At 40.8% G+C, this 144,179-nt stretch overlaps 2 protein-coding genes across 3 annotated transcripts; both read right to left on the reverse strand.

Annotated features, from left to right (window-relative positions):
- Positions 1–2,639: 2,639 nt before the first annotated feature.
- On the reverse strand, positions 2,640–92,725 carry BICC1 (BicC family RNA binding protein 1). 2 transcript variants are annotated; one of them, XM_084210118.1, is made up of 21 exons: positions 92,359–92,725; positions 59,405–59,451; positions 47,320–47,389; positions 25,308–25,387; positions 23,984–24,142; positions 22,992–23,045; positions 21,994–22,188; positions 20,851–21,102; positions 19,488–19,619; positions 18,403–18,589; positions 16,841–16,999; positions 16,280–16,476; positions 16,057–16,198; positions 14,848–15,004; positions 12,935–13,100; positions 11,683–11,722; positions 10,868–11,022; positions 9,011–9,164; positions 7,235–7,395; positions 6,704–6,803; positions 2,640–5,571 (listed from the first exon to the last, which is right to left on the reverse strand). In XM_084210118.1, exons 1-21 carry the CDS (start codon positions 92,558–92,560, stop codon positions 5,441–5,443), a joined length of 2,940 nt encoding a protein of 979 aa, XP_084066244.1. In that variant the 5' UTR covers positions 92,561–92,725; the 3' UTR covers positions 2,640–5,440. The 2 variants fall into 2 exon arrangements, with proteins under 2 accessions (XP_084066244.1, XP_084066245.1); XM_084210119.1 differs by lacking the exons at positions 47,320–47,389; positions 59,405–59,451; positions 92,359–92,725 and adding an exon at positions 31,088–31,172.
- Positions 92,726–114,703: 21,978 nt separating this feature from the next.
- Positions 114,704–119,028, reverse strand: LOC311156395 (protein NDNF-like; the record flags this gene model as incomplete). The annotated part of the gene is made up of 3 exons (XM_084210270.1): positions 114,704–116,055; positions 117,030–117,154; positions 118,841–119,028. 3 exons carry the CDS (start codon positions 119,026–119,028, stop codon positions 114,704–114,706), a joined length of 1,665 nt encoding a protein of 554 aa, XP_084066396.1.
- Positions 119,029–144,179: the final 25,151 nt, after the last annotated feature.

Consider the following 144,179-nt stretch of genomic DNA (forward strand, 5'->3'; position numbering starts at 1 on the left):
AGATTTCTTATGTTCTCAATCTCAAAAATACTCACATCCTCTTCACTTTGATACTGTATATACACAGCATGAGATTGCAGTTCCCATACATGGCTTTAGTTTTGGGACCATAAGTTATTGCCATGTGCATTTCAGGCCTCTTCAACTCTTCTGTCCTTCGTGGGTGACAAACTATGATTTTCATCACAGCAAAGAATTGTAGCAACATCCATATCAGTTTATGGTCCTAGGGTTATTAAATTAGTAGCAACATTATTTCTTAAAACATTAATCACCAATTGTTAGAAGTGAAAAATTTTTGCTTCGTTATGTAATTACTTCAGGGTTGTTTTTTTTTTTTCCCCCTCATATTATGTTTTGCTTTTTCCATCTGTTAGTTTCCATGAAGTTGCAACACAGTTTTGGCACAAACTGGGGAATTTCCATCACAATGTATTCATCTTTCTTCATATTTTCATCAACATCTGGAATCATTCTGCATTTCTCAGAGAAAATATTCACCAAATCTTACTCCTTAAGAGAGCAGGGAAATTTGACACTAGATGATGTTCTAATGCAAAAACTTTCTACATTGTTTGAGTCTGTTTGTTTAATAGTACCCTTTCTTCAAAGTGAGAGGAAAAAGAATTATCTTTATTAATCTGCTGCTAATAGCTGTGTCAATATTCAAAATTGGCAAATATGACTGTTGTACTACTTTAATTTTTAAAGTCTGCCTTACTAACTCATGAAAGCATGTAAAATATTAAAATTATAAACACTATAAAAAAGTACATCTGCAGCACAGGAAACAAAGATAAAACTCAAATTTTCCTTAATACAAATATATCATCTACAAAAAGCCTTTTATAATTTCTGGATGCTTGTTACTTATGCTCCAGATGCTATCTTAACCCAAATAAAAATAAAGGAATTTTATACCAAAGCACAAGTTTATTGTGTGCTTTTCAGATTACAAGATAGTCCTCACTCACAACTACACCTAATTCAAAATAAGAGCTTTTTTATCTTTAACCATGCTAAAATACTCCCCCCCACCTGCTTAAACATCCTTACAGCTCATCATTTTCAAAGCAGCTGTCAACAACATGACACCAACCATGCATATTCCAACGTTTTCTGCAAGTTCCTCAGTTTTTACATCTTCTGACACCCTCAAAAATTTTGCAGCAAGTCCAGATAAAACCCAACCTTCCTTCTGCTCAAGTATTTGTGATGGAAAGGAAGCTGGTTCTTCAAGGATAAAATGTAGCTCCAACAGTGTCCAGACATGCCTGGAATCAAATACTCCTGGGCTTACTTTACAGTATGAGCACGAGTTTCTGAATATCCCTGTCCATCACACCTGTAGTGACCAGCTAACAACAGTACTCATAAAACTGGTGTAACCGTGTTTTCTAGGACTTTGGAAAAACAAGATTCCTCCAGCAACTGTTAGATTGGAGTGGGATTCAATAGCAGAGAGATGTCTCACTTTTAATCTTTACAGAGCTTGGAGATTCCATCTATTTTCTCCTGTGTATTGGCAACATTTCTTAGAATGCAACTTTTTGTTCAGACTTAAAATCACCAGTTTTGTTCCACTGACTGGTCGCAGAGAGAGACATGCCCAGGTTGTTCAGGGATCAATCCTGTTGATGCTGTGCCATGCCAGCTGCTGGGAACAGTGCTTGCACCATAAGCAAAGCAGCCAACAAGCTCTAATGGTCCATCACCTCCTTCCCACACCAGCTTTACTCTCTAATAATGACTAAAGCTGGTGGAAGCAATATGCCCAAATAAATGGTCCACAAAGGAAACTACCTTGCTTCAGACCCTTGTAGCTCACTATAGGTCAGAGAACAGAAACACCGCGCAAACTGCAAGCCCATCTGCCTGTAAATTTCCATGTAATTTATGTAAATGCCTGGTAAATTGGTACTCAGCACCACACCCTTCAGTCGTCCTCAGCAGAACAGTTTGTTGATCTATTTTCTTTCAGAGACTTGTTCCCACACCTGCACTTCTCAGGAGATACTCAGAAAAACAACTCTGAGTTTTGCAACATCAGTGAGCCAGGAACAGCCAGGGGAGAGCTGTGTCTATAAAACTGAGAGCACGTCAGACAGGGATAACAAGATGCCTAAAAGCATGTGGAGAGGTAGAGCAATACTGAACCTGTACCAGCAGCTGCAGAGCAAACAACAGGACTGACTGTGCCTGCTGTGTGCATGTCACCTCAGTGTCACAGCTGTGCCTCTGGCCAGGCTAACTGGTCATGTCCCAGCAGCCTGAAGAAATAATTCTCTTCCCCCTCCCCACCACTTACAGGAAGTGACAGTAGAATGACCATTGTGAAAATACACAACTCTCTGCTAACCTGACCAAAACAGTCATTAAAATGGGAGGACCAAAGGAAGAACAGAATTCATGAGCCAAACCATTAAAACCTGCTCAGAATTGAACCTGTCATAATTTAACTCCTCTTAGATTAAGGAGAGGCACCCCAAAGAAGCAGTCTCACTTAAAAGCCAGACAAAGACACTGTATGTGATGCAAAAAGAACAGTAAAACACAAAGCATTGATATGTGAAAGAAACATGTTGCCATTATGTCAAATAGTGCTTTTTATATTTTATTAACAAGCAAGCATCCCTGGAACTGGGTCTATATAAAAATACTTCATGAGCCAATCAGAATACAAGGGTGTTATATAAATTTATTTTATGCAACACTGATTAGTTTTGAAAATTTCCATTTTTAATGTTTTAATTTCAACTTTCATTTTCTTAAAAAAATCACTAAAAGGACACAACCCACAAAAATACAATCTGTATCTGCTCTATATTTACAGATAACTGGTCACTGTTAAGGCACAGATTTAAAACTAACATTTTATGTAGCAAGTCAAATATTTGTGCATAATGTAACACTAACAATATGATACACTGTACTGTTATATTCCCTTTGTGGAATCAAAGTAAGTGAGAATTTTCTTTACTTCCAGTGTGGTTTTTTTTTTTTTAATGTGAAGCCCTACTGAAAAACAATGTTGTTCATGGGAAATTCTTCACTTTGGTGTAGATGAAATAAGCACTGCTCAGCAAAAGACCACATCAACTTAATACTGTAAAAAAACCAGTTTCTGAGTATAGTACCGTTTGGATAAAGAGCATGTACCTATAAAAGGCTAAAAATCTGAGTGCAAAGCTTTTGGATGCTTTTAAATTTAGGCAAAATAAGCAAGAAGGGGTTGCAGAAAATTCTGTACAAAGTGTTGCTGAATATTTAGTTCATTAAAAACATTTTATGAAATAAGGAGCCTGAATACAATTTGATTTGCAAGCACTGGGCTTGCAAATGCAAACATTTAAACAACAGCTTATCTGTAAGCACATAAATAGTCCCTGTGAATGGAACTATCTGCATGCTTAGAAGTAAGCACAAGTGTAAATAGCTTTAGAATGAGAAGTGGTGGCTTCCAAGAAGGTTTCCATGAAGTTGCTCTTGCCTGTGCAACACACACACGTACACAAATCTCTCCTAGACATGTGGATATTGACCCTTGGCATTGAGCAGAGGAAATTGCTGTGAACAACTGTGTGAGTACCAGATACAACTTTAGCCAGTCACATCTGCAGTGCCATTTTAAAACCAGACAAAGCTGCTACTTGATCTACAGGGGAAGTCACCCAGGTATACACCATTAAGTAGATATGGCTAAAATGAGCACTGAGCAGCAATTTTTAGCTAACCACAAGATTTTATATTATTGCTTGATCATCTATGCCCTCAATTAATAGTCTCTTGAAATTCCCTTTGTGTGTGCAATTTTTGCCATTCATCATTTTGCATTCTCACCTTAAAAGAAAGAATTACCCATGGAAAGTGTCAAAACTCTCTCAACCCATTTTTGCATAAACCCCAACTACTGTAAATGTTATTCTAATGCCTTCTGTTAAGAGCACTTGACAGTGGTTTATGTCCATCTCAAAAGGCTTGTACACTGAACATAAATAATACATTACAGTAGAGGTAAGGTAATTCACAATATTTCTCATGGGAATGCTTTTCAATTAATGCTTGGAAATTAGACATAGCATTGCATAAAGAGGCACTTTATGGATTCCTTCATTACACTGAAACCCTTCATAAACCCATAACAACATCTGTAAAGACAGAGGAATAACATTGCCAAATCTTTCGGACTTTCACAGTATAAGAATGCGAAATTTAGCTCTAGCCACCTATAACATGGACTCTTTCTGTTGAACATAACTTGTTTCAGAAATAGTTCATCTCCAGAGTTTCAAGCACTTCTGCAGCTGACAATTACAAATCTAGATCGAACAAAACAGATGCTATTACACCTATTTTATGTAGGTCACTTCATTGCTGCATGCATAGTCATGTAAGTAATATGTGTCATTTATTAAATGGCAACAGTGCTGTCTTGTCAAATTAGATTAGTTGTCTGTTTAATCAAACTGACAGCCCAGAGCTCTAGTTTGATGAATGCCTTTTGGTCTCTACCATAAATCTGCAGTAGATCAGTTTAATCTGTTATGTATTGTAGGTGTATAGAATCTAAAAATAAAAGTCTGATATAAATAAGTGTCCTTTAGTGGCAGGGTACTAAAAATAGCCCTTTGCTTTGAGACAACCATTAAAAACAGTTTTAGCATAAAGGCAGCAGTTAAATATGTTGACTGAAAAGGGTTAATATTGCAAGGTCCATTTTGGTCTTTCATTGCATTTGTTACAGTGAGTATTATTGCAGGCAGCATTAGACTGCTTTATAAGAGCATAATAGGACTGGTCCACTATCAAGTGACTTGATTTTGGAACAATCTCTTCAGATAACTACCTGGGAGACAGAGAGAGGAAAAAAAAAAAAATCAGCATAAGAACCAGTTTCTAGTACCATTATAGTGAGATGTGACTTAATGCAGGAACACCTGAAAAAAATTTGATTAGTGCCAATATAAAAATTGATATGGAAATGAAAGAGAAATAAATTTCCACAGGACAAGAAATCAGAACATGTAAAGTGCAGAAAGACCTCAATAATTATTTTAAGCAGTACCAGAAAAATCCATCTTGATAAAGCCAAATCTATGCTCTCTGGCATCCCAGCTCTTCATTCTTCCTTCATTCAACAAAGTACAAAATTCAGTGCATACATTATAGGTAATAAAATACTAAACAAAGAACCCTATATTATTATTATTATTGCAAATTCTGTCCAATCTACATGAGTAAAACGTAACCCACATTTGGTGTTTCGAAAGACAACTGACAATATGTGTTCTCTCTGATTTTTTGGCACAGTATTGTGCAGACAAAACGCTTTGGTCCTTGACACCCAAACTCCCAAAGTGCAGAGGGTGGTGTGCAGTGAAGGCTGTCCACAGGATTGCCATGTCCATCTTTCCAGCTGCTTTCTGAGCCCAGGCTCCTGCTACCAGCGCCCGCTGACACTGGCAATGTCCGAGTGATACTGGCGCGGCAGTCTCCCACTGGCTCCACCTTCCAGGAACGAGGCACGGATGTTGGATGGGTCAAAGAGCTTTCTTCGGTTTTTGTTCAGTTCTGGAGGGGGCAAACACACCCACAGAAATCTCCCATCAGAAATTTATTTTAATGCTTTATGTCAACCAAATGCACAACTTCTGTTTGAACAAACAAAGTACTTCAGACAGATATGGTATGCACTGAAAATATCTGTGAGGTATTCCTTCCATTAACAAACAGCCCAACAGGATAATTAAGAGCATCAGCTTAAGACTGAGAGGCTCTACCTGGGACAATTCTTATTTGGCACTGATACAGTATGAAGTAGATAATTTTTTGCAATATTGATTTAGATCAAATTAATATAGCTGAAACTTTTAAAAGTTTCACTTATAATACTCAAACAATACAATCTTCCTGGAAGCCCAACCATGCAGTGTAGACTGAGATTGACAGAAAAGCTTGTTCCCAACTTGATAATTTCTCAATGCACAATTCTTTATTTTAAACATAAAACTGAAGCAGTATTTTAACAAGGACTTTCAGAAAAAAACAGATGCTCACCTCTCATTTAAACATGAACCCTAATCTCATATTAGTAATAGCTCATCTAAAATATTTTTCTTTTCCCCTCTTTCCTGTTCCTTGTAAACAAACTTTGTGCTAGATACAAATTGCTGAGAGATTACACAGATTTTCAAGACTGCTACTGAACTAAGTACATTTGCAAACCTAAAAAACAAAACAAACCACAAAGCCCCCTAAAAGTAGGAACTTTTTCCCAGTAGGATGACTGCTTTTCTAATCAATAAAATGGATGACAGGGAACCAAAAGGTTGAAATGCCAGTTGTGACTGGTATGTAGTGCTGTTCAGATCCTGAAGTGCCTGTAATCCCAGAAATTCCTGGACCCACAATTTTGGGGCATCAAACTTCACAATGTGAGATGAACTCTCTACCACGCTGCAGCTTTACAGGACTATTTCAAGTGAGCTGTTATTAGGTAAGGGGAAAGTTCTATAAAGCCTGGGTTTAAGCACCTCTGGTGAGGGGAAAGCTAATATTACCTCTGTAGACTCTAGTCTTACTTTCCAATCTTTCCAAGGTTTTTTTTTTTTTTTTTTTCCTTTGTTGGCTATGAACACACAATCTGAGTGAGAAGAACACAAACAATGCTTAAAATCAATAAATGGTATTCTGTGTTTTTTACCTGAGATTGCAAGCAGCATTTTTCTTCTGGCACCAAAAGTGGTAATTCCCAACTCTTTCAAATCTTGATCAGTAAGAGTGAGGAAGGTCTGCAGATCAATCTAGAATAAAAAAAATAGGAAAAGTATGCAAAACAAGTCTTTCCACAGAAGTATTAAGTAATAAATGTGGTTCAGAATAGCTTCATTTTTTTTTTCCTGCTCCATTTTCCAGTTGCTCATGTACACAGCAATCATGGCTTTTCAATGGCTGCTTCACACAGTTGCTCAATTTGCTACATTTGTGACAGGAAAGGAGGAATTTAAAAGTAACCAGTTCAGGAAAAGCAGAGAAAATCAGTTGGTCTTACTTATGAGTCTTGAGGTTTTGACTATTTACCACAATTGGAAGATGTATGACCCAGCTTTGAAAGAGCAGCTCATGAAAATCCTGTCACAAAGTGAGCTCTAAGTGGCTTTTGGTGAAGAGACAGCACAACTACTGCTGGAAAACATCCTACCAACACAAAGGCGCCTCTCAAAGGAACACCAACCTCTTGCTGCTGGAATACATCTGTGTATTTGCCCAAACCAAGCTTGCTGAAGAGCTCAGGCAGATCAGATCCCTTGAACAAACTGTTGAGGCTACAGCCATTGCTTCCTGTCAGCGAGGAAATGCAGTCCATGTAGTTACTGCTACTGAGATAGTGTTCAGCTGGAAGGGAACAAGTGCACTTTTCAGACACAATCACAAAAGGGCATGGTTTTCCACCAACATTGTATTCAGCTAGATCACTACATTTACAAAGTATTTAAATCTGTATTTTTCAGAAAAAAAAAAAGCCTCCCAATGGTCTGAGAGAATGAACAACATAAAGCAAATTTTTTGTTAATTAAGTTCCAGTGTTTGTTTTCTATAGACCTACTTTTGTCCATCCAACTCATCACTGTTTCTTTTACCCTTTATCCACACATTCTATTTTCTGGGAAAGTTATCGCTGCCACAGAACATTGTCCTTCACTGCCAATGTATTTGTGTTCCTAATTTTCTTCTAACACACATGTAAACACATTTTTAATCCTTAATTATTTTAATTAACCTAAAACTTCCGGTTTTGTCCAATTAGGTTGAAAACATCAATAGATTGATTTCAAATACACATGTCATCTCTTTAGTTCTTCAAGTACTTAGAATACGATGTGCAACTATTCACAGCTCAACTAATGTGCTTTTTAAAACTGTGAATATTTTCTCTAATTGGAGCTATCCTTTCTTACCATATCCAAATTGTATTAAGTTTGTACTTTGAGTTTGGGATTTAGGCTTACTCACTTTTAAAAGAGAAAGCAACAACAAAAACTATAAACAGCCACAGTACTTATTTCCCCATAAAGCAGATAGGTAGTATGGACTTAGTATTCTCTACCTCCAGTTTTCACTCTTTCAGAAAGGCATCTATTAACTTATTTAAAAAAAAAAATTTTCAAGAGTTCAACTAAAGTAAAATTTCAATTTTTAAACTTCGAACAAATTTTAAAAAGTAATTGCAAAACATACAGCCTGTATACACAGAAACCAGTATTTAAAATCATGCTAGGCTGTGCCAAACACATGGACAAGCTTCTTTTCACAGAATTGCCTGGGTTGGAAGGGACCTGAAAGATCATCTCATTCCAACCCCCTGCCATGGGCAGGTATAGCTTCCACTATCCCAGGTTAATCCAAGTCCCATTCAGCCTGGCCTTAGACACTTCCAGGGATGCAGGGGCAGCCACAGCTTCTCTGGGCACCCTGTGCCAGGGCCTCAGCACTCAGAGGGAAATTTTTTTCATAATATCTGACCTAAACCTACTTTCTTTGTAGCCACTCCCCATTGTCCTGTCACTACATGTTCTTGTAAATTTTATCCCCATGAGGAGACTCATGCTTTAAAATCCAGTTTCAGCATGGATTATGACTTCACTAGTGAGCAAATAGCCCAATAAAGCCCTGGCTGCTGTTGCATTGGCAACAGAGCAGAATGAGAGTGGTCTAGAAGTAAGCCTTTTTACAGGTCTGCTTTCAGTACACCTTGAAAAACCCATTCCATGACAGCAAAGAATTTTCAGCAAGGATGTCTGGCATTTAACAAATATCCTTAAAAGTTATCCTTTTGGACCATTATTTGTATTATGTTACATAAGCTTGCACTTCTCAATTTGCAAAAAGAAGTAATAACAAGGTGTCAGTAATTTAAATCTGTCATGAAGTCAGGATACATTCATATAAAAATAAATATTGGAATCAAAATGACTATTTTCTTTTAATCAGATAATAAGACCTTATTAACCTGATTTGTTTTGTTTCCGTTTGGGGCTGCCAATAGAGGAGACAAAATCGTGAGCAGTGGGTCCAAGCCCGTTCCGGTCTCTCCAGTTATCAGATTCACTTCCACTTCCCAGGTGCTCCCGACTGCTGGACCGGGAGAGAGACATGGATGAGCCCTGCAAACCACAGAAAGAAAATTTGGGCTGAAAACAGAGCTTTCATTGTGACTCAGATGTTTTCTTTGAAACAGCTCGCTTAGAAAGCGGCTTTTAACGCTCACAAACATTCTTCTGGCAGTTGATCAATAGGCAAATAATTGCAAACCGGACACGAAAACAGCAGGTGTGCTTCAAACATATGCAGTTTACAGTTTTTAAGCAAAAGTTATTTAAAGAACACGATTCAAAATAAATTGCTCGGTATTTCCAAGTTTGTTTCCAAAACATTCCATGGTATCAAATTCCCACACAAATTCTAGACAAAGCAGTCTATTGACTACATCCCTTCACAGGGAAGAGAACGTAACGGAACATTTATCTGAAGATAAGTGTATCAAGTACAGACTACTTGACAACAGTCTTGCACACTACACTACAATAAAAATTCTGCAATGCCGTGTGAATTTGTAGTTGTTTTGTCTGGGGTCTTTTTAAATAGATTTTCATGTACCTGTGAAATACTTATTATCAACTCTCCTCACTGAGAGTCAGAATGTAGCAATACAAGTGAGCAATATTCCATGGGAACATACTCAAAAGAAATTGACCATATAGATATCACATACTTACGTGACCTAAAAGCTATGGAAATTAACAATTTAATTCTATAAACTTGTACCAAATTGCAGTTGAAAAGCATTACTTCGGAGGCAATCTTTTACACTATTTAGTAAAACTGGCATCCCTGAAGAAACACTGCATTTGGTTATCATCACAGACAACTATCTAGAGATTTTAGACATCAAGGCCTGGGGGAAAACCCCACCCCAGCTCAACCAAGACAGGAAAGTATGCCAAAGAAAATTGGAGATTTTGGTTGCAGTTTTTTCTTTCCCTTAGTTACTACTGCATCTTGTGTAGCCAAGCCTACTACCTGTAGCTGAATGGCTCAGGAAGTTGATATGTCAAGTGGAGAACACCAAGGCACATTTTTATCCCAGCTGATTATTTCTTTTGCAGTAACAGACAGGTATATCCTAGAGAACTATCAAGTCCCCTTCTTCAAGAAGCATACAAGCAGGAGAGAAAAAGATGTCTTTATGGAAGCTGGGAAGGATAACAGCAAGGAAGCACAGTTAAAAACAACTTCAGCATGCCTTTGAGAAGAAAGGAACAAATTCCCTGCAATATTCCCATGCTGGGACTCTGGAGAGAATTGCTGGACTCTGTCTGCCTTGTGCCTGGGAAAATTCTGAGCCCAGTGAATAGTGCAAGTAGAGACAGCTGTTCCAATTCTGTCCACAGAAGGAAAGATGAGCTGCTTGTTTTGCTGTTCTCCTCCACCATGTAGTGATACACATTATATAGTTTATCTGTCATATATACTCTGTTCTCATTAGGTTACAAATTCCCTATTGCTGATTTGCAACTGTAAGTTGTTTGGTCCTGTAAGTTGTTCAAAGCTCCTTTAAACAAATATACTTTAAGAAGCAGACATCTATGCTCTGTGACTTATCTGTGAAACAGATGTAACTTCATGTGTTGGGCTGAATGTATTCCATATGCCTTAATATTTATGTAAGAAATATTTTTCACCATAAAAAAATATTTAGAACAGTTATCTGCAAGGCTTTGTTTTCACAGAAGTTAGACATTTCTCAAGAGAAACAACTGTATAATTCATTACAAGTAAACTTTCATTACAGTATACTTTTATATACCTCATATGTAGTTGTCATGGAAGGCTTGTATGATACATGATTTGCTCTTCTTAGTTCCTTGATAGTTTCTGCAGGCATTGATTTAGAGAACCCCAAACCACTCCATGTATTTGTTGGTGTTCTTACTTCTGTTACAACTGGCTTCTTTAACATAGCTGAAAATACAGAGACAAATCAGTAAATCTCAACCTTAGTCAAGGTACTGGGAATTTAATACTGAAATGATGTTTGCTAACAGCCTGAGCCCAGCAAACCCTAAACATTTCCACTTGCTGCACAGCTTGAATCCTACCCTTCCTTAAAGCCATCTACTCTGCCAGAAGATAGCTAAATCCCAGAGGGCTGCAGGGAAGCCAAAAAATCATATCTGTTTCAAAGAGAGAACCTTCTGTTTTTCTTTTGGTTAACAGGTGATTTGGTTTATTTGATAACAGGGTCAAAGATATGGTTAAATCCCTTACCAATTCTACAACTTCATTTATCCCTGAAATAAGAGGCCATTTAGCTGATATGGCAAACATCTTAAAGTTTAACTTGCATCCAAATAAAGTGAAGTGTTTGAGCAATAAGCTCTCTAAAAACCATATTGATCATTTGCATGTGGATGTACTTACACATCCCATCTGCAAGCTGCTTATATTGTATTTTATACTAGGGCGGTATTAAGAAATTTTTTGGAACATAAAGCTACTATACAAATGTTTCACTACCACTTTCAGACTTTATTAAAAATCAGATTACAAAACTGAAACTTCAGGAAATCATTTCATCCATGTGCTAACAAACTTTTCAGAAGTCACTGTTCATCCACATACCTTTGGTTGCTAGTAGTTTCTTCTGTTCATAGTCAAATGCCTGAAAATTAAACATGAAGAAGATAACTTAATTGCAATTCTAACTAAATGTCACTCCAGTACTCATCTCTGTGAAAACAAATGTTTTCAAAGTGGTCAGTGAATATATCTAGGAGAAACCTGAAATACTGCAGAATAATTTCATGGTAGCCCAGTTAGAGGCTTAGTTACTTAAAGTATTCTCTCCAACATAAAGATTTTTAATGACTATCTGATTTCCATATGAGTGAGGCTGAAGCAGTATTTACAAACTGCTTAGGAAGAATTTTTTCTTCTTTTTTTTTTAAATAAGATATCTTCCAAGCATAATTTCTCTTCCTTAACTATCTGTTCTTAGCATTTAAAACATTCCTTAGCAGTACAAAAAAAGATAATATATCTTCGCAAATCTAGGAGCCACAGTTATTTTCAATAATCTTTTAGGTTTGCTTCTCCTCCATGCACTCCTCTTGTAAAAGGAAAAGAATGTAAGTTCTGAGAGAATTTAAAGAACTTTTCCTTGTAGTCTACCTATGGAAGATGTAAAGTTTAAATACCCCTGGATTAAACAAGCTACACTTTGCTGAATTAAAAATTAGGAAATCTAAACAAAACTATGAAAATGCTGTATTAGCCTGAAGTATTGCATTCTCTACTGAGAGTAACTAGAGGAATAACTGAAGAAAAGGGCTGCAAAACACTAGTCTGCCTCTTGTTCCACTACTCCATACAGTCTGGTTATACCCACACTTCAACAGATCTACTCTGAAAACAGCCCTGTTACTGCTTCCTGACAAACAGTCAAAGGGGTCTCCTCCCTCTTTGGGGAGATTTGCAGTAACATGGCAGTAGTTTATATTTGTAGGCTGTAATTAACCAAGCTGTCACTGCACATGAAAAGTTGTAATATGTATTTTGTAGCTATAATTTTCTCCAAGTGACAGTGTAAGAGTTCTAACAGGCAAATGATGCTTGTGGAGACAAATACAGCCACGCAATTTTCTGTACTTGAATTTTTCTTACTCAACAGAAGCATAAGAGCATTTCTGTTTTCAAGACTTTTCATAGACAATCCACTCCTCAGTTGAAACAGCTGATGTCTTGGCTGTAAATTCTTTTACTGAACTGGCAATGACCATTCAGTCTCTAGGGCTAGCCACCTCTGCATTTTACAGTAACTTCACTCTGCAATTAGCAAGATTTGCACCTCCTTGGCTTCACTCAGGGGACCTACCTGCATATTTACAAAGGAGGGCTGCGGAGCCAGACGTGCTCTCTCGGAGTTCTGCTGTGCAGCTGCCGCTCGCTCGGCCGCCCGCTCGCTGCCCGGGGCCTTCTTATCAGCCACGGGGCTCTCGGGGGCGCCCAGCTCGGCCTCGGCCAGCAGCCTGTCCGCGGTGCTGCGGGACAAAGGCACAGTTAGCTCGGGGTCACCTCGGGCTGGGGTCACCTCAGTGCAGTTCTGCTAACTCAGCTTCACCCTGAGAAGCCTGGCAGCCAAGTTTTAGATGTGTCTGTACACAGAGATCTCAGCATTTTTAGCAATATCTCCAAACATGTCAGCTCTCCTGTACCTTTTTTTGTCAGTGAAGGAAAACAAGTGTTTCTCCTTCCTGTATTACCAAATACAAGGTATAGCTTATAGATTCCATTTTGAGCTGTCTGGTATCTGGGATTATGGCATGCAATCCCACACAGTGTCATTTCCTGTTTAGCCTTGCTCAGGCCAGCAGTTCTAACAGGTTCATTGTTGTAATATAAAAAGAGATTGCATAATAGGGACTAAGAAAGTTGACACAGGCTCTGCTTGCTTTCAAAGCTTCAATAACTTCAGTCCTTCATGCCTACATTAACTCTTGGTGCAAATTTTTTTTTTTCCCCTAAGCTACTCGAGAACAGTATAAACTCTCATTTAAAAAGTGTGGCATTCACATTTTCTAGAAAAATCCCTTTGCCCAGGATTTTTCTCTTGGGAAGCTGAGAAGCCTTAGAGAAAAAGGAAAACAATAATTATCTGATTTGCTTCTCCTGTGTTGTGCTCACATGTGGAATGTGTTTGGAGATTGGTAACCAACAGGCAATTGTTTCTTTGGTTTCTGCTGTGAGTTGTTTTCACTCATTGGTGAACTGGGGCCAAGCTGTGTCAGAACTCTAGAAATAGTCACAAGTTCTCATTATCTTTTTAGCTTTCTGTAAATATCCTTTTTGTATTCTTCAGTATAGTTTAGTATAGCATTATTTAATATAATATAGTATCATAAAATAATAAATTAACCTTCTGAGAACATGGAGTCAAATTCATCATTCCTCCCTACCACAGGGGCACCCTGCAAATGCTTTAAAAATGATCATGTTTCAGAAGCTGTAAACTACTATCCCCAAGGAAACTGTGAGCACTATGTCCTCAACAAAAAGAACAAGACACACAAACAACCAAATTTGGTTAGCAGGATTCCTTGGATTTTTAAACTGTGAAAGCAGAATGAAACACATATCATAGCCTTAGCAGTGTAAATAAATGAAGCAAAAGAAAATATGTGTCTCAAAAGAGTGGTGATAAACAGTTCCCAAACAAACAGTGAGAACATGAGTACACTGGACAAAAACGCTGCATTAAGAATAAAACCTGTGTTGTCAAGATGTATTATGACTCAAACAAGCCTTTCCCACTGCTGGGTCATTAAAGAGCCAACCCAACCAAAATCAGCACTGAGACAAGTGTTTGAGAACATGCTGCTATGCCCTGAACGCAGCTTTCCTGAGAAGAAAACAGCCTCAGGTATACACAAAAGGAAAAAGCTGTCAGAAATTATTCTCTAAGCAATCAATAAAGAAGCAAAAGCGCATACTTTAGAAACAGGTAATGAAAGTTCCTCTGACAAGGATCCTCCATTCTTTTTGTGGAAGAGGAAAGACATTTTTGAACCCAAAGTCAAATAGGATGAACAAAAATCCTTCAAAGTCTGCACTTACCAGACAAACAGGGGGCTATATTAATGCCTAAAGTGATAGAAAATCAAGGCCAAATTAAATCAGTTCTTTGAGTATCTTATGACTGACTGAACCACCTCTTCTGTGTACAAAAACACGTGAAATAATTTTATGTTGTGGAAGCTCTCCTAATCTGTGTTTATACACTCAGCTTACTGTAAGTGGGAGTTTTTGGTGCCTTGCAGTAATTCCACCGTTTGTCTCTTGGCACAGGCCTGCTTGGAAGAACTCATCATCTGCTTCAGGTCACTGGTGTTCGCTGAGTGCGACGGACTCCGAGGCATGCCCACCTCCACAAAAGCATCATTGCAACCTACCAGGCCAAGAAAGGAGATTTCAACAACCACCCTGCTGTGTTCTAGGGAGCTCTGTGAGGGAATGAATTATGGGAGAAAAACTCCTCCTCCTTACAGGACTGTATTCAGGTCAAGGTTAAGCAGTCAAGATGTGCAAGTTCAAATGCACAAAAAAGGTGTCAGTATTCACATATACAGTAGTCACACTAAGTATTTTCTTTCTTAAAATATTTAAGTAATATTCATTAATAATAAATGCGAAGACTGAAAATTTGAAGTGACTAAGTATTCTGAAGAAATTTGATTTTATACCCAGTTTTAACAGACTTTGCCAGGTGTTCAGGTAACTTCTGCTGAAATAAGACCTCTCCCCACTTTATGTTCAAATGTCTTCTTCTGAAGACATTTGAATGTTTTTAGAAATATTTATCACCCTAAATTGGCAATGTACCTTTTATTCAAATCAGCATTTCAAATGACCACAACCCTAAATAAGATGATCTTCTTGATCAGTATTGACAAGAGAAACAAGGTCTTTACACATATTTTCTCAAGTTGAAGTGCAGCTGGCTTTCCCCCCTCCTAGAATGATGGGGACAGCTTAGTACTTTAGCTTCTAAAGGGCAGTATAACTGAAATGCTGCTACAAAACACAAAATTGTTTACCAGTGTCATCTCAGAACTACACAATTTTCTGCAAAAAACCTTCTTAGTAACATTATTTCCTTTTGTTAAAAAGAAAAAAAATAAAACATCATTTAAACCAGCAGAGTTTAGTTAAGGTGCCATAAAAAACCCTCATAGGTTATCTGCCTCTGCTCCTAGGGAATAAGTAAAATGCTGCAAGTGCATTTATGTTGATTTAAGGTGTTTCTATCAACAGTACAGCTCAGTTACTACAGGCTCTATTTACTTTCCTTGACAATGAATCTGGGACATCCAGCAATATTTTCCTTAAACATGGTTGCGAAACCAATTCAGAGAGAATATCATTACATTTTTGTATCATGAACTGTACACAGACTGCACAAACACTACCAGACAAAGGAATGCAATGTCAAAATCTCACCTTCTTCACTATTTGCCTTGGCAGTCACTTGTTCTGAGGCACCATGGGCACTTGTTTGCCTTACTCCATCACTGTGGTTTGTGCTCAACACGTTTTCTCCCAGTGATGTGGCAGACAGTGCAGCATACTTGATATTTGAGGCCTGAAAAGATTGTCACAAATCACTGAAGTGATTTTTATGCTTAAGGAAATATTGAAACAATTTCTCCTTTCTATCACTTACCTTTACGTGACCATTTAAAGAAGGTGAAACTTTTTTACTTTCTGATTGCATGCCATTAACGTGGACTTCAACAGGAGTCAAGCCTGGTGGTGGAGATGGAGTGTTTTGACCATAATTAGGCACTCCAGACAGCAGAATACTGGTTAAGGTTGCTTGGGCAGTAGATGGTATCATTAGGTGTGGAATAGCAGAAAAACCTGTAAAAAAGTTTGGTTATGTTCTGATTAAGTGTCTCATTTAACTTCCTCAGGCATTACACTATTGTGCCTAAATTTTTATGTAGCTATGATACTTTACTAAAAAGTTCCCATTAGAATTGCATGCCAAAACCATAATGCTTTATTTGGGTAGGTTAACTTTACTTTCTACATAAAACAGATGAAAACACTGCCTGTGACAGCATATTAGGTTATGACCTTAAATTTGCATATTTATTCATCCGTGCTAAGGTAAGTATAGGAATTAAGGTTCCAAATAATTAATTAATCTCGACTTGTCAACTGCAATTCTAATAACTTGGTGTTGCACAGGTCATTTAATTCCCACTAAACTTCCACTGACCTGTGGTGTTTGTGTTAGCGAGAGATGTTGCCCACAGTGTGGGACTGGGCGTGCCTGAACTTGGACTCTGCAGAGGGCTCACGGAGCTATTAAGGGCATTCAACAGAGAGTTTGGAGTAGTTGAGGTGTTGACTGACAGGGCTGTTGGACCTAAAAGGCCTGCAAAAATTATGCAAGATGAATATTTAGTTTAGACTTACAGGAAAACATTTTTCACAAAAGTACCAATTGAAAAGAAAGAAAGAAACAAACCCCTGGTAATTTGCACCAGCCTGTATTTCACAAACCAATTTTAACATTAAACCTGCTGCTCATTTGGTGCACATTAAGAGCATGTTAAGAATTCTTGTTCTTTAATTGGGCATGATACGTCCAAGAAGAATTGGAGCATCTTTTATGTCCTTCTACTGGACCTTAACTCTTGTCATAAGAGTCTGCTTTGGCTGCTTCTCAGCCCCAGCATCCCTTTGTAACCCCTCTGTTGCTTCTGATGGTTTGTTTCAAAGCAGCATCACAGAGACAAGAAAGCAACTGTACTGCACCACATCACTGCCACCTCACCTTTCTCTCAGAGCTCCTGTGAATCAACCACTACTTGCACACTAACAACTATTCAATTTCTTTTTGCCGCTTCAATACAGGCTGCAAATGAGCCCCCAAAAGCATTGATCAGTCCCAAAACTTCCCCCCAAACCAGCTCTTCGTGCAAAAGCATTCACAAAGCAGTTCAGCATTACACACTGAAAAGGTAAAACCCCAAAGTGCAAAGTGCATCATGACAAGAACAGTCACAGACGCAGCATTAAAAATCACAGTCAAATGGCACAAACACTTTCTACTGTGACCCGAGCAAAGCATGTGAGATGGAACTGCACAGCACTCCTGCATGGCAGGTCACAAGGGACAGTGCTGGTTACATGAGAACTCAGAGTTTCTAGGACCTTTGTCAAGATTTGTCACTACATTCTTCTGGGATTACTTGATTTTTCTATCTATACATTTCTGATACAAAAGTATTTGCAGAGCTTGAAAATAAAATAGTAACTTCAGTCTGGACTATGAGCTGCTTCTATAAAATTAAGCTAAATAGTTTACTCATTTTTGTCCTAAATTTCCTACTAGTAAGGTCTAAACCAGAAGCACCTGGATCCCTCAATTACAGTGAGATACTGACCTGAAACGTGGTGTTTGCTATGTTACCTTTCCAGTACTTTTGTCAGGCTTAAGCACCCACCCAAATTCAGGACAGCATGGAACATCACACAGCCAAAGAAGCTGTGAAAGCCATGCCCCGCCTTACCTGTATTTCCCTCCCTTTCAGCTGAGTGGTTTGCACATTTCCAGAGATTCTTCTACAGGGATGAGTCCCACACCTGATTACAAAAGCCTTGGAGAAGTTTTATAACAACAAGCCCTGGAGAGGCCATAGGCTGTTCTAATTCTCAGACACTTTAGCACAATTACTTACGCAAAACACACCTCTGGTAATTTTTTCTAGTACAAGTGAATTAAGTTTTGTTTTAAACTATATTAAAGAAAATATAAATATAATGAATGCATACCAAGCCCAGTGAGTCCTAGTCCTGCTGAGGACAAAATATCCAAACCAGGACAAGACAGACCAACAGGGCAGGAGACAGTAGAGGGATTTGATACTACGGTGACTCCGCTACTTTCAAGTCCCAAGAGACATTTCCGTGCCTCATACATATTTAAGGCATTTCGTTCAACACTTTTTACAATCACAGACTGCAGGGAAAGAAAACAACAACAAAAAAAGGAAAACCAATGAGTAACACAGTTCCATAACACAGATCTGCAACACAGATAATTCTTCCTCATACCCTTGTATGGCTACCACAACCACAGCAGTGTGAGACAGCATGAGCTAACATCCATTAGCAACTATTTAAATTCAGGGGTGTGAAGTTCAGGAGAGCAAGACTAGGGATTTCACAAGGATTTGCAACGAGAATGATGGAACACCTCTCTAAGAAAATTAATTGCTATAGTACCTTGGTGCTGCTTGATAGACCAAATGTTAAGCACCTCAAGAGCTAGATAACTGAATCAATAATCAATATCTTCTCTTTTACGTTTTAATTTTTGTCCACTTTAAAGTGGACAAAACCCCAATTGTTCATTTACATTTACCCATTAAATTCATAGCTGTCTGAGAATAAGGCAATAAGTTTCTGGAAAATTAAATTACAAAACCCAATTGCTTCTTGTACATTTTCTACAGGATGTTTCTTTGTATTGATTACACATATCCCTACACAGGGAAGCTCACATACTGACACAATGGAATGATCATTTAAAATTTTAGAACTTTTGCCTGCTTTGGCATTTTACACAAGACAGAGTCCCCTATCTACACTGGCCTAATATTTTACAATAAACACCTCCTATTTTATCAATGTTTCTATACAAAAGCAAATTTCTTTATTATTAAGCATTTAATGAAAGTCAAATCACCCCAAAGCAGAGCTGCTGGATTGTTTAAACTGGTATTTCAAGTAGAAAATACATATGGCTTTCACAAGTTTATGATCCATTAAACTGGGGAGAAAGAGCACACATCAACTCATCAGCTTGAAAACTTTGTTATGAAAGCCTAGAAGGAAAGTATTAGCTTTGCACAAACCTTGCTTGGTTGTTTTGGTTTAGGCTTAATGCTTATGAAGACATCTAACTGCTCCATTAGCTGTGTTATAAACTGTGGTTCTACTTCAATTTCTTCCTTCATATCAAACATGAGCACAAGAGGAAGGCAACCCTGAAAAGGAAGGCACAAAAAATTGTTAGCACTTGTAAATGACCATTTTCCCATAAAAATGGTAGCAATAAACTGAACTACAGACACTGTAACGTTTACACACCATGATGTAAGGAAATTTCTGTAAGCTTAGAAGAAAATAGGAAGGATGACATTTTAGGGAAAGCCATTTCCTTGTACGCAAGAATATATGCGTATCTTCCTGTCCCAGGACTCTGAACAAAGAGATTGGTAGCACAAGGGTGAAATGATGCACTGAATATTTGACATTCCAATCAGTACAGTCAGGACACCCATACTAAAATGATGTCAGGACACCCATACTAAAAATCTCCTGTTAAACTGTCAGAAATAAGGAAAAACACTTGCAAAAAAATCTCTAATTCACCATTGCCTAAGTCTTAACTTTTACGTTTCTCTTCCCCATTCTAGATCAGCTATGCAGATATTTCCTAGTGATATGGATAACATCTGTAACACACTTGAAATACGAAAGCTTTAGAATAAAAACCCCAAAATGGAATGGTCCAGTCCTCACACATTTTGTCCCTCACTATTCACATAAATGAAAAATGTGTACATATATTAGTACTAAAATAATGGCTAAAGGCTGCTGTGAAGTTTAAAGACCAATATACCAAAACCCTCTATAAATAATGATATTCACCACCAGAGCTATGTTTATAAAAGACCTTATAGAATTGTGGCTGTGGTACTATAAAGAATGTAAGACATCAAAATAAGTAATTATTTCCTAATTTCCCAATTTCATTGAACACTTGCCTATATGGGAACTCAGGAATTCCCAACACTTCCCTCAAAAGAAACCTAATTACCTGACAAACATAGAAAAGACAGGTTGGCAAAATAAAACACAACCCATCAACCAACACCCACAGAATACTTCAGAAAACTGCCTCTACTCAGAGGCATATTGTCGTAAATTTAAACTACTTATAAATTTAAATTACTTATAAATTACTTTAAATTACTTACTTGCATTTATATTAAGAAGTTATTTTTCAAGTCACATTACCAGAAATTAAAAATATTTTCAATAACTACAAACACTGACAAAATCCTGACAAAAACCGAATCAGCTGTTTGCAGTGTGAATAGCAATCCTTCCTCTCTAAGGTTAATTTACATGTGACCTGTAAACACATGCAGAACAAGCATATTTTCTATGATCTGGCAATTTTTTCACACAAGCTTCACTGAAAGTATTTACCATGAGATATTGCCTGGCAAGACAGACAGACTCAATTGTGCCCTGGAGGTAGACAGTGGATTTCTTCTGTGGGTTACTGGGGTCAGGGAAGTGGATCTGAGCACCAGTCCTCTGCATGATATGTTTGATGTTGCTGCCGTTCCGACCCATCATAAAGAGATGATGCTGCGCTGCGATGTCGAGCTGGGTGCTCACAGGGATTGCAGAGGCCAGACTCCCAGCCAGGTGTTCCAAGAGCATGGCTGTTCCTTCCTGGGGGGAAATGGGAGAAACCAGTGAAACAGGGCCCACAGGCACAAAAAAACTCCCAGACTGCTTTCTTTCTTGTCATGCACTCCACAGGCAAGATAAGAAAACGCTGTTGGGTTTAAAACCATGATTGATTTGTTAAAGGTAAGAAAACTCTGCCCACTACTCCCATTTTATGGTCAAATGCAGCATTTAATTGCCACTCTGTAACAGGCAGTAAGACAACGCCACATGGATTGGTCCCAACAGACATTTTGTGGCCACAAAGGCAGTCAAAGTCAACAGAGATTTATCTGGGTAGGTACACTTGCAAAACTTTCCTCTCGGTGTTGAGCTCAGATGTTCTTACTGGCTTAAGATCCACCCATCTGGGACTGTATCCATCTCTCCTACTGCCAGTTCCTACCAAGAACACTTTTTGACTTTATTAAGATGAACAGGCTCCTGGCAGCTCCTTGCCTTGGCTGTCAAATTCACACCTCCAAGTGCTGGATTCAGTTTTATTGACTGATTGGGCAGCTTTCAAGGTTATATATTTGTGTGCGTGTTGAGAAGAGCTCAGCATGAACAATTTGAGATGGGAGGTGTATTTCATGGTTTGCATTGTTTTTGAATTAAAAGATGGCTAAGACCAGCAAATATTCCAGAATTGCTGAAAACCTGAGCAAGTGTGCAGGAGGTGAACACTGGATTAAAACCTCACCACCAACAATCCTAAACTTAAAAGTATTTTCTATGCATTTTTACACTTCATAAGTTAAGGATAGGAAAAATTCAAACCCTCAGGGTTTGCAAGTAATTATACAATAACATGTGCTGATGAGGCAAGATATACCATCTTAGACATATCAATTATAAATATATGACATCAGAAACCTCAGGAGCAGAGATTACCTTCACAGCACTAGTGTTGTTTTGTGACCCTCTGACAATGACTGTAGCACCATACATTCGAGAGCGTTGTTTGAAGGAAACTGAAATGTTATACGTCTGACACACGTGCTGAATGGTTGGAGAATTAGGATCTGGGATGGGTTGGAGAATTCCAGCAATAGGCAATTCAAACATGAGTACCAATGGAAGCAGCTCCTACAACAGCAATGAAGAGGAGATATTGAAAACCAGATCCATACTCAAACTACAACAACTTTATTCCTCAATCATAATGTCCTGGTCAGTGATGATTTAACTGACAAAACATCCTCTGCCCAGAGTTCATGGATAAAAATATCCTGTCACTTGGAAAAAGGCACCTCTTTTTTCCAGGAATACTAGAGCAGGTTTTTTTTTCAGAGGCTTTTTTGAGTTTTGTTTGGTTGATTTTTTTTCTCCAAAATAGCGAGAGCATGTGGAAAAAGGTTGTGTGACATGTCTGGCTCAAAAATTACTGTAAGCTTCTGGCAATTTATTTGATTTTTCATTATCCATGCCAAAATACACATAAGAGTTGAAATTATAATGAAAAGATAGAAAATAGCTACAAGTGGAGATTGACACTGAATTATTTACACAAATTATACATGAAAATGGTTAAAATGTGAGAAGCAGAAATTGCCTTTCCCAAGTCATAGATTCACACAGGATGCCTGAGCTTCCACAGGCCATCTGTGGTAGGTAAGTTAAGATATAATTTTCTACACAGTATGGAATTAATTTACATCTTGCTTAGAGTGTAGACTTCATGTTCAAGACCCACTTTGGGCCAATTAAAAATTCAGCCAGAATGTGAATCACTGTTATAATATCCTTGGCATATTTCTTATATGGATACTGACATTTGTTCCTACATTTCTGCTGTCACCAGAGGCAGACAACCCTAGGGTTCTCAAAACTATGCATTTTTCCCCTGACAGGTGTTTTTAGGGGTACACTACACTGAGCTAGAGCATTACCCGAATTCTGACTCTTGCAGACTCCACTCCAGCTGGCTGTCCTGCAATAGACACCTGGAAGAGCAAGAATGTGAAAAACATTGGATCATATTTTCAAGTGAGGCATGCAGAAATTATTCAGATAGCTGTGGCCTCCTTAAAAAAAAAGATCTAAGAAAAAAATCAACACATTTCACACTTGCTGACATCCTAAGTGTTCTCTAAACACTAGCTGATAACTATAGCCAATATTAAAAAAAAATTCAGCATCTTAGATTATATATATTTGAACACCTAAAAAAAAAGGATATATCAAAAAATACAGTTTTAGGTTAAATAATGGAATTATTACTGTATACATGTGCTCAATGCTAATATTCATACAACAGTAGATTTTCCTGCATGTTTTGAAATGACTGCATTTGGTTCAGCAGCCATTAGGACGCACAAGTGAGAAATCTAAGTACAAGGTTGAGAAATTTGAAAATAAACATTCCACCAATATTTGCACTAGAAAAGATGAACAATTCAGGCTCAATGATTTATTCTAATGAATTTGGATGTCTTTACAATAGGACATTCATTTCTGCTGGCTATTTGCTAAGTTTAGTCTTCAACAAAGTTACACCATAAGCAAAAAGCACCAAAAAATCAATCAACATGCTGAATAAGTCATTGTGTTGAACAGGAAAAAAAAAATTACAAAAGCAGATTTTTTCATACCACTTCTCTACCATTCACACTAAGTTGCTGACTTCTGTAGGCGCAAAGTAATTTTAGCTTAAAAAAATTAAAATGATTCATGAGCCATCACAAATTGTTTCCATCTGTTTTTAAAGATTTGCTCACTTAGGAAGCTCTGTACTTTCCACACAGTGTAAAAACCAAAAATCTATTTCCCTGAATATGAACACACCATCCCCAAAAAACCCATATTGATGAGAGAAATTTAGAAATGTTTTATACTCTCAGGAATTACAGCACAAATGAGGTCAGTATTAAACAACACTTACTTGGTTGCTTTTCTCTGCTTGATTGTTCCTATTTGAGTCTGGAAAATGGATATGGCATCCCGTTTCCTCCATCACTTTTTTAATATTATTGCCACCTTTACCTATCACATGAGAATGTTCTGTATGTGAAACATCCATCTTCAAGGTTACCCGATTGCTCTGGAAATTAAGCAGCCACAGTTTGACTTGATCACAGCAGAATCCCAGTATTTGAGTTTTTAAGAGTAATGTAGCTTCAAAAATGACATCAAAATTGCATTCCCAAAGTATTATTGCTATTACTTAGCTTCTACTCAAGGATGATGTTTTTTATAGGAATCAGTTGGATGTTAATTTGGTCTTGTTTTCTTTCTAGTGAGGAAGTAAATAGTGGAGATAAATACCCCAAAGATGCATCTTCAAAAACAACTAATGCTTTTAAAATACCCTTGAACTTTCATCAGCTGTGACTCAAGTGTCCTTTTGTAATTGATTCTGATTTCTTTTAATTCCACGTTCTTTCAATTGAAATCACACACCCCTGTTTGATCTGAAAGGAATACATTATGAAGACTTTGCAAATCAAAGCCATGGGACCAAGTAACTGTTTTTCTTCCTTAAACAGTTGTTTTGGGGTTTTTTTGGCACATGAATTTTTAAAACACACAAACACTGCCTACAGCTATTCTTAAAAGCTCTATTGTTAACAGCTCACAATAATGTTGTTAGTTGTTAAAAAAGTGGTGCTTATCACTCAAGTGCTCCTCTTGGCAATTTGCTCAGGGAGCCAGGAAGGTGCCATACAAGTACACAGGAGCCATACACACTGCCCAAAAGAGCTGCTGCTGAATGAAGATAATATCTGATGAACAGAAGAGACCCCATCCAAAATCTAGATGTTTTAGAAATTCTGGTCCTGATGTTTCAGAGTGTAAGAATAGAGTAACTGTTAAACATAAAACAGCATAAATGTTCCTAAAATCAAATTTGAATCAGAAACAAAATTTTAGGTTCTCTGAAGTGGTTGCATAATCTATTGCTTGCAGTGGAGCTGTATTTCACATTTTGAAGTAAAACCCCAATTCAATGAACAAATCACTTATGCTTTTAGCCATATGGCTGGAAATATTATTTCTATATGATTCAGATCTGGAAAAGCTGCTTCAAGCAAGCATTTTTCTCTCAAAATGTTTAAATATGTGGGTATACACCAATATCAACATCTGCAAGGCATTTATTGGAGACTCTGCTTCAGAGCTTCCATAAATACCTTCCCTTGAAATGTGCCTAGTAAAGAGATCAATGTCACCACAAAATTAGGGGCATTCAAAGAAAGTTTTCTTACTTTTGTGTCCAAGACAGACATGATTTTCTCTTTTGCTTCCTTAACGTTCTCTTTTTTTCCAGAAACTTTAATATGGGGATCTAAAAAAGAAATAAGCTTGTAAGAAAAATACAGTACAATATCTATAAAAAAATTTCCTCACCGCTCAAATAAATTTGAGCCCTTTATTTATAATTCACTGATAAACCATACCACCAGCCTTTGGGATTCAGCTGAAGGCCAAAATGTCTAATTCCATCCCTTCTGCCCCACAATTAGGATTACCAGATGAATTTATTAAACATGAGAACCAACTTAAAATAATAGAAATCAAATTCCAAATGTATATAAGAGTATCATAGACATTGTCTGAAATGCAATTACTAAGCCACCATATCTTCTCAAACCAAAAGTAACAACAGACAAGTCAAAGCTTTTTGGCAGCCTACCAAACTCAAACCCACCCTCATCATCACTTTGGTATATCTAATTAATCTCTACAACTGTTTTTTGCAGTTTTAACCTGACACTGAAGGTGTCTCCACCCAAAGTTTTCTGACTGCAGTTATCCAATGAAATTTAAATGACACTTTATTAAAGCAAATTGCTGAAATTCAAGTACATAAATTAGTAGAAACATCAGCTGATGGTGGGTTTTGCCCCATGAGATCTAAAATATTGATTCTACAGTCCACTTTGTTTATATGATAATTTCAGACCACTGCCCTTAACCAACACAAGGTGTTGGGCTGAGCTAGCAGGTACAGTTCTGCATCCATAATATACACCTGGTCAGAGAGTACAGCCCCGACTTTGGAACTAAATCAAGTACCAATTACTGAAAGTGTGAAAATTACACATCAGTCAGTTTAGCAGCACCATCTGGTGTCCAGGAGCACAAAGTGCCACAGTGCAAAATTACCACCAGCACATTAAATTTAAGTTCAGTTACTGCAAACAAACAAATGCCCAACTACCACCCACATTTCTGTGTGTTAGCAACAAGGGTATGATATTGCAGTGATGCCTCTTGCCCCTGTTCTTGAACCCCCTGCCCTTCTGCAGTGCCTTTTCCTCCTGTAATACAATGAACTGCACTTAAAACAAAAATTCTCCACCCTCTTCTGACTCTTGATTTTATGCAATTCATTATGCTAGGCAATTAGATACATCTTAGGGAATATAAAAATAAATATATTCTCAATGGCAGGAGAAAACAGCTGTAACACAACAGATCTGCATTTCGCATCATCTGAATGATAGAAAACACTTCCCTGCTAAAGAAATGTGAAATAGCACAACTTTAGGCTGTAAACCTGTGCTAGTCAATTGAAAATTGAAACTCTTTAAGTCATGCCTGGATACTCTTTTCATTCCAACAGTAAAAATAAGGCTCTAGTCTTTACCACTGAGAAGTTGTGAGCACATTCAGCTGGGGATACAAAAAACACTGAAGGAACACAGGATTAACTGCCAAGTTTCATGAAAGTCAAGAAAAATGCAGCATTTTGAGTTCTGAGAAACAGATATATTTTATTTTTTAAAATGGAAAAACCGTAGTCACAAAAACATGGTATGCACATAGAACTTCCAGAGGCTTCAAAAATCTGCTGCTTCAGCCTTTCACAATGGAGCAAAGTCAAACAAAAACCCAACAAAATAGTCTTAAGGGCAAATTTTCTTTTCTTTTTAAAGTTGACAGGAAGCCATGTGGTTCTAATGCATTTAAGCTGTGAATGATATTTGAAGTGGATGTTGCAGTCAAAAATTCCCAGAAGCAGATTCTAGCACACTGTGTGTGCTCCAAGTGCTCTTCATATGCAACCAGGAAAAACACAAGCCCAGGCCATCACCACCACTGTGGAGCTGATTTTCACATATTCGTAAACATTGTATTTAAATATACTTTTGATTATATGTAGGAAAATTACCTGAAATCAAGCCTGGCATCCTATTATTACCAAAGGAGATTACCATCATTTCATAATATTATTTGCTCACTCATGAATGAAAATACAGTTTAGAACACCTATTTTTTCCATTTCTCATCTCAGCTGGACACCTTTTTTCTGTTGATACTGACAGCTTCAGCCAAACATCCTGTATTTCTACACTTGTTTGTTCTTTTAAAACAAAAAAAAAAAGCTCAATTGCTCAGTTTATAAACAAAACCAAAGAAGAACCCATAAAGCAAAAAAGAATCCACTGATGCCAGTGATAACTCTAAAATATGTTACCAAATCTTTCAAAATTTGTCTTAAGTACCCTCTCCTTTTTCTCAAGGACACAGTGGTTGGAAATGGATATGAAGCAGGTCAGTTTAAGTCAAAGAAATTCCTTCTTAAAGAGTTGTTCACTCCTTCCTTCAATGAAACACTATTTAAATGCAACAACCTCATCAAACTGTGCCTGAAAAGAGTTACTTGTAATTAAAAGATTTTGAAGTGTTTGAATGGGCCTTGCATGAGTTGAAAGCACACTGAAACTACGTATGATCTGCAGGAAAACTCACAGGTACCCAAATAACAATCAACAAACAGATCATTTCAGCAAACAATTAAGAATTTAGAGACAATTACATCATAACCTGATATTCTGGGTACTACAGAAACAAAATTTCTTAATATAGCTATGGAATCAAATAGCTTGTTTGCTTTGCAGCTGATTCCATGGATTAATAGTTACATTTAATTTAGGAAAAAAATCCTACCATGTTTTAGGCACTAAGACAATCTTGGTTGGATAAAGCTCTATATTTAATATTTGAGTTACCTACTGGTGTGATGGCAGCAATGCACTGTCAAAGCCCCCAGAAATCCCCATGGCACTCTCAGAAGTGTGGGGAGGATTGTCAGGCACAAAACTGTGCCAAGTGTGATGATGTCTGGAAGTGACAGTGCAGATAAGCACACAGCAGCCCTCCAGTCATTACTGCCACTGATCCATGTGGCCACGGCACCCAGCCCTGGCCGAAGGGAAAGCACCCACTGAACCAGGCCAAACAACATGTGGCTGGGGCCACAACCATCAACTTCTGTCCAGGTGATGCTAAGTCATCCCTCATCCCTAAGGAGGAACATCTGTTTTTACAGGGAAGGGGTGGTGGTGGGGGGGGGGGAATCACCATGTTCTTTAAGTTCCTTAATATAACTGGGAGTATGCTCCATATAAAACTAGAGAGAGCAAAGAGCAGGTGCCTACCATAAATAAAAACATGAGACACCAAAGCTTTGCAAGCTATTTGCAAACACAGAACAAAGGTCTGTACACTAGAAGCATATAAGGCTTTGACACATTAAATAAAGTGTAGTATCAGACCCTGGAAAAGGTTTTACCTCATAAGAAACAACATGATTAGTGTCATGCAAACTATTAAAAATGCCATTCTATAGTAATCCATCTTTTCCATCAATTTTGAAGGGCAGTATATTTTTCTTTAGGAATGGAAAAGAAAAAAATCATTTTAACAGACCTTCCCCCCTCACTAAGAATGGAGGAATATTTACATAGAATAGAAAGCTGAAGTTACACAACAGACACTGCTGGAAATCTTTCTCAACAGTCTTCATTTTGCCAGACTCCTGCCTTCAAGTGGTCTTTTATTGCTCCTATCCTCAAATTCCTCACTCCACACTTTGGCAGAGTTTCCTCTCCCCAGTCTTTGTCCACAGCTATACCAGCAAGACTCCAGCTTTACTGCTACTATTGTGTGTGACACTTCAGCAAACAAAACAAAATTCCTCCAAGCAAAAGTATATTTGTGCCAGTGCAAATGCATCTACACCAACTTCTCCCAGGCAAGAAATATTTCCAATAATGAAGCCATTTAACTGTGCAGGCCTCTCCTGAAATTCAAGTGTTACATTTAATGTCTGGGGCAGCTCTTCAGACTACAGCTATGCATACAGTTTGTTTACAGGATGAACAGCCTTAAGTTAAGTAACACAAATACCAAAATACCACTACACTAAAAATAGCCAGACAACTGGGCAACACCAGGGCAGATGACAGTCATTCTTAATGAGTGCCTGATTAAGATCTGAATAGCCCAAGAGTATTACAGAACTTGAGCCATTCAAACAAAAAGACAAAAGAGACCCAGCATTTTTAAGGGACAAGTTATGAGAGTGTCTGTCCCAAAAGTACCAACAAAAACACTAAGCTATGTGAGAAGTTAAAAAGAAAAAAAACCCAAACAACAAATTAACACATCGAGGTTGGTATGTTCTCATCTGAAAGGGCAAATACACTGATCACCCTTCAATAAGATGAAAAAACATAGACCTAAAAACAAGTGAATTAAGCAAAAAGGTCAAATAAGGCTTCCTATTCATGTGGAACAAAGGATAACTAAATTGAAACAATTTACTTAATGCCCATAAATTAGGAAATACTGTCTGTACAGTTTTAGGAGTGGACATTCCCTCACCAAAGTAGATGATTGGTAATAGCCAAGAGAGACTTGAAATAGGCTCAAACTATTGCCATGGAAAAGCAACATGAAGGCTAAAAGCATGGAGCAAATGCTCAGGAGTAAGGGCACATGCAAAGGAGCTTGACTGAATAATAAAGTAAATTCAGCACTTGGGCACTTGGTGCTGTTAGCTTACCAGTTTAAAAGAATTCTGATCCTCTCTCCAATACAACTCAGGGCACTCACTTCTCTTCCCAGCATCTAAACCACAGAAGGAAAAAGCTACTCATGTACTAAGGCAGAAAGCAATGAGCCATTTCCTACTGCAGACTCCTGAGTATTCTCAGAGGTATCACTCAACAACAACATGTAGTTTTTTTCATTTGGGGCTTGTCTTTTTTCTTGCTTTTTAGTTGAAGTTAGACTGCAGCATCATTTTGTCTGAAGGAGATTTCACCCAGCCAACTTGGGCATGATCAAAAGCCTACTCAGAGCATCATAAACCTCAACATGGGCTGCAAGCAATTAATAGTGTCTTCAGAGGAGACATATCCTGAGGCTCTGGGCATTCTGGGAGATCTGTTTGTTGTGGACAAACAACTGATTATGAAATGTCCCTGGGAGGAGCTAGAGCCACTGCCTATATGTGAGCACACATTTGAAAGACTTTTTGTCTTAGCATTTTTTCACTCTTAACTTTCCCCATTACTGGCACCGACCTCCAAACCATCTTTAGAAGAATTTCTGTTCCACTCAGGACATGAGAAGGAAGCTGAGAAAGAGCAAACACTTGTTGCACTGTTCTGCACACTGTTCCCTCGAGGGAAGGCAGTTTACACACAGCCCTTCACTCTTGTCACAGTTTGGTTGCTGCCATGCTCTCACCTGAGGAGCATTAACCACCAGAGCACTGCTTATCAACCCTGCCCCTTAACAACTGTGTGATGTGCAGCCAGCAATCCCCTCCTCACTTCTCTCCACCATTTATAGTACTACACACACACACAGAGGCAGACATACACAGAAATTCACAAAGCAGAGACTGAGTAACACACCAACCTTACACACACAGAAACCTGAAGAAATGCAGCACAGCATCTGGTAGAGCAGAGAAAAAACCTTGTTTCTCAAAGATTTCAGTGTAGCTCAAAATAAAACATCAATATCTGCAACAGGCCACTTAAAATGGCTCTTAGAGTGAAGTATCTGTTTGATGTAAGCCTCACAAATTAAAATAAATGAGATGAACTTGTGCATGAATCATAGCTGAATCCCACATTTGGATCTCCTAGCAGCTTTGAAACATCCCAGCAGACCATTGAAAAATCATGTTCAGAATCCCCAGAATTAGCCAGAAATATCAGATAAGCTTTAAAAAATAGATTACCTGTACAACATTACGTTTGGAGAAATAAACTATTGATGACTGGATTTCGGACCACTGACAGAGGAAATGAAGTTGAAAAGACTTCTCTTAAAGCATAAGCAAAGAGGGAAGACAAGGAAGAGGTAACAGATCATATGGCAACATAAACAGAAAAGTGACCAGATTTCAAGGGAGAAGGGGAAGGCCAAGTTGGAGAAGAAAACCTGAAAAGAAGAAATGAGAATGAATTAATTGTAATCACCAAGACACTCCATTTCAGTTACACAACTTTAGTTACCACCATGATCAGCTTAAATTCCTTCTTTTACTTCCAAAAAGAGCCTTCAGGGACATTTTGCAAATACAGTCAACCCCAAAAAGGCACATGCCATGCAGCCCTTCTGCTGCCTCTTGGGCAGCTGCTCTTCAGCCTTTAGCCCAAGCAGCCACCCAAAGCAAGGCAATGTCTCAGCAGGACACAAACCCTGTTATGGCTTATTTTCTTTCAGCACGGACGCAACAAATTCACAGTTCATGACTTAAATGTCTGCTGCCTTTGTATCTCAAAGCACAAACACAGAATCACAACGCCTGGGAAAGAAAATGAGAAATACAGAGAGGAAAAAAGCTATAGTATTGTAAGATCAGCTTAATAGAGGACCTAGAAAACAGCCACGACATTCCTATCAGAAATAACACCACTGTATCTTCACTGCACACAGACTCATACTCAGGGTTGCAATTCTGATGCAGAAGTCATGAGATAATTTTAGTTTCTCACACACACATTCTCAAACAAGTCCTTGAGACTGCGTTTTTCTAAATAAAAAACATCATCTGACTTGTGAGCTGAAGTTCATGCCTGAGGCTCAGCCTTCCTTGCAGCGCTCCCACATCCAATCCTTGGCACTGCTGCACCTTTGAATGGCTGCTCTGACAGACTGCACCCACTGTGTGAGCTGGTCTGGTCACAGCCACTGCAAGGAGGAATTCTGTGGCTGGACCACCAGTATAACAGGTAGTTTGCAGCTGATTTGGGAAGAGACTGTTCTGAAGAACAGTGACTTAAAAACTTCTGCTCTGCTTTTCATGGAGGGATTCAGAGCAAGCAAACACTGCCCACACTGTTTGTCTGCAAGGGTAATTTTTTAATGATATACTGAGAAATGAAAACACCAAACACCTGAAAGATGCCCAGTGTTGCCTTTCAAATCAAGAAGTCATTCCTGAGCTGTTCTCAGATGAATTTTCTCTGCATCACTTCTGTCCATCTATCTCTCCCAGTATTACAGTAATAGCAAAACTCACCTCTGGGAAATTAATCACCTGTTGAGCATCTCTGCAATGTGAATTTCAGCAGTCACTCTGATAAATTGCATTTGGTGTTCCAAAAACTGAGTTTAAATAGAAAGATGGACATCAGAGTGGAACACTCTCAGTCTCCAGTTTACCTGCAAATGCAGTGCAGAGCACATTGCAAGGTATCTGCTTGCTAGAAGCTCCTAAAAATCCAAACCCAACTAATTCCAATTTTCACAGAAAGATTGTGACAAATTTGTACTCTCAAGTAATTTAATTACAGCAATAAGTTTATATAACTACATTCCAGGGCTTGAAATTTCAGTTTTACTACACTTACTGCCAAGCACACTCACTGGATGTTAAGTCCCTTGATAATTCCCTTCATATTACCACTGTGTTTGTATTCTACCCCTCCCTTGTCTGGCCAAATGTAAACAAATCACTGCTCCTCACGAAATAACACAGCAAGCCCTGATCAAAACCAGAAAAGCCCCAAATCTTCCTGCTTTTACAGGAATGACCAAAGTTCAAATCACTCTTGTTCAAGTGTAGTTACAATACAATGCCCACCTGCTGGCTCCTTTGCTACCTAGAGTTTCCTTAAAACATTCACCACTGTGACCATAAATACATTTTATCTTCTTCTGAGCCAGTACAAATCCATGAGTTTAAGCTCTGGTGGCTGCAGGCACAGAGAAATGAGATAAAAGGCTCAAGCAAATGTGACTTTCTTTAAAAGCCTCCTTGCCTGTCACCTACCCTGCAGAAATAATGGCTGGGGCTGCTTTCTGAAGTGGCAGCAGTCTGGGATAAGTGACTCCAGCAAATGAGGGATTTGCTGCCAGCTGCTGGCACAAGGGATGCTGTGGGTTTGTGCATGTCTAACTGCTCGGATCAGAGAGAACCAACACCAACTCCTGTGGCTGAGTTTCAAATGGCCTGGGATGGTCTTTCTGTCCATTTATTTATTGCAAAACAGGGAGGAGTCATCTGTGCTTGAGTCAGCTGCTCCAGAAACAAAAGAAATAAACAAACTTGTGATCTAAACACAACGGTTCTTTAATTTTTAAAGTACACAGTTGTGAGGTTTGGGGGAATTTTTCTTCAGAATGTAAGAAACAGTCTGCACTGACAGTTTCTCATTTACAGAGAAAGTTAATAAAAAGCAGATGGAGGTAATAATACAGCAACTACAATACATGCTGTAATTAATCTGGCACTCCAAACAATCAACACAATGTCAGCAAGAGACTCACTTTAAGTCTCTAAGTCAATTACGGATTGATTAACAGCAACACATTACAGAAATTATTCACCATTTACGAAGTTGCACTGAGGTAACAAATCCTTCAGCTGCAACAGGTACTCTGTAGGCTAATGAGGAAGCTTAGCACTGAATACTTTAAGTGAATACTTGGGAGAAGTACTTAAACTAGGACAACTTTTCCCCTCAAAATATTCACAAGCCAAACATCATAAACACAGAAAACAGTGGAATTTTTCCACCTTTACATCTCACCCTGAGGAGAGCAGCCACTGGTCAAAGAAAAACTGGATAATTCACGTGAAATTCACTCATTTCAAACAGCAAAATATGCAAACACTGTCACTCTTGGCAAGCTATAAAAAAACTACACTAGAAGTAAGTGAGGCATAGGAAGTTTGGGCCTCCAGACAGAGAGTATGTCTGCTCAGAAAAACAGTGGCATGCTGTTCCATTTGAAATGCTGTGTCCATTTGAAATGCTGTGTCCACTTGAAATGCCGTGAAAAATCAAAGAAAATCAGCCTTGTTTCAAGTTCTACATCCACAGTTGGAAGAAAAAAAAATTTAAATCCCTGTGTTACTTTTCCAGTAACTGTTTCTATTAAAAAAAAAAAATAATTACAGTCCCTTTCCAGCAATCACCTACAAATATTTCATGTACCACCAAAATTTTGCATCAGGAAAATGTAGTGACAGCTGTGGACAACTGACATAAGTCAGCTGAAAATTGTCCCCACAGTTTAGCTGTCTAAATACTTGTGGGAAAATATAAGTTTTTTATTAATTGTAGCAAAATCAAATTCTAGCTCACAAGTATAGCAAAAAAATCCCTAAAAATTGGTAATTCCATCAATAATAAACTTATGTTATATCCATAAAGTTGCCTGCAACTGATTTTACTTGGGTAAATTTCAACCAGCACTAAATCAAAGGAGTTCTTTAAATACTTGTGTATTATACCAGGCATGAGAGTTACTTCAAAAATTGCCAGCAAACACTAGACTTAAAAAACAGAGAATTGCTGAGAGAAACCACAAAATAGGACCCAGCACAGGCCATACTCCACCATGTCAGTCTAACTCCTGAATGGCAATGCTGGGCATAGGTTTATGTCAATATTTTAGTTAGCAGCAAAGGCCTCACATACCTCACTCTCCAGATAACCTTTAGCCTGTCCGTGAAAAAATGAAGTTAAAAAAAAATTTAAAAAGCTTGTGTCATGAGGGTGATTAAGGCACTGGCAACTGAAAGAAGTCAGCAAGACAAAAACTTATATTATCAGGAAGTAGAGAGCACCACCTCTCCCCACAGCTCTTGCTCACATCTTTTCCCTGCCAGCAGATGAGAGAAGAACAGCAAAAGGGCACCACTTGCAGACACAGGTTTAGAAATTGCACTTCAGACACTCGAGTCAAAGTCACCGGATGTTCGTTTTCAGCTGCTGCTGATGCTGGCAATGAGTGAGGTTAAAGTTTTAGTTGTAAAAATAAGAGAAGATGGAGAAGAAAATATGCAAAAAGTATCTGTGTCTGTTAATGCATGTTAGGAAGAAAAGGAAGAAAGAGTTAATGGCCAAGAGTGTCTTACTTCTTGATAATTTCTTCTTTTGGGCTGATATGCTGCTTACATTGCTAAGAAGCAATTTTCAATATAATGAGTCAGCTGATTAAAAGTATAATCCATTTTGTAGTAGCTTTCTTATCTTTTTCTGGCATTCCACCAGTAATTCATGCTATAAATGACCTTCTCTGTAGTAATTTATTTTGGTTTATTTTTTTTTCCAACGCCATCACTCTGGAACTAACTCCATCTTACTTACGGAATCCAAAATCTGCTCCCCTCCCAAATGCACCCATGTACACTGTCATAGCATTCCTAGAGGGATTCCTTCTTGCAGCATCCTTCAGTAAGGAAATCCACAAGAAGAAAATAAAAAAATTATGCACCCAAATAACGGCATCCAGTGTTCCTTCCTCTCACAGAAAGCATACATTCAATCTGACAATTCCGATTTTTTTCATGTTACCAAATGGGCATCTATGAGCAAAGTCAACTGCTCACTGCACTCAGGGCAGCAGGAACAGCAGAGGGGAACCATACACAGGAATTTGCACTCATATAGCTACAAATTTACTGCTGGAAATCTCAGTGGGAGCTGTTTGGCATTAGAGGATTTTAAGCCAATTCCACAAAAAAAGTTTGCATTTTCCTGAAGCCCAGTATTTTCACAGCTTACTTTCTTGGCTATTACTCTCCTCCAGCTCTGCAAAACCAAGTTTACATTATTTGACATTGCACTGGACACAAATCCAATCAGCTGGATGAAAGCAGCACTCAAAATTAATCCTTTTTATTGCCATCTTGGTTTACTTGCACACATTCTTACTCTGTTTTGTGATTTTTTTTTTTTAGTAGAAATTGCCAATATCCTCAGCTCTCATGGACTAGAAATTCATATTTTGCATTCCTGATATTTTAAGTCATCCATATGTTTTGATGCAAGACAAGACATCTGGTAAATGTTTAACAAATTTAAATTGCAGTCATCAAAACTGCAACTTTATGGAAGCTGCACAAAACATCAAATGGGAATAGTGACATGTTAGACATTGAATCACTGGTTTAGGACAGAAATTAAAGTACACATCAATACAGCAGCATTTAGCAGTTTTTCCCTAGGATATTCATTAAGTAAGAACCTCAGAATTGTGTCTGATCTAATTTCCAAGACAAGGATACGTATTGGAAATCCATGCCAGACACCTATGAACAGAAAGCTGTCATCCTCCCCTCCACCTTTTGGAATATGCATTTTCACCATCTTCCTCCTTTGCACCTCCTATCTGTTTTCCCATTTGCACCATCTTTGGCACTAACTCTGTATCATTCTATTCTTTCAAAACCTTTTTTTCTTTAAGACTCCCACTCCAACCTCACATTTCCTACCATCCCACCTATCTCTTTCCAACTGGCTTCAGTCTCCTCATCAGTCTCTCATTTTCTCTCCATCTCTCTCTCCATTCCACTTCATTCCCAACTTTGTCCTTTCCCACAGCTTTGTTCCCATTAACAAGAGCTCATTTGCCTTTCCCTTTCACAGGAGTTAATACAAGGAGATGTTGCCAACAGCCCTCTGAGACTGGCCATGGCTGGTGAACACTGCCAGATGGTTTTGGTTTCCCCAGTTAAATGAACCCAATTTCAAAGCCAAACCTACCAGGGTGCTTAACAAGCATTTACCATAAAACCACAAATTTTTTTTAAACATTAAAAATCTGGACAAAAAAAATATCACTAGAACAACTAGCTATGCCCAGGAATTTGTTCTCTTTAGATTTGACTTCCTTTACAGACAAAATAATCTTGCCAAGTAATCATGGAATTAAATGACCAACACAGTTTTATGCAAGGTTAAGTGTGTACAGATGAAAAGTCTAAAATTCTGAAAACTGTATTATAGCTATTTTTCAGATATTGCCTCCTACTGCTACTTCAGCAAAATCATATGATTCAAATTACAGTTTCCACAGGAAGTCATTAAAGAGACTAGAATTTCTATCAATGATGGTTTTGTAAGTTTGCACTTTGCCTTTGGCAGAGACTCTGTCTATATTTAGAATGCACAGTAAAAAGAATGCTTGAAATCAAAGCACACAAAAATATCAGAATTTTACTAGTAATACACCAAATTTGCAGGGAGAGGATGATACTCATGTACATTTCTGTAGTTTCAGAAGGTTTGTACGACTTGATCAGGGTTGGAGCAGGGAATACAGCAGCCAGCCCTACCTGCAAGTGCTCCTGTCCCCGGGAAAGCCTCTTTGGGGAAGGCAGTTACAGAAACACTGTATCAAAACCTGGAAAGACTATAATTTTTTTGGTCAGCTACAGAATATCACACATTAGGTATAATTGCTTCAAAGTATTAAAATGCAGCATTCTCCCCAGTAATATCCAAGGGCATATGATCTTTTTTTCCTTCAAACTGTGACAAGACTCTTAAGTAGATTTCTGTCACGCATCTTTGTTTCTCTAAGCTTTTGAGCTGGAGGGTTCTGACCTCCTCCACTCAAGGCATTTTTTGTTCCAAATCAAAACAAGAATTCAAATCCTGTTTACTAACCTGACATATCATTGCCACTCACTGAATAATGCTTAATTGTGCTTAAGGCATAACTGGTGTGTTGAAATTAGCACCCTCAGTTACTCATATTAGTGTCAGGTATTTTCATTCAGTAATGCATTATTTTGGTAGCAAGAACTTCTCAGCATCCCTTTATGCCTTCTCAACCATTAGGATTGAAACACATGGTAGCAGGAGTATGTCATACCTAAAGAAAATGAAAAATGACACTTGGTCTTTTTTAACACTTCTCCAACCAAACCCAAGAAAAAGCACATGGTGAAAAAACAACAACGTACTATGGACACATAGTACTTAACACCAAGGGTTCATCTTCTCTCATGAGAAATACTCAAGAGGATGAATAATCCCTTCTCTAAAGGAAAAATACTAGAGTAATATAAATAGCATTAGTTTTGCTGCAACAAGGTCAAACAAAAACAAGTTTAATGCCACTCTAAGGAACTGAAAAACCTTGCAATTTCCCAGACCTTTTACCAGATCTGACTGAAATTTTATTTTATGAAGCAACTGCATAGATAAGAAACCATCTTACTCCCCCCTCCCCAAACACTGCCAGCATTCTCAAGAAACATTGCAGAGCACCCTTTATCTCCTGGCATGAGCAATTCCATTGCAGAATCATATGTGCAATTCACCTACTTTGAAGATATGAGCAGAATTTTTTATTTTAAGAAATCTACTTATATACACAGTCCTTAGCTGGACAATTACACAACAGAGTGAATCTTTTTTTCCTGTTTTTAGTGAGGTCAAAGAAAAGCTGCAAAGGAATTTTGCTGCACACAGAGAGCTGACACAGAATACCCAAACCAACGGTTCTGTTGTCATGAGCACCAACAAGGAAAAGGCATTTAAATGCCAAGATTTTTGAGAAAACCTTTACTGAACTGGTGTACAGTTAGACCCAAAACTTTACACCTTGGGAACCAAAACTAAGCAGCTTTAGGAAAAATTCTGCTAACAAAAGAGCACTGGCCCCCACAACCCAGTGGCCCTGAATGCCCCCTGCGTCAGTGGGACTGGCACCAGGGCATGCCAGGCTGCAGGGCTGAGCTGCCTAGCAGGGAGCTATGGAGGCAGGGGACAGCCTGGAAGCACGCAGCAAGGCAGGAGAGAGAGGGAAGACCACAATTGTGCTGTTTGCCAGCTGTGAAAACAATCATGTCTCCCCTGATTTTGTTTCTAGCAGAAGTGGCTACCAGTCTTGCCTTTGCAAGTGCTTAGAAAAGGCACAGATGAGTGCACCTTTGTCAATATTCACAACACGTGGAATAAGGCTGTCCTGGGGTCTGGTGATCAAAACCCATTGTGCCTTTTGCTGTTACATGAAGATGTCTCAAACTGGTGCACTGGGATGCCCTTTCCATTTACAGCTGGGAAAGACTCATGAAGGGCATTCCAAAGCCCATCCTGCAGCACCTGTTGCCCACTGTGTAACCAGGTGAAAAGTTCTTCTCCTGAGGGAACAGATGCCCACAGCAGCCATGAAACCACACCTCCCTCATCTCACTGCATCAGGTAGGGACAGGGGACTAGTTCCTTGACTTTAAAGGTGGGGATCCACATGAGCACAGGAAGGCACCAGAGCAGCAGCAGGTTTAAGTGGCTAGCAGAGCTCCAGCTGGCATAAAGTGCATTACTTTCTCTGTAAGCTGTAGGATGACTTGGGGCAAGTTGAGCCAACACTTCTATTGATGTGCACACTGAAATCAGTGCTGAGACTAAATAAATTAAACCTTGATAATAGACCAATACAAAAGTTACCTCTGTTTGCTTAAGCATCCAGGCACTTCAGAGGTTTAGATGCTCTCTTCTCTCCATCACTCTACACCCCTCCATCCCTAGCTAAAGACCAGGAACAGGAAGATTCATCACTCCATACATGTTTGGTTCCTAGCAAGAGTTAGGGTTACAGACTTTCAGTTGGCACAGTTTTCAGAAGTATCTTAGTGGGTGAGAAGCTCAAGTTTGTCAGAAAAACTCCATATATCACTGCAGGTCTCCAAGGCCCTGATTAATTCCCCTACCCCTGTTTTTTTACCTGGAGCCTAAGGCTCTAAACCAATTAAGAGGCTATTCATAGCACGGAATTTAAGGTAGGAAAATTAGTTGATTATATCCCACATTCACTTGATCAGGTTTGGTTTTGGGGTTTTATTGTAACTAGAAACAGCACACAAAGATATGAAAGTAGGTCAAGAGCAGGAGTTGACCCAACCTATGAAAAACTACTGTTAGAGTCCTTGGTTCATTAACAGGGATGAAGCACTTGGTAGCCCTGGGATGCTGTGCGACCTTCCCAGGTGGGGCTGATTCAGCATTTAAGACCCAGGTGCAAAGTAAAACTCAGTGCCTTGTTGCATTTAAAGAAACACAAAACATCAATTTCTTCTACAGTAATTTAAAGAGTGCTTAAAACAAAAATTAAAATTTAAAAATTAAAAGTGTTTTCATTTAAGATTGATAAATCAGCAACACAGCTAAGTAGTGGCAGGCACACAAGCAATTCCAGCACATGAAGTTCTGTTTCCTATTATTCACAACATTTTAATGCACTTTTAGAGGTTATATATGGCTACAAATGAAAAGATTGCAATTTTAGAAGTGAATGAAATTATAGGAGGGCTTTTAATCCTATTAAAATGAGTAGTTTTACCTCACATTTTACTTGGGCATAGTCTTAAAAAAAGTAGCAGGATTCACTTCTATTTTGAAAGAATTAAGAACAAATGAACTGTAACTAAGAAAAGTAGCTTCTGAAGAAAATGTTTTCATGCAACTTAAACCATCTCTGAAATCCCCAATCTTTAATTTCTGTGTTTTTTTCCACAATACAGCTAGTTCCAAATCACTTTTAAACAAAATTATAATCAGGCATAATATATACGCAACATGAAAAAGGAAAAAAAAAAAACTAATGCCTCTTTGGCCCAGAAGAAGGAAGTCATTTAAGGAAACCACTAAAACCCTCTGTTATGGCTGCAACTATATTAAGGAGTAACATGTATGTAAAGCCTTAAAGAAAAGGAAAACACCAAAGACCTAAAAAATAAGGTGATCCTAACAGTCATTATTTTATGTGGAATCACGGGATCTTTAAGGTTGGAAAAGACCTCCAAGATCACAAAGTCCAACTTTTGACTGAAAACCACCTTGTCAATTAAGCCGTGGCAGTGAGTTCCATGACTGCTTGGGGTTTTTTTGAACACTTTCAAGGATGGTAACTCCACCACCTCCCTGTCCCAATTTCCCAATTCTTCACCACTCCTTCAGGGAAGATATGCACACAACCACACAGAGCACAGCATTATCTGCTTGGGAGTTGTATAAGACAAAGAAGCAAATAGCCTAAACTCTTAGGCATTTTCTAGTTGCTTTTATGTTTGTTTGACTGAACTAGGACTTAGCTAATTTCTTGGGGAAATTTCAGGTTATATAACTGCCCTTTGCAGACATGCCAGCATCTGAAGAACACCAAGACACCTGGTATTTAGAAAAGATGAGGTATGTAATGTAAGTCTAGTGGCCTAGACCAAAATCCTTTCAGTGTTTCAGCAATCCCAATGATAACTGAAAGCAGAAAAATCTATTAATTCCACCAAACTTTGCATTTACTACAAAATACCATCAATGCAATGAGAATCTCCTGAAGCAAGGGTCCAAACCCCCTTGATACCACACAAGTACTTCTCTCTTTACTCAGTTCCCAACATCTGCCTCATTGAGCTCTCTGGTTTGCTTAGGGGTGTTTTGGTTTGGGGAAGGTTTTGGGGTTGTGGTTTTTGGTTGGCTGGGTGTTTCCTGGGGGAAAGAAACTCTAGAGACTTCCAGGCATGCTACAAGAGGTTACAGTGGTGTTCAAAGTTCACAAGAGTCCTAGATAATGATGATGTGGAGGGTTACTAACGCTTCCTTTAACACTGATATTTAATAATAAAATCCTGGGTTTGGACAGAAGCATTGACAAAGTCCTACTCGCATCCATTAATCTGAGGTGGGTTTTTTGCAGTGTGGAATTCCTGCATGGCAGTCTCTCCTTTGTACAAATGTGGGATTCAGCTCAGCTGCAGTACAAAGAGCAATATTGCATAACTTATGATGCACTTGTGTTTTAAGCAGTGATGTAATCCCTCCACGGAACACATGTGAAAATGATGAAGTGCTTGCAATGGGATGCTGAACTGGCAGGCACAACTCTGAACTACTCATAGATTAACCACTCCTGGGATATTTTACTGCTACAGGTTTAGCTTTAAAAGCAGTTCACACTCTTTTTAAAGAAGATGGTATTGACAAACTGAATTGAGAAAATTAGGTATTTTTGAAAAGAAAAACAAATTATCTAAAAAGCCTAAAATCAGATTTATCAGAAAGCCTATGGGAAAAGAAGACATAACTTGGCATTTTATCTGCACACTTTCCTAAGGCTGCACAGCTTGACACTGCAGTTCTTGGTTCTCTCCCTTCCTGTTTCATCTGAAAATATAAACTTCAGCTTCTATCACAGTACTGGGAAACAACTGAAAGTTGATTTAAAGGTCTGAAACTACAAACATTTTAGCTTACTCTAGATATCTAAGGGAGTAACTCACAAGTTTGGCCTTGAGTTCACTAAGCAGTGACATTTGTTTTAACAAAAGAGGAGGCTCTACCTTTTATCACAACGCCTCCTGAAATAGGCAGAATGCTTGCCTTGCACCTAAACAACATTCCAATAAACCAGAGTGAGGTTTTACTGATTTGGCTGAAGTCTCTCTGGTTATTTGCCTCAAGTGTGGTATTACAGTTATTAACTTCACTGTGCATGTTACCTTCACAGCTCAGGATGGAGAGAGGGAAACAGTTTCACTTGGCTTGCAAGATAATTTGCAAAAGGCAAATTTTGATGAAAAATAATGAAACCAAACTGCCAGGCAATGAACTGCCAGCAGTGTCCAACGCCAGTTATTGCTGCCTTCCTTCCAGTGCCTTCAGTACCACTATGTTCTTTGCTATTCTCCTTGGATGTGAATTTAACATGCTCTGTACTTGTGTTGAAGATATGCTAATGAAAAACAGCATGCAGGAAATGCTTTGATTACAGAAGCTAGCTTAAATTTTTTGTTGTTATTAAAAAAGATGAAAGAATTGGTAAAAAGTAAAATCAAATGGAGAAAGTACAAACAGAACATGGACTAGATTTTTATTGACCAACTTAAAATGCATCACTGATAAGAGAGGAAAAACAGGAAAAAAAGCAAAACAAAAAGTCACGAAGCCAGAAACAGCAAATAAGAGAAGAAGTAAAATAAAGTAAAAGCAGCTCAAGAGAGAAAGGAAAGAAACTGGTAATTTCAAGATATGATACAGATAAAAAGAGCTGGAAACTAAAGAAAAGAGAAGAGGAATGAAAATATGGGAATAAGAAGAAGAAAAAAGAGCAAGAGAAGTCCTTTTTAAAAGTGAATGGTGGAAGAGGCCCCAGAGTTCTACCTGCTCTGCAAGTTCAATTTATCTTGCATTTCCCCTTACCTCTTTTCTAACATCCTAAAATATTCCTAGCTCCAACTCTCTGATCATCCTGCTGTTTAGAGCCACTAAGTTTCCAAGAGCTGAAGGGATTCTTATGGTGGCTGTTCCCCAAAAGCTATTTCATGCTGCATTCTGAGCACACACACATCCCACAACCCCTTTATGGCTGTTGAAATGCAGAGACACAGGGGTATGGGGGAGGAAGAATTCAGAAATAAAAAGGAGTAAAGAATATAGGTGAAATCTGAACTCCCATGTATCCATTTCCTAAAGAACACCTTCAGTACCCATCCACAAGCACCACTGCCGGTTAACATGACACTCACCTGCTTCCAAGGCATTAAGAATTCCACTTCCATACAAACAGATGGGGAAACATATGAGCATGTATAGTTAGGGTCCAGACACCTAGCAAATGAACAAGAACTCCCTCTCTCCAAAAGTAAAAATTATCCATGGCTAGATTTTAGGAACAGCCACCCTGGTCCCCCATGTGAGCACCAATGACAGCACAGCAGAAAGGGCTGGACAACAAGAACAAGACAGGTCAGTATTTCAGAAAGGGAGAGGGAAAATCCCATTATCTTATGCCTGATTGGAAAATGTTTGTGGAACTACAGCATCCATCTGACCATTTAGGATTTGGCAATCTACTCATGTTTTCATACCACTGAATAAATCTTTAAAAGACAATTAACAGCATTCCGAAGGAAGAGTAACTACAACAGAGTGAAAAAGCATGTTGAGAGCCAAAGTTACTGTCTCTCAATTTGTCTTTAATTCACCAGACTAGAGAAGATCCCAGACCCCCAGAACATGAGGCTTTGATACACCCTGAGCTCTACAGCACCAGTGCAAAGCAGAGCAAACCATGCCAGTGGCAATTCTTTAATTACTGATGGAATCAGTCATGAAGAGCTTTAAATTGTTCACTTCCCTCCCTAAATCGCTAATGTTATGGGATCTCTTTGGCAACCTGAACAAATGGCTTGCTTTAAGATGCTGTGGAAGATTTATATGTTTGTGTGTTTTCTAAACATTTATTTCAAAATACTTTAACCCTTCTCATCACTAGAGTAAGGCTACAGCATCTGGTGTTCATTAAAACCAGGAAATCCCTGTTTTGCCCTTATGAAACTGTTCAGAGTTGATAATAGTTGTTTTGTTTTTTTTAATTTAGCTTTGTGATGAGGTGTTTTAGAAAACACATTAAATAATGAATTTGAATTAGAAAAATTTTAAAATCTGCTTATGCTAAATTCAAATATTAGTCTTTTGCAATTAAAAAAAAACCCATCAAATCTAAGTTAATGAATTACCATTATCAAATCTAAGTTAATGAATTACCATTATGATACTTAAAATATAGAATTTTGCACTCATCAATTTAAAAGTTGTAATCCATATAACAGAAAAGAAATGATACAGAGGTTCACCCATCTACTCTTGGTGCTTCAGCTTTACTATAGCACATTTTTTTCTAAAAGATCACAAAAGGATTCTGGACCTTGTAGAGAACTTAATCTTCATATCCTTGCTGAATCTTACTATGCACACCTTGGCTGTTAATTTCAATACCTTTGTGTTTCAATTCAAAACAAAACATGGTCTGCCCTTATTGATTTAGTATCAGTAGTGTCTAATTAAAACTAACTAAAACTGTCACCAGCAGTGACAAGAATGATATCATTGAGCCCTGAGTGCTTCATGACAGACTGGAAGACAAAAAGAAAAGCAGTGTTTTCCTAATGGTTCTTTTCCCCCTATATTGGGAGAAAAGCTGTGAATGACCTAAGGCCACAACACACAGGATGTGAAGCTGCTGAAACCACAGGCAGATTATGTTGCAAAACTATACAAAAAATCTGGGATGTCTGGGTGATGCCTGGGTCCAGCCTAGGGCTGGGGTAAAGCACTCTCCATCCATAGCTGCTGCTCCCTCATTAATTACTCAGTCACTCAGCTCCAGCCAAGGAGGCAGGCAGAGAGAGCATGTTCTAAGTTCAAGTCCCTGGAGAGCCAGCCAGTTATTTGTTGCAGACTCTCTTCTCAATCACAAAATGTCATTAAGTGAAGCTAAGAGTATGTTAAACACTTTGAATATTTGCCCCTATATAAACAGCTGCTGTAGCTGCAAATGAAAAGTTACGGAATTGCAAACAATTGGTATTAAGTGTAAACAGATCATATAAACTACACTTTATTTCACAAGAAATAGGAACCTCAGGGTTAAGGGGCTCTTTGTACACAGGCTGTAATTTACTATCTTAGGTGTATATACACACAACCCAGCACACCAGAGCTGGCCAGAGAGTACAAGTTTTAGCTCTAGAGCCACCCTGAAATCCACAGGCATTTGAAACACTTTTTTTGATAGCTTAGCATATTGCTAAAATGTCTTGTTTACAGCCCATTACTATCTCACTATCTAAAGTTTCTTTTGGCACAAGGACTTTCCAGGATAATCATTCCCACTGCAGATACACTCAGTATGCCCAGCTGGAATATGCATTCCCTTTCCTCAATTTTTACTTTTATCAGCCCATAACTCTTAGCTGTTCTATTTCCCATGGTACTCAAATTCATTCCATGTATTGATAGAGCTTCACCACATTATCTTCTACTTGAAGATTAAATTAATTTAATTTAAAGCTGCATCTCCAAGTACCAATGTAGAAATCCAACCAACCACCTCTCTTACCCCTCTTTTTTTGCCTTTCATTCATGTTTTCATCTTCAGAACTAAGCTCACTTAAATCAAGGGGGAAAAGTTACAGGCACCACTTTATTTCTTCTTCTCTGTCCTCAGAAGAAAAACAAACTCTTGTACCTCAGCTTGCTGAGGAGCATTAGGTGTGCATCAATTCCCAGCACCCCAAGGAGAGGGTACACAGAACTCCCCAGGTTTGCACAGAGACCTTGTCACTCCTGCATTACAGTAAATGTTAGTTCCACATCCTAATGCCTACATATGGAACACCTGCATTTTTCCCAGTTTTAATTCCTTCCCCATTTTAGCAAGATTCTTTTTCCATGCAAGATTCTTCTTCTTTTCCCAAGTGGGGAAAAGAAAAAATGAAATCAATTTGGACTTTAATTTTTTTCCCCCCATGTGGGAAAGTACCTCAGAAACAATCTCACTTTACGCCATAAAAATTTTATTAATCCTGCACCTTTCTAAAAAGATAATTTTTCTTCCCAAGGGATGTTATTCATTTACTAAGGTTAGCCCACACCTCCACCTATACATTCTATATATAACATAGAGAGAAATTATCTGAAGTTAATTTTCTTGGATTTTAAATATGTATCAGCCTGACAGAAATGCATGCAGTGTTCCCAATTTCATTTTTTTATGCCGAAGAGAAATGAAGTGTTGCTTTCAATCAGTCACAGCTATGACTCCTTAAGAACAGAGCAAGAAGGTTTATTTCAAAGAGATGTCCAGACTGTATACTTAGTTCACACTAATAGGCTGGACTTCCAAAAGCAACATAATTTAAAACATTACACGGGTCATTCCTAAGAAACAGCTCCACTTAGGTTTCTTAGAGAACCCAAAAAAGCATGCAGGCTGTCCCTGTCAGGGACACAATGGGTATTTACTGTTCTGCTGGGCTTGGCCAACACTCATCTTAGTACTCTACAGAAACAGACACAAAACCCCACAAAACACCCACTCATTTAAAATGTCACCAGAAATGCTGGCTTTGGCTGCTGTAAAATAAAGAAACTCTTCTGATTAGATACAGAATCATACAGCAGAAGGCACACATGCTTAATACAACAGTTTTGATTAAATAAATACTCACAGAATTGCAAGCTCCTTAAAATGGCTTGGTGTATCAAATACCTATATAAAGCCATGATAACTTCAACAAGAAATTTCTGTAAGAAACAGCAGACTGAAATGGAAATACTTCAGGTGACCAGTATTCTATGACTCTAAAAATCCAATTCTTTATTCTGTGGTTTTTTACTATGCTAACAATGAATCCCACCCCATAATAAGATCAAAATAAAATACCTTTTTTCGATTTTGCTCCGATCTTCAACTTTGATGGCCAAGCAATCTGTGTATTTGTTTCTTCCATAATCTATTAAAAAAGAAAGCATTTTCAAAGAATTAAGTTTTTATTTTTCTCCTGCAAAAGCATACGTTCATTTTCTGAAAATACGATGTTTACCATTTTTATAACTGTTAAATATTATTACTTTTAAATAGCACAAGCCAGTAACTGCTTCTCTGGTTTTCTTGAGCACTTTTGCCTGTTAATAAGCATGGCTGAGTTCTGATCATTCAAAAGAATTCCACAGAGCAAAACCAAAATGCTCAACAGCTTCCATGAAGTTCAAATGACCACTAATAGCTACAGCAGGAGCAAATTCGCATCCATCTCTGAGGGAATTTCAAACCTTTACAATTCAGCACAAATATTTCTTCAGTTACCTTAAAATGGTTTTTAAGTAAAGCCTATCAAATTTAAATTGCGTCTTTTTGAGTCTCCATAAGTCAAAATATATTGGTTTGCCTCACTTTTACCCAAAAGCAGCTTTTCATTATAAACTTATCCAGACTCCAGAATTTTTACTTCTGAGTATAGCAGGTCAGAGCAGACATTTGACAGCATTTATTTATTATGACACAGTGTGTAACCTATCTGTACATCTCCAACCAGCCAACAGGGAAAAACTATGCACTCTTTTCACTCTTATGCTGTGAAAACCATGCAGTCATTTAGCTCAGTGTCAGCTCTCATTCTGCTGCTACCTTTGGCTCAGTGAAAATTCCATCAGCTCTATTATAGGCAGATTATACTAAAATTCATCCTGGCACAGAGCTACAGAACTTCACCAACCCATTTAATTGTAAGACAGGAGAAGGAACTGCTTGACACCAAAGACTTGAGCTAGATGAATGGAAATCCAGCTCCTAGAAATGCTGGGCAAGTCTACTGAGACTCAAGGACTTCTCTTTTATACCAAGGTCTCATCAAAAAGTATGGTGAGCTCATACCTCTCTTCATGCTCACGATGGAATGAAAACAATTAAAGTGTCAAAATAATCAGCAAAGCCACTTCCAAATAGAAGAGTAAAGCATTAATAAAACAGCTACAATAACAGTATGTTTTCCATAACAGTATAATTCGGAATTAAGGCAGATTTCTCTAACAGTTCCTAATTCTTATCTTCTACATCCAAATCCCAAGGCCACCACAACAACTTCCAGATTAGCATGCCATGTGGAAAAAAAAGCGTCAGCCAGACTTCATTATACTATATTTTTGGTTTCAGCACTATTGGATAATAAGTTACAGCTGAAATAAAACATTTCCAGGAGGGTGAAATTCTACCAGCAACATACATATACTTTTATATACTTTTCACCATTTTTCAATCCAGATGTAAAAAAAAACAAAACTGTTTCAAAGAATTCACTTGTCTCTGATAAAAGGCTTTGGGTGAGGATTTTTTTTTAATTGTGCTACAGGCAGCGAAATACACAGAAAATTGGAAGGCACTGAATAAAAGGAAAAGGGAGATGCTAAAACAAAGAATGGTGCAGGACTGAGTTATAGAAGATCCAACATGAAAGGAACCACAAGAGAGGAGACAGAAGAAGAATTCACGTCATTCAAGGCAAGTGTTACATCCCATCAGTCCTTTACCCTCTCAATAAAGGTCGGAGACTTCTGTCTTGAAGAAATTAAATCTTCCCTGTTTCTTATGCTAAACTAAAATAAAATGAAAGCCCACAACTTCACAGTTGCACATTCTAGGGACATATGAGAAAGATGCATATAAGATCTTCAAAGGAAAAGCAGTCTGACTGCCAGCTACTGAGATTTGGCCATCTACTATCCTTAAGCGCTTTGTAATGTTAAAAATTGCCACATTAGACCAAAAGAGATAAACTTGTCTTTGTAGGGACCAAACTGAGTTATCTCCTATTCTAGGCAGGCAAAAAAAAAAAAAAAAAATTCAGGATGCAGTTAAATGAAGTACACTTACTGAAGTAACAAAATGCTCAGTCTGCACTGGCTTTCAGCTCCAGGCTGTAATGTTACAATAAATCAGGACTTCGCTAAGAACACTTAAAAAAATTAAACTACACCGCTTACTTCTTAAACTATTGCTGTATTTAAGTTACTACTTATGTATTGTATTTATTATAACAGCAGAGTGTCACAAAGCTCTGGAAAACTTGGAACTGAATTTTTATGAGAGCAGTTAAACTTGAAAGTAAAGATGATATTGAAGGCTTCACAGATCACCGTTGCATCAACTTTTTCTTTCAGCTTTACCATTCAAACCCAGGGAATTTTAAGTGCCAAGATTTTATTTTTTTCCCTGAAAAATCTGGAATAATTCCATGACAACCTCAAGTGCATATTGCAATGGAACTGCTTTATTAGTGAAAACAGTATTAATCCCTGAGAACAGGGGTTCTGCTCTCACATGAAAAAGAGAACTCATAAGCGCTCTATAATACATGCATTCCAATTGTGTAAATACTTGAGTTACATAACATTCAGAGGAAATTCAGCCTAGGGATGACTCAGAGTTCATGATCTCTGCAGAACAGCACCTCTGCATAGCTTCCCTTACTTCCACACAAAATAAGAGAGAGTGAGTACTAACCAGTGCTCTCCTCACCTTGAGGGATCAACTGACCAAAGGGATCAGGCATATCTGTCAGCAAGGTTTAATCCCCAACAAATAACCTCATGCTTCTTCTCAAAATGAAGGAACACCTAAGAAATTGTCTTGCTACAACTTTCCTACCTCCCCTCTGCCCAAGTGTAATTGTATTGTTTACAAGCCAAAATATGTAAGCTATTCTCAGTGGAGAAAAAGCAGAAGAGGACAAGACACTGGAAGACACCAACAAAACAAATAAGACTGTACTCTGACCCTGAAAAAATTGGCTCTAGCTACATATCATTGGGTCTTCAAGATAAAAAAAAAAAGTCTAACTGTAAGGCAGCTGGAAGACAAGCTTTTGGCTTCCTTGTTTTCCTGCTTGAAAAGTTTATAGTTTAAGTACTCTGGGGAGTTTTTACATTAAGACAGTAAGAAATTATTTTTTCTTATGCTGTATTTTTTGTTTAGCTGATTTTGGATGGAAGCTGGAATGTCCTGAATGCAACAAAACCAACCAAACTTCCCCAAAGTCCACAAGTATTTCAGAATTCAAAGGAAGTATTTTACACAGAGTGGATGAACAAGGACAACATATATAACAGACTTCTCTTCATTTAAAGCAGGCACATTAAGTCAAAGTATTATTCTTTATAGCTAGTGTTGGTAAGATACCTATTTCTGACCTTCCCACCTTTGGGATTTGGGCATCTTGGCCTTTTCTGCTTCAGGTATTAATAACAGTGAAAGGAAAAATGGGTCAGACAGGAATCTGCATCTACTAGTGGGTCTCTGCAGTTACCCAGTCTGAATTTCTTCCCCACTTAAGTGAAATTCTTTGTCCAAGCAAGTGAGGAAATGAACAAAATTAAATCAATTTGGACTTCAATACCATGTGGCAAAGTAACTCAGGGACAATCTCACTTTACACCATGAAGATGTTATACCTAGTGTTGGAATACTTGGTTTCACAGATTTTCAGTGTTCATCTTGCATCTTCAGCTTTCAGAAAAGTTGTCTTAGATCCCTAAGTTTGAATGCATTTACAGCTGTATAAACAAGTTTATTTTTATGGCTTATTTGAATCATGGAATACAACTAAGATGAAAATTAAAGGAAAATATATTTCCATAGGACAAGACCTGAAGAGTCACAGCAGACAAGTGAATTTCTGCATGGGGTGATCCTTAGTTCTTCCTCTTGCAGTGCATAAGAGGTGATGCAGTACAATCTGAGAAGATGACTAATCCCTGAACATGACTTTTGGCAGCAAGAACACAGCAATGGGTGTAGCTGGAACCAGAATTATATCTATTTAATGGTTTGTTGTTTTTTTGGTTCGGGGGGAGGAGAAAGCAAGGCAAGAACAAGGATGGGAAGGAAGAACGAGACTCAAAAGAGGGTTGTGTGACGTTACCCATTGGGAATTCAAACTCCAGAACTGGTGAGGTCAGAGAAAGCACTTGTATTGCCAGAGCACATCAGCAGGGCAGCATGAAGGATTACTGGTTTGGTGAGGAAATTTGAGGAATATAATGAATTAAAGAAGAGATTACAAAACTTAGCCCAAAGCCTGGCGCACGTACGCAGCTCTTGTGGAAGCCTGGCTAACATTTTGGGTACAGCAATGGATTTGCATCCCAAGCCCTGTTGTGGCTTCTTTCCCCCTGAGGTCATCTACATGAGCAATCCCAATCAAGAATTCACAGTTTGTCACAGCCACGACTCAAAGTTGGACAGTACAGCCTGACCCCCCATGTAAGCACTAATTCTGCAGGTAAGGAGGAGGGGCTGTTCCTGAGAGGCAGCAATGGCACATGGCCCCAGCACCCCACATCCCAGACTACACTGTCCAGAGCTTCCAGTTTGTGCTCCTGTGTGGCAAAACACCCCATCTACTATGCAGAGAACCAGAATTAAAACCATAAAATACAGAAAATTCTTTAGTAAGTTTGCTGTGACTGCAGTCTGTCAGTACTGACAGCACACATGGTAAGTGCAATCTGTTTAAAATACACAACCAAAGGATGCAAAGGGAGGACAAGGATCAAGCTCCACTTGTGAGTCTGTACAGAAAGGAGCAGTGGGACAACAGAGCCTTCCCACACAAAAGGACATGAGTGCCTGTGTGTCTTCAAGGGCAGGGCTCCTCATTTTCCCATTTTATAGCCCAACTGCCAGAAACCCAGACATTATCAGAAAAGGTGACTGCTTGGCTAGTCCTTCTTCCCTAGTTTTACTTGTCTTGGAAAAAGGTAATATGTAAACTATTTTAGACATTACTGTCTGGAATAAGCAGCATGGATAAGGATCAATACTCCCATATGTTTTTGTTCGTGCTTCCACTGCAGGTCATTTGCTTCGATATTGCATGAAATTGATATTTACCTACTGACTTGTTCATCACTGTTAAACTGATTTTTATTTCAAGTTTTTATTAAATGCTAAAATAGCTATCAAAAACCATTGATGTGTTTCTGATTGATATAGAAAGAGGGAACAGAAGGAAAACTCACCTGCACACTGCTATACAGCACCATGTCAAGCTAAGCAGAACACCAACCCTTCCCCTTCTCAGGGCCAATATTTTGTGCAGTGTTTAAGGCTTACCCAGAGCAGCACACAGGCTGTTTGCTGTAAAGGACTAATCCTAGCCCATACTGACTCTAACAAATTTGCCGTGTTCACAAAGTTTTCACAGCTGTTCCTAAAGAACTTACCAAGAATTAAGGCAAGCATGTGCAGGATGAAGAGGTCCTGAAGCTAAAATTAGAGGTCAAGGTTAACATCATGGGCAATGTATTTATTAATAGTTTTGATCAATGTGTGTCAAAACTTTTATACTAAATACTAAAACTAATAAAACTAACAAAAGCAATAAAGGCACCAGAGAGTAAAAGACATCAGCTGTACAAATGAAACTTTCAGACTACATAAAAGCTCTAAATCATTAAAGATGGAATTGGGAAAGCTGTCTATATGGATATGGCTTTGGAATTTTTATTGTTTCCATTTCCAGTAAGGGATTTTTAGCCTAGAAAGGATGAGAACAAATGCATGTATGCACATTCACACTGCATCTTTTTTTAACCTTCACTTCACCTGAAAAGAACAAAGATGATTCTTAAACCAAGGGTCTTGTTTAAGCAAATATTGCAGTATTGTTGCTGTATCCAAAAGCTACATTAAGTGAACCTCCTGTAACAAAAATTTTTCCAGAACTTTTAACTTAATTTACAAATAAAGCAAAAAAAGTTGAGAGTAAAAATCAATCAATCAAATGCCCTTACCTATGGAGAAACACACAAGTCCTTCACTTGATTTAAAAGTTTATTTTACTCTCAATGGAAATACTAGTCAAGGGTCACAGGTAACACTTCTGTTTTAAATACATGACAAAGCATAGTTGACAACAAAAGATATATTTAAGCATACAAAAAAATTATCTACAGAAGTATCTGTCTCTACAGCACTAATGAATTACACATGTAATATAAAAAAATCCTTAGAAAAGTATCACTGAAAAATGAAGCCCCACAGATCACTGTTCAAAACGCCAATACGCATTCAAATCTCCTCTCAAACCAAAATGAGAAATTCTCCTCCTTACAAGCCAGAAACCCAGAGTATATTCTTGAGTTGTATCATTCTCATACTTGTCTTCTTTATATTATTTTATCCCTCCAAGGTGAAAGAACAAACACTTCTGAGAAGGAAATCCCTCCTTTATTCTGAGGGAGGGTTTAACTCTCAGAATGAAAAGCACTGAGCACCTCAATTGAGATGGTGGTGACAAACCACTCCTCTACTGCTTTACATTGCAAGAGACCTTGCACAAAGTGTTAAGTATAGCAATAAAGTGGCAGAAAGCTGAACTTTATCAACTAAAACTTGATATTACAGGTAAAATCTCAAGACAGTACCCATTGTATCAGAAGCAACACAGAAGAAAGTGGAGATAAAATGAAAAAAAAAAACCTAAAAATCCTTGGAATTACTCCATTGCCTTAGCAGAATGGTCACTATACTACAGATGGGATGAGTGCCATTTTCCACAAAAATGAAGCCTTCCCACCACTCAGCTCTGCCTGAACTAAGCAAAAAGTTAAGTAAACATTCTTGATTTACCTTTTTAGAGAAACTGATCCAACCTAAATAGTCTCCTTTCCACTGGGTGGGGTTTAAAGGGAGACAAATGTCTCAATCCCAAGATTTCCTGCACATGTTAACTTGCACTGACATTCTTTCAGCCCTCTAATCCATGCTGCCCTCTCCAAGCAGTCACTTCCTCTTCCCAGGAAGCTAAATGAGAGGAAGCTCAGGGTAAATTGGATGCCAGCATTCCCATCCCAGCCAGGCACTTGAAGCCAGCTGTGGAAATGTATGGCCTTAATAAATCCTTGTCACATGCTATGAGCCAAGCTCTACATCAAGAGGTTATTTTAATGCTAGTGCAGATCCTGATTTCTACCCAGAAAAAGTAGAATGTGTGGAATCAGTTGCTGCAGCTCCAAGCTGCTGCTGTGGTTGAAACAGAGACAAGACCCATGATAATGTCTGATCACCACCAGCTCATGAGGTCTCACCACCAGATAAATAACACTGCAAGAAACGGAGAGCTCAGTGGTTGCCATCAGAAATGGAAACCCAGCCCTGGGGGAACTACAGTTATAAATAGGCAGCTGGGGAATAGTCATGGCTGAAGACACATGAAAAGTCCTTCAGAAGTTAGTCCTGAATGTGGATAATAATTAGCTTGAGACATCTTAGTCTCAGGTCAATGATTAATATTTTTAATGCCTGAAAATGCCCCAAGCTACTTGCATTTAAAGCTCTAGATATGCTTCACATTCAGAGATTAAAAAGTGAGACTGATCCACTTCCAGCCTGACCTACTGTAAAGAGAAAATTAAATTTATTTTGTATCAGAATATACTACCTATACTTATAAAATGCATACATCAACACTGCATTAATATATTCACGAGTAAGAGTATTGCAGTTAGGTTTGTCCCAGAATAACATAAAAGATATTTTTCAAAGATACAAGAGAAAATACAGGATGTTGCAAACCAAGCTCTTTTACTATCTTAGATAAGCAAACAGGGCTTGAGGAAGATTCCTTGCTGCCTTTGCTGCCAGAGCCTCCTAAACAAATAAAAATGCACAATCATTAATAACTACTGCATAGAGGACTTTAACAGAAATATGATTAAAGATGCAGTTAGATATAGCTATTTTTCACATCTTCAAATAATCACAGGGGGTTTAGTTTTTGGTTTTGGCTGGGCATGTGCTTGTTTTCTCTTTTAGTCTCTTGCTACTACTGTTTCCAAATATCCGGATAGAAAGATACCTGTTTTTGAAGGATGGTTTCATCACATCGGGCTTCCAAAATGGCCTCAGTAACTTCTATAGTGCTAATTATTTAATAAAACTAGTAGGTACAGTTTAAACATGCTACATGTAAGCACAGGAAGGAAAATGAAAAGAAACCACTAGTCTTCCTTTACACTCCTCAACCCCTAATAATTAACAGAAGAGATTTTGGTACACATGTGAAACTTTTGCCCAGTTGCAACTTCACAACTCCAAGCAAACTTATGCCTCCCTCAGGGAATAACAGACTCTGCAGTGAGAGAAACACAAGTATTTAAATACACTTTTTGCCTAAATCCAGAGATACCTTAAAAAGCCCTAAGTAGCTGCAACCGGGCAAATGCATGCAAACACCACTTCTGTTTACTTAAAAAAGGTACAGAAGAAACCCTAAACACAAAACATAAAAGAATGTCAAACACCCAGGAGCAGAAAAACACACAAATTACGGCTGGCTGGTAGTATTTCATGCTTCCTACAAAACCAAGCTCTGCAAATGAACTCTAAAAGGCAGGAAAGCCAGAGCTGAGGAGCCCCTCCAGGCATCCTCCCAAAGCCCTCACTAACACATGCACACTGAAAAATACTGAAATAAAGAGCTTGGATGTGACCTGTGCAGGCAGAGCACCATGAGTGCATCACTCCAGTCACTACCTTCTGCACGTGCAGTCCCAAGAACTCCACCCAAATTCCACTAAAGCCACAGTCTTCACCTATCACCCACCCTACAGCTCACACGCCCTTGAGAAGGCTACAGATACACTCCTGTCCAAAGAAATTTCAGAATGAAAGATTACCATCAGCACTAAGATTCCCAAGTGTTTAAAAAGAAGAAAAGAAACCAACTTAATGATGACAGAGCTAAAAGCAAACCAAAATGATGCATGAAATTCCTCTTGGTCCACAGGGCCAACCCTCACCTGTTTTGGATTATGAAATCTTCAGGACAGAGAATCACCACCTTCTTACATTTTATATAAGAGTGCCACACCTCTATAGGGCTACATAAATCATCTGTTCCCTGGAACAATGTCCTGGCTTTGCTGGGGAAAGGGCCTTGCTTCCTATGAGGCGTGAACCAGATGTTGTGGAACTTGGTGGAAAAAATCCACCATCAACTGAAAATCGGCTCTGGATCAAGTACATGTAATAACTTCATATTATGTATTCCCCTCACAGAATAAATAAGAAAAACAATTTAGAGAGCAAGGCCCACAAGAATCTTTTACATAAATAGTATGTAACACAACAGCAGAGCAATCCATGTTTATTTAGGATTACCTGTTACTGAACTGCAGATCCGAGAGCTCTACAGAGAAAACTGTGCCATTATTTATCTTTTTCTTGCTAAATTATTAGTAGCTCCCAGTGGTTTTGAAAATCCTCATTAGATGATGTTAGATTTTCCCCTCTACAATTTAGAAATATTAGAAGAAAGTATGATAAAGTCTTCAGACCTTTAAAAGTGACGCTACCAGAAGACATTTATCTCCTTTTCACTTGAATTCAGGACTAGAGGAAGAGGCACTTCTTCACTTCACCTTCCCTGCCACAACAGGGCATAAAAATTACCTGAATTTCACCAAGAATTGGGGCTCATTCTGTAACTCCACAAACAACTGCATTGCATGTGCTTGTTTCTGCTAAAATGCTCAGTGAAATTATGCATTTTGACATTTAAATTGTTATTAAAGTCTGGAAGTTGGTAGGAACAGTTCACATCCACTGAGATTCTGTTTGATTATGAAAATCCAAGAAATACTGCGTTCTCACATGTTTGAAGACCAGCAAAAGACTGCTTAGCACCAAACCTTTGTATTAACTTTCTTTAAAAGCCTCTCTACAGCTTAACAATGCAGGCTGAGTCTCTGCAATGCACAGCCTCCTCTCTCCTCCCTCTTGGTCTTGCATGCCATGACATACAGAATCACCTTCCTGAATTTTTGCCTTGTCAATTGCCATTTCAGCATTCCTATGAAAACTTCTTCCACCTCACTAGCCACTTCCAGCCAACCTCAGCACATTGAGGTCAGCTCATCAGAACACACCAAACATGGCATTATTTATGCAAACAGAGCCCTCAAGTTCTAGATGTGGCCTTTCAAGGATGCACTTCTCCCTCCCTGTTCCACTCAAAATCCTGCCAACAATGTCCTGAAGTCTCATTATCTGAACTGCTTTACAAAAATGCCTTTGCTGCAGCTTTGAGTTCATACTGAGTTTCTGGAAGTGCCCTGCTGCCTTACTTTGCAATGTCTTTCTAATGCCACAAATAACTTTCTTCCTCAGTGCACCAACCTGAAACACATGAAATGAGTCTTCATTTTACCTCCACATACTCTGCCTTATTCATTTCACATGAGAGAGGAAAAATTTAACTCTGATTAAAGGAAATTGCACAGACAGAGACGGTGAGTAAGCTATGAGAAACCGTCCAGAGACTTCTTCCAACAAAATAGAACTCAAAGGAGATAGTTTCCATCTGGTTTTATTAGCTGTAGCATTGTGTGTATGTGCTCAGAAACTTCAGAAATCTACACTGTGCAGTAGATGATATTTTAAGAAGAATGCCAGTTAAAATGAAGCAGCTTTAACCTATTGCAGCACCCACACTGTGCCTAGATAATAATTATGCACAAATATTACAAGATCTAAATGCCATGATAGCCACTGTATCATCAGAGTTGGGTAAAGAGTTGCACTCAATGACATAGTTGAAGTTTAGCATATTTTGCTTTCTTCTTAAATTCAACACAGTATTTTCTGCTATTACACTAGTGACTGCATAACTGTAAGGTACATCATATCTACAATAAATAATCAAACAATCAAATACACATGTCAAACAGATAAGCCACTCAAGAAAAAATATTTTAGCCACATTTTTAAGAATTATGAGCAGATTTATCTAAAAGAGAGAAAACACTGTGGTAAACTGAATAATGTACAGAACAAAGCATAGGCTACTATGGCTTAGCTTTGTTTCAGCAAGTAAAAAAACTCCAAGTATTTTGATAAAATCCTAAGGAGGCACTATTGACACATTCTCCTCTGTGCACAATAATATCAGACAGTTAAGCACCACATTTGGAAAAATAACTCTCACTGTCAGTTAAGAGCAACATAAATCTGAAAATCCAAACATTTTGGCAACATATATACTCCTCCTCACCAGCCTTTATCAAGGCATCCCACAGTCACATGCAGGGTAAAGCAAACTTTCACATCTTCCTTTCTGGAACAATCGCTTAAAATTATAGCAAAATACAGCAAATTACTTCTATGGACAACGAGTCAAAAAGGAGTGTCAAGGCATTTCAGCATACAGCAAAGTTTGCACTGCCTTCTCTGTACTAAAGAAAAAACAGCTCATTTTTATTAGCCTGCAACATGCCGATTATAATCAAAATAACTCATAAATAATGTTCTTCATACTATTCTTGAAAAAAAAAAAAGCAACAAAAACAAAAACAAAAAGACCAAAAAAACCCCCAATACTATGCTGCTTTGTAAAAATAATTTGCAAGTCATTACTCTTGACCATGTTTCACTTTGTAGTTTAGTTGCTGCAGGGCTCTTTTTTTCCAGTCCTTCCGTGCCTCGGTCCAACCACAAACTTTGTTGAATCATTTTGTGCATTTCTTTCTTAAAAGCCCATTACATTTCTCAACCAAATATTTATGCTTTCAACAATATCACAGTAAGTTGCAAGGCAGTATTTTAATAACAGGATGCAGCATTTATCCACAGACATCCTTAAGACCTCCTCACGACATCTTCTGGGTTAACAATTAGGCATAACAAATGTTCATCATGCATATTTTAACATTTTCAGTGAAAGAACTGGTAAGACTGTTAAATTGGTTTTGTGCAGGGATGACAGGAGTATACATCAAAGAACCTGTTCCTTATCTCATTCCATGCACGGCTGGTAGCAAGGAGACACTTTAAATGACAAAATTTTTTAAAATTTGATCAATATGGTGGAAACTGCACATAAAGTTTAATTAGTTGATCACATGCATAATTAATTGGGGTTTTTTTTCCCCTCTAGTCAGGTGCTGTTAAAGAATTGAAATATCTTTCTTACCTTCTGAAAAAAGTCTTCCCCACTTTTCCCTTTGCCCTCTGCAGCAGCTGTAAAACAAAAGTGGGATCTGGTTACTAAATACACAGGAGACAATTTACAGGCTTACATATAGAAATTCTCAGTGAGTACATGCTACTGTAAAATAACTCTGGGTGTTTTTTCTCATGCAATAAACATTTGTTAACAGCTGAGCAATACCCAGATTAACCTTTCACAAGTCTCTTGCCAAGGACAGAGTCTGAGCTCTTTGTATTTGGGTACTTGAGCTCAAACACACTGATAGTTACAAAACACACACCGTCTTATTGTAACAATGTTGTCACACTCCATACTTTGCCCTGCAATTCTACCAACAGCAGGATCAAAAGAAAGCCAGGAGAGCACAAGATTTTCTGTATCAAGTATCACATTATTCAGTGATCTTAAGACCACGACCTGGATTGTCTCCCAGTTGTATTTAAATCTACAACTGCAAGTTTAGTTAATGCAAATTATTACACTTAAAATGATAGAAATGTTTGCACATAGCTTATGCTGTAATTTATCTGTGTTGAACTAGCAACCAGTTCAAAACACAGTAGCTCAAACTGATTACAAAGAGGATAATTTCCGTTTCCCTGGAGAACGGGATGCCTTCAAAAAGAACTCCAAGAGTGGAAAAGTTTCCTGAATGGTACAGGATTACTGAAGTAACTTTGTATTTCTTATGTACAAGACAGACCCCTCGAGTTCACCCCATCACCCTGGCTTCAAAGCTTTGTTTCAACTACTTGGTTCTGTCCTCCTCCTCCAATTACACAACCAATTCCAAACTCTTAAGGAACTGGTAACTCAGCTAACGCAATGTGATAGCAAAATGCAAGTGAGCAGATACAGGCTGGAGGCATGAGATGACTTCTACCCCAGAGGAAGAAGTGCCCCTACATTTGAAATAAGCTTCAGTAAGCATCTCAAAATCTCAATAACAACACTTAAATACCACACAGAAGAGCTCACTAGCAAGTTTTATCTAATACGGTTCAGAAGTTCATGATTCAACTCAGTGCAGCCAGAACAGAGGCAGCAAATGAAGCCTGTCAAGCATTCATCTTGTTGCAGAGCAATTCCAGACTCCCCAGTTCCACAAGTCTGAGAAAAAAAAAGACCTCCCCACCTTCAAAACCCATAGGTGTCTTTATGAGAAGAGCAGACTGGTTCATATTTCAGCAGAACAAGGTTTTCTGGAAGCAGAGAAAACAACTGGGGAAGGTTTGTTTTCCAGATTTACAAGCTACTGATACAAGCAGAAAAAGACAACTTCCTAGAAGCAGCCCCTTGATAGGTGCACATTGCTTGGCATGTCTTCTATTAACTCAGGAATGGATAGGAAATGCTTTTGGGAAGGGAGGAGCACCACCACTCTATTTCAAGTGGAACATGGTACCAACATGCTTTTAATAAGAGGGTACATGAGATAAATTGGAGATGAGAATGTGACAGATGCGTGGCTGAAGCTGCAGTTTTGAGAAGAGACAGATTTTGTTCCAGCTGCAAATGCATAATTTCCAAACTGAATACAAACAAGAGATGGTTTAAGATAATAGCAGTGATGCTCTGCAGGGCATTAAGTAGAATGCTGACAAAGAGGATTCCAAGCTTTTTATTGTAGGTTTATTTTTTAATATGAATCATTCTGGTGACCTGATTTACAGCTTGGCCCCACCAACAACTGATGGCACAACAGACAGAATCCAGCAAGCACGGACAAAGTGGGCAAGAAGAGGGAATGAAAACATCCCAAAATGGGTTCACTGGAAAACACACCACAACAGTAGAGACAATAAGAAAGTTGGAGCAAATGGCACTTTATAAAAACCTTTAGTTAGTAACTAGTAGTTTAAGTTGTTCCAACATACTATAAAGATAGGGTCTTTCATTAGAGCTTTTCAGCACATAAGATGCTTTATGATAAGCCATTTGTCAGTCTCGGGATAGCTGTGAAAAGACAGGGCAGACTGTATGGTGGTTTTTTCAAAGGCACTGAACTTGAAGGTCTGTACCTTAGAACAGTTCTTCACATGTTAAGAGATACTTCAATCTGCTGGAATTTTGTCATTTCATGTCCAAGATGCAGCACTATTTAATCCAGAAAGAGATATGCCTCTGATCATACCTCATTTTTCTATATTAAGGTGATCTAGTCATTATCATCTCCATTATGCATTGAATTAATGTGGGAAAGATGCTCAGAATTGGGGCTTAAAGTATTTTGTTACACTTAGAATGATATATTTCACTATAAAAGCAAAAAAAAAAAAAGCCTAAAAACTTGAAGACAAACTACATGAGTAAATGTATTATGCTTCTTTCGAGGTTAGCTGTTTTCCAGCTATTGTCTCCCTTTTTCCTCCTTCCTCATATCATATAACTCTTTGTATCAATTATGTACTTACTCTTTTATTTTACTTCCTAAATTTCCTCTGGTTTTTTATGAGGAGCAATTGCATTTAAAGAAATTTAAATTCTATCAGTAGTTTATGAATTTTGTTATGCTACCCACAATCACCTACATTTTCATGTATGTTTACTCCCAAACTGAGTACCTATGCTTAAGAAAGCTTCCAACATGTGTCTGAAATGTTTACGATTCACGGTGAAATTATCTTCAAGCCTTTCTGCTCTCTAAAGTAGGTAAAGGCAGTCTTGAAAATTCTGAAAAGAGTAGGACTAGCCAAAACCAAGGGCAAATTTATCCACTTCTCTTATAATTGAAAAGCTAAACAGATTTTGTTACAGGAAGACAAACCCAGAATCTTTTGCAGGGAAATGAGCAAGAGAAGCATTCCAGAGTTATGAAACTTATGCAGAAGCCATTAAAATGCAAATCATTTACAGTGTTCTCTACAAGCAGATGCAATTTAGTAAGGCATTGAGGTTTACCTCAAATCAGATAAACTGAGATAAAAGCAAACTTGAATTCATGTTTAGGAAAAAAAATAATCTCCTAGGTCATCACATGCCAAGATCATATTTTCTAAACAAATCTTGAGAGTATTAACCCTGGCTCTCAAAATAAACTTCAGCTTTGAAATATCATATTAAGAAGCTCACGATATTTACATCTGACAATGCACTCTGTCAAATTATTTTTGTAATCTTAATAGTAATAATTAGATTTTCTAACCAAGCTTTATCCAGAAAAGCAGGAATTTTTCAAGTTACCAAACACCACAGACAATAAGCCTTTTCTGGGAGGCTGAGGGGGACCAGCAGTGCTGTACCTGAGCTGCATAGAAGGTACAATAGAGCCCATCTCTACTAAATTTGAAATAAGCTTTCAGATTTTAATGAACAAAGTTTCACATTTTCTGAAATTACTGATTTCGAAATACCACACCAGTAACAAACAACATGAAGAAGTGACATTATTGCCTGGCACGTGCCATAGGAGACCACTCCACCCTTCTGCCAGTGGTCCCTATCCCCAAAGCAGGTTTGAGAAAAATCACAAACCAAATGCTAATTAATCCAGCTGTACCTGGCTTCTCACTGACAAACTGCTTCATTTCTGCCAACTCAGGAAATACTGTTTTCTTAGAAAACAGTATTTACTTTATTGCATTGAATAATCACTTAACCAACCCTCAGAAAAACTAGGATTACTTTTACACGAGGTGGCTACATTGGTTTCAGAAATACAGATGAAACCTATGTAAATGTGCATAACAAGCATTTTATATTTTAAGCTATACTCTGTTTATTGTAATTTCTTCCATACCATGAAATATTTTATATTAGATTTTTGCTTTTCAAGACATATTGGATTGCTGAGGTTCCATCCAATACAAATATAAAACAGTTGAAACAGGTGTTAAGTGTTATGGTACCCAAGAAGTGCACCATTTGTCTACTCAATCACCAAATCATAAAAAGGCCCAATTGTAATTTCTAGGTTCGCATGGAAAAAATGAATTTGAGCTTTCACTTCAAATGTTATTTCAGTTATTAAAAAAGTTATTACAATACAGGTCATATTTTACAGGAAGGGAACCCAAGAAACACTGATTAAGTCAAGTGTTTAAATGAATTACCGTAACTTTGCTGATCTCAAACATTAGTTTTGTGTCTTATTTTCCAAACTCTTGAAGTTATCAAAAACCCAGGGTAACTGAGTGTGACTGAGTTGGTGACTTTGCCTTTACATTGATTAGTGTCCAAACTTCCTCCTCTGTCTGCAGTCAAAGACTACATTTTTAAGAGAACAAAAAAAGCATGTTCTGCTCTTCGGGTCTCAACTACGATGAAAAAAAATCATTCCTTGCATCAAAATACTCTTTAACATGACAGATAACTAGATATTATTTTCACTGTATCAAGACAAATCAACTTAACAGGATTTCAAGAAGCTGTAGAATAATATAGGTAAGGAGGTAAGTGCTCAATTCTCCTTTACCTTTCCTATCCATTGGATGAGAAAGATTTCATAACATTTATGTCAAGGGTATCCTCATGTTATTTAGATTTGAGTTTTTTCTCAAACTGCTACAGAAACATGCTAGCTACATAAGAGCGTAGATTTTTATTTACTCCTAACTTCTTAAATGGAATGGACAGTTATTTATTGAAAGCCTGAGCTATTTCTCCAAAATTACCAAGCTGCTGTCATACACAAAGAAACCCAACCAAAAATTTCTTTCATTGAACCAGAAACCACCTGATAAAGAGATTGTGTTTTCCTGTGCACAAGTCAGACACTAACCCACACATGCTCTGAAAGCTTGCTTATATTAAGCCAAGATAAAGAATTCCACCCCCATGACCACAGAGTTAAGCCAAATTGCTGAAAATATGCCTTTAGGAATAAAAAGATAGAGTGTACATTGTTAAAGAAAAAAAATCTGACCTTAAATTGAATTTGCTGAAATCCAAACAAAACAATTTTCCATTTTTCTTGTAATTGCAAAGCCAGTCTCACTTCCAGTTTTCAGCTTAGGAACTAAGAAGTCTCAGAGACAGCTCAACTAAAATATACAGTCTAGCAAGAGAAGTAACAAGGCTTAAACAAGCAAGAAATCACTTGTTTCTGAAAAATCTAAATATTTGAAACTGTTAACTGGCTTTTCAATAAAGTTATGTACTCCTTTTACTTTATTAATGATAATAAACTTCAAAAAATAACCTGTTACACATAGCAATCTCACTATTTCAGAGTCTTACTTAGCTTCACAGAGTTTTCCAGAACTGATGAATGAAAATCACATATTCAAATGTTCTTAAACTTATATACAGAGCAATCTTCAGGTTTTGAGGATGCTCACTATAGACAGCTCAGAGTCAACTGATGGTACCAGCAAAGGAGACTGAGCAAAGGGAGAAAAGCTCCAAAATCCTTGAGAAATTACTGGAATATTCAATAAAAGAGAAAAAAGCAAACTATACCTGTCCATACAACATGCAGACAAAAAGGTAATAACAAAGTTAGGACCTAGATGGTATCTGGAATATTACAGAAACTATCATCAATCTACATATTTTGTGACAAAAGGACTCTTGGACTGAGGGTGAAAGTGTGTCCTTTTATTAAGAAGTCAGATAAATTTTAGAAGGCCAAACAAACCAACCATGCTACAAACTTAAAATGTTTATAAAGGAGCATTCTTCCTCTGTTAGAGCAGCCAAAGAAGAACTGGAAGAATTTCAGCATGCTCAGTAAATGACAATAAGTAGCCTGTCAAATATCTGGACAGTTTTGGGTGGGTTCCAGTATATCTCCTCCTGTTAGCAGGAACTCAATACACAACTGCTGAGCTATCCACAGAGAGGCCAGCTGTGCTCCAGCATCTGACAGACCAAACCAGTGCTGGGAACTAAGCAGGCTGAGTCTGGGGTGCTTTTTCCCTGCTGCTCAAGTACTGGGTCAATGAGCCCCCTTGGCCATCCAGGCTCCACGGGCTCTTTCTGGAGCTGGAGGAGGCTCACTGGATCAAGGCTGGCATCATAAGAATGTGACTGTAAACACAGACAGGTGACACATCCATCATCTTCATTCTCCCCTCAATACTAGTCATATTCACTTAGAAGAATATTAACTTTTCAACTCCCCTGAATACTATATTAAAATGAAATAGTTGATACTAAAATTAAGATTGCTGGCAAATAACTAAAACCAGCTCTACAACCAGAACTCAGGAAGCTTCACCCATCATTTGTGATGAATAAAGGGAACAGCAAGACGAGAAAAAGAAAAAGCTTAAAATAAACTACACTTGCTTCCATTAGCTCTGCATGCATTGCCAAGAAAGAATGCAAGAAAAAAACCCCAACACATGTACTCTGAGGACCAAAAGGACATTGATTTTCCACAAATATTCCTAGAGATTTCCTCACAGTATTTGTAGGGACCTGACAGATTTAGTGACTGAAAGCTAAGGGGAAAAACAAATAGAAAGGGAAAAAGAGGAAAAAAATAATTGGGTTATACAGAAAGCAACTTGCCTTGTCCCTTCCACCATCAATATTTTACGAGTTGCATAACTACAAAACTCTATCTCTAAAACCAATAATTTAATACATAACAACTGTAAATTTAAGATAGCTAACAGATTTTCCTAAATTTGCAAAACAAATTTATCCCTAGGGACAAAGCTGTCTTGCCAAGACTGTGCATAGAAATAAGTCAGCTTGTTTATTTATTTTTAGAGACAAGTCACAGCTTGAAGGCAGGCAGTGAAGCTGGGGTTGCTCTTTTTCCTTGGTGGAAATCTCTCCTTCCAGAGGCACACATGGGTGCAGCTCATGCCCAGTGCCTGGTGGGATGTGGAGCACAGCGAGTAGGGGCACGGCATTGTGGAGTTAATGAGGATAATGAAGTGACTGCTTTGCCTCCTGCCAGCCTCTCCAGAACAAAGCCAGGGAACCTGAGTAGCTGTCAGCACTGTATTACCTGATTAAAACTGCTCTATTGGCTTCCACTTGTTCACTGTTAGAGCCACAAATGCTCCATCATCTCCCTAACTGGGTGAAATATTCCTGGAAGTCTCCTACATCACCCTTCAGATGCACTCAAGGACTTTTGCTGTTTCCTACAGAAGATAGGCCATCTGAGGCTCCCAAACAGATTTTTAAAGCCCTGCTGAAGTCTTCATTCCCATGACTGACAGAAAGTAAATCAATGACCCTGCTTCTGGAATCAGCAGAAGGCTTCTTGGAAATTGCTTAACTAATAAAATTCAACTGAAGTCAACAAGAAAACAACTTCACAACAACTTCACTTATGATTTCCTGAAAGTGTAAGGAGTCTGGAAATGAACACAAGTTTTCCATTTCAAGCTTGTAACCACTTTAATGGTACTGTGAAAGGCGAATATCCAAGCAAACAGTGTACCTAGCTACCTGGTTGTAGGAAAGAAGATGAGAATTCCAAGGAAGACAGACTTACTGATTTTTCATCAAATAATTCTACTATGATCCTCAGATTTTAAATTACAAGCTATATTTTTCTTCCATTTTAATCAATGGATGAAGATGGCTTTTTGACACCTAAATAACAGCCAAGTTGAATGCCCTATTAATAGGTCCTCTTAAGACAGAAAACTTCCATCTGTGCTACTGATAATCAGTTTTTTACAAGTGAGCACATCAAAAAGTGAATTATGAGACAGCTTTGTTAAGATCCATTGCTATGAGCACAAGTGAAACCTGATTGAAACCTTACATTAAGTACATTCAAGCATTATACTCTGCCAGTTCTGAGAAAAACATCTTTGAAATACTACTGGAGGCAGTAATAAAAAGGGAATAGAACAATTCTATGACTTGAATGTTTATAAAGCATTTTTGCTGCCTACATATACAAAAATAAAGCATCTGTGACCTCAGTCTTCCTTTGCTCTTTGCCAAGCAGCTCCCTGAGAGATGCAAAGTGAAATCAGTCACATCCAAAAAGCATCACCTATACTGAGATGTGCAAAGGAAAGGTGATGTGGTTTAGCTTCTATTATTTTCATCAAGGACTTAGCTAATTGCCTCTCTACCTTCGAACAGGCCTTTCAGCTTTTCAATTTTCCAGGAAATTTGGAACTATGTAGCCAAAATGATAGGCTGGCCAGAAAAAAAATTCACATTGTATTAATTTGTTCCAAATCCTTTGTAGTGAAAAACTGACAGCAGCAGTGTGCAGCCAGCCGTGAGAGCACTCTCCCACTTGAAACACAGCTTAGATGTTATCAGTTCCCTCGACCTGTTACCCAAAGAGAGGCAGTTTTGGAGGAGACAGCCAGAGATGGACAGCTCTAGCAGCTGCAGGAAAATGTCACCGACTCACCATATCATACCATACTGCTGTTATAAAATACTTCTCAGAACAGCAATAAAAATTATTAATTCTTACGCCAGCAACTCACTTGTCCACTACTCCAGGCTTCCAGTCTGACACAAGGGAAGAGACCACAACACTGTGACAGGATGAAGCCATTCCAGCCCTTCTCCCACCTTGCCTGCCTCAGTTGACACCCCCATTATTATTAGTGCATGAGCTGCCATGCACATTGCCTGCACTAACTACAGGAGCTGTGGTTCCCTAGGAAAGTATTTAAAATAAAAATATGGAAGACAAGGACCCAGCGTGTAGCATTTTGCCCTGTCCCTCCAGTGTGGCACTGTAAACACTCCACAAGGGACAGGACAGCTGAGTGAGCTGCCCCTGTGCTGTCACACATCTGGAAATGGGCCAAAGCATTCATGGGAGGGCAGAAGAAATAAGACACGTAAAGCTTGACATTTTTCTAAAAAGTTCTGCAGTGGGACTGCCTTGAGTCTCTGGATGAGACAGCTCAAAAAAATAAAAGCCTTTGAGTGCCTCAGGACGCAGAACTTCCCTTGCTGCCAGTGCCTGACAGATCCAACTCTGCCCCAAGCCAGAGTATCCATTTAACAGGGCTCGCTGTTTACAGGAGGAAAGAAAATCATAATATCAGCAGTGCCCTGGGGGCTGACTGAGGATACCTGCCAAATACAAAAACTCTGCTCTCAGCAGATTGATGGCTGGGGATATTCTTTCTATTTGTTTAGCATTCAACTTTCCCTCGACGCACAACCACTTTTCTTGTCAGGTATGAGTACAGATACTGCATGATTCATTGCATGGGAGGGGAAAATGCAGCAAGGCTGTAAAAAAAATAGAAACAAAAACCCTACAGAATTGGATAAGAATGTACACAATATTTTTCTGATGGTCCTGCTTGTTATGAGTCATTCACAGATGTGGAGTTAAAGGAGACAAGCCAAGATTAAGTCAAAGACAAAGCTTTATACAGGAAACCAGTTTAAGTCTGTTGCAATGCAGGTTAAACACTGAGCTCCAAGGCCTTTTCCAACAGCAAGGAGACACTGCTTGTATCTGGGCCCATTATGCAGAACAGGATTCTGGAATACATTTGACAGGGACAAAAAACTCCCATTATTTGGAATTACAAAGTCTCCTGCTTTTCTAAAATTCAACCAGCCCCACACTTCCCAGCTTCCTGGATGAAACTGGAATATTTAGAGAACAAAACAAGAATTTCATTTTTCTGTCCAAACCCAACTCACTCTTAATTTCTGTCTCTATCAGAAGAAAAAAACCTAACAGCCTCAGTTTTTAAATGACACATGCTGTGAACCCTTTTCTAGGCATCCGTTCCCCTGTTCCTGCACATCCATACAGCTGGTAACACTTGCAAATCCACACACCCAGGCTGCTTGGCATCTCCTTTTCCCTTAACCTGAGAATTTTGAATGCCTGCTGTCTTCTATTTTACATTCATCAGTTTCAAAATATACTGATCACCCTAGATGTAAATTCTTCCCCAGATAAAGATCCAATTCAGGCTTCTTGCTACATTTTAATTCCAGATTTTAAGGCATGTGGCAATAGAGGAATTCTAGCAGAGGGCTGTTCAGTTTAGAACAGCCAATTTCCCCTTCAGGGTAAAATTGGGAGTCACTCCTGTACACTAAATTTGTAATATGTTAGACTACTGACAGTACTACTGAAGCAGCACCCACTTGATATCAACTGTTGACTTGAGTATTTGCAAAAAGTAAATTGGATCTTTTTTGCATCTTTTACTCCTTTTAAATGAAAAACACTAGTTTAAATATGCATACAGAAAAATGTAAACTGACTTAACACTTCATGAGAAGGATAACTGCGCTAAAAACCAGCATTAAGTAGCAAAGGACAAAGTTTAAAAAGCCAAGAAGAAAAGAATAAAATAAACAAATGTAAGTAAGTGCAGGCATAATTTCTGGGGCAAGGCATTGATACATTCAGTTAATTAAAAAAAAAAAGAAGACAAAGGTAAAAATCACACACAGCCCCATTTTCAGGAATACACCCTATATCTCAATTCATAGCTTTAAAGACAGGAAAAAAGGGTGCCAGCTTATTCTTGGATACCATCATAATCCACGTAACATTTAAAGAAGGCAAGCTTATCAGTTTGACCCAAGAACCAAAACAATTTGTTCAAGTGATATCACTGAGGAAATTGCAAAGCAGATTTGTAAAGAGAGAGTGGGATGGATCCCCCCATGGGTGGAAGCAGACAAAGTAAATTCCCTCATCCATCCAGTCTAGAGCTGTCTATCACCACAACAAAATGTGCACCAACTTGTCACCATTTTTCCATGTACTTGCTGGGCATGAAATCCAAATTATGTACCAGCACAAAAATACAGTGATAAAAGTTACTTTGCCAAACTCAAGTTTACTCACAACACCAAGATCCTTCTGCTTTTAAGAAACTAAGGAAATGAAGTAATTGTTTAGGTAAGAAGATCAAAGCACAACAGAAGTCTAGACCCTTCTGGTAAAGGTGAACAAGTCTTATTTTCACAGCTGGTTTTATGTCCATATTTTCATCATCTACATGAATTTTTGTTATGAACAGTTCTCATATTTAAAAGCACAACTGGTATATACAGCTGCCAAAGCATTAAATTATTCCATTTATGTGCATGCATGTAAACAAAAACATACACATTCACAGTGAATCAAGAATGTCAAGCTGTATAATTAGGATTTCTAGACACAGTTTACAGTAAGATAAAAGCCTGCACTCATTTACATTACACTGGTAAAATTTGGCCAGAAGTTTGGCATCCAGTTCCAATCATGCCACATTAGATGTGGACTGCAAAAGGTGTTAAGAATAATTTGTTAGTGTTTAATTCAGAATTGTAGACTGTTTAGCAAAAAAGAGGATAGCTATCTTAAGAAAAGCAAGAGCATTCCGATTTTAGGGTATTAAACAAAAATAAACTAAACCAATTGTTTGTTTTAATCTCCTAACTGAAATTACTCCACCTGGGAAATCCTACCTGCTTTTTCACTGAGGCAGCACTACAGATATAAGCAGCTCAGGACTGAGACTTAGCAGATGTACGAATCCAGAAAACGACTGCTCTAAGCTGGCACCAGAGAAAGCCCCTTCTGGGCAAAAAGATTCATCTCCACAGGAAATTCTGCACTTCTACTGGTCTCGTTTCTTTTTATTACCAATGAGTTTTTCAAACTAAATCATCTAGGAGAAGTTTGCTGAATAGCAGCAAATCCTTGTGAAATTCAGATAGACAATAATTACATTCTTTCACCATCTATTTTTCGTTAATTTTCATTGACAACTACAGAAGACCTATAAAAATTTTCACTACAGTGGAAGAAGCTGAACGACAGGGGGATAAATCATGCTAATACTGTATTTAGTTTGCCACATACTCCTTCAGAAAACCTGAGCATTCTTGCTAAACCCATAGGTAAGGTGGCATAGACAAGTGGAATTCCAAGCTACAGAGGCAAGCAGCAAAGTCACAGATTAATTTCTGTTTCATGGAGAAGTGCTCTACACTCCAAAGAATGCACCATGGCTCAAGTATTATAAAATTGAGCTCAGGCTGTGTATGACAAAGGAAAGAGACCACAAGTCAGTCACCTAAAGGTTAAAATAAACCCAAACCAAAATTTTATCTGGCAGAACACACAGTGATATTTATTCAAATACCTCAATGCTATTGAGATTTGTCCCTCAAAGATCCCAAAGCTCTTTCTGAAATTGAACACAGACATGCTGGAAGCACACATCACTAGAGGCTAAACACACAGAGAAGTTTTAACTGCCCCTTCACCTTAAAGCACTGACCTAGGCTGTTAGCCCTCTTCACATGGTGACTTCTCCCAAATCTGGGCTTCTCTCAAGAAAATGAAGTTAGTCAAGCACGCAAATTTTGCAGTACTTACATAAAAATAAATTAACATCTTATAGTCAAAGACTATGAACAACTTCACAGCTCAGCTGTCAAATCCTGTATGCATTTTTGGGCCATGCTTTCATATAAATTAACATGCTCAAGTTAATTTTTCTTGGTGTCCAAGCTGTGTCTTCTGGCTACAGGGGAGATGTATAGAAATGCAAAGCTGCCTCCACCCAAGGGCTCTAAAGAGATGAGTCTTTAGAAATCCAGCTGCATTAACCACTGGATTCCTTGTGATTGCCACTTCCTAGAGGTAAGGTCCTGCCACAGGGGAGCTGAAACTCTCCCAAGGGACTGCAAAGTCCTGGCAACACCTTTGAGCTGCTACACTTGTGAGTCTTCGTTTGCACTTTTCAGTACTCAGGAAGCAACCCCACAGAGGGGTGAAACCCCCAGCAGAGGCCTGGACTGCTCAAACCTACCCCAACACTGCTGTGGGCATCAGACTAACCCTAAATAAACATCAGTGGGGAGTGTGTGCCCCAAGACTTGAAAGCCAGCCTTTGTGGGCTTCTGAACCCTTTATTCAAACATTATGAAATTGAGCGAGGCGTGTAAGGACCAGGCAGGAAGTGGAGAGCTGAAGTTATGTTGCCTACACAAACAGGCCCAAAATATGTTCCTCAAATCCTAAGATTCTTTTCTTCTCAAGCACAAGCAAATCACTGACTGCAGTGTACAATCTCACAGACCTGCATATGGCCCCCTGCTATCTAATTTGTATTTTTATGGACTCAAAGCTATTTCTACAACTGCTGTTTACAAGAAATATATAAGTCAGGAAAACTCCACAAAGCTGCATTTACACAACCTTGTGATACAGTGCAGGAAATGCTTAAGCTAAATTAATGACCACAAGTAAACAAGAAAGCATTGTTTTGTGGTTAGACAACTGTAATTGAGTTACACAACTCATTAATCTAGAAACCTTGACTATTTCTGATATTAAATTCCCCTTTTTTATGTTCAAGACTCAGGAAAGTCCTGCTTAGAAGAGCTGATACAATACAAAACCCTTTAAGTTCATGCAAAATAAACTGAAAAGAAACTTGTAAACTTAAAGGATATAAAATATCAAGTGCGGGGAAGTGAAAACTAAAACAAAGAATGTGCAATTTCTGCCAAAATCTAGAAAAACAAACAATAACAAGTAATGAACTAATATTTGGCCCACTTCTGCCTCCAGTTCCTGCGTGGGGGCTTTAGCTGAAGAAATATCATATTTTTGCAAACAAAAAGAGGCTTAAGTAGCAAGATGTTAGTGCAGCTGATTTAATGCAATGCTGCTTTCAGGACTCTTACCATTTTTGCTCAACATTACCCAATTTGAATCTTTTCAATAAAAGCTTGTCAATTTTTTTTCTGTATTACGTCAAAATCAGCTCCTTTTCCAGTAAAAAATACAAAACCAAGTCTTTATCACCAAACACAGAATGACCTTACCACCTATTCATAAAAACCACTATGGGCTGAGCATTGTGTAACATCCCTCAACATATTGCACTTGCAAAATATCCCAGTTTTTATAAATATTGCCCATGTGTTTCATGCTTTCATAAAGCTTTTGCCAAAACGCTCACTTTTTAAGTGACATGGAAAGCTTAGTAATGTGGAAGGAATGTCAGTGAACCAAAGAGAAAAATCAAGTCTACTTCCAAACTTTGCTATTTGCCCTGTTTCCTGGCAATTGGTATTCTTTGGAGTAACCATAATTAACCAACATAATTAATGCACACATCCAGATCTGCTGAGGCTGAGCTGACATGGTACACTCAGCAATTTTATAGTACCTTTTATGAGAAAGGTATGTCACTCTCAGGACTTGATAGTGAATAAAACCAAAGCCACAGCCAGTTTTTGGACAAAAGAAATCTTATCAGAGTGTCATCTGATAATTAGATAACAATTAGATTGCTATGGGAGCAGATAAATTAGACTGGAAACCACAGGAAAGCAAGCTTTTTCTGAAGAGGTACAGAATATTGATGAGGTTCTTCTTGAAAAAAACCAAGAAATAAGTAGCATAAAACATCAATTTATGTATCGAGGAAGCCTGACAAAAGGAAAAATATTATCCAAAGGTTTTTAACATAAGCACAGGCAAGAGCCATACACAGGGAACACTAGAAAGGATTGCTCTTGAGAATAATTTTAGCTAGGAATGATAAAGACAGCCAATATAGGAAAAAGGGCTCTTTTATTTATTTATGGAGCCACATTTGCTCCTGAGAAATCCCTGTGTGTGACTCATATGATGTAAAGCACAAGCAGGCACATACATAAGGTACTTCCAATTCAGCTCTACAAACAGGGTATTTTTAATTTACAATAACCACATCTGTGTGCTGGCATGTGGGAAAACAAGGACGCCGTGCAAACGCGTGATTTCTAACTCAAACAACAGCTTTGTTTCCAACAGGCAAGGGGGCTTTGAACTGCAAACCTTGCTAAGGAAATACAGTCCACTTGAGAGCAGGGGGAAGTAGCTCAAAGTCAGCATTCCTAGACATAAATAAGCATGTACTGGGGTCAGCTTTCTGCAAAAGAAATGAGTTACCCATCAATAAAAAAATGAATATCTGTGTGGTTGCTAGCCATCAGTAGTTTCTGCAACCAAAAATGAACCATGTGAGTGCTTTATGTTCAACAGAATTAACAATAAACCAAGCCTCAAGCACTCAGTTTTGCTGCAGAGTAAAAATATAATGGCACTGCTGCCACTTGACAGCCAAGGGGATTTTAGCTTTGTATTTCAGTGAAAAACAATCACCACCCTGGAGCACAGATTGGTCAATGGCCCTTATGTGTCTCACATTTGGCTACTGTTTCCAGTAAACACCAGCTAGTAGTTCATTTTAAAGACAAAAAAAAAGCATGCAACAAAGCCTTGTTCTAGTCCTAAGAAGATCCAGTTAAGAAATATTTTTAAAAATTGCTTTAGGTTTTTATTCTCTATAGGAGAATAGGAGTAGATGATGGACAACGAATAGCAGGAACAAAACAGCCCCAATAAAAATCACACAGTTTATGTGAGAGGTGAACCTGGCGTAACTCAGCCTCACTTTCTCTCTGATGACTGTTTCAAGCCATGTAATTTTACAATGCCAAGTTGCAATGCATGAAAGCAAGTATCACAATCACAGAAAAACCTGTCATTTTCCAAGTCCTCCATTACTTCCTCAAAGCTTTATCAAGACCTTAGGAAAGAAGACTTTCACATATTGGGTGAGATTTAGACTTCTTGGAAATTCTGTAAGTTAAAACTTACAAGTTAAAGAAAAGTAAACATAAAATATATAACAAACACAAAATAACATCTAATGCTTCTTCCTCTTGTAATTTAACAAAAATCCTCTGCACAGAACAACCTCTTTAACTGTGTTGTTCCCAGTGTGTTGGGCCTCTGACATTTATTTTAGCTTTTATTTTATCACACAGAGCAACTCAGGATCCAAAAATCCAGGTCAGCAGTCCCACAGGTTTTCAAGAACTATGCAAAGCCTGGAAAAATGCTGAATAAGCCAAAAACCCATCCAGGAGAAAAATAAAAACAAAGCTGTACCAACAGCTGAAAACTGAAAATTTAAGGCCAAGTATTTTACTCAAAATTGCCAACCCCACAATTATTTTCCTGAGAAAGGAGGGAGAGGATAGATCATTGCAGCCCTTGAACATGAAAATGCCTGCTACTGAGGAATAGAAAAGTTTAAAAAGCCCCAACAGCCTTTGCTCTTTGCCATCCAGAAAGCTCTGCTAAGAAAAAAAAAAATGTCCACAAAAGATTCCAAACATTCTTCTTCCATTACAATTATATAGATTTCAAGATGTTCCACAACGTGCACCAAAGCTTTGTGCAGTGCAAAGCAGCCAACAGAAAAATTACATTCTTCCTGCAGTTAAAATGGATTAGCTTTAAAACCAAGCAGAAAAGGAAAAAACGGAGGACTTGCTGCTCTAGTTCCTCTGCTGAATGTTCGGAAAGTTCATGTTTCAGGAGTCTTTAAGCAGAGTAAACTGCACTGGAAGAGGAAGGAGGTTAAACACTACGTTAAACTGGTAGAGTCAGGGATCTTAAATCACAAATGCATTGAGAAAGAGTAAGAATGAGTGCCCACAGAGAGAACTGCAGCCATGCTCAGCCCTGCTGTCACACACAGCACACACAAACACCACCAGGGAAAATGGGCATTTCCAGCTCAGGAAAATCCTCCCCACAGTGTGAGTGCCCACTCAGAATAAACTGCATTAAGGCTCCTGCAGAAAAATGGCAAACACAGCCCTACCCACACATGAGAAGTATTAAGCAAAGCCTCCTACTATTGACTTTATTTAACTGGGTCTTCCTAGAGTTGCAATTAATCCCTAGGAATTTTCCAAGTACCTAAGTTTGCAGAGACTGTGGGTCGTTTTTATACCAAGCCTGTTTTTGCAGTTGAAAAAAGTCCATATACTCAGAGAAATGCAAGCCCAAAATTCAAACACCACCTCCTGATACTGAAACCCAGATATTCTAAAAAAAACCATAAAAATATAAATACACAGACCTTATTTACTCTAAAGACAATACATCCCATCAAAAGCACTTAATCACGAGCTCAAAAATAATACAGAAGTATCAGCTGCATGTAGTTTATTGCATAGATGCCATAGTACAAGCATGACCCATCAGATGTGGCTCCAATCTTCACAATTCATGCTGTTCTTGAGATAAACATGACAGTATTGTGCTTCCTACTGTGCCAACAGTGACTTTATCCCTTAATTTATGCTTCTTCCTTCATGCTGTTTTTTACCAGCATGAGTAAAAACTATATATTTGAGCTATTTGAGCTGTTCCTTTAAAACAAATTTGGCTATTGTTTGCTTTTTTTGGCACATTACTAAAAACAATGAGGCATTGCATACAATTAGCACTAATTAAGAGGTGTGGAGACCAGTAGATTGTTCTGTAAGGACAAGCATGTAAGTTTATAAATTACACTTGTGGAGGAAAGGACATTGTAACAACCAGAAGTTACAGTCAAAGAAGCTCACTAGACTCTGAAAGTCTCTGCCTATCTCAACCACACATAAATTTAAAAAAATACCAAACCCAAACCATCTAGAATTAACGGAGGTGAAAGTCTGGAGGGTGTACTCCATCTCTGGAGTTCATAAGCCATTATTATTAGGACTGCCAAAAAAAGCAACGTTTCCTGTTTGCATTTTTTTCTTCTGTTTTGATTTTGGTTGAATTTGGATATTCTGTTACAGATCAACTGGATTTCACCATACAATACTTTTCAGCTCTTTAAGTTGCTACCCTGAAATCATGAGACTGCTTGGCTACCACAAACCCACGGCTTTGGCAAAACCCATTTGCAGAAACTGATACAAATCCTCTCTGAAACATAATGAAAAACAAACACCAAATTTAAGATCAGAGAGGTTTCTCCAGAAAAGGAAACTATTCTTCCATTGCTGAAGAAACAGCACCAGGGAGCTGAGACAGCTCAAGCACCAGTCCCCAAAGTGTTCAGTTCACTTCAATCTCTATATTGCAGTTATTAACCAGTTCCTGCCAGAAACATCCCAAACCAGTCTGTATTTGAGCAAAAGGAGCTGACCTGGGTTCCACCTGCAGCAGCAACCACCACTTACAGCAGAACAAACAAGTGCCATTAGAGCACATAAAAAAAATGGAATTAAGAGTTATTCAGCTTACCATAAAAGGTGCTTTCCTCCTAAACACCCTCTTCACCTCTACTTCTGTCCTTAAAAATGCTGAGATACTCTCTCTTCAAATTCAATAAGGTTTAAATCATGGACTACCTCAAAAGAGAAATTGACTTTGTATTTCTGAAGTAAAAGAAATACAGCCCAAGAGCAGAACGTTTGAGAAGACGACATCACTTGGGACTCACAAGAGACCACAAAGATAATTGTATTTTATAATTAGAGAACCATGTTTTCACTTGGGCTGATGTTAAACCCATTTATGGGATATAAAATTACTCAGGCATTACTAAGAGCACATTCTTACTCCTTTGATTATTAAAATGGTGGAAGAAAGGTTAAATTACAACAAAATGCTAAACACTAAGGACTTTCAAGTGTTTCAGAATGAGAAGCTCCATCTATAAGTTTACCATTACCTTCACACTACCAGGTAAAATTGATCTACTTTACAAATATGTTATTCCCCCAATTATTTTTTAATAATTTGCAAGTAATTAAGATGAGTAAAACAGCGCACCACCAATCCCTTACAAAGTGACTACACTCCTAAAGTTTCTACTGTTACCTAGAAGATTGATAAAATTTTTTTATGGCTGTGGCTCTTCTCTTCAGAAAAATGCAAATCCATGCTGACCAGCAGCTCCACACCATGGTCCTCCAGATCACATCTTTAACATGGAAGTCAACATGCACTGCAGCATCTGACTTTGCCTTATTGCAGCAAACAAAATACCAAAATGCACCCAAATACCAAACATCCCAACCATCCTGCCACTGCCTCCATTCCAGTGAAGCAGGCCTGATGAACCAGAGCAGCTGTTTGGGACACACCTCACACAAAAAGAAAGAACCCATCCTGGGCAAAGCATCTACACCAAAGCCTACAGTCAAATGCAATGCTCACCAATGATCTGTACTCTATCTGCAGAGGCAGTTAGGAGAGGATGGAAAAAGGCTGTGTTCATGCAGCCCCTGCAGGCTCCCAGCTCTCCCTGCCTGCCCCTGGCCTGCTCTCCCTCACATGAAGAGGAGCAACCCAGAGTCTGGGTACCAGGTGTAGAAATGCTGAACGTCCTCCAAGTGATCTCAATCCATCACACTGCTGGGAGAGGGCAGAACAGAGCTGGTGAGTGATTCCTCCTCTTCTCCTCCCAGAAAACAGTACAAACAGAAGGCGAGCAGGAGAGAGGCTGAACAGAAGCACTGAGCAGCTCCTCTCCCGACAGCGTGCCTGGCTGCCGTGCAATGTATGGGGAGATCCTTCCTGCGCACATCCAAAGCTACTGGACTTTAAAAATCCTCTTAGACACGTCTCCCTTTGCCTCTTGGGTCCTGAGACTTCCCACTCTAAAATTTCCTATCTGTCTGAAAGACTTGGCTGTGCTGCCCCGCTCTAGCCCTCTGCTCTGGCCAACCTGCAGGGGCAGTTGTGTCACTCTTTCCTTGAACGCAGCCACTGGCTGCTCCCACGCCTCGCTCAGTCCTGCCCTGGCCAGACCCTGCCACTGCTCACTTGGAGGATGAACATTCCTTTAACTCACGCAATGCAGAAAGCAGGAGCAGGGGAGAGAGACACCAAAAGCAGCCTCAGGCAGCACAGAGCTGTAGCACGAAGCTGACAGCCCTTAATTCTTTAACACATTATTAAAACCAGTCTCAAATTCTCTGCTGGCTGTTCAAGCCTGGAGAGAAGGCAGTGCCAACAGAAGCTCTGCAGTGATACAGGAGAGACACCCAATGAAAAGGTTCCTGTAAATATGCAGCTGATATCCTCTAGGGAAAAAAAAAGTGTATTAGCATTTTACATTTTAATTTATTTGTATTATATTCTCAAGTCAAAACACCACTAACTCTCAGCTCTCTACATAAACACAGAAAACATAATTCCAATGACATATAAACCAATTTAAAAAAACTTCAGTTGAAAGAATATGAGACTTGGTATCACTTTTTCAGGATGAGTGGGCACATGAATGAGTGAGAAGTGCTATAGAGTGGTGAAATAGTAAATTAAATTAGATGGCCCTTGTAAAGGTAAAATTAATCTGTTGTCTAAGTTTGCATCTTTCAAGTGATAAATACCTAAAACTATACTTAAAATCCAACAGAATAATCTTCTAGCACTCACTTCCCCCAAACATTTACAAGAACACAGAATATAAAGTTTTGTAAATGTTTAAATATATACACAAAACTTTGCAATACCCTACTCTTTTTTTTTTCCACAGCCTAAACGATTCCTCATGTCTCAAACACTGGAATGACTTTTTTTATTTCTGCCAAGTCTCTGAACAATCTTAAGATGTCACTGAAGACTACTTAAAGTAAAAAAACCTGAGTGCTGCTAAGCAACCCAGAAAACATCATTACATGTTCAATTGTTCAGTGCATTGAAAAATTTCACACATATTGAGAGTCCACGTATTCTGCACTCTAATGATGGTAATGTCTTCCACACAGAGGAAGAAAAGAAAATTCTGCAGAATATGTTTTTATTTCAAAAAGGAATTGCTTATAAAGAACTAAAGATTTGATCAAATTTATTCACTGTTTCTGCACATGGAACAGATTAGAAACAGATTCTCTCTTATCCACTATTTTATACACACTCCGGAGGCAAATTTACTAAGTAAAAACAGCACTTGTGTTTGTTTAACTAAAAAACTAAAGACATACCAGGATTCTTTTCCACTATATAAAACAGTATTTTAAAAATGTACTCCACATCCAGACTCTTTAAATCATTGCTATTTTAATTGTTTCAGCTGCATACAAATAAAGGCCATCTAATGTAATTTAATATTTCACCACTATATAGCACTTCTTACCCATGGATGGGCTCACACATCCTGAAAAAGGGACACCATCCTTTGATGAAAAGGGTTTCCATATCCCAGCAAGGGTGACATGCAAATGTATCCCTCATTTCAATTGCACATGTTGTGTGATCGAAAAAAATATCCACATGTATGTTTTTTCATTTAAATCTAAGTATTACACACAGAGAAACATGGTTTTAAATACAGGTGATCTTAACCCCTTTCTGATCAGCACATGGCTCATCTTTCACTCATCATGGCTCTGCTCTACAGTGCAACACTCTGCACAAGAACTCCTTTACAACAAAGCTCCTGGTTGAATTACACTGCAGTTTATACTCCCTCGTGGAAGACAATCTCACCATAAAGAACATGGGGAATAGCTTCAGAAGACATCAATGTAACTAAACATAAAAATGTTTCACTGCATCACTTATAATGGACTTAATATTTATTTTGGAATTATGAATTTCATTTTTCCATTTCTCAAGATGCTTGGTTTTAAGTTACCAATCTTGTATATTCAACTGCCATAAATTTACCGCAGGCACTGACTGCACAGAACAGAGCCAATCAAAATAGACATAATCAAAGCCCTCCATTCATACAAAGCGATTTTCAGTAAGGTAAAAGGCACACTTAAAGGTTAAACCACTAATTCAGAGTGGTAACACAGATTCCCCAAACCAAAGTTTGCTTAAAATGTAAAAAAAAAATCATCACCTGTACATAGAATTAAAATATGTTTTATAAACAAAAAAGAAAGAGGTGAAAATCTATTTAAAACTTTGGTACATGTGACAACCTCACTATGGAACTTTAGACTATCAAAACAATAAAAAAAATTAAAGGTTTGTATAGCAAGGTAGAACTAGAGACAATATCAGAAGCTGATGCCCAGGAAGTTCTATCTGCACATGAGGCAGAACTTCCTCACAGTGCAGTGACCGAGCACTGGAACAGCCTGCCCAGAGAGGTTGTGGAGCCTCCCTCGCTGGAGATGTTCCAGACCCAGCTGGACACAGTTCTGTGCCATGTGCTCCAGGATGAACAGGGAGGCAGGACCAGTGACCCCCTGTGCTCCTTTCCTGACCCACTCTGTGATGTGTGAGCTAAGAACAGCACAGATATGTGTACATGTTCCAGAAAACAAAAGCAGAACTTCAAAACAACAGGATAAATCATTAGTGTTACCAACTTCCCTCCCCAGTTATCTTTTAACATTGCTTCTTTCAGACCAGATTTACGTGGCTTAATACTGATTTTCAGATATGTTGTACTGGAGACCATTTAGCTCAGCTTGATTATAAAAATGTTGCAAGTTCCCCTCACAAGGAAATCTAGCATAATTCCTTTCAAAGAACCAAGTTTAAACAGATGAAGCCCATGATCTGAGCTGTTCCACAAGCAGCAGAATGGTATTTTGGGTTTGTTCTGCTTGTCATCTCATCACTAGTATGGACAATCATTCAAGCTTTTACAGAGACTTTGTGCCAAGTAAGCAAGAAAACACATAGCTCAATATTTTTAAGTACATAATTTGAACTTGCAGATATATTTCACTTGAATGATCTGGAATGAGGCTTTTTTTTTTCCTTGGCACTCTTATTTATAGTTTTTTGCTTTCAAAACCTCTGTAATATCTTAGCAGCCAAATCAAAAGCCTGTGCCATTATAACTCTTACAAATAGAAGTTGTTTTTGCAAGTTAAAAAGCTGTAGAGAAGGGCTGAAAGTCATAAAAGAATTATCAACCCATAGCTTCTTAACATGTTGGGCAGGCACACAGGAAAACAAACAAATCAACCAGAAAAACTTTTCTATGAGATGAGGGAGAAGAAGTACCTATAAAACCCCAGTATAATAAACATTCCTCGGCATCTACATAATGCAAGCCTGACCATAACCACATAAGCACAATGATTGCTGCTTATTTTTCCTCAAAAACCATTCTTACAGACCTGATTCATATCACATCGTTCTAGGGGAAAATGGAACCAAGATTTTGCAAAGCCTCCCAGACCTAGCCTGCAGAGAAGTTTAGCAAATCGAAAATGGATGGCTCATGCCTCACTTGCAGCTACACATGTTCCCAACAAGTAAAAAGCCAAAAGAGGAATGGGAAATAACTGTTTTCATACATTAATATTTGAGAAAAGGCTTCTCCATACAAGTTTATCAAGTTTTGTACATAAGGAGTGTTTTTCACAAGTTTCATTGCAACCTTTACACACCAGGCAAGCCCTGGAATTGCAACGGAATAGGGAATTCAGCTACCTTGTGGCTCGCACCAGCTACACTGACCAGCTTCCTACCTCTGGGAAAAGGCTCAGCAGTCAAATCAGATGGGGCGAAGAAAAGCAATTTTTTCAAAGTCTCAAAGCAGCAAACCAGAGAATATTCCTTCCAGTCCAGTAAAATTTCTACCAGGCTGCATTGGAGCCCTTCTAGAAATGGTAACAGCTAAAACACTTAGCTGCACACAGAACTATCACTTATCAAGGGCTAACTACATCTTCAGATGGCAGATTGTGTGGGTGTCCTGGAAAGCACCTCCTCAAGCCACCAGTGTGCCCCAGAAGTTCACAGCCCTAAAGGAACGGGACAAAACCTAATCTTTAAAGGTTTCAGATATATCAATCTGGGCAATTATTTAAAAAAAAACAAAACAACTAAGCAATAAAAAAAGAGCTTTACTCCACAGCATTTATAAACTGTTGATCTCAAGATGCCAAATTCAAGACAACTGCTGGCAGCTGGCCATTTGGGAGGTAGTCAGAATGACTGGAAGTCTCATGCCTTTTAAATGCATCATCTATTATTGTCTTTCTCACCACAAGTGATACATTTATAAATATATTTTTTTAAAACCTTTCACCCTCAAAGGAAAAGAAACCTAAAGAACAAGTTATTTCCTGTTTGTTGTTACTCACATGTGCAAGGAAGACACTTCCAGGAAGGACAAATTGAGCAACATGTCCTTCTGTGGTTTACTCAACAGAATCCAAGCAGCAGAGATAACAGGACTGTGCTCCAACCCCAGCTGCACTCCCAGGTCCTGTTTTCACAGCTTGCTCACATACCACCAGCAGGAACACAAAGCTCAGGAGGATGTGGTGTAACCCAGAGCACAGCATCCCTGAACTGCACCCCTGGGGCCAGCCAGGCCATGCAGCCCACGGGCAGCTCCCACTGCTCAGCTCCTGAGCACCCAGTTAGTTTATCCCATCCCCAAAGCAAACACTGAGAGAGCCTCAGCAACTCCCCCAGCAGGTGGAAGGCTCACAGAGATAACCACAGCTACATCCTGGTAGGACTATCATCTCAAAAGCGGCCTGAAGGCAGCAAAGCAGCAGCACTCAATGCTGCCACAGCAGATCTGTGTCTCAGCTCACCCAGCCAGGCTGCAGGGACCCTCCAGCTGTGCTCCTGTGGGCCACAGCACCCCAACACCACAATGTGCAGCCAGACACAGCCCCAGCACCTCTCGTGTGCATGAGAACCAAGAGCTGCCCTGGCAGCAGCTGCCTGATACAGCCATCATCTTGCCTTCCTGCAGGGATCTTCCTGAGAACCAGCACAAGCAAATCCTACCAGGACTGCCAAAGGTGGGGTCTACAGACCAGTTTTCCCAGCAGATGTTTCTCAATGCCCTGAGGAAGGTAAATTGACCCCTAACTCAAACACAATTTTATCAACTATGGAGAATGCTTCAGGCTGCAAACTGCTACTTTTAATCCTGGTATCTGATCAAGGATTTACCTAAAATGTATCTTTATTTATCTCCAACACCTAACATTAATAAACACTGTGCTTTAATATTACAGTCCAATCTCAGATTTAGTATGTTAAGTCAACAATTGAAATTGTAGTTAAGAATTCTTTAACTCCTTTGCTGTCCAAAAAAGACAGCAGTGACCTCACTTCAGCGCTGAACACGGCAAAAACTGGAAAGCCTCCACATTTTATGGATTATTTCCTTTTCAGAAAAAGAAGAAAAGTCATAAGAAGACATTTTTTTTTCTGCTTGTCCTGTCATTAGGCACCACTGAGAAGACTCTGGCTCCATCTGCTTATATCCTCTGACACACACAATTCATACGCTGCTCCCTATGCCTTCTCAAGATTAAAGCTAAACAATCCCAGATGTCTCAGCCTCCCCTCCTGTGTCAGCTCTCCAGTCCCTCAGTAGCACTGTGGCCCTTTGCTGGATTTGTTCCAGAATGCTCATGCCTCTCTGCCACTGGGGAACCAGGGCTGGACCCTGCACTCCTGATGTGTCTCACCAGGGCTGCACAGCATATTATAGCCCCAACCTCTGACAGTTTTCTCCCTGGTGAAGCACTTTATGTTCCCTTTTGCTGAACTTCATGGAATTCCTTTGGGCCACTTCTTCAGCTTGCCAGGGTCCCTCTCAATGGCTGCCCTCCACCTTCACATTCATGATTAATTTTTCCTTGCAAGCAAGGCAAAAGCCCAACAAACCTGCTGTCAGTTCCTTGACCACCTGTCTGGCAGCTGTCACAAGAGCATTTCAGAAACCTCCTACATGGCTTGTGTGCTGCGAGGCTCTTGTCCCAGCAGAGATCAGAGGGGTTAAACTCCTCCATGGGGATCAACTGCAAACAGGAGCCTCCCTCCAGCTGCTTGAAAGCCTCATGTGCTGCTTCTTCCCACCCAGATGGTCTGTAGCAGCCACCTGTAAAACCACCCAGCACTCCTGAGCCTGCACTCTCAAATGGCTAGTGGTGTGCTCCGAAGCAGAGCTCCTTGCAATCCTGCCACTCCCACACATAAAAGGGCAACACCTCCTCCTCAGCATCCCACTGTGAGCACCCTACAGACCCTGTCACTGAAGGACTCCAGCCCCCAGAGCTATCCCATCACACCTCTCCAGCCTCAGGGAGACTGCAGCCCTGCAGTTCCACCTGTCTGCTACCCATGCATCACCATCAGGAGTTTCAGGCATGTACCACCTCATGGGTTCCCAGTAAAGGTTCTCCTGGAACAGTCCTGCAGGCACACACCTATGGTGTGCCTTCCCAATTTCTGTGCCCTGGTGTCTATTACTTCATCAGAGCTGCACAGCAGGAGAAAGTTGGGACAGAACAGTGTTGCTACATGCCCATCAACTTCTCCATGAAACTTGGCCTACAGCAGAAAAATTACATGGAGTTGTGCTACCAGGCAAGTGACTTATCCAGACACAGTATTCACAGTTATGGATTTGTTTTCAGATTTGTTTTCAATCCCCTATCCATCACACACATCTTTTTCTGCAGAGACATCAAGAGTTTTTCCACCCAATATCCAAACCCTGCTTTCACACATGAGAGAACTCGTTGATTACTCAGATTCCTTAGACTGTATTATCTAGTGAGATAACACTCTCACTCTGGAATGGTCCTTCAAAACATCAATAGAACTCTAACATGAAACTATTTATTCCAGTAAAGAGGATATCACTGCAGATATCTTTACATAAATCAGCTATAAAAGTCACCGAAACATGAAGAGCTCCTTTGCCGCATGCAATACACTCATACTGCTCTGAGCCAGAGGCAAGAAACAAAAACAAAGCCTGAACAAGAGCTGAGGCTATGTTCAAACAATGGTTTGAATTGCTTAAGTCAAAATTATTTTAGAAATTACCACTGATTATTAGGTAGCATCTTAAAGAATCAAACCTTAAATCAAGTGCTTGTTCCTTCAGATAGCTTATTAGGTGTGGTAATTTTCTGTAGCTGAACTCCAACTTGTGTAGTCATAGCAGTTTTTAAGCTCAAAGTTCACGAAAAGTCAAAGAGTCTTCACAGCAAAAGTCACTACTGTAAAAATATTTTTTAAAAAGCTATTAGTTCTTCGACACAGAGGTTTGAAATTAAAGAAAACTAGCATGTTTCATTGTTTGAGAGGCATAAAGCCAAGAGTCTGAAATGAGTACTCAAAATAGGACATATTTTCCAGTGGAGGTAAAGATTACAATATAACCAACAGGAATGTGCAAGCCAGCAATACTTAACTCAGCAGCTCATGCCAAACCATGATAGTCCCTTGTACTACTTGAACACTGAAACTTGAGAAAGTGGTATTATTACAATTGTTAATAGTGGAATGCAAGAACTACAAGTCACACAAATTCATTTCATGTATTTATTTTTTGTAGAAATAGACTATTCAGCACTTCAGGGATTTGAAAACCTGACAAAGAACTTGGATTCTTTTTTCCTGCTACATAGAAGTTAAAAACCAAATGTAAATGCTATTAGGAAGGTTCCAATTTCCCCACAACTATGTCCTTGTATAGGTTATGCTGACACATTACAAGGAACAAAACATAATAAAACCACCAACAGAAATCTCACAATTTAGTAGGAAACCCCAACATTTTCTTCCTCTAGGAAAAGCAACTGTGGTTAGGACCTACTAAAATAAAGAGTAAGATATTTCAGTACAAATCTGGTCATAGATAAGACATAGTTCACAATGCTTGGAGCTCCAAGAGGGACATGGGAACTGTAAACAGGAGTATAAATCACCAGCACTCTGAGTATTTTTAACTTCAGCTGCAAGCAAGGTACACTAATTATTTGAAGGACCACAGTACACCAAGTTTTGTTGTGCAGATTTCTACCACCATCACAACACACAAAAAATCCAGGGGAATATCAGTAATTGCTGCTTAGCCATTTAAACATAAAACCCCAAAATAAATTTAACATGGAACTTGCCCTCCCTGCACAGGCACCATCACAAGAACATTACAATTGCCTGTTAAGCAGCTAACTTGCTCAAAATTTGTATCTTCAGGATCCAGCCTCTAATAAAACCATTGTTTGTAGCACTCAGTAGAGGCCTGGGTTTCTTAGAATATCTGTCTTCTTTAGCACATTCCAATAAGAGCACTTTTCTTTCCCCCCCACTCCACTTCCCCCAAACTTTGCCTGCCACACGTATCGATTTCTCATTCTCTGCAGATGAAACAAATCAGTGCAGAAGACTATGGAAAGTACTGAAGTAAACTTTCCAAAAGTTATGCATTAAGCAGGGAAAATATACTTGTTTAAACACAAGCTTCACCTGATGGATCAGCAAACAAAAGCTGGTTATCATTCAGACATCAGAAAGAGGCATTGCATAAGTAAAATCAAGATCTGACAATGGTCTCTGGGTGACCTTTAGGCAAAGGAATGAACAATTTACAGTAAGTTTTATGTGGATTAAACCATGCAAAAAAAGTTAGCTAAGTATTTGTGTCACCTCCCCCTAAGAAAATTAGGGGTTGTTTTGGGCAGAAAATTACTAGCTGAGCATTTTTCTAGCTTCCCATGACAGGCAAGGAGCACCAAAACAGGGAGTAGGATGGGGAAGAGCTCTCTCAATGCTGCAGTGGCAGACAGAGCTACACAAGGGCACCTCAATGAGCAGCTTGCCTGACTGCTCATATTGAATTGGTGACAGCACTTTTGTCCTTCCTGCCTAGAAAGGAACCAGTGAGCCACTATTATCGTTAGAATTTACATTATTCCTCTAATTCTGGCCTAGTCCAGCTGACCTGTGACACAACCAATACAGACAGCACCATACCCTGTGCTATTTTCCAAGGTGCCCACCTGGTGTCAACACAACCTGATCTGTAAAGATGAGCTTGAGAGCAAACTGGGTGCTCTTCAGAGTTTGCTGGGCATGCAGGTCTGTGCTTTTCTTCACATGTTTATCAATAAATAGGCAAATGCTGAATTACCTCATAAGGAAAAAAAATCCCAACAAAACCAATAAAAACACAGAACAAAAAACCCACCACCCATAAAGTTTTAGATCTCTGATTAAAATTACCCTGAGGAGTCCTCAAAATGAAAGATGAGGTACAAAAGAATACAAGACAAAGTGAAGAAATACAGAATTTTAACTACACAGTTTTGTACTTTAATGAAAGAGCCATATATAATATGGCCCACACAGCATTGTTAGACTTAGATTCTTATTAAAAACAGCATGGATTTTTTTTTTTTAGCAAACTACTATCGTGTGATAGTACATTATAAAGTCAAAAAGTATTTAACTGTGAGTGATTAAACCACACATACCACATAAAAAAACCCCTACATCTGCTAAAGAACATGACACAGAAAAAGGATTATTTGAAATGCAAGATTGGCATAACATTTTGTAACCAAGAATGAGACACACCACGCAAGCAAAAAAAGGTGTTGCTTTCTTTAGTTTGGTGGTTTTTTAAAGTTCATGGCCAACTTGTCTAAGCCTACTGATTGCTGCAACATCAGCTGATAGATTATACTTTTTGGACAGCTTTCCTAAGTTTACTGTTCTGCCTCTTTACAATAATATTCAGCTCCTATGGTAACGGGCACTCAGACACTAAGTAAATCATCCCACAATATGAAGTCACCTGAGCATTAACCAGAATTTGTGCAGAACAGCTGTAATTAATTGGGCTACTAGGAAATACCATCTTCTGTCACTGCTGAAAAGTTGATCTGTTTTACTCATATTGGCCTCCTAGATAAAAAAATAATTCTAGAAGCATCTGTTCACCAAGAAACTGATGAAGACATGAGGCATAAGAGAGCTTACACCCCACTGTAAAGACTGAGATTTGTTTATGGGACACAATTCCAGTCATCTACATTCAAGTAATGAAACAGTCAAACAAAGAAGATGGACACAAGGAAAAAACAGTTCTTATCTGCAAGGGGTTTACCACAGCTTTTGCAGGTTTTGATATTCCAAACAGAACCATTCAGGAAATACCAATACAAATATTTTAAGGTGGGGGGAGGAAAAACAACAACCAAAAAAAAAAGGTAGCAGAAACATTCTCAAATCTATCAAAAATTTTTGACACCTCAAGTCAGATTTGATTTCTGGGATTTCTGGTTCCATACAATTAGTAGCAAACTACCTGCACCTCCTTTTTTTTTTAAAGACAGCTATGGAGTTCTTGCTACAGCACTTACTGCAGTTACTCTGTATCTCACAGGGAGGTGCCCCAGTCCCCCCATGAGCTGCCGAGGCTGATATTCCCAGGTGAGCCTTGCTGGGATCAGCCCTGGCCCTCAGGAAACAGCCCACAAACTGTGGGAAAGATGAAAATAACCACAACAACAGCACATACAAAAACTCAGTAATGCAAGAAGTAACAGAAGCACTGAGCTGAACGGGGAGCTGCTGCATATTCTTTCTCCTAGATAGTTTTTTCTTACATTTCACAATTAGCACAGTAAACAATAGATGTTGATGAGCAAAAAGAAAAAAAAACACCAAGGCACCCCCAAGCAAGAATGAGAACATTTCCTGATAAGTTCCTTCAACAAATGCTCCTTCAAACTTGGCTTTAAAGACAACTGAACTAAAGATGATACATTTTCACTCTTCCATAATATAAGAAAGTGTGGTGATTACTAGAAGACATTCTAAGTTTTTTAATCATTTTAAAAGTAACTTTCCCAAATGTAAACAAGCTATCTAGTAAAAGCAAAAGAGGAGCCTTTAAGCATCCAATATGAACAAAAATCTGTATTTACACCAGCCTGAAATTAAAAAAAAAAAAAAAAAGCATAAAAATTGGCTAACTTTTGGAAACAAGAAACCTGCTCATCATCACTAGGATTGAAAAGATTTTTCTTTTCCATGATGCAATTTCTGCATATTTCAAGAACTTCCAGTAAAGGATCTTGTATTAGAAACCAGAGGGAACACAACCCTACAAATTATCTAACTGGAGTTTGTTCCTGGAGATGATTCACACTGCTTCCTCTCCATTGTCCCTTTCCTAGTAGGGCAAGTCAAAGCTTCACTCCCAAAAGAAAGACACAAACAAAAGGTGGGGAGGGTGGGAGAAGTTAAAAAATAAAATCAAGTTTGGCTTGTAATCAGCAGCATAGCTGACTGAATTTCTGGGCAACAGGTACAGATCTGGCTTCACAATGCTTTCCCTGGCAGAGCTGCTTGGTGCTTGAGGTTCTTGTAAGTCAAGAGATGAGACAAACATTTGTAAAGCACAGAGAGGAAACTGAGAGGGCACGGAGAGAAACTGACAAAATGTTTACCAAACAGTTCGATTTTCTCACAGAAATAACTACTATGTTTGCTTCTTGCTTCCTAATAAACAGTTTTTCATTAACAGTAAGCCAGACAGTTCAGATTTTCACATACAGCCACTTATTTCCAAGTCCAGTATAAACTTTCCACCACAAAAAGGATAACTTTCCTTTTTGTGGATAGTTATACCCACAAAGGATATACCTTTCCACAAAGGAAAGGCTAACAAATCCTCCTCAAACCATCATCTGAAGAATGTGTGTTCTAGACAGGGCATAACAGCAACCCCACATCAAAAACCAGGTAGCATTCTCCTTGTATTTACTCACTATGCTCTATCATTCATATATTTTTCACTATTTTATTCTTTTACAAAGGTAAGAAGAAATAAAGAAATAAAATTTGAAAAAGGAGCAAAGAAAAATCTTACATTTTGACACTGGCTACTATTGGGTCACACAACCTAGAGAGTATTTATTTTCTGCTTGGGAGCTTTGTTTATCCCTTCATGCTTACTACCTCAAGCAGTAGAAGAAAGGACTGTGTGAGAGATGAGAATATGGAAATTTATTTGGCTGCTAGAAGAAAAAGTTAAAGCAACCTTCATCTTCTTACAGAACTCTAATTTCTGACCCTTCTCTACCACTTCTTACACAGAAATACCCATGTGGTTTTGGTTTTCAGACACTTTTGATGAGCACATCTTTATAAATAGTTGTTGCTTCTCTGTTTCTCCAAATTCCTTTCTCTTTACTGCATTACATAATGAGATTTTTCTACTAGCTCTAAAGTATTAACTGATTAAAGATTAACTCACCCCCAGGAGAGACCATCTCAATTAAAAAAATTCCAATCGTTGTAGTCACCAAGTCAAACTGCAGCTCTTCAGTGACCAACCCAACTCACCAGCTGCTGCTCTCCTGCTCGCTCCCACAGCCTCCCTTCCACTGCTGCAAGGAGGAAGGAAGGTGCCCTGACAGGGGATGCTCACATAGGGAGCACCCAAAGCTTCCAGTAAGTGACCAAAACGCCTTCTTTGTGACACACCAGGTAAAACATTTGTCAAGGGTTTGTTCTGAAAGTGTACACAAATATGTGAGTTACCATGTTAGTGTAACATCAAATGTTTACAAAACAGTAGTTCCAAAGGAAAAAGCGCCCTCTTGAAACAACCACCGTCTCTTCTTGTTGACCCAGACACACCCTGAGATTTGACACTGTAAGGCCTGAAACTCACTTCGGTTCTCACGGGCTCCTCAGACCAGACAGCTGGGAACAGCCCAAGGGAATCACCCCGCTCAGCAGCATCCTCAACTGGTTCAAACCCACTCATGTGCTCTTTAGCAACAAAACCAGCAATTACTACTCCTATTTTGTCAAAAGCTGCCTACGTAACTTCCACTGAGAGCAGATAATTCAAAACATACTGGGATAAAATATGTAGCCTCAAGGAAAGAAAAAACCTTCAAAAAACCCCCATACAGCGGAGCCAAGGGCCGAGCCGGTCGCACGGCAGCGCCGGCCGCTGTCAGCTCTGCGGAGCCGCTCCCGCTCCTCCGGCCGGGACGCCCGGCTCCGGCGGCTCCCCGAGCGCCGGGCTGTTCCTCGAAAGCCGAGAGCCCGCAGCGCCGTGCCCGGGCGGGATGTCACCTTCTCCGGGAACTCCGAGGGACCGGGACCCTCCGAGCCGCAGCGGCGCGGGACGAGCCCTGGCGGGGCCGGGCAGCGGCACTACCCGCGACGCCGGGGCCGGCCCGGCCCCAAGCGGCATCTGGCCGCCCGGGCTGGGGGCCGGGGCGCTCGGCTCCGCTCCGGGGGCACAGGGAGCCGCTTCCCCGGCAGAGCGGGAGCAGCCCCGGCCCGAGAGGCCACGACAGCGCCCGGAGCAGGGACCGGCCCACGGGGCTCTCGCCGACCCAGGCCCTCGTCCAGCGCCCGGGGAAGGGGCTGACAGGACGCGGCTCCCGTTCCGGCGGGGAAGGGGGAGCCAGGACACGGCACGGCGGGGACCGGGCCCCCTCTCGCCCCTCCGGGCCGCCGCCACCGCCCCGCGCCCCCCGGGCACCGCCGCCGCTCCCGCCCTCACCTTGGAGCATGGCCTCCAGTTTCTTCCTGTCCACCCGGAATCGCTCCTCGCCCCACTCGGGGCTGTGCAGGGGCCGCGGCGGCCCGGCCGAGTCCTCCTCGGAGCCGGGCGCGGGCGAGTCGGCGCTGCGCTCGCTGTTGGAGCCCGGGTCGGAGAGCGGCTGGGGCAGGTACCCGCTCAGCGGGTCGCACTGCGCCGCCATGGCGCTGCCCGGCGGCCGCCGCCCCGGGCCCCACTCGGCCGCCTCCCCGCGGGACGCTATCTGCCCCCAGAGCCGCCCGGCCGGCGCATCCCAGCCGCCGCCGCACCGAGCCCCGGCGCCGCCCGCCTCTGCCCGCGGCTCCCCGCCGAGTGAGCGCGGCCCCGGCCCGGTGGCGTCCGCGGCTCGGCGGCGCCCCCAGCCCGCCCGCAGCCCGCACAGCATCCCCACCTCCATTGGGCCGCCGCCCGCCGGGGAGGGGCCGGGGATATCCCCGGCGGGAGGGGGCAGCGCCGCGGCCCCGGAGGAGGGCGGGGAGGCACGGGGGGAGGGCAGGGGAGGAGAGGGGAGATGCCACCGCCCCCAGCGGCACCGCCCCCGCCTCCGGGCGCCGGGCCGGGGTCTGTGCCAGCCGGGGTCCCCTGCCAGCCGGGGTCCCCTGCCAGCCGGGATCACCCTGCCAGCCGGGATCCCGCCGCATCCGCCGACCCCCGACCCTGAGAGCGGGTCGGCAGCGGCGCCGGGCGACACACAGGACAGGCGGGTGGCGGTCCTGAGCCGCACCGTGCCCGGAGCCGATCCCGAATCGCGCCGGTGAGGGCGGCAGGGACCAGCTGGCCGCATGTCCTGCAGTCACTGCGTGGGGCCACGGCTGGCACATCCCCTCCCGCTGGGCAGGGCCCCGAATCCCCGCTCGGATGTTTCGCTGCACGAAGCCGCGGGACGGAGAAGTGCCTTGTGCTGCTGTACCTCAAGTGACTGGGTTACGGATTCCTCACCTTCCAGCAGAACTGCGTTTATCCACACCCAGAATCCGAGCTGGGTGTGCTCCGGCACAGTTCATACCGCTTTGCAAACAGTTTGAGCCCAGAAGCGCGCAGTGGTGTAGAGAAAACATCAGCATGAGCTGCCACACTGGCCTGGTGGCACTGGTGGCATTTTGCTGTTCCCCCAGCCAGATGCTGCTCAGGAGGCCCATCTCTGCCCAAGTGTGACTGTCCCAATCACCTGGACAATGAGTGAAGCATGGACACCCCACTATCTTTGGGTCTGTCTTGTTTCTGCTGGATCAGAGAAATCCTTTCTGACACAAAATGTTACACACCACACACTCCAACAAAAGCTTTCTGCTTCAATTGATCATTGTTTTCTGCTGTTTTCCAGTCTGCTAGAGAGATTATCCAGCACTGGGTCTGGAATCCCACAAGGTATCCTACACTGCAGTGCTGCGGAGCTGGAGCATCCATGCATTTCTGGTGGCCAAACCAGGTTACTGGATGCACTCTGGATGCCAATACAAAAATTATGTGACAGTTGATGTGACAGTGACCTCACCTCATTGATAACATCAGCCTGAAGGACCATGCTAACATTTGTGAGATTTGCTGGTACTTTAGGTAGATCCAGGGACCTGCACTGCGCCCAGTCTCAAAATGCACTTGTTTTTACAAAGTTCCAGTTTGGGCTTACCAAGTCTTCACAAATTTCCCACTTAGTTCCATGACAGCATGAATTCTACAACACCCAGGATTCCAGTTGTGCATTACGTGCATGGAGTGAGGCATTCTCAGCCTCTGTGGATGCTAGCCAGCAGCTTGCAGGTAACAACACACCGCCCACAAGGTCCTCTGATACTTCCCATGGCCCCAGGAAATAAAATGTCTAAAGTCAAAAACACTAGAACAAAATATGAATGTAGGTCTTGAAAACAGTGCAATCTCCCTCTTACTATTTCCTTGTAGTGTGATATCATTATAGGTATGTGGGGTAGTCTCAGGAAAGACTGAAAGTCTTTTCCTTCCCAGTTGAGATGTTTGCAGTCATCAAGCACTATATTTTCTTTCCTTCTTTTTTTTCTTTTCTTTCTTTTTTTTTTTTTTTTTGGTAGATGGGAAGGTGAACATTGTCCTTATCTAAACAACTTGAAATTGAGCAAAGTGGGCTGCCTCACCCCAGAGCAACACCAGCTGGAGTTGTGTGTCTTCTAGATGCCAGGACCTGTCAGTTGCACCATCCAAATATTCACAAGTGATGAGTATTGACAGCACCAGTTACAATCCACAACAGCTACAGGTGCTTAGCTCCTCTGAGCAAAACAATTATTTGGGTATTTTCCATTCATTAATTAGTGAGATTTACAGTCAGAGATTCTCAGTGTAGGAAGTCCAGGAGGTGCCTTTCCTTGTGTTTTATCCATTCCTGAAATATGGCCACAGAAACCTTCTTTCTCATCAGTTAGTTGAACCCAAAAGTAATCTTTTTTTCAGCAGCCATAAAAATAATATAGTCAATCAAAGACCTCTTAAAAATTATTTTTTTCCGCAGTTTAGTTTCTATTCACTGAAAAGAACCCTTTCTTAATGTGCTTTTAGATTAAAAAATAAGAAGCAAACTCTTTGATTTCCTACTGAAATCCATATAAATGCTTTTAAAAGGATATGGTCATTAGGCATTATTATTGGTAGTTAAATTCAGTACTCTACCACTTCAATTGAATAAAGTACATTTTATTTTCCTAGTATATTGCAGGGGAAGAATAAAATAAATGCCTGTTACACAGAAAACTTGAACTAAGTAGAAAAACACATTTTTAATGGCTACATACGATTACATGTGGATAAAATAGGGGAAATGGGTGGAAGTTGGCAGATACAAGATGAAATGGCTAGAAAGAACATCAGCTGAAGTTGACTTTGGCATATATAATTTATGTTGGCCATTTTTTCTGGGGCCAATAGCTTGATCAAAGAAAAGAATAACAGGATCTTTCTCATTCTGGTGTACCATGTCTATTTTGCTACATTCTCTGCCTTCTTTTTTCATCCTGGTCTCCTTCCCTCACCTCACACACACACATACACATATAATATCTGCAAATCTCAGAAAAAGCATAACTGAATAGGAGAATGTTTCACTGTCACACTCAGCCTCTGTGCAGAGCCCACATTCATTGGGGTGAAATAGATCCTGGAATTTAAAGGAACTTCATGAACTGGGTGATCGACTGTAATAAGTCCCACGTGTTTGGGGCTGCACAAAGTCCCCAGACCAAGAGCAGTGCAGGATCTCTCCTGGGAAGGGTGTGGGTCTGCCCTTGCCTGGGGGATGAGAAATTAGAGCTCTCACCATGCTGAGAGCACCACTGGATGTGCTCAGGTCTGCTTCGGGGCTGCTCCCAGTGCCTGGGGCTGATGGCTGGATGTGTCTGCACTGCACGGGCCAGGAGGAGAAGTGAAATATAAACAAAGAGTAAGACAGTGTAACTTACCCTTAATACAGCACACTCTGTATTGCAGAGCTTGCATTTCTTTATTGTTCTTGATCTCAAATTTCTCTTCTTCACAGCACCATGATGAAGCAAAGTGCTCTTTTCTGTAGTTCCCTGAGGTGGGTGCAAAAAGAGTGGTTTGGAAAGCTGCAAAGTGAGAGTCAGGAAAGAGAATGTGATGCACAGATTCTTTCATCGTCTGTAGTATCTAGAAATGCTTTTCTAGAAGGAGTGCTAAAGCTGGGGTTTGTTATTTGGGATAGTTTTGTTGATGGTGAAAATTAATGCTGGTGGTGTTTTGAAAGGCTTTATTGCATTCACTATTTTACAGAAGTAAGAGCCTATAATATTTTGTCTTTCATGATGTTATGCCATATTCCCCATTTGAGTCCCAAAAACTTAAATTTGTCAGAATAATATAACGTGGCCTACTGTGTTCTAAAGTACTGTGCAGCCACCAGCAAATAAATAAAACATCTTCCACAGCTGTTACAAAAACTTTTCCACCCCTAGAAATTCCCCAGATAAATTCTTTTTCTAACAAAGGGCAGAGAGATTCTGAAGCATCTTTTTAGTGATACAGAATTATAGTACCATAAAACAAAAAGATTGAAAGAGATAACAAAAAAGGTTATCTTGTTCATCTCCTAACTATGCTGAGTTCATTTCTGATAGATATTTGTTTATTCACTCCTTTACAATTTCTCATTATGAGGTCTTCATGACCTATCCAGGAAATTCCTGTGTTTCACTTACCATCAAGAAGTATTTATTTTCTCCCTTTAATAAGTAACTTGGATTATTCTTCCTGCAACTTAAAGCTATTATCAAGTTTTTTAGCTATTCACTCAATGTGTCCACCATGGACACATTGAATGAATTATTTCTTCTTTCTATCAGACTTTGGTGCTTATAAATACTTTTATCAAGCACTGATTAATCTTTAAGAGTTACCTTCATTAATCTAGATACTCCTAAGTCTTCCAGCTCCTTCTCAGAGGTCATATTTCTTGTTCGCTGCAAGAAACTCTTTCCATAATAAGCTACATCCTCCTCGAAATACAAGCACAAACCTGGAGGGAGTACCCTAGCTGAGGCCTGACCAGTGCTGGACAGGACTGCATGATCTTACCAGCTGCCTCATAACCTGTACTCCTGGTTATTCATTTTTATGTAGTGCTTATCCTGTCTGCATGGCTTGTGTTGATGAACTGTAACCCCCCAGGTCCTTTTCTGAAAATACCATCATCCAGCTAATTGTTCTTTGGTCCATTTTGGTGTTGAGTACTGCTGCTCAGCATGCTCTCCTGGTCTTGTCCCAAATGAATTTGATCCTGGTTTTTCTTTTTCCTAAAGATTGTGTTCCCTGGTTTTTTGACATCTATTTGCACTAATGCTGTACTTCTGCAGCTTCAGTTTTTACACCCCCCAGAGCATACTTTCAGTTTTCTCGTAGATTCACCAATGAAACACAGAAGAGATGTAGGCCCAGGACAGAATATCTGTGTATTTTGATGCATCCTTCCATCCTAATGGTCACAGCAGTCCTGTGTGGGGATGCTTATTGCACATTTTTATGTAATTGACAACTTTTGCTGTTTTTTATGGGAATGTTACAGGAAATAAGATTTAGCTCTGCTGAAGTCCTGAGTTATGGCAGCTGCTGCAGACATTCCTGGTTTGTTACAGTAGCACATTAGTCCAGTAGGATTTATTCTTGTCACAGCTGTACTTGCTGTGTGTGACTCTTGTTATTATGTTACCTATTCCAATTACCTGTTCCAATTACTTTTGTTACTCTAGAGTATTTCTGGGAGAAGAAGTTAAACTGACTAGTCTAGAATTTATTGGTGCCTTTCCTGCCTTTTTTACAGACAGTCACTATATTTGACCTTTTTCTGTTTTCTGGTACCTCACCCATCACCAAAGGAGAGTCATTAATGGTTGTGAGAATGAGCAGAGAAATAAATACAGCCTTGGTGAACCTTGTAGAAAACCATTGCATCTCAGCTTAAAAGTCTCAGGGATCACACATGAGGCGTTAACATTTGGTAACGTTCAATGTGCTGTATAACCTTATATATACACTGTTATTTATTAGAGCCATGCAGTTTTAAACATCTTAATCTCTGGAAGATTTTTCAACAGATGGATTATGTGAACCTTGTCTTTTCTGAAATGTTAGGAGAATTGGAAACAAACGTACAAGGCTCAGAAGTCCAGGAATTTTCACTCTTGGAAATGGCACGGGCTCTTTCTGGCCAGAGCAAAACCTGTCTATTTTGGCTCTCAGAAACAAAGCCATAGTTCACATTCTAAATCTAATTAGAAAACACTATAATGAGAAATTTAAATATTACCAAATAGAAAAAGAAAACTGATATTGCCTAATTTGTAAGGGGAGCAATTAATGAATAAGAACAGGAATTAGAATTGAATATGGCACTCTAAAGAACCAGACAGGATGAGAGCAATGATCCTGCACTGGGAATCTGCTTGTCATGTCAGATGTCAGCATCATACATTGCTGTCAAAGGAACTGCATTACTAATCTATAAATAAGGAAAAATTGGTTTCTAATCTAAATCCTGAACTTGATAACCATATTCTTTCCTTAGTTAAGAACAAGAAAGGTTCTCTCTCATCTTTAGGAGCCACTGGAAAAAAGCTTTCCTGGAGTAAGAAAAAATATTCCTGTTTTGAAACTTGCCTCTTTACACTGTAATCTTCACAGGGGATTTTTTAGGTGTTGTACATTGTTTCTATTCCACTCACATAAAGAGTCAAACAGGAAAAAGTGGTTTTATTGAAGGAGAGGGTATCTGAACTAAATTCTAAGTTTACAACTGTTGTTAATACTTTGATTTAAAATAAATGTATACTGAATCAGTTTTTCTCTGTTTCTTCCAAAATTAATGGAAATAAAATTACAGATAGGTAAAAGTGTTTTCTGGATTCAGATTCCAAATGGTTCAACTTTCTTTATTAGGAATATTCTGGTTATTTTTCTTTCCTTTTACTGGGGTATGATGTAGTGTACATCCTTCTTCGCATCCTGAATAGCTAAAATGCTGCATTTAACAGTGATACATTTTAAAAAAAAATTATTCTTCTTTTTGTCTCGACAGATAAGATTTACTCAATTATTATAGTAGTCCCTCAACTAAGAAAAAACTCCTTTACAGAGTTCCTTTGCAGAGATTCCTTCAGTCTCTCAAGGCTTTCATATTGATTATAATGGCTGAAGTTATTAATGTACTTCCTCTTCAACAATAAAAGCTAGTGGCTGTTGACGCTAGTTTTGGGGTATCTATCAGAAACTGAACAAAGAATGGGATTGGAGGATTTCTTATTGAGCTTTGTTTCTTTCATACAGGTTTAATATTTGGCTTCATTATTATAAAATTGTTTGCTCTTGGTGAGTCACTAGTGTGTAAAAAGCACCTGTATTTATTTAACACTTAGAACATGGTTGTTTTTATTTCTCTCAACTACTCATCCTTAAAGGCTGGGAAGCCCTCTCCCACAGGGTCAGGGCTCTGGCTGTAACAGGCTTTAATTGCCCTGATCAGCCCCACCTGGGCTGGGCCCCACCCACACCCTCTACCCATGGCCACAGGAGCTCCATTTAAGCTCTGCCCAGAGCTTCTATTCCTGCTTTGAGCTTCCCTGCTTCTCAGGCTCTTGCTCTGCCTCGACTGGATGTTGTTTCTGGGTTGCAGGTAGGTTGTTCCCTGTCCTGCCTCTTGTTGTTACCACAGGGACTCCCTGGGTGGGTCTTTCACCTATTGAGTTTTCTCCTTCCTTTTTTTTGTCTGTCTGCTTTCCTCTGCCCAAGGCCTAAGTATACACAGAGGAGTAGATGAGCCATTAGAACGCATTGGATGGTTTTATATAATTGGGTGTAGAGACTTCTTTCCATTTGTTCTGCTTAAATGAAGGCATGAAAGGCTGCAGTGGTATGGCCATGTGTCTAAAGGCTTGCTGCTCATCTGCGTGGGTTTTATCAGAATAGTCACAAAACATTGGGCTCAGACCCTCCACATCTGGAGCCTTATATGGTTTTGAAGAACTTATCATGGCAACTGAACTTCAATGGTTTGTGTTAGGCAAAAATGTAATTGTTTCAACTAAACAGATAAATCTACTCTAATAGAGCAATGGCTCCTGCACACAGCACAATTAAAAACAGGAGTAGAAGAGGAGCATTGGCAATTCCTACTGTCCTGAAGACTGCAGCCAAACCAGCAAAGATTTAAGGAAATGACTCAGAGTACTCGCAAGAAAGAAAAATATCATAGTAATGGCAAGGAAAGCTAGGTTAATGTAACCAAACTGTTCAAGTCAAGTTTACTAGCCCACAGAGGCAGAGACAGGAAGCACTGAAAAGACTGAATAACATTCCTAAAACAAGTCTGTAATAGTGTTTTGTCAGGTCAGTGACTGTAAATGTCCAAGAACTCCAGTGGACATGTTGCTTTTGCTCTTGGATGTTTTCACACAGATACGTTGGAGTAAATTATTCTGGACATGAAACAGATAAAGATTTGATCCAGAGATCTCAGAATGCTTTTTGATAATGCCATCAAGCATGTGCTTCAGTTTGCCTAATTAATACCTGAGCCTCAAAATGCTGGTATGCTAATTCTTAAAGAGTTGCTGTCAAAAAAAAAAAAAAAAATCCTGTGCTTTGTTTATTTTGTAGGCAGATGTTTATGCTGCCCTTAAAAAAAAAACAACCAGGGTTCCTCTAAATGTGTCTATTAGCAAGATGAATCATGTAGGAATGCTCTCTATCCTATGTATGAATAGGCTGCAAAGAGTAAAGAAAAGCCTGAGATTCCAGAAGATTCTGTGACATTTCAGAATCATCTGAAATGCTGTAATGTAGTGTTTTTTTCTAAAGCTAAGCACTTATTTTAATGATGCTTTTCTGGAATAATTGTTGTTGCCTTCAGCAGGCTCTCCAGTGTGCCAAGTTAGCAGGGCTGCCTGAGAGCCTTTTTTTTTTTTCCCAAAAAGGCAGTCAGCTGATGGCAGGATGATGGTAATGGGCACAGGATAGCACACAGTCCTGAATGGATTTTATTCAGAACATAATCCCTTAAGGGTGGTCATTTACTGTAGCACTTATACAGGAAGAGTGTTACTATTCCTATGGTTTAGTCTTCATGCAAAGCTGGGACAAACACTAGGATTAAAGTAAATTTGCTTTTTTAAAGCATTGTTTGGAGAAGGGGCTGGCTGGCATTACCAGTCACAAGTCCCCATAGATGTAAGGTATAAAGGTGTCTATACAGCCGGTGTGAAGTGGAAGTAACGTTGTAAATGCATGATTAAATGTACAGCTTGCCTGCATTCTGTGTGAATGCCATGCTGTTTAAGCTGGGGCAGTCACCAGGGCAGTTTCAGGTATGTTTTCTATAGCAGTCTGAGAGGCTTGGATGGCTTCAAGGTATGTGGCTTGCTGCACTCTGTCACAAATGCCAAAGTATGGAGCAATATTATGCTTTTCTGGAAGCATACTGCACTTCTGTATGTGGTTATAGTGCAAGCTCTGCATGGATGAAATGCAAAATCATCCAACAGTCTTCATTTTTGGTCCTAGTACATGCACTTTAAATGAGAAGAATAACTAACTTGACTTGGTTAACCCTAGGGGAAGGCCTTTTAATTATTAACTTAAATAGTTGTGGGAGTTTTGCACATTTTGCTCTAAGAATGTTTTGCATTTTATGCTGAAATGGGCTGAGTGTGTCTTATCTGACTCAGTTGGGATATTTAAAATAAATCCTTTGAATCTAGTAGCAAAGTGCTGGCTGAGAGCACTGAGCTAAATCAATCCAAACAGGTGCAGCAGGGATTTCAACTGACAAGAGCAATTCTCTTCTATACAGCCATTGTGCCTGAGAAGGAGCTGCTGGAGTTAGGGAAGAGCATTGTGATTTTTGCAGAGTGATGTAAGAGCAGGGAGGTGAGGGCCCTCAGTTATGAGGTGCAACTGAGAATATTGCAGTCCAAGGGATTCTGCACAGGTGCTGTGTTCCAAATGATGCTCCCTTAACTAATCTGTACCTTTCCTGAACCCATTTTCTGTAACAAACTGCACAGTGCTGGAGTGGCAAAGGACATACAGGGCTTGAAGTAAGGGAAGGTGAAAGCTACTTGATCATTGTATAGTGAAAAAAATCAAAAAATACTGTACAATAGGCAATCCTCCCCCAGTGGTTGAACAACTATTGCAGTGATGCTGAGCACTGATGTAGAGAGGAGACATCCTGAACCTCCTTGCAGAGTGTAGTGGTCAAGAGACAAACCTGCCATGTCCTGTGCCTCAGGAGGTGAGGGAGGGCAGGGTTCAGATACCTAGGGATACCACAGCACCAATATTTGGCTAATACCACAAAACCATGGACACATATATTTATTAGTATTTTATGTATATTACATAAATATATTTTTTTATATATTTTTCTATTTCTATATAATTATATAAATACATTTATTAGTATTTTTCTGTGGACAAAACTGTTGTGAAGTAGCTCAGGCTGAATGGTTGATATTAGGATAGCTGGATGATTGTGGACAGTGTGTGGGATGATAAAGAAAGGCATTGTTCACTGTGGTGCTGAAGCGTGGTTTCATGTGTACAAACAAAATCACCAAAATCAATGGGTTTAGTTGACTGAATTCATGTGTCTGCTTGATTCCTGCTGGAAGGGAGTGCTCCTTCCAGCTGTGGCATGTGCAACAATTCCCTTCAGGAGGAAAGCATGTTCCCCTACAGCGTGGCATGAGAAGGAGATTAAAATTTGTATTTGTCTGTTATACACAAGCCTGGAAGAGACAAAGCATGACAATTGGAACATAACATGCACTGAGGAATAGGGTTTTGGAAGGTGGATTGTTTCCTGCTTAAAAGTTGGTGTTTTAATTGGGGTCACAGGCATTTCAATACTTTTCCCACACTTTAGTAGGAAAAAGTTGTATAAGGATACTTAGGAAAACCTGTTGCCTACTAATACTATTTATTAATATTTTTCCCTGTATTAATTAGTATTTTTCCCAATATTTATTAGTATTTTCCCAACTTTTATTAGTATTTATTCCTATATTCTGGTTTTGAGGCAAATTTGTCAGCTAGATATCATTACCATTCTGGTGAAAACTCATATTTTTCTGTCATGGAGCTGATAAAACAATAGCTAATCATTGAAAGGCTTCCATGTGCTCACACCAGGTTAAGCTTCACAAGCAGCATTCCTGGCTCTTAGAAATGAGCTGCTGTGGCACTGTGATTCCTGAGCTATGAGAAAATGTTTTCTTTGGTTTACAGGTGGGTTAATATTGGAAATGCCTATGAACAGTGCCAGGTATTATTCACTGTGATAAGGAGCAACAGTTTAGTTTTTATCTTGTGTTTGGGGGAAATAGGTCGGTCATGAACACTCAGATAGCATGGACAGAACAAATTTCAGAATTACATTTGGGATTTTTTGGGATCTTCTACTGTAGTTATAGAAATTTAGGCAGGTCCAAAATGTGATTTTTCACTTGTTTTCTTTCTTATGGTGCATTAACTAGATCAGGGTTGTGTTTTTTTAAAAATGCCTATTTTTACATTTCTAGCTCAGGTACTGCTCTTAAAAGCAGCATAATAAATGAAGAATTAGTTAAATCAGTGATTTTTTTCAGTTTCATGCAAGTGAAACTTGAGCCATTAGGAAAAGATTGCATTTCTAGACTCTTACACATCTTTTGCCTATGCAGTTACTTTAATGTTTAGTCTGTTCTAAGTATTTGGGGATCATTTTCCACAGATTTTGCTTACTTTTGTTGGAATGGACCAGTCTCCCTCACAATCATTGTCTGGCTGGAAATCCTGAGGAAGAGGAGGTGGTTCTGGGGCTTTGTAGGGTTTTTACTCTCCCTTCACCAGTGTCATGGTTTCTTTCAGGTTTTTTCCTGAACCAGTGGCCTGTTAGGGATTCCCCAGCAGCCTCTACTCAGGCTTTACTCGCCTTAGAGCAAGCCAGAGCTCTGCAGTGTGGTGAATGGAATCTGCTCTGGCTTGAGCAACTCAACCCAAGAGGACACAGGTCTGAGAAGTGCCTGCAGGGCTGTGGAGAGGAAAGAATCCCAGTCATTGGCTTGTCTATGGATAATTGGCATTTTGTATGTTTATTGCCATAAACCTTGAACAGTCAGTCATTGGAAGCTAAATAAAAAAGGACCTAAGCAGTGACTTTCAACATGCTGAATTAAACACAGCATGAAATGACCTGTGCACCTTCCCCTTCCTTGCAAGATGTGTGATTAAAACAAAAATTAACCCAGTAACATTTTTAACTTAGTGAAGAATATGCTGTTGCTGACCTGGATTGACACACTGACCCAGTACAGTGGGAATAATCCCTGGCAGTTTATATGGCTCCTAAGATGATGTAATAAATTTTAGTATGAATATGAAATATTGTTTAGTGTAAAAATGAGTTCCTCATGCTTTTCCCTTAGAGATTTTATGAATTCTGGTCCATTGTTGTGAATATATCATTGCTTTTCCATCTTGCTGTCAAGTAGAATGGCTGGAGATTCTATGATGCAGGCATGGTATGAAAACACATTGTGTCCAGGGGTTTGGGGCTAAGGATTCCTGTGAGTAAGAACATGGCACTGGACTCAGTTGCTTAGTCAGATGCATCAGCAATATTCATAATGTACCAGTGTCCTGGTGTTTATCCAGCTGGATCAGGATGTTGTCTTAAAAAGCAATCTGCATTTAATAGTTAAAAAATTGTCAACTATTTGGTATATTTTTGTTTTGTTATATAAGAAAGATAAATTTCTTTTCCTCTCTGTCAAACAAAATAAGCTGTTGCTGGAGTTTTCTGTAGAGCTGGAAAGTAAATGTACCTCTAATAGTTTATGGTGGCTCGAAATCAGCGTTGGTAGAATGCCTAAAAATTCCTGCTTCCTGTTGAAAGTACATTCAGCACACTGGGACACATTTGTCTGGATGTGATCTCTGGGTCTACTTTTTTTATTTACACTAAATTTGCAGTGATTCCTGTTATTTCAAACCACATACACCCACACAGCTATGGTTACTTGGAATCTGTCTTTGACTGGAATATATCAGGAGTAATTAGGTTGGTATGCCATCTTTTGTTGATAATTAGAAACTCTTGGATCTGACACAAGAAGTTAACAAATTCCCTGTACTTAGCCATATGCTTTAGAAGTTCTTGCAACAGCAATTTTCAGGTCATTTGTCTGGCTAGAACTTGAGAAGAAACACATGGCTACTGCTTATGTCCTGCCTTATTATTCTTAAGAGTATTATTTCATAAACAGAAAAGAGCTCATTAGCTAGTAAATTATTCATAGACCTTGCTGGAATTGTACCAGATATGCACAGGGAGTCTTGAAAGGGTCTTTTTTAACAGCCCACATTTGGAATTGTCTGGGCAGAAATATATTTTTCTTTTCAGTAAGACAAAACCCCGCAAAGCCGTTCATCTCAGTTAAATCCAACTGTATGGCAATTTCATGTTAAATACTTATCATGTATGATTAAAAAGCATCTGCTTCTAAATCATGGCTGTAGCTGCAACTTGCATTCTGATGAACTGTGTATCACTTCTAGTAAGTAATTAAAGAGCTCATATGCATAGCAAAGAAAACTATATTTAATTAAGACTATCCCAGTTCCAATGGTCCTTCCTGTTAATGTTCAAATATTCTCTGGTGCCACCTAATGGCAAAATTGTCCAGTTACTCTGGAGTGAAAATAAACAATGAGTGCCCACCACATTTATTGCTACACTTAGGCCCATAGGGATCAGTGTTGTGGCCTGAATATGCATGTCATAAAAAAGAGGCTCCTGACCCTAATTGCTTCCAGCCAAAACATTTCACTGCTAAAAGGAAAAAGTGCAGTAAACCCTACAGCACTTCCTTTAACTGTTCTAACTGAACTGGTTTTTAAAAGGTTTGGACACAGGCCTGAACCAAGCCAACTAGAGCTTAAATCAAAGCTGTGTTCTGACAGTAACCCATAATTTCCCAAAAGCCAAATGCTATTCACGCTTATTCTGCTGGGAATCCAACATTCAGATTTGTGATATAGCTTTGTGTTTTGTTTTTTTTTTTTCTGCATTCTTGCCACAATACTGTAGTTTCCAGGAAATGGAGAGATGCCTCTCTGACTGTGGGAAATGCAGTAAGGATAGAAGTGAACAGTCCCTCTCACTTTCACCCTTTCCATAGCCCCTGGGTGCTGTGGATGGCTGCAGTGAGCACACCCCACAGGGCAGGCAGGGTGCAGAAAGCCAGTCTCTTTACCTGCCCAAAGTAACCTTTAAGGCAGGTGGATCTGGCTCCTTCCTGTCTGCAGGCAGATTTCTAGTTTCCCTTTTAAAATTTAGTCTTTCCATTATCTTTTTCTTTCCATTTGCCTACCTTTAAATATGCTCTAGCAGTGGGAAATGAGCATGCTTACAGTTCTACCTGGGGCCTGGCTATGACAGTTCACTTCCTTTTCTTGGAGTGGGTGGGGAGCTGTTCTGTAAGAGAAGTAGTAACTTCCTGCTCCAAATAAAGTAAAAAGGCATGTGAATAGTTAGCTCAGTTGGTTTGAGCCTGGTGCTAATGATGGCAAGGCTGTGTGTTCAATCTCTGTATGGGCCATTCACTTAAGGGTTGGACTCAGTGATCCTTGTGGGTGCTTTCAGAAAACTCTGTGATAATTTATCTCAAGTCAGTAGGGAAAGAAACTGTAGTGAGGCAATAATAGATGTAATTCAATGATTCTTATAAGAAGCTGATGGGAGGAACAGTGTAGCCAAAAGATGTTGCAAAAGAACTACTTAAATGAGCTATTTCACAATCCTCTGGAAAAGAATGTTCGGTATGTTTTGACTGATCAATTCTGCTATCGCACATTTTCTGAATACCTGCTTTAGATGGAATTAATAGAGTTGAGGCAAATAAACAGCAATACCCTGGAGACAAGGAACAATTTTCTCCAAATAGCTGAAATATTAGGTTTGCTGCCAATTTGAGACTCAAAAGGCTATTGAATAATGTAATTGTCAGTTATTCTAGTCAGAACTGTGCCCAACACAATGTGAGCTGCAGATTTCTACTCTAATGTCCTTTCTAGCACCAGACTTACAGTTCTGAATCACCTTTCCATTCCATTGTGGAGTCCTTCCTTCAAGAACAACCGCCCTTGCAAATGAAAACCATTTACATGAGTGGTAGTTGTGATATTGCTTTTGGATAAGTTTCATTTCCAAGTGAGTTGTTCTGCTGCTTAGCTATAGAATAGTTGTATTTTGGAGTTAGAATTGACTGCTTCTTCGTGGACATTCCCTTTTGGGAAGAATAAAATAAAACACCTTTCTGCTTTCTCCTGGGTATTCTAGAAAACAATGATATTGGGCATGAGTATGTGTAAGTAACGTGGATAAAGTAGCCACTGTGAAAGTGGCATTTTTTCCCTTTGCATAAGCATGACTAGAGAGGAAAATATTGTGGGCCAAATTGTTTGCAGCTGAAACTGTTGTGGTTTCATTGAGTTACAGGCAGATTTGAAAAGATTTTGTCCCAATAGGAGGTAATATGTGCAAAACACTGCTGATGGTCTGGCCAATTTGTGGGTTCTCAGTCTGAGCTGAGAAACTGGCTCACTGTTTTTGAAAATCTGGCTTTGAGGACTGTGCCATGTTACAAAAGCAGAGGGTTTGGCTCACATATGAAACTAACTGCCTGAATAGAAGTAGTTTCTTTTTATTTTTTAGGCCAACTCAATAATAAAATTGTGCTCCCTTCCTTGAGTGGTAGATAAAGAAAAGAATCTATTTCTATGGGTGGATGGCTCTTGTCCTCAAAGGCACTTGTCACTGACTGTAGTGCTTAATATTGGCTCCCTCTTTGGCTGGGATTCTTCTAGAGGAAAAAAGGCCAAAGAATTCAAGTTAAAGCTTTCCACCATGTACAGAAAACATCTTAATCCTTCCTGTTTGTCATTGTGAGCAAACTGCTCTTGCTTTCATGATCCCTCATGATCTGCAGCTCATAAGCCCCAGTCGTGGGTAACTGTCAACTCCAAATGCTTAAAAGTCATGAACCTGGCCCCAAGTCATGACACTGAGGTACTCTTAAGCCAAGTAGCTCATGCTTAGGATCACTCTCTGTGTGTCAGGAATGGAGAAAGGAAAGAAGGAATTAACTGCCTAATTGTGGGAGTTCAGTGGGTGAAGCCTCAGGAGATGAGCACTTGTCAGCACTGCAGTCAATAGCAACAGTTCTGCTCTAACTCTCTGGTTGTGTTTGCAGTCTTGGGGGAGACAGATCATGCCCTAAGCCCAGAGTGGAGCTGCATTTAATCTCTCTAAAACCATCACCTGCCTTGACAAAAAGTGTGGGACCCAGCACTGGTATTTGCTATCTTTAAAACTGAAGTTTTTTGTGTCACTAGTACCACCTCAGCTGCACTGGCTAGTACCACTTTGGGTGTTGCTGGGCTGATTTTTGAACTATATTTCCCAGAGGAAAATGAAAAGCAGCAAAGCTAGATTTTGGCTCTTTCCTTTGAGGCCCTGTTTGGGTTTTGTGGTGTTTTTCATGTAGCAGATATGTCAGATGTGAGATCCAGGTCTAACAGCACATTACCTTGACAGTGGACTCTGTGTGGTTATTTTCAGGGGCCTCTAAAGGAGACTCAGATTGAGTATTTCCTTAGGATCATAGTCTTGGGGCAGAAAACGCACTGCATTCTGGGCTCTCCTATGAGTCACAGGCTAAAGGGGCTTAGTGGGTTTATGTGCTGGCAGAGGACCCTGGAGACAGAAATTAATCAGTAGTGAAGCTCAATCAAATATAATCTTCCTGCTGCTGGAAGGAGAATGAAAAAATTGCTGGTATCAGTTACCACCATGGTGCTGGTGCCTGGAAAATGCTGTGGGAAGGGCCAGGACTGATGTATCTCACTGGCAGCCCTTATCAAGGCTCCTGCAGAGCCCTTCTGAAAATGAATGTCATTCCAGACAGATCTGTCCAGGCAAATAGGCTTCTTGTCCATAGTAGGTAACTTATAAAAATGTGAGCTGGATGTAAAATGTGGATCCAGGTTTGGCCCTTTGCTTCCTTAGAAGCTTCTAACAAATTCAAGTTTTACCTCATTGCTTTCAGATTCTTCATGGTTTTCTTCTGCTTTCACCCTGACTCCTGGAGGTCTCCCTTCCTACTGAGTTCTGCTTTCAGAGCCAATTACCATGGGAGTCTGAACCAATCTTTTTGAACCTGAGCTTCTGGGCCACCTTCTCAAAGCCCCTGTTGTGTCACTGATACCAACATCTGCAAAAAGAAACCACATCTCTGGCTCTTTGACTTGGTCCCTTCTGCTGTCAGCCCTCTCCTTGTTCACGTGATTTTGTGAACTGGAGGTGGAAAAGTACAATTTCAGAGAGTTTTCCTCAATGCAAAAGCAGTATAGATCAGGGTCTGCAGCTTTTTGGGGATGGCTCCTGGCCCCTGTAAGCAAATCCTTAGTCTCTTATGGAGGCTACAAGGCTAGTGACCAAACTCCTCCCCCTAAAAAAGGGCCCTGACAAATTGCAGTCTGTTTCCTGTGTCCCAGAGTATAGATGGGACATTCAGCTCCAGTGGGAGGTCAAGTCTCTAAATGTTGGTGAGTCAGGGAAGTAATATTCCAAAGTCCCTCAGTACAAGGGCACTACAGGAGAAGAGATGGGGTGCCTGTGATAGGAACTTGCTGAGCAGATTGTGCTTGAAAGCACAAGACTCCCCACCTGAACATGAAATCTGACTGTCCTCAGTACCACAGGGTTTGTTTTATATGAGCTTTAGCCCATTAGTGATTGATCTGACATCTCAGGGGCAGTGAGAGTACTGGTGTTTTGGTCCTTTTAACAAGTGCTTGTCTCTTACTGTTCATTGTCTGTTAGGTTTTACACACTTTATTTTAACAAAAATCCCTCAAGCTTGGAAGATGTAAAAGACTAAAAGAAAATAAAATGTAACCTCTTTGTATTTTTTTCTTCTATCTGTTCCTCTTGATAATCTTACCAGAAAGATGCTTGACTTGTTCAATTTGCTGAAGTATTTGTTGCCGATAAGCCTCATCGAGTACACTCTGGGCTCCTTCTGCAGCCGGGGAGTGCCCTCTGGTGTTCGCAGCTCCGGTGGCAGCGGGGTGCTCCGTGCACTGCCCGGGATGCTCTCCTGGCAGCACAGGATGCCCCGGGCCCATCCTCGACTTACATCGCGTTTCTGATAGAGGAATACATTGCAGCAGTGAGACACACTCGTTGTTTGCCTCTTCTAGTAAATTGTTCTACTTTTTTACAATGCTGTTGTTTAATATCCCTTGGCAGGCTTGTCCAGGAAATCCCTGTTGCTGTGCAAGAGAAGAGCACTAGGCTGGCTTTGTTACACTGTTGGTGTCTCAGTCCTGCAAATACAGAAGAGGGAACACACATTGTTTGTTCCCCTTCTCCCCCAAAGCCACCTTCTATTTTGTTTTGCCTGGCTGGTTGTTTTGCTGAATTACTACTCAGCTGCCAAGTCATCCATTTTTCTCTAAATGCCAGAGAGCTTCAGCTGCTCTAACAGCACCTGAAAGCCTTTGGCATTTTGAGGTCACTGGTCTGTACTTGCTGTCAATGCTAATACTGTTTGATTTTCAATATTAGAGTTTATGCCTCGTGCAAAGCTGCATGTGGCCAGGATGTTTAACTGCAGTGTCCATGGCTCATAAATTCTTAACCCACAAAACCCAACAGGGAATAGTAAGGAAGCCCAAAATGAGGGTGGTGTGTGTGCATGTAAACCAACACTTGAGCTCTGTGTCTTTCAAAGCAAATAATGAGCAGAATTTTGCCTTGACACCACAGGCCAAAGTAGGAAGAATATTTTAACATGTTGTTTAAGCTAGAAGGCAGTCTTCCAACTGGGAAAGCATCAGCCAGAAAAAGAAATTGCAAGAGACAAAGTTGAAATTAAGCCTTTTTTTTTTTTTAAGCTGTGAATGCACCCCTGAATGTGTGCAGATAGGGAACAATTTATTAAACTACTAGGTCCACTTGGAAGGGTATTTAAATTTATTGGCAAACTCAAAGTAACAGGGAATGAATAAATGGGCTGTTACATACAGGAAAGAAGAAAGGAATGAACAATATAGATGAGTTTTGCTGTCAGTTAAATATTAACTCATAAATGCCATTAGTCCATGAACCCAGTGTCTGAAACCTCTACACAGCTTTTGGACAGCAGTATCTTTCTGAGTGTATAAATTTAACAAGCAGTTGTTACTGACTTGGGTCACATTTCCAAGTCCCTATTGGTAGCAGTTCTGTGAAGCACTGAAAGGTGATGCTGAAGAGCCCCTCATTATTCTGGTTTGTGCCCAGCAACAGCACACAATGCTAAACTTGGGCCCATGCTCTATTATTTCGCTGTTTCACATACCAGCACTTCATTTTGTCAGTTCTAGTTTTCATTTGTGAGGCTGAGCCCACTGGGAAAGTGGATGTGGAGTTAAACCTGTTTTCTCTTATTTTCCTGCTCTGCTTTTGGTACCCTGACCCTCCCTTCCCATGTGCAGGGGGTGTCCTGGCAGTGGGAGCAATTCTGTAAAAACTGGGAGGAGAAGTGTGGCCTTTGTGTCAGGACCTGACATGCCTTAGCCAGGGAAAATACTTTGGCCTGATAATAATGTGGATGATGATCCACATTAAATGATCCACAAGACCAAGACATTGCTCTAAACTGTTCTCCATGAAGAGATCTGTCTGTGCTTCTGGTGTGACTCAGATTGAGCAGGGATGGGAAGCACACGGGAAGAGCTGATGGCAGCTTAGGACGGGCTGAGCTGAAGGCATTGAGCCTCTGAAAAATTGAGCAGAAAGGACTGCAGAAAGCATGAAGACAAGAAAGGAGAAAAGGCTTGGGAAATGCTTTTGGTCAGACATGGCCTAGTATGCCAGGACTAGTCCAAATGGAAGGAGGGGAAAAGGAAAGATGCTGAAGAGCTTGGAAGTAAAAGGACTTGTGGGTGCTGAAGATGGGGAGCTGTGCACATAAGCAGCTGCCTGTGTAGGGGAGGAAGGAGCACCAAGGGTGTAATGCAGCACTTTTGGTTTTGCTGTGGATAAGCCTTTGAAAAGTTCAGGACAGCACTGAGCCCCAGCTCACCCTCAGGAGCAGGGTCTGGGCATGGGTGAGTTGAGTACAGGCTTGCAGCCTGGTGCACATAGGCACAATCACAGTGGAAAGATCAGTGGAGAGGAATTTTCCCTGCTGCTCCTGGGCTCTGTTACAGAGCATGGCTGGCTGCCCACATGAGCAAAGTGGGCTGCTGCCTGGAGGGCAGGTACCTGCTCTGCTTGTGTCAGAGGTGATGGGCTTTGACAGAACAGCATGTTCCTCTCTACAGCTGCCATCTCTGCTGGGTGCAGGGGCCTTGGCTGATGGAGGGGGGAGAAGGTTCCTCCTGTGGGTGAGGGACTGGCATCAGCCCTCCCAGCAGCACCAGTGGTCCCTGCCCTGCTTGGCTCCCAGCCTGGGCTGCAGGACCAGTGAGTTGTGTTCCTCAGAGCTTCCCACTGGGCTCTGCCTCAGACAGTCCTCTGCATGGGGCAGTGGCCAGGGGGAGCAGGAGTAAAGAGCAAATGGTGAATCTGGGAAGAAGAGAATCTCCTGGCTCTTTTCCAAGTCCCTCTGAAATAGCTGCTGTCCTCCAAACCTGGGCTCCTTCCTTACAGGTTCTTAAGTGTCAGTCATCTTGGTGTAACACTGGGGCTTTGCTTCTGTGCCACCTTCGACTGCTCAGCTCTCTGCCATCTTTCAGGCTCTCCTTCTATCCCTTCCTCACATCTCTGGACTACAGCCCTAAACCAGGATGTTGTTGAGAAGCCCAAGGCCAGTTCCACTATAAAAAATCTGCTTTAGTAGAAACACTGGTACTGGTCAAGGTGCCAATGTATCTTCTTCCAAAAGACTTTTTTTGTGGCATTTCTGTATAGAGGGCAAAAGCAAGGGTAAATGCTCTGCCAGACTGAGGGCAGGGGATTAAGAATATGTTGCATCTGCAGTTAGACAGATCTTCTGTTCCTCTATTATAGTTATGGTTGTTCTTACAGTCAGTTGTAGGGCATCGAAGTGAAATTCATCCACAATAGAAGTGCCTGAAATTGAGAAGGAAGGCAGAAAACATGGAGATTTCCAAGTAGAGATGACCTCTGTTGCTCTCTGAGCTCAGACTATTTTTGGCAGGAGGCAGATGAAGTGAGCGCCTGCCTTGGAATGAAGGCAGAGCAGCTGCCAGCCCCTGTAATTAGCCAAAAGGCTGTGGAGTGTGGACAGGAGGCTGCAGAGCACGTGGCTCCTGCTGTGGCACTGCTCAGTCCAGAGCAGTGCCTGCAGGAATGCAAAGCCCAGACACTGCAGCTGATCCCTGGGGAGCCTGAGCCCCTCATCTGGGGCTGAGCAGGCACAGACTGTGCCCTGGACAGGGTGCACAGGGCTCAGAGACTTTGGAGCAGGAAACACAACCCCCATCCAGCACACAGGACTGATTCTGTCCTTACCAAGGGCCTCCAAACATGCTTGGATGGAATAATTGCTCAGAATAAACTGGGACTTTGATGACCCTGAATTGCAAGAGAATGACTCAAATACACAATAATGGATTTAATCATTTATGTATGTGCTTGGTGTAATTGTAGAGGAAAAAGAGTTACTACAGGCAAGATTTCTCTGGCAACCTCTCGGTTAGTGAAGCTGTTGTATCTTTATATGTAAATTCCAGGCCTGCCAAGAGCCTACTCACAAAATGATTTCTACTGATAATTGAAAATGAACCTAAGGGAGTTTATGAAGACTTAATTTTCCTTTTTTTAATTTTTACACATATGGAAGGTAATCTAGGAAACAAGACAACCAAAATGTTTGTCAGAATTTTTACTACAAATATTTTCCTTCCGTAATATTTAGTAGGAAAGCCACATTTAATTTTTCTCAAAGCAATGCATTCATTCATATAGGCTGGCTTAAGGATGCAAGGAATGGATATATTACAGTTAGGAATCACAGAGTCATAGACATGGGCTTGATATCAGAGGCTATAGATGATAAATCTTTCCATGGCAAGATTCCTCAATTGCTGCTTTCCTCTGCGGGCAGTAGCACAGCAGTGTATTTATACACTACTGAGAAGAGCCAGTTCCTGGCCCGAATTTTGTCTGTTTCTAACCAAGCATGGTTTCTCTGTAGGAATGAAACCAAGCAAGCATCCAGGTAATAGGGGCTCAGTGTAGCTGAGCCTGCTTTACTCAATGCGTGGAGCTATACATCAGTTCCACTGCTTTTTCAATTTCTTTTTGTTTCCTTTCTTGTTCAGGCAGAGAGGAATCTGTTTCTCAAGAGCAGTCTGATTTGTGAGGTCTCTCAGTTCCTCATTAGCTGCACGAGTTACAGAAAGTGGAAAACTCTCTGTGACTTGAGAAATGTGTGCTTTGTGTGAGGCATTTCCCCATCACTTCTGTGCTGGATTTCAGAAACATTTTAGGTAACCAGTCTATTTCCCATGGGTACTCCTGGGCTCTATTTCCATGTGTATGAGTGTTTCACAACTCTGTTTTTCTTGTTTGAATGAGACAAGGAAAGAAAAAATACACCCCACCTTACACAGGAGAGAAGATGTGTAATCATCTAAGATGTGTTTTGCTGTAGAATCATATAGCTTTACATTTTTTGTCAGCATAGTTCAGACTGCAGGGGCTCTGACTTGGATTGCTGTAGATTTCGATACTACCTGCATTCACTCACTTCAAAACTTCCATTCAAAACTTTCAACATTTTTTCCTGGTCCTCACAACTTTGCTGTGATATCTGACAGGGATGCCAGATGGCCCAAAGAGATAAACATCAAACAAGTAGAGTGTCCCTGCCTCCAACCCTTTGATGGTCTCTGTGGTGACGGCTCGCTGGAGGTTTAGGTCATAGAAGTACTTGCACAGCACTTTCTCTGATTTGTGCCGAGATTCAGGCCCAGAGCACCTGTCTGCGCTCTGCAGCTCCCTCCAGATCTGATCCTCCTCGATCCTTTTTCTGTACACACAGTACTTGCTCTCCTCTTGTGTTCCCAGCCAGGCAATGGTCACAGATCTGCATGTTCTCAGTTTACTGAAGGATTTGATTTTTAAGCTCTCTGGAAGAAGTGGGAATAAGGGCTTGTGGAAATGGGGAGATGCCAGTACTTTCACAGAAGAGTTAGAGTCCTCCGTGGACCTCAGCTGCACTGAATAGGTGTCCAGCAGCTTTCCCTTCAGGGAGAAATACCTCAGCCCAGAGAGGTTTTCTGATGCCACTGTTTTGCCATTCCTTGTTATGTGAACCCGTATTTGACCCCGACACAACTGAAAGGTGAAGTGGATTTTCTTGTGCCTTGCCTGGTACTGCAGACTGTAGAATTTCTGCTTTTTCCCATCCAGGACCACATGAATCACTTTGCCATCTTTCAGCTCTGTCACCTTGGGCTCAGGCTCTTCCAGGGTCCTGGCAAATGTCCCGGTGTATGCGGCGCTGGCGTTTGTGAGGAGGTTGACGATAAAAACATCAAAGTAATACTGAGTGCTGGGGCTGAGGTTGGGCACTGTGTAGGTGTTCTTGGTGCCCATGCACACCTGCCTGACTTCCCCACTGCTCACTTTGTTGATGATGCTCAGTTCACTGTTGGACAATATCATCACCTGCTGTGGCTCCAGAAGGTATGGAGAGAGGGACAGAGCTACCGTGGCTGGCAGCTTCATCCCAGAGGATCTGATGGCTGTCTCAGCAGCACACAAGCTCTTGTAGTTGTGCTTTTCATTAACTAGGAGGCAGTACTGGATGCCCTCCCTGTGCTGCAGGACAGAAGGGCTGTGTTTCCAGGCCAGAGTCACCGTCGTGTGGCCGATGCCAATGACATCGATGCGTGGGTCCCCTGGGAGCTCTGGGTAGAGGTGTCCAGATGTGGTGTCAGTTGTTAGGTACACAGTGATGTGTGTGTCCCTCTCCGTGGACAGGAACTCCAGCAGGTAAAGGGCAGAATGGGAAGACATTCCCATGTAAGTCTCAACAGAATTTCCCTTGTAGTTGAAGATAGTGGACACCATGCTTGAAGCCTTGTGAGATTTGGAGACCTCTTGTGTATCATGGTCACCTGCAGGCAAAAGGCAGACTCATTACTTCTGTTTTAAAAGATGTGAAATCACATAAATCATGCAAGTTTTATTGTTAGGGAACATTGTATTTTCTTCTTGAAAGTAGCAATTATAACTAAAAATGTTTTAGTAAAATATGTTGCTACTGGCAATTTATTAAATTAAAATTTGAGAAGCTTTTATTTTAGCAGTGCAGCTGTAGAATTATGTTTTCAAAAATACTGTAATTATGAACCCACAGCTTGCAAAAGCTTGGCTTGTATCATGCCTGATGCCCCTACAATTTTCTTCTTCTATTTGCTATCTCTTAGGGTACTTTGAGGAGATTCATTATTTCTATGATAGGTTTTTTTTCTTTGAATTAGTCTTAGGCTATTGTCTCATGAAGAGGGAAAACTTATCAATTCAAAGGAGTGTAATTTTAACTCCTAGGTCAGGTGTACCGCTTGACAAGTCAGAACTTGTTAATGGCAGCTTTTAGATTTTTAGTTCGAAAAATTAATTTAAAAAACCATGCAAGAGAAAGGAATTGCCTTTAAGGCAATATAGTAGCTGCTGCCATGGTAGATGTGGCAAGAATAAATGGCTAAATCTTATCTGCTTCATGTGGGGAGCAAATAGTTATCTCAAGTGAGCTAAGCCACAGAAAAATTACTGAGGCAGCAGAGGGAAATTTGGCCCAGTACCAAGAGCTTATGAAGTTGGTCTGTTTGTGCAGCCTGGAAGACCTGCTGTTGTTCACAAATATTAACCTTAGATGTAGACATTGCAATAGCTAATCCTTAATTTATTTGTGTTGAGGGCAAGATCTAATGGACTTCCATGTTTTACCCATGGAGACCAGGCTAGCCCATGGCAATTTAAAGGAGGGAACCAAAAAGTGTATAGGTTTGTGGGAAATTTCCTGTAACACGGTTATCTATGAGCAACTTGTGCTTTCTTTGCCTCTGCTTAGGCAGCCTGAAGGCCTTACCTGGTGCTGTTTTTCCTGGTGGTGACTTGTACACAAGTATGCTCCACTCAATGGGAACATCACAGGGAGTCACTGTTATTGAGAAAGGGGCGAGGGCCCTGCCCTCTTCCAAAACAAAGTAGTACCTGGAAATAGAAATAGAGGCAATGTATCAGGGAGTTCAGGTTTGCCCAAAACTCCTTGTAATCAGCTATTCTGACATAGGTCACTTTGCTCTGAGTAGAAATGGCGGTTCTCTGAGGCGCAGCCACACAAAGGGATGATGAGTGTCTGCAGTCTTCAGCTGTGAGAAGAAAACAGGCTGTGGGGAATTTATTTTTAATCCACATATATTTGTTGAAAGATTTATCCACTTAAGGCAATATTTTTCCCTCTGAATTTTTTTCCACGCTTTAGGTGAACATTGTATCTCACCCTTAACTGGTTAGTTTGGATGATGGATGTGATTTAGCTGACTGCCTTCTCCATAACCACCTGTTGCCAGTTCTGCCTTGATTTCCTTTGTGTCAGAGGCTGCTATACATGAGCACCACAAAGTGTCATCAGTTTCTTTGGTCAGGCTTTGATTCCTGTCTTGCTCTGTTTTTTTTCTGTTGGTTTTATACAGGCTGTGTAATGTGTGGACTTGGCCATATAAATGTTTGGATTTGGGTGCCCTGCTCTGCACTTCAATGAAGGCAATTGGCAGTCCAAGGGGTTTTTTGTTGTTCACCAGTGAGACAAGCACAGTCACTATGGATAGACCCTGTCAGCCTCGAGGTGTGGCTTACTTCCAGGGTATGGCTCCTAGGCCAGAGCAGAGCTTCCCTGGAATCAGTTCCACATTCTTGAGTCTTTTACTCTCAGCCAAAACTTGTCATTGCTTGTCTTCCTGTTTGGATGACTGGGGTTCAGAAGAACCTTCCTGATCATGCTAAACTACTTCCTAATTTGCAGTCTTAGTGTTATGCCACAAGAGCATAGAAAAACTCCCTTTTCATTGTTTCAATATCCCTGTTCTTTAACTGGGAGAGGTCCTCGTTCTGCTCTTGTGACCACGGCCACATGATGTAACATGTGCCCCCTTCCAGTTTTCTGTGCAATGCACATGGATGCTGAACAATCTGGCTCACCCTCTGCTCCATGCCCATTGGTGTGTGTCAAAATCTGTATTTGCTGGGCTCTGTCCAAAGTGCATCTCTTCCCAAATGAGCAGATTGATCTTTGCTTCCCAGATGCAGTGCCAGTTGTAATATCTAGATCACCTACATACCTGGGTATGGCAGAAGACTTTGCAGATATTCTGGGAAGGTGAAGAATGTGGAATTTTCACATGCAAAGCACTTTTGATCTTAGCAAGTTGCAGTGCCATTCAGCAAAACCACTTTTAGTGTGCAGGACAGTGGCAGATTTCCTGATAAGATGCGTGTGCAGCTATTCTACTGATTTTTGGGGTGGTGAATTTGCTAGGTAAAAATGTTTGTGTCTCACCATGAATGTAGGATGGCAGCTGTCTGCAGAGGTGAAGCTGGGCTGTTTGGGGCACAGCTGTTTGCTGCTGGAGCCCACCCATCCTGAATCAGTTCTGCTGCTGCTCTGACAGCTCAGAAAGCTGCTGAAATGTGTACAGGAATCTAAATTTCATCTCAGAGGTTCACTCCAGATTCTGGGCAGTGTAATGACCCTTGAGGAGTGGAGCATTTTCCTGGCATTTCAGTGTGCACTGATAGAGCCCTGCAGGTGCACAGGGATTCCTGGCTTATCCTGGTAGTGTGCATCTCCCTGTGGCACAGGGATGTATCTGAGAATAGGAGTTTCTGATTTGCTCTTACCTTTTGGGTATATCCTTCAGCAGGTGAATGGTAGTTTCCTTACCATCTGCAAGTATCAGGGAGTGGTAGAAATTGAAGAGATTGCTCTTGAAGCTCTGTTGGGAGCTGGTGGTGGGTGCTTTTATAGAATAGCACAAACAAGTTGTCATGAGAAGATGGAGAGGAAGGTAAAGCCAGAGCCAGGACATCTTCAGTACTGCAAAGTGAGAAACAAAAGTGAACAGAAATGGCTGTCATAGGAGAGAAAGTAATGTGACCCTCTCTTTCTGTGCCTTTCCTGGTATTTGTTATAATCCCAGCAAGCCAGGCATTAAAATAGTGGAAGTCTCCATTTTTCTGAGTTGTTTAAAGCTCACAGAAATATTCCTCAGAGGATCTCTCAGCCAAGATTTAATTGCAGAAACTGCTATGAAGTCTTTGATTAGAAGAAAAAGAATGTAGCCAATGCAGCGCAAGTGCAACATGACAATTATTCAAAAAAATCCTTTTACTGCTAACAGAATGAGTGGAAAATTACGTTTAAAAGCCTTTTTCTAGTTTGTGTTGTTCACTTACTAAATTTCAAGGCTGAGCTATTTGTAATGGGACTGTCCCTTTAAAACCCCCAGGAGGTCCTTATGTCCCAAACCCTGCTTCTGCTCTTCTGTCAGAGATCACTTAACTTTTATTTTGTCCACTGGGACAGTAGGCATGTGTAGATAAGAGAATCATTGTAACTTATCCTGAGCTGTGTAAGATACTGTTTGGTCAAAGGTGGAGAATCTTGGATAAGAATCCCTGAACTGGTGCTTAGATTTTAAGCTCTGTGGATCTCATTTGGAAGAAGGCTTTATCACTGTAGGGCAGTAATCTTGTTCTTAGATTTTTGTGTTGCTTATCATTCTCATATCTGAATCATTTCCAGCCTGTCTCAGCATTTGCTGCTCACTAGAACTGCAACAACTGTCTTGTACTCACTCTGGCAAGAGATTTTTAAAAAATCACTTATGTCCCATTTTTCAACAGGCCTTAGTATCAGCTTGGAATCTATGAAAGAAAAAGCACAAAACCAGTCCCCAGAAAATACTGACATTACTTAAACTGCTGTGTGCATTTCCCAGAGCTACACAGGGGAGGAGGATCCAGTTAGGACAGGGAACTTTGGCAGTGCGCTATGTGCAGTTACTGATTATAACTCACAGCTCCTTTGTCTGCCACGTCCAGTTTCAGAAAGTATGAAAGTAAAAGGGGCAGAGACCTTCAATACAGGTGCCAGCTGTAGCTCAGGGATTTGGAAAGCAGAGGGAGCTCTGTGTGCAAGATCCCTTTTTTGAGGAAAAAGTAGCCTATTGCATATTAGAAGCAGCAAGGAGTAAAGATCCTGGTTAAATCTAATTATTGGCTGGTGAGGGGAGAAAACATGCCAGACAAAGGCTCAGTTCTTTGTAATTTTCATTTCTTTCTGAGGTCAGCTCTTTCCCCGTAGTGCCTGTAAAAATGTGGAAGATTTTAGGCAGTCAAATCTCCAGTTCAGCACCTGCTGTCCATTACAGTTAGAGTGACTTTATAAAAGGACCGCTTCCTTTTAAAATCCATTTCAAACATACATTTAAATACAGCATTGAATACATCTGTAGGTTTTTATGTACAAAATCTGTGATTCCCATAGTCAAGTACCTCCTTAATATCAATGAGATGATTATGGAAATTATGGTTACCAGGTCATCTAAATGTCCCTCTCAACAGCCAGAAAAACTTGGTTTATTCTCTGCCTGCTTGCACTATTTTAGCACTTGGTTGAATGCAGGCTTAAATAACCATCTGAACAAGCTGAAAGAATAGATAAGATTTCCATATCAATTCCATTTTAATGCTCTTATAATAGAGCTTTTCCTTATGACTCTGAGTCACTTTGCCATTTGGTTATTCCTCTAGTCTAATTATAGTTTACAGATTTCAAATAGAACCCCAAATATTTTGCTTTACCTTTGACAGTGGAATTTGAGTGGCTCTGCGCTTTGGAGAGGATTTTAAAAAGGTCTTTCTGCTGCTTAAATGACAGGATCTTGCAAACCACACTGATACCACAGCAGCTCAGCTTTTCTTGTCCAGGAAAACAAACAAACCAAGTGATCAACAAACCTATAATCAGCTTATACCAAAGAGAGCATCATCCCAAAGGCTATTTTCACTCAATTACACAAACAATATATTCTCAGACTGCTGGAAATATGTTACACAAAAAATACTGCACTTACCTATTTTGTTCCTGGCTAGATGACCCTCAGACCACTCACTTTCTTTGCCAGAAAAGCAGAAAAGAACACAGACTTTTCAGATCTCTGTAGGCAGATGAAAATCAAAACTGTGCAACCAGTTTAACAGGACAGAACTGATTTTTCCATATGGCTCCTGAACAGACATAGCAACTGAAATGCTTGCGGTCCTTCATGAAAAGTAAAAAAAAAGAAACCCAAAAGCCACAACGGGATTTTGGTGCTTTCTTCAGTTGGGTGTTTTCAGAGGTTGTTTTAAACTTGCCCAGCTGTGCAATCTCCCAAGTGCTGATTGCTGTCCCCTCAGCTCCTGGGGCTGTGCAGCAGTTTGGGGAGCGCTGCCTGCAGAGCCCAGGAGCTGCTCCTGCACCGAGTGTCAGCCAGGCTGCTCCTGCAGCCTAATCCAGCACTGCCTGCCCGGGGAGCAGCTCTGTGAGCAGGGGGGGTGATGGAGAGAGGAGCAAACACTGTTAACCCTTGTCAGCCCTTAATCCAAGCCAGCCAGGGGTGCACCAGTCTCCTCCAGAGAACTGCTTTTGTCTTGGCAGCGTGATGGCCCTCCCAAGGAGTGTGTGATCTCCCTGCCCTCAGCTCTGCAGGAGCTCCAGGTAATTTCAGGTGTGCTGAGTTTCTTCTGGGGTGCTTTATGGGCCCAACAAGTGCTGACCTAAAGCAGGGAAGGCTAAAAAAAAAAAAAAAGCGGCAAGGGAGAGAATGCTCTGTGTTTTTAAAGCAGACTGGAATTAGCAATCCTTTGAAGGCTGTCAGAAATCTACTGAATAGAGCTGAGCAGTTTTCTTGGCTTAGAGAGGCTGTGTAAGAAAGAAACTCCTAAAGTGTCTGGGCTGGGGGGGCATGTCTGTGGCTGAGGGAGGAGGCTGCAAAAGGGTGCATGGGAAGAGGCTCACAGCAAGCCAAGCACTTGCTTGTTGGGGCTACAAAGCAGTTGTAGCAAAGCCATGGTTCTTTTCAGGCCACTCCTGCTGAGTGAGAGCAGTGCATGGCCAGGATTCACAGGCTGCTCGTACTTCTTGGCCTGGGCTGTCAGCAAAGATGCCCTGGGATTGGTCCTGTGGGGATGCCTGCTCAGAAAGGCAAGCCCCAGGAAGCTGCATGAGCTTCCAGGCAGGCACTTTGCAGGGGACAAAGGCAGAATATTGTGGGGAGGCTCTATTTTTAAATAAAGTCTCTTGTCCGGGGTTTGAAGGGTGGCTTGCAGTAACCCTTTATTACTTTGTCCCTGATTCAGTTAGATTGTTTAAGCCTTCCCAAGACTAAAAGTTTGCTAAGAAGGGAGGAGATAGGGAGAAGTCGAAAGATGTTTCAATAGATTTTGCATAGCAGATCCTTCTGAAAATGTAAACTTGCTTATTAGCTGATGTAAGAGAAATATTTACAGTGCTGAAGATGGCAGGAATAATTAAGGCAGTCATGAATTTTTTTTTGCTGAAAAGTTTTGCTGAACAAATGGGCTTTTAAAATGGGACAGCACGTGGGAGCCTTGATACAGGCACTGTGTGATCAGGGTATTGGTTTGATACAGGCACTGTGATCAGGGTATTGGCACCCTGGAGCTATGAGGGGACACTGCTGGATGTATGCTAGAAAACTGGCACAAGCAGGATAAATGGTAAACAGGGTCTGTCAGACAAACCATCATTCTGGTGTGAAATCCAGCCCAGGTCAAGTCTGTGTAACAGATCTGGGAACTAATGGAGCCAAAGGGTTTGCTTAAGGGAGGAGAAACAGGAGAGAAAGGTATTGGTGCAAAGTCTAGTAAGGTCCCAGAGCAGACCTGGAACAGGGAATGTAGGTCAGATGAGGTGCATCAAAAATGTGCCCTGAAAACAGGACATGAAATTTATTTTATACTTTTTTTTTTTCAGGACATTAAGTTTATTTTCACATTAAAAAAAATGGTCACAATATTAGTGCAGGGTCTACAGTCTTTTTTGTGGTGGGGATTTGGAGGGACTCATGGGTGGAAGTCAGCAGGAAGAATTGTGGGCCAGCAACCAGTGCTAAGTAGGGATATCTTTGGGCAAATCTCAGAAGCAGATGTCACTCATGTCTAGTAAAATCCCTAAATCTGGACAGAGTGGACGTGTTTGTTGTAAAAAGGATGGACTCTGTCTTGGCCTCTACAAACCTCCCACTGCCATCAGAACAAACCATTACCCTCTGCAAAACTCAGCTTCCAGGGAAGGCAGTGAGAGTATTTCCTTTGGCCATCATTTCAGAGTTGGAAGCCAAATGCTTGAAGGAGCCCTCTGTCTCCCACTGAATAAAACATGAGCAAGGATGTCAGGTGAAAAAGGCTGGTGATGGTGTAAGTATGGAAATAATCCAGTTCCTCTCTGGACAGTTTCTCACGTACTTCCCATGTGTGTCTGCTTACATGCTTTGCTGGAGCAGAATCTGTCCTCATAAATTTTCTGAGAGGCTCACTGAAGCAAAATCAAAGGGGAAAAAAGTATTCTCTATGGAGAAAGTAAAATTCATGAGCTAAATTCATGACTTGTATAGCTTGACTGAACACAGTGAAGTTACAACAGGGATAAATCAGTCCTTGATTTGGCAAAAAATTGGTACAATGGCCTTTTCAGTAGAAAAAAGTCTGTAATGAGCAGGCTCTGCTCTCCTCAGAGCTGAGCCAGTGACTTCAGGAGGGCTGTTCGGAGATCCTACTCCTGTTCCAACCCTGCTGCCCATCCACGCCTTTCACAAATGTGAGAGATGGAGCACCTTTGACACCAGAGACTTGCTTTATACACAGTTATGTGGTGGCTCTGCTAAAAGACCAATAGTGCTGAAACAAAGGAGCTGCTTTCAAATGGAGCAAAAAGCCGGACTCGGGGGTTTAGCTTGAAGCTCTCAATGACACTTCAGGTATCATTTCCTGGACCTGCAGTCCAAAGCTGTGTACTCAGGTGAGGTATTCTGCAGGCCAGGGGAGTGTCCTGCAGTTTTGGCAGCCCTGTCCCACTGCAGGCCCTGCCTGCAGCATTTGGTTGCTGTTTCATGGCATGCCCTGTGCAGGGATGCTCAGGGGCTCACCCTGGCTCACCCCACAGAGCACAGCTCTGAGAATTGTCACACTGCTGTACTTGGCAAGGAGATGCAAAAAATGGACCATGGGTATTTCTGATGAAGAACTTCCCTGCCTAGCAATGCTTCTTTGAGCTGGTTTGGTCACCCCCATCAGGGACCTGTCTGTGGGAAGGGCGAGGAGAGCTCCAGTCCTCCCTGTGCTGCAGGGGAGAGTGGGAACAGGGCTGCACTGTCTTGCATCCATCACCCAGCTGCATCAGCCCCTGGCTGTTAATTCTGGCAGTTCCCAAGCACAGACAGCTTCCCTGTGCCCCCAGCCCAGCCTAGGGGGTTCTGTTTCATGGAACTCTGTAAGCAAATTAAAAATGCATGGGGAAAGAGAAATCTAATCTGTCAGTTAGGAGATGAGCAGTATTCTCCCTTTCTGTCTTTTACACATGCACATATGTATTCTATCAACATCTGAGGCAGAATTGCTAGCCTTTGGCTCCCAGCTACCTGTCTGCCTGCAGAATGCCTTTTGAACTAATCTTCCTGTATAAACGACCTTCATAGCCCTGAGCAGAAGTAGCTATGGATGTCTGATGGGGGGAATTACAGCATCCAAACATGTTCAGCCTTTTCAACAGCTTCAGTTTGCAATCTATTCCCCACAGCAAAAGAAACTGACTTGCCCTTATGGCTATGGTTTGGGGGATGCAAATTTCTGTAAAAATCCCCTCCCAAGTGGAAAGGTTGTCCAAATCATTGCTTGGTAGTTACTGGGGCTAGTATGTCCTTGATGAGTTCATGTACTTCTGGTTAGCATTATTGCTCAAAAAATATCATTCTAGACACACAGCTGGGCTCCAGAAAGAACCACACTTTCCTTTGAAGCTGTGAAAGTCAATCCTAAGCAAAAGTCTGGCACTTAAAACCTATTGAGGGTATTTTAGAGGGGCAGCTGCTTTTATTTCTTCCAGCTTTTGTCAGATCCTGGCAATGCAAAGGACTTTCAAATGAGAAAAACCCTAAGTCCGTTCCTATTCAGAGGCATTAATAAGCAGGAGAAACAGGGAATTGCTAAGTCAAAAGCAATTGAACTTAACTTCTCCTTGAACTTTTCCTGCAGCCTGTACCCAGGTGAGAATATAGGAATAGGCTTTATAGGGTGGCTTGTCCTGGCAGCACATAGTGGGTTTGTAGGATAAAAAGCCAGTGATCTACACTTTGGACCTGTAGCTCCTATTATGGCATATCTGTGTTGAAAAGTTCTCCAGGGAATGATGCGGTGATAATTGTTATCCACTATCATCACTTGAGATTTTCCTCAACAGTCTCTCTCCAGGATAGGATGCTGGCACTTGAAAATTATCTTTTTTCTTGCTGTTGAAACTAAACAGGGTCTTGAAGGGTCTTTTAGAGACTAGCAAAACAAATATTACAGACACCTGATTGCTCCTCACTGTTCTCATATTCTGTGTTTTCAAGAATGGTTGCCATTGCTCAGATGAGTCTGTCAAGAAATGATAGTTATCATGTAGGGGGTACTTGCTGTGCAAAACTGATTTTGCAGTATGTGAGAGATTGCTTCTGAGGTTAGTATATTCAACTTTATGGGGAAATTCCTTATTTTTAGGGTAAAGTTTTTCTTCCACAAGTGTAAATTCAGTGCAACAGAAAGAACTTCAAGTCCTCACTGAGGAGTTAGTATTACACTGACAGATTTTCTATGAATTAAAGAGGAAAACATATTGAAAGTCCTGAGCTGCTTCTTTAGTTTCCTTTTCCTTTTACCATAGCCCCCAGGCTTCCAGGATTGTAGGTTAAGTCCTGTTAAATAATTCCTTAGAAAACCCCAACAGAGTTCCCTAGAAGTCATCAAACAGCATAACAGTTTGGGCAGGTATGGAAAAATAGGGTGAAATTTGCAGCTTAGCTGAAAACTGCTGGTTAGCTAAGAAAGTCACAGGCAGAATGGAGTCGTGGTGTCTGTAGTCAGTACTAATAGAGTAATCCTGTATTTTGTTGTTAGCTGCAGAGTTGTTTGCTTTATATGACAAAGGCTTAAATTTGTATAGACAGAACTAATCCAGCCTGGTAGGCAAGGAGCATCCAAGTGTTTGCTGTGCTGGAGGTTCTGAAGTGTTGGGTGACTCCTTTCAGTGTCAGGTGAGAGATGGGCAGGGAATGCTGAGCAGCCACACTATTGTTCTTAAAACAAGCAGGGGCCTGCTGGCTTTCATGCATCTTTCAGTGCTCTCTGATCCTGTGCAACTCTGTAGGATTTTTAAAAACACCTTCAGTCTGACCAAGAGACCTTTCATCTCCTAGGTGCTGGTTTCATTTACAGCGTTTCACTTTCCTCTTGGGCTGCTGGGAGCCCTCCCTCCATTGCATAGCCAGGGGAGTTCACAAACAACCCCAGTTTCCACCTACAGCACTGAGCAGTTTTTCAGAAGGATGTGGTTATTGCTCCTTGCTTTGTTTGTCCCCATGGGCCACACCAGTTTGCTCCTGAGAGCTTTGACCCAAAACCTGCCTTTTGTAGCAAGGGAGAGCAGCCTGCACTGATCTCCCTGTGCAGACCTCCTCTCTGGTGGCTGGCAGAGGAGGAGTTAAGCACTGTCCTCTTTTCTGCTTTGCTGGCTGGAGTCACTGCCATCCCATCTGGTCCAGGCTGTCCCGAGCTCTTCCCAGCGTCCTCTGGGGAAGGCACTACAATATCCAGGAATTTTAACAATCCTAAACAGATTGGGGGCCACATATGGATGAAAATGATTAGATTATAAGGAATCCGATCACATTTGCTGCCCTAGCTGTATATTTTTAAGTATTTGAGATCAGGCTTTTTGCTCAATTGCAAGTATTTTACATGCAGCATAGATAAAGTCATTATGTTTGTCTCTCCATCTTGTCCCCAGGGAAATAGTATTGATTTTAATGTTTGATTGGAGGAATTTGATGAATAAAATCTGCCACTTTTGTCATAAATCATCATTCTGTTCCTGATAATCAGACTGCAGAGAAGGAGCACTGAACATGATCATACTTAGGTCTATAGGAGGGGAAATGAACTCTGTGCTTTTTTTCTGCCTTGTTTATTCCAGTGTGTGGGTTCTTTTCTGCTCAATTAAAAAGAGATATTTCATGACAGACCTTGGCAATAAGAGTTAATTTCTGTGAAACAATTTTTTATTTAGCAGTGTCCTCAGCTGCATGGAAAGCACCTTCACACCCACAAGGGCACCTCCAGGCCAGTCTGTTTCCTGTTCTTTGCACTCATTCCTTGTGGTCCTCTATGACTCCAGCTCCTGGGAATGCTGTGCTTGCCCCATCTGCTCCTCAGCTTACCTGGCTCCTTTTCTTCCCTGGCTGTCACCTGCTCCTTTCTGATCTTTGCATGGGGTTGGTAAATGCACACACCAAGGGGCAGGAATACAGGTCCTCCCAAACTTGTAGAGGGCCTTGCAAAACTACCAATGCAGCTTTTTGTGCAAAGGGAAGCTTAAAAGGTCACCAAATAGCTGAAGAACCCGTGGGGAATCCTCATAGTGGAAAAAAGGAGCTAGCTGGTCTGGTTCTGCTTGCTTGCCTTCCCATAGACCAAAAGTTTTGCCTGGGGTGAATTTTCCACTTAGTTTTATTTTAAGAATTGTCTTGCTAATTCTTATTCTGATGTCTTGGATAAGATGTTAAGTCCTCAAGCACCCCCTGAAGGAAGCAGCCTGCCAGGCTGTGGAAAGTGGGGAATGCTCTCCTAGGACAGCCTAAAAAGCTCAGATAGCTTTATCTGGCCCCTGACACTGGTCTGCACCAGAAATCTTAGCAGGAGGTTTTCCTATGGCATAGTAGCACACCTAAGACCAGTGATTAACAGCAGTGGCTACAGCCAGCCAATGCTTCAGGGCCTCTGTGAAAATCACACTGTTGATTAAAAAAAAATAAATAAAAATTACTGCTCAAAATTTACAAGCTACTTTATAGACTCATTAATTTTTAAATGGGAAGTATAAATGAGTGGCTGGGGAGGAGGTCAGAATATGCTATTTACACCTAATTTATAAATTATGAACTTAAAAGCTGACACTTTATGGTGCTTGTATCATTTCATAATGAAATAGAATGAATCTCTGCCTGTGCTGGATCTGGCATAGCATGAACATTTATGCTTGTGGGCAGTTCCTAGCAGCAGTGACTGAGCACAGCTCAGCCCTTTGGTGGAAGAGGGATTTCCTTTGTATTTTCCTGGGGCTCCCTCTTTCCTATGGCAGGTGTTTGACCTTCACATTGTGCAGATTGCAGGTTATCCATCAGAGTCCCAGCATGGCCTGGGTAGCAAAGCTGACTCTGACTCCAGAACCATGTGGTTCCATCTCCACCCCCATGGAAACACCCCACTAAATCACCCCACAAGGCCTCTGCAGCTCAAAGGGAAAACTAGGATGGCTCCAGTGGCACATTCTGAGCTGCCCAGCGCAGGGATTAACAGAGATTGCCCTTCCTGTGCCCCTGCTGTATTCAAGTGCCTCCCTTTCCCCATGGGCAAGGTCCTCTGACAGGAGCTGATGGCACTGCAAAGGCAGACCTCAGAGGATATGGGGAGCCCCCACCCTTCACATGATGCTTCCTGGGGCTGAAGCCAGAGCTGTGTGTGCAGAGAAGGTGCAGCCACAAGCTCAGGGGGGACTCACTCACTGCTCTCCCTTTGCTGACACAGCTACTTGTGTGTCAGGCTGGGTCTGTGTTAAAATACTGTCCCTGACTTTGGGTTTGCCCGGGTGGTGTTCTGCTTTTCAGATTTATTCTTAACAGTGGCCTCATTTATCTTACCTCTTGGCTATTGGCTGTTTTTGCTGAGACTCTTCTTCAGCTTTCAGAGTGAAATTAAATTATTACCACCTTGTTAGTGCTCCCTATGAGTGTACAGCTTTCCAGGGAGCTGCTTGGAGTAGGATTCAGGAGCTGGATTTGGTGATCCTTGTGGGTCCCTTCCAATTCAGGATATCCTGGGGTTCTGTGGCTGCCTCAGCACAGAGTGGTGTGAGAAGCCTGTCCCAAAATTGATGTCCTGCACTGGCAGCCCCTTGGCTTCTTGCTCCCATGCCCAGTTTCCTCTTGGGGGTTCAGGAAATGTAATGCCAAACCATTTCAGGAAGAAGTTTCCTCAAAGGTTTGGAGAGGACTTTGTCAAAGAGGAGTGATCATCAGAAATCCTTGAGCTTTCCTTCTCTATATGTGAATTTAATTTAGTGCCTTGTCCCTTCCCTGCATGGAACTGTTCTTGGCTTGGGCCAGACTTGATTCTAATTTATGTCTGTGTAACATTAGGATGGATACTGAGAATAAGGTACCTAACATTGCGACATTGCCAGAATGTTGGCATCTGTAAGCACATCTGGAATATGTGTCAATTGACATTCAGTTGTATTTTCTTTGAGCAATGATGAGAGATTTCTTGTTGCTGGATTTCACCAGCCATAAAGCAGCTTATCCATAAGCATGGCTCACCCTGGGCCCTAGGAAACAAACCCATTTTTGACATTCCCTGCACCTTTCATGAGGAGGACTGTTGCTGTTTAGGTGCTGTTTGTCCTCCTCTTATTTTTGTGTTACAGCTCAGGGTGAGAGGGGAGCTGCTGGCTGTCTGACCATTCCACATGGGGAAAAACCAGATTTCATTGTTTTGAAGGCACAGGACTGGGCCCAGGCTGATGGTAGGATGTTCCTGTCACAGAGGGGGCTCCTCTGCGGAAGATAACATGGAAGTCAGCTGGAGGAAAAAGGCATGTGAACCAAGATGTGCTGGTCCACAGGGTAAATAGCAGGCAATCCCTGAGCTCGTGGAAGGGAAAAAGAAACAGAGCTTCAGGAGCTGTTTAATTTTCCAAGCAGACATTGCACTAGGAGGAGTCAGGGTCATAAGGCAGGCTCAGGAAATGTCTCTCCTCAGGAGCAGCTCCCTGCTTCTCTTCCCAATTAATTTAGGCTTGGAACAACAGAAGTGCTGCTCCAGATGGCAGGGGTAGCACTGCCTGTGGCATGGAGAAGGGCTGCTCTCTGAGGGCCAGAGCGATGAGGGGGTGAATAGGGAGCCAGGAGGTCAGGCAGAGGAGGGAGTGGGAACAGCCACACCATTTTAGCTCCAGGTCACTGCCTCCAAAGGCTGGGGCTGGCAGGTGGGGAGAGCGTTTTGACAGCCAGATTCTCTTGGCTGGAACAACGTGCACAACTGTGTGATCTGTTCTGTTGTTTCTACAACCTGGCATTACAAAGGCCAAAGAATGAAAATGTGTCCCCTCTCACCTGGCTTCTGGGGTGAGCTTGTCTGGCATATGGTATCCCAGATTTATAGTTCTGATTTATGGTAATAAATCCCCTTTTCCCAGGGGAGGAGAGGAAGGGTCAGAGAAATAAAATTGCAACTGCTGGGTAAACAGTGATCAATGTCCTCTCTGGGAGAAAACATTGCTGACCAAAACTGCTCCCAGCAGTATTGTCAGGGAAGCCACAGCCAATTCCTAGAGGAATGAATTTCTTCATAATCATCTTTAATCAGCATCTTTATCATGCTAGCTGAGTGATTGCACTGCTTCCAGCAGGGAACTTCTGCTAATAGATTAAAAATGTTTTTTCACTTTCTTATGCACCTGACTTATCTGATGGAGGAGAAGAAAATTTGACAATGCATCTTGGCTCACAGAAAAATGCTTAAAAGAAAGTTGGACGAGAAAGGTGGGGAAATAGTAATGGATTTTCTCGAAGGATCTACTTGGAAATACAAAGGAGGTTGTCAGTGAAATGCATTCAAGGGATAATGTCTCTCTGCCATCATATTTCAAGTACAAGACCACAAGGAAATGAAATTCACCTTCGCACTCCAACATGCCAATCTGATCCAGCCATGGATGGAAGCAAAGCCAGGGAATGCATGCTGCAGCCATATGAAGACATGAAAACCAACAGGCAGCTGAGGAAAGTCAGCAGTTTAAATGGTCAAGACAAATGAGCTGTAGTTTGGGCCAAGTTGGCTTTGTTCCTGCCTTTCAGAAGCCCACACATGAGCTCTCTGAGCTTGGGAGCAGATGATCAGGTTAGCTCCATTGTGCTCTTATGAACCAATTCAACATAGTATTTTCAAAGTGCTGTTGGGGTTTTTTTTTTAATATAAATGTCACACCTTTACAGAGCAACCCTATTTTCCTTTCTTCCCAACAATAGTGAAAGTGCTGGAGGGCCTCAATCTGCAAGTGCTGCTCATGAATTATTAACAAGGCTTCTCCTGCCAGGGAAGTTCTGCGCAGAGTGAGTGGTTATGGAGCTGAGCCTTTGGCCCAGGGAGCCCATTCTGCCTTAGAAAGGTGCTGAGAATGTGCTGGTAATTGAACATTTAAAAAAGCCAATTAAAAAATGATTAGTGCCACAAACAGCACAGCCTGACCAGAGGTGGGCCCCTCACCTATGAGACAGAACCCTCTTAATGCACACATTTTCATCATCTCTATGTAGCTGCTTAACTCACAAAAGGGGCTGAGAAATCTGGCAGTCTGACCACATATTTTCCACTTATGAAAATGAAACCTGTGTGACCATTTCTCCAAGCTGCCTTGAGAGTATCCTACCTATTAACTTTGCACATAAGAGATTTCCCTGGGATTTTCCACTTCTCTGAAAACCCTTTCCCACGTTGGCAGCTCCCACAGGAGGACCTGAGGCTGCAGCTCCCTTCATTATTTGGAAAGCCTGAGGGGGAGGTAAGTCAGTACTGCTCTGCAGGGAGAGCACAGGTGCAGATTATATTAATGCTCAGGGAAAGAAATTGCTTTGATACCTCGGTGAAAAACCTGCTCCCTCTCAGCACCCCAGCTGTAAGACTGCAAAGACCTTTTTGGGGATAAAGAGTGGCTCAGTAGCTGTGACTTCTCTCCCTGACTGTTCCTGCTAGCAAGCAGCCTGCACTCCACTGCCATGTCCATGATCCTTCCAGCTAAACACCCAGGAAAAAGGCTGGAAGCGGCTCTTTCCTTGTAGGACAAGCTGAATGTCAAATGTGGCTTGCAAGACATGAGAGCCTTCTTTGAAAGTAGAGGATAAAGCTCTCCTTCCTCCTGGAGGTGCTCTGTAAAGTCATCAGCTCCTGCCAAGCTGCTGTGGGTGCAGAGCTGAGTTTGTGTCAGGATCTTTTGGCTGCTGCAGTCCAGGCTCTTGTGAGGGATGTGCACTCATTTTATTGCACAAGCATCAGTGTACACCCGTATTTAAATATACAGATGCAAATGCTTCAAGCTGCGCATGGCTTTGAAGTCCTGTCACAGAGGTCTTTGGTCCAATTTAGATCTATTTTGCCTCTTTTGCTGATCCTGTTTTATTTGATGAAAAGAGAGAAAGCCTTCTTTTTCCTAGATGCCTTTCTTAGGCTTCTCCTTCCATGGGCGACAGGGTATGAAAAGCGTGATGACATGATATCAGCAGGCCAAAACTGAGGAAGAAAAGTATTTTGGTTCCATTTACTTTGAGCCCTGCCTCTTACTGTTCCATTTTTCTATTTTCTCTACATACTCCTAACTCAGTTAATCTCATTTTATTTTCCTTCTATTCCTAATTTTGTCTCCACTGTTCAGGCAATTTATAATTCTGGGCTGGTGTTTGTCTTTAGTCTGCCCTTTGTGTTCAGTGAGAAGTACAATACTTTTACCTTCTTACTAAACCCCATGTCAGGAAGATTTAAGAAATATTTATGAACCCTGGCAAAACCACAAACTGTTCTAGGTGCCAAAAATTAAAACAACTGAATAGCCATCTGGAAATAATAATAGTTTCACAGTTAACTTATAATAGTCATAGTATGGCTGAAGCTGCTTATATTTTACCTATAGTAAACTACCAATTTCTGAACCATATGTAGAGAGGTTAGACTGCAGTTTGTCAGTATGTGCTGCCCTTGAAATTTTTGCCATCCAGCATATTTTAAAAAGCCAATTGGTGACGCCCTGTGTGGTGACAATACTTCTATTTCTGTCTGTCAGTAATGGGCAGCATGTGAGAGGTGGGATATCAACTTCTCAATTGTGCTGCGGTGTATCTGGTTTCTTCAGCCTGTGTTAGGTCTGTGCCTTTGACCTTGAGAGCCCTGAGGCAGCAGGAGGTGACACAGTGAGCCCTGCCTCTAACACTGTGCACCAGTGGGGTTTGAAGGCACACAGGCAGTGATGAGGGTGTGACTGACTGACAGACAAACCCTGGGTGTGACACTGGCCTGAAGCAGCTCAAGCAGTTGTGGGACAATGCCCAAGCTTTGGTGGCTTTGGGCCCTCTCTAGGGTGAGCCCACAGAAAGGACCCTCAGTGTTTTCTGGGGAGCCTGCCTTTGTATTGCATGTACGCTCAGAGAACTTCAGTATCAAACCAAGGCTCTGATCAGATCTGCTCGCTGGGTCACCTGGAATGACTTTTCTTACCCAGTGCCACACGTGTTCATGCACAACCCTTCCCTTCTCCCATGGACAGAGCCGTTCCCAGAGTGAACACTTCCAGCAGGATTATTTGCAGCAGGATCATTGCCTCAGCTCCCAGCACAGCTTTCCAAGTACCTCCTTTGTGTGAGGATGGGACATGCAGTGTGGTGATGCGGGGACAGTGTCAGATGGAGGACTTCTCTCAGAGGTGCACCAGGCATGGAGATACTCCTCATGAGAAGTCCCTGTGAGACAGAGGGGTGACCCATGCTGTGTGGCAAATCTTTGCCAACTCTTTGAACTACAGCAGCTTTTTAAGCTAAAACAGAAGAGCACTTAGGCTCTTTGAACACTGGCAGTACTACTTGGTGACAAATGTGGTACTTTCCCTGCTAGCCTGTCATTCAAAAGATCTTAGCCTGCATTCTTGCCTCACCTGCTGTGTCTTTGTATTTTAGAAAGAAGATTCCCTCTTTGCAGAGTTGCTGCTATCCAAAGGACAAAACACCGGCCAGCAGGACTCTTGTCTCCTCTGCCACAGGTATGAGGAAAGGGAGAACCTTTATTAATGGAAATTTAATTTGTCAAATGTGATTTTGCAGATTGATGAACAGGCTTATTTAAAATGCTGTAAAGTAGCTGTGCTAGGGATGGTGGTGCAAGAATAAATTTAGTAGAATTAAATAATGGTACTTCCAGTTTAAACAGGGATCTCAGCCCCCTCCGGTCAGCCCCAAGAAAATGCAGAGCATGTAACACCTAATTCTGTACTAAGGAGTTTGGGGAGGAATTCCTCATACTTGTGTGTCCAACCACAGAGCCTTTGGGAAGCATTCTCTTTACTACACTGAGGGGAAAAAAAATCCACTCTGTAGACAGGGATGAGAACTTGCACAGTTAGTGATGCCACTTGTGTCACAGAGTGGACACGAATGAGAGCTCAGGCTGCCTGTGTCCCTCATCAGCTGGTCTGGAGACTTTAACTGGGTGACTGAGCTCCTCCTACCCTGCAGTCAAGTCTGCTTGCAGACCATGCCCCTCTTGTCCTTCCTCTCCTGGAGCAGGGTGGGGATCCAGCTGGGACCCAGACACTGAGCTGGGCTCTTCTGTGGGGAGGCACAGCTGGGAAAAGCTGAGTCACTGATCTGTTCTTCGGGAGAGAGAAGATCAAGTAGGAGGCAAGAATGCTTCCTTAAGACTTTCCTTTGGATGCATTGTGAAATGAATGATAATCACTTAATCTGCTGCTGCCTGTGGTCTGTCTCAGGACATTTATCAGTGTTATCTGAGAAGAACTGGTGGGCAGGTTTGTACAGCACAGCTTGATGTTGAGAGTCCATTAGATTTTCATCATTTATTCTCTTTATTGATTCACTGTTACACCGCACTGATGCTTCTCAGAAGTCAGGTAGTGCCCTAAAAAAAAATAGTTCCTCAATTTCCTGACCTCCACTGAAGACCTAAATTTCTGTGCTGTGTTTCCAAACAGGTCCTCAGCTCTTTGATCTTTTTTCTGACCTCAGTTAAGCATCTTGATCACAAATCAGATCTCTATTTTAGACATGCCTGAGTGCACACTGCAAGCCTTAAATCCAGGCCTTGGGTTCCCAATACTTCATTCTTCCCTCCCATCCACTTTCGTCTTCACTTCTCTGGGTGAGAGATCTCTGTATTTCTGTTCTCCTTCCAATACACCTCTCACTCCAGTCAGGTGTTTTTGATAAGGATAGCAACAAATGCCCATCAGCAGAGTCAGAGGCTGTGCAGAACCTGCTGCCACAGAGGAAAAGGGCACAAGGAGGTTTAATGCAAACTGGATGGAAGTACCCTGAGGACTCTGAAAGGATCACCTTGTATAAACAGTTTAAATAGTTTTGAAGGAAGTTTTTAGACAGTGATGCTATGCAGTCTCCTTGCATTGAGTAAAACCTAAGCAAGCACATGGCTTGCACTCTGTGTGGGGGTGAAGCCACTCTCCAGAGCAGTTTGCTCCTGGCAGCCCAGGGGAAGGATGAGCACAGTCTTGCTGCATCTGGTGCCATTGTATCTGTCATGTCTTTCTGTGCAGTGTCTGCTCTGGGGGTGGACGTAGGATGTCTCTCTGCAGAGCTGACAATCAATAACTTTCAATGATATTCACCAAATTTTTAGGCTAGAGAACAATCACAGTGCACCAGGAGATAAGGTCAGGGATTTATCTTGGTATGTTTTGCTGTTATCTCTCTATCCATGCTGTTCCAAAACTCTGACACAAAGTCTCTGGAGAGTTCCCTTGCCTTTCTGCTGGATACCTAACTGCTAAGTGTTGTAGGGAAACTAGTTCTTGTCAGTCCCACTAATGGCCCTGATGAGCCTCAGGGTGATGAGCTCTCACCCACAGACCCTGCCATGCCCAGGAGCTCTATTTAGGCTCAGACTTGGGTTGGCACTTCTGGCCAGAGCCCTGGCGCAGGAATGCTGGTCTCTGGCTCATTTGTGCTTGGATGTTTGGGTTTCTGCACTCCACAAGGTGAATTTTGCTCTGCTCTTCTCAGTGCTGCCAGGAAGGCTCGTGGAGCAGAACCAGGTTTGCAAAAGCAGCACCCTTTGTGTTTGCAGTCAGCCAGGCACTGTCCAGGAGTGCTGCATGCTGCTTTGGAGAGCTGTTGATGTGGAGCCTGGAAAGATGAGGCTCTATAATGTATTCATTGTGCCCATATCTCAGCAGTTGTAGTTCACTTTTGGTCTGACTCCTTAAAGGTAAAGAGAAATTGGATTGTGCTTCTGTGGATTCACAACTTCTTATTGCTGGCTGCATGTGATCTGGCAGACTGTTGGGTCCCAGTTGGACAGCTGAGAATAAAGAGGAATTTAACCATTTTTTAAATGAAGCAAGAAAAAAAAAATTGAAATTTTATATAAACTCTCACAACTACAACTGTGCTGGGCTCCCTTTCAGCTCAGACATGGAAAACGTGTCCACACGCAAATGTCTGGAAGTAGTTGAGACACCTATTGTGCATCTGTCTTTACAGTTAATTCCTGAAAGTCTTTCTGTTCATCAGCATCCCTGCATGTGCCTTGTGAGCCAGCCCAGCAGGTGTGTGAATGCTGCCTGTTTGCTCTGTCACCAAAACTTGGCACACACACACAGAGAGCGGGCAGGGAGAGCGGCTCTGGAGCCTGCTGCTCACCCTTTGCATGTCAGTGTTCCCTGTCAGGCTGTCACAGCACACAAATAACAGGCAGAAGGGAGCAGACAGGGGCACTGACCTTGGCAGGCTGTTTTCCCAAAGGGCCTGGGGCCAGCCTCTGCTCTTAGACACTCACCATTTCCAGTGGGATTGACAGGGAAAACCAACAGCGAGCAGGGGTTCCATGAGCAGATGCACTGCTATGGTCAGAGCAAAGTAGCAGTTAAATTTGATATTCAGCTTGCCAAATTAGCTCAGCTGAAAGTAATTTTGCAGCAACTGTGCACAAACTCAGCAGGCAGTGGTCCTGGAGGTGAATTTAAATTACTTGATAAGTGCTCAGCAAGTCTCTGTCTGCCTTTTATGTTTAGGGAATCTTATTCCTAATTTGCCTTACTCTGTATGCTTCTTATTTTGGTTATGTACTTTGTAATTGGGAGTGAAGGGCCAGAGTCTTGGCTCTTAACTGGGGACAGATTTTGGTTGCTGCCTTTGAAATTTTCTCAAAGTGGGATAGTCTTCTTCCATGGAGTTATTAATATTGTTTGGAAGGGAGGAAAATACTGCCCCATATCAGCTGTGAATGTAATAACACCTCTCAGCAGGGACCGGGTTCTTAAGTTAATTTCTCCTTCCTTTTAGGTTTGTTCAGACAGGTCCAGGACTTCTTCTATAAGCTTGTCATTGTTTTTTCTAAAAAAACCGTTTGTAACTAAAAAATCAGTCACACTTGAATATCTGCAGTTCAAACGCCACAGGGATGGATATATTCATGTTAAAAGTCTTTGTGAATTCATCCCTCATGAGCTCTAATGTCATGTGGTCCATTTGAATCATCCCAAACAACCAAATTGGCTTAATCAGTAAAAAATTGCATAATTATCCAACGTGCTTTGAAATGAAGGGTAAATGCTTGAAAGAGGCTCCTGTGAAGCCTGTGCTGAGGAATGCTGCAGAGGAAGGGTAGGAGAGGAAGAGTGTGCTGGATGGAGAGCCTGGACTCCCTGCTGCAGCCTGAGCCACTGTAGGGAGGTGGGAGCAGGCTGCTGAAACAGGGAATATTTTATTTACTGTGCCATGCTGTGCATCACACAGAGCATTTTGCTTCCTTTCAATTGCCTTCTGCAGCAAGTCAGATGTGATGTAAATGATTAATTAGCTTCAAGTGTTATCACTTGGCCTGGCTTTGTCCTGGATGGCCCGGGCTGGGTCTGTGCATGCAGCTGTGTCATGGTGCCTCCTCAGGGAGCCTTGATTTCCAAACAAAGTTCAGGCAGGATGCAGAAAGTATAATTCAGGATGGGCCAAGAAAAATAATCAAGGGAGGTTAGGTTTTTATGCCAAAAAGCAGCCTTCCCACAGATAGGCTTGAAGGAGGATGTGGAGTGAGGCTGCCCTGCCTGGCCCTTCCCCTGCAGCCTTCCTCAATGTGCAAGAGTGGAACGTGCTGGGAGAGCTTAGAAGCGGTAGTTGAAAGTCTCTCTGCCTTTTTTAAAAGCACTGAGCCCTTCTCTCAGCTAAAGGTGAGCAGAAAGCTGCCAGGGTAGTCAGACTGTGCAGTCCCATCCCCACACTTGGTTCAGTGTCTGGTTTGTGCCTCTGGTGCATCCTGTCTGACAGCCTTCCCTCCACTCACTGCACTGGCTACTTCTTTTTCTAGACCCAGCCTGTTGAAAGGGCAAAGGGGATTAAAAGGAAAGCCTTGTAGTTCCTTCAGAGCCTGGCAGCCAGCTGGCTCTGCACTCCTGAGAGCCATGAAATGGTGCACTAAGTCTGCCCCAAGCCTTGAGCACTAATTCCCTTGCCCCAGTTGACAGCATTGTGCCCATTTTCTAAAAGCTTCTTAGGGCCAAGAGGTACCAGAGGGCTCAGGCTCTGCTCTCTCCCAGTCCTCCCAGCTCTTGCACAGGCACTTGGGCAGCCAGAGCTGGTGACAGGGGTTTGAACAGCAGCACAGGGAACCAGGGGCTGGGCTTGCCTTTGCTGCTGAGCTCGGATGGGCAGGGAGAGCTGGAGGCCACTTGGGTGTGGGAAGGCTGCTCCCAGATGTGGAGATGGGGGATTTGGGGAAGGGGCAGGGGGAGATCCCTCTTTCTCTGTCAGTCCTGAGTTACCCCTTTCTGTAGGATGGACGGACAGCAAGGCATTTTGAAGTGTCTTCCCCTGTGCCCTCCCTGTGGGGTGGCAGTGCAGCTCCTTCAGGGGGTGGGATACCCAAAGGCTGCCCCAAATGCACAGAAATGAGTATTGGCATGCCCAGCTCCACTGGCACCCAGGGTCTCACTTGTGTGAAGCTTTGACTTAACCCCTCTTGGACATGGAGACATTGCAGGAACAGGCAGGGCAGCAGCCACAGGAGAATAGAAAAGAGCTTTTTTAGATGTGCCACTGGTGTCATCCTGTTTCTGCACCAAACACAGAGCTCTTCTAAGCCCTGCTGTCCTAATTTGATTTTTAATTTACTGTATCAGCTTGGTTGCAGACAGAGTAGAGAACAGTTTGGGGTTTTTTTTAATTCCTCAGATTTTCTAGTCAGAGGAAGCTCATACCTGAACCATTGGCATTGCCTGTTACCTCCTGTATTCCACTCTCCACTTCCTGGAAGCTCATCCACACAGATTAATTCCTGTGGGGCTCTCTTCCTCCCTCTTTGGGGTTCACAGCTGTCCCTATGTCTCTGCTGTGAGCAGGCCTCCATGGGGGTTGCAGCTCCAGCAGTATATTTATGAATAAAAAAGCCAAAGTACAAGTGAGAGATGGGGCTCATTCTCCCAAAATGCTGTAAGGAATTTGCTGAAGCTGTGTGTCACTGGCAGGGACCCATGTCCCCAGATCCATGTGCTGATGGCCATACATGTCACCTGCCAGCCCTGTGCTCACAGATGAGCTGGAGAGAAATGTGGTGTGTTCATGGCCAGTCTGGGAGCTCCAAGGGAGCTGCACCAGAAGATCCCTCCTGAATCCTTTGCCTGGCACTGATGGGAGCACAGCAGTCATGAATGAATAAATGTGCCCTCTCCAGTAAAAATTGGGTTAGTGAATGGAGGGAGGAGATGGAGGAGATGCAAGGGAAGTCCTCCAATCTTCTCAACATTTAAAACAAAGTCTGCCTGCTTGTTAGCTGTGATTTGTTGGTTTTGCTTGGGTCCTACAGATGGAATGGATTCAGAAGGTTAAGCCCAGATGAGCTGCTGATGTTCAGCTGGATGATATTAGGAGTTAATCCCTTTGCGTGGTCCTGTGTTCTGTAATACCTCTCAAGCCTGATGATTGCAGCTGTATTTTAAAAGCTTTGTTTTTTAAAGATAATCTAGTGGAAGCGTGAAACTGGTAGGAATAAATATTCTCTTCTTCCCACAGAAAAGACACAGCATTTGTTTCCATATTTAAACTTTTCTTTGAACTGACTTGCAAAACAAATGCAAGATTGACTTGAGCCTTCCAGTGATGACTTGTAAAATTCAAATCTGTGATGGTGATGCAACTGGTAATGTTTCCCACAACTGCTACAAGTAATTAGAGGTCTCCTTCACATGTTTAATGACCATTTTGTTTCGTGGCTACTCAATAACTCTTTTGTTCTCTGTGGTTTGTCTTTATGCTGCTGGCAGTTAGCAAGGCTGAGTTCTGGGAGCCCATGAACTGCTAGGTGTTTTAAACAGCTCATCAGACAGGTAATTTTGTTGCCTCCTGGCTGTGAGATAATTAAATGTATGTATAACAAATCTATCCTATAGAGAGGGAAACTCCAAGCATGTGCTTGGTTGACACAGGGCTCCCAGCAAGGGTTATTTATTTGCTGCTGATGGGAAATCCTGGTACCAGGGTTCTGAGCCATCTACCAAACAGCTGATCCACTCATCCTGGCTAACCTTCTTGTTTCCATCTGTGTCACAGGACTCAGAGGGTGGAAAGCAACAGGAAAATAACAGACTTGCTCTCTTCAAAGAGTTGTGGGAACACTGCAATGCCTGGAGTGTTTGCTAAATGCCTCTGAGCTAAATATCAATTAAAGTAAGCTTACTTTTGAAAGAAAGCTGGAGAATTGCTAACTCTGGCTTCCTTTGGAATTCTCATTATTTTTATTTACAGCTTCTGTGTTGATAAAAAAATGAGACAGAGATAATTACATATGGTTGCGGAGAAACATGATCTGAGCAAATCCTAATAATTGCAAAGGCAGAAAGCAGAGTAAAGGGTTTAGAATAGATAAGCAGGCCTGTCTTTTAAGATCTGAGCTAAATGAAAAAGTCTCTAGAACATTGTGGCCTTGGTGTGGTCTGTCAGGAGCTGTGAGGGTGCCAAGGAGCTCTCTCTCCTCCCTAACAGTATTTATCAGTAGATTTAAGTTAGATTTAACAGTATCAGCTGTTACTCTGAGCTCCTTGTGGGCACATGCTCTGTGTGGAGAGTTGAACTCTGCAGGCACAAAGCAGTGGGGCTGGTTTCCAGATCTCTGTGGTCTGTAAGTCACTCCAGCAATTCTGAGGTCCTGGCTTTCAGTTTAGGAGTCCTTAGGACTACCAGTTCCAGGAATGAAGCAGAATGTAACAGAAATAGTGTTTGGAAGGGATGTAAGTGACAGAGGAGAAACAGATGGGGGGGAGAAAATCACCTTATTCCTATGTCATTCATATGTTTCAACTGGAATTTTTTCATGTGTTTACTTGATTCTTTTTCCACTCCTTCCTCTGCTCTCCTTTTCTTCTTCTCACCTGCTTAGGTTCAAATATTTGATAGAAAACATTTGTTCCTACTTTTTCTCTGCAGAAATGCATAGCAGAGATTAGAGTTTGAGGCACCTCTGCTCCAGGTTGGAATTTGTGTAACTAGAATCGATTAACAGCATGGAAATTTGGCCAAGAATATATTGGCTCTTCTGTTGCTAGAGAATAGTTGGTCTTAGAGTTCATGAATTTGACTTGACTGGGCCAAATGGGAGGTAATTTGTGCTAAACATGAGACTTTGGATTTTTTTTTTATTATTTTTTTAAATTGGAATAGCTGTAACCAGAATCCAGTCCCCAGCACCTCTCTGGGTGGCTGTGTAAGAGCCTTTAGGGAGTAAGTGTGCTGCTGAAAGGTCCCTGCTGCTGTACTTTGCCTGACTTGGAGCTCCAGGAGGTGCTGCTGCCTGCTGAGCACTCAGCACAGCAGCTTTTTGTGTCACACTTGAGCTCTTCTGGGAGAAGCATTGGGGGAGATCTCCAGAGATTTCACCTGCAGGAGGTGACTTCCCATCCCTGGGCCTCAGGTAACACACCTGGAAATGAAAGGCATTGCCCTGATGAGGAGAGAAGCACATCTGGAAAAGGAAGCAGAATTTCTGCCAGCCCCATTTATCCAAATGATGTGTTTGTTATTTAGTAGGAGGGGATCTTCACTGTGACATTTAGTGGAGAAGTGCTTCAGCATGCTGTGCCGGGGGAAGGTGTCAATAATGAGGCTTTTTGAGCTCTTGTTGGCCACATGTGGGGTTTCTCCTCTGCTCTGAGGTGTGGACTCTCCAATGTAATATTTCCAGAAGGGAGGAAAGGAATAAACTTAGGCAATCAAAGCAGTAATAGTGGCAGTTCAGGTATACTCTGTGTATTTCTAAGAATGTGACAAAGCAAGAGTGATGTAAAGTTTCAGAGCTGTAAGTCTGACTTCAACCACCATTTGTTTTGCCTGAAGGAATGGTTGAATATTTTTTATTTATTTTTATTTATTTAACCATATTATTTATTTAACCATATCCTGGGGTGCATCAGGAGGTCGAAGGAGGGATTGTCCTGCTCTGCTCTGCACTGGGGTGGCCTCACCTCAAGAACTGGGCACAGCTTTGGGCACAACAACATAAGAAGGGTATAAAGCTGTTGAAGAGTGCCCAAGGGAGGCCATGAGGATGAGGAAGGGCCTCGAGAGGAAGCTGTGTGAGCAGCAGCTGAGGTGCCTTGGTCAGTTCAGCCTGGAGAGGAGGAGGCTGAGGGGAGACCTCACTGCAGTCACAACTTCCTAATGAGGGTCAGAGGAGGGGCAGGCACTGATCTCTGCTCTGTGGTGACAGTGACAGGAGCCAAGGGAGTGGTCTGGAGATGTGTCAGGGAAGGTTGAGGTTGCATATTAGAAAAAATTCTTCATCTAGAGAGGGTGGTTGGGCAGTGGAACAGGCTTCCCAGGGCAGTGGTCACAGCTCCAAGGCTGGCTGAGCTCAAGAAGTGTTTGGACAACGCTCTCAGACACCTGGTGTGACCCTTGGCATTGTCCTGTGCAGGGCCAGGAGCTGGACTTGGTGATCCTTGAAGGTCATTTCCAGCTCAGCTTATTCAGTGATTCTACAACCTTGGTTGAATAATGGCTACTTCAAAGGAAATGATGATCCTCTAATTTGCTGAACTTCAAGTACACCATTGAAACAGTGGACAAAGGCATATTTTGCTTGTGATCTCAAAAAAAAAAAAAAAAGTGTTGCCAAAACCACTTCTAAGAGCTTATCAAAGTACTAAGCTATTATGGATGAAAGCAATGTCCTGGTTTACCTACAGGTTAAAAGATAAATGATGAAAAGCTTTTTAGTTAAATTTCATCACAAAGCTGCATTAACTATGACATACCTCAAGATCTTAAGACTCCTGTTCAGTTGCACAGTATGCAAGGCACTGGGTTTTTTTTGAGGTTAAGGGAGATGGACGTGAAAGGAACTCCAAGGAGATTTCAGATCTCAGTGCTTTCCAATGGCAAATTAAACACAGAATCAATAAATGCTGTTAATGCCAAAGGAAAGAATTAATTAATTTAAAACATGAGCACTGAAGAGTTGTTAACTGATAAATGAAAGGCTTAGGAAAAGGCTTGAATGTTGTTGTGCATTGCTCAACAAACTGTGACAGGCCAAAAGAGAGGTAACTAACATAGGCAGGACAGAAAAGGGGGCTGGATATGTGCCCTAGCATGGGAGAGCTCTTACCTGATGCCACATTTGGTCCTCATCAACCTGGAAAATGCATTAGAAAATGAAACTAACTTACATATCGTATCATAAGCAGACAGAGATTTTTGGTATCATTGCACAGTGTCCCCAGAGTGTCTGGATTGTGTGTCACACCCTGGCCTGGGGCAAAGCTTGGGAATGCACACATTCACTTCAGACTGGTGCTTGTCTGTCTTTATTTGACATGACTGTCCAACAGCTTGGCTGCTTTTTGTGAGCCTGCACAGCTTTTCCTGAAATGGGAGAGAGAATGCAAGGGGAGGGGTCTGCTTTTACCTCCAGCCACTCGTGCCAGGGATGGATATTTCAAGGGCAAGCAGACACTTCTCCATCATCAGCTGCCAGGGCCAGCAGGGAGGTTGCACTGGAGCCCTGGATCAGGAGCTGAGCCTGGTAAATGTTTTGCCCTGCTTGGCTGGTGACTCTCTCATGAGTCAAGCCAGCTGTCCTGGAG

Source organism: Fringilla coelebs (assembly GCF_963513975.1).
Source record: "Fringilla coelebs genome assembly, chromosome: 8".
Taxonomy (NCBI): Eukaryota; Metazoa; Chordata; class Aves; order Passeriformes; family Fringillidae; genus Fringilla; species Fringilla coelebs.

Excerpts from the sequence above, each read along its gene's own strand:
- BICC1 (XM_084210118.1), bottom strand. The coding sequence starts at position 92,560 with ATGGCGGCGCAGTGCGACCCGCTGAGCGGGTACCTGCCCCAGCCGCTC. Across the intron at positions 18,590-19,487 it reads AACCAAAACAACCAAGCAAG|TCTGTGATTGTAAAAAGTGT; the intron begins GTTTGTGCAAAG and ends CTTTCCCTGCAG. Across the intron at positions 13,101-14,847 it reads ACCAAAAACTCCCACTTACA|CACCGCGGACAGGCTGCTGG; the intron begins GTAAGCTGAGTG and ends TTTGTCCCGCAG.